Source organism: Sphaeramia orbicularis, chromosome 3, assembly GCF_902148855.1.
Source record: "Sphaeramia orbicularis chromosome 3, fSphaOr1.1, whole genome shotgun sequence".
NCBI classification, from domain to species: domain Eukaryota; kingdom Metazoa; phylum Chordata; class Actinopteri; order Kurtiformes; family Apogonidae; genus Sphaeramia; species Sphaeramia orbicularis.
In genome coordinates this window covers 46,504,297-46,626,721 of record NC_043959.1, presented here as the reverse complement: position 1 = coordinate 46,626,721, position 122,425 = coordinate 46,504,297, and the positions used below count along the sequence as shown (strand labels likewise).

Below are 122,425 nucleotides of genomic sequence, written 5' to 3'. Positions count from 1 at the left end.
CAAAATTTAATCATTTATTCCTTGTGGCATTATCAACGTTTCCTGAAAATTTCATGAAAACCTTCCATAACTTTTTGAGTTATCTTACTAACAGACAGACAGACAAAAAATCCGCCACCCCCCCGGTCACCACCAAAATTTAATCATTTGTTCCTTGTGCCAGTATCAACGTTACCTGAAAATTTCATCAAAATCCTTACATAACATTTTGAGTTCTCTTGCTAAAAGGCAGACAAACAAAGCAAAAAAACCCTCTGCAGTTACACTATGAGCCTCAACATTCCATGACTGTACCTGTGTAAGTGTATGTGGTTTTGTTCCTCATGGCTGTATTGTTGTGGTTCCCAAACACTTACACTGTGTAATAATACCACATAGAGTTAATTGGAATGTCTAGGAGGGAACAAGTATCATGAACTGACTTATTGCTAAAGTGGTGTCCTATTGCATTGTCCATTTGAGTGAGCTTTTTAGGGAGCATTCTTTCACAAATGTTGGCGAGGGTAGACTGCATGGCTAGTAGATAGACTTTATACACCTGTGACAATAGGACTGAATTAAACACCTAAATTCACTGATTAAATGAATTTAGGTGTTTAATTAAATGATGCTGTCCAATACATTTTTCCATGTAGTGTAATTCCCACAAATAGTGCATACTTTTTCATCATTGCTTTACATGTAAAAAATACAGGATGATATTTAGAACCTTTATTTGTCATTATAAATATATTTTACATGCAACACACACTGTTCTTGTTCTAGTTATTGTTACCATTATATTTATCACCATGGTTGTTATTGTTGTATTGTTGATATTTTCATGTGAAGGTCTTCGCCACCTTCTTCTTCCTTGCCCCCCCCCCCCCCCCCCCCCCCCCCCCATGTCAGGTCCAGGATTGAAATGTGGTTCAACAAAACTCATAATAAAGACAGTAGAGTATTAAAGGGAGCCTCATATATTTTATAAAGTTTCCTTTGACAAAGCCAATCTGTTCAGCACCAAAAGGCAGCGAGACTACCATTCTGCTGTTATGATGCTGGACAAGACAAGTTAAAAAAAAAATTACATGCAACACACATTGAAAGTGACCCTCTGTATTTAACCCATCAGTGGCTGAACATGCAGGATCACACCACACACTTGCAGACTAGGAGCAGTGCTTGTCATGTCAGGTGCTTGGGGAGTATATAGGGTTTAAGTGCCTTGCTCGAGGGCACATCAGCCAACAATTTCTCTGCTGGGGAATCTGATAAGCAGTCCTTTGGTCACAAGACACTTCTCCTTCCAGGCCACAGCTGCCCCCACTTACACATATAAATCCTTAGATAACATATTCCCTCTGGTGGAATTCTAGGATCATTATGGAAAGGCCAGACTTAAGTGTTTTGAACATTTGACCTTGGGGTAACAGTGTTTTCTTAAACAAAAAAGAAAAACAAAACAATCAAAGAAGACATACCTCACGTCGACCCTGCCTTTTGTAAGACAAGGCGGGCCACATTGTTGTGTGACAGTGACATGCCTCCTCTAGGTGACGGCGTGGGTGTGTGTCGGTACAGTGGAGTTACTTTGAACCAATCATCCTGTCTGGCCTGAAAATACTTGGCTACGTGTCAGAGCTGTAGTGTAGATCACTATAACCTAAATGTGCATTTTCTGCGTTAAAGCTTTTGTTTTTAATAATTACTTGCATTAGCGTGGATAATCCTTTTCACATTTCTGTAATAAGGCATTTTATCGGCTGAAACACTTCCTCTCCATACCAATCTGACATTAATCCCCAGTGAAAATATGAAGTCTGTTTGTAGAGATGCTGAAGCTACAAAGACAGGGCCAAGGCATCTGTAAAGAAACGCCCACATGAAAAAGAAAACAGTTTTAAATGGGTCATCAAGGCCCTTTGCCAAAAACTGATTCCAATGTCTTTTGTTCATACACCTGTTGTAATTACACAGGGGGAGGAAACAGTGTGACTCCAGCTTTGAAATAGAGCTACAGCAAAGTATCTTTAGATCTTACCCACATTATATTTATCTTCCAAGACAGTGACAGGATTATTAAGACTGTTACTGGCACAACAGATAAAGAAACAATCAGTTTGACATGAATCTTAACTGACATATCATTTTCAAAAGGTTAATAGAAAAGTGCTTATTGCTACTTCAAACCATCATCCACTAAACCGGTTGGTAACAGACAAACTAGTGCTAGAAATAGAGGTCCTACATTATTTTACATGTGTTTGTGTGTTATACATCCTGAATGTATTTAAATAGCTTTTATATCTAATCTCTCCCATTTTTCATTAAACTAATAGTGAATGAGGAGGTGATGTTAGAGTTAATAAATAACCCATAAAGACCCAAACATCCTCTGCTGACCAAAATCATCTACTGGTGTAAACTACGGACACTCAACACCATCACCATTTTCCTGCGGAAGCACAGCCCCAGTGCCAATTGGACTAGCATCTACTTGCAATTTGAAGGGCTTGTCAAAATTTGGTGCTGCCAACACCGGCGCAGAACATAGACCCTTAACTGCATGAAAAACTTGCTGACACTGGGTGGACCTGATGAACTCAGCCTTGGCCTCCAACAGATAGGTCAGGGGGGACACTACTACCAAAAAGTTCCTACAGAAGGCATGGTAGTACCCCGCCATGCCCAGGAAGTGCATCAGCTCTTTCTTAGTGGTTGGCAGCAGAAATTGCTCCACAGCCTGAATCTTTGCTTCCATGGGACAGACAAAACCCTGACCTACCCTTTCTCCAAGGTATGTGACAGTAGCTTTGACAAACTCACACTTTGTCAAGTTGACAGTCAACCTGGCCTATGTCAACCGTTCAAACAAGGCTTGCACACGGCGGACATGCTCCTCCCAAGAGTCCGAATAGATGATGAAATTGTCAAGATACATAACATACCCTCCCAGAGCTGAGACAACCAGATTCATCAACCTCTGGAAGGTGGCTGGAGCATTCTGCAGACCGAAAGTCATGACTGTGTAAGAGAACAATCCAGAAGGTGTTATAAAGGCAGCAATCTCACAAGCTCGTTTAGAAAGGGGTACCTGCCAATATCCCTTTAGGCAATCAAATTTATTAACATGCTATGCTGACCCAACTTCATCAATGCAATCCTCCATTCTGGGAAGAGGATAAAGGTCTGCTTTAGTAATACCGCTTACTTTCTGTAATCAGTACAGGGCTTGAGTATCGAGTCAGACTTTTTGACTAGAAGACAAGGTGAAGCTCAATTTGGGAAACATGGCTTGGCAATACCATTGTCCAACATATACTGCATCTCTGACTCCAACTGTCACTTCTTCTCTGATGGTCTATAGAATTTCTGTTTGATCGGCTTGGCGTCTCCGATGTCTATGTCATGTTCAGTTAAATGTGGTCATGACGGGGTGTCAGAAAACAGAACAGGATATTGTTTATGAATACAACCAACACGTCACATTTCTCAGAGTCTAAATGACCGACCAGAGCACCAAGCTTTTGCAAAGTATGAGAGTTTTTCAAATGACCTCTTAAAATTTAATCCGAAGCTACTACTAACTCCTCTCCTCCCCCCACCACAAAGTTCAAGCTATCAGAAACAGTGAAGGGCACAGCTGCCAATGCCGATTTCACTGTTGAAGTGTTTGCAACTGAATCGTGGGAATGATAGGATTTTAGAAAGCTTACATGACACAACTTTGAGGATTTGGGGTTTCAATGAAATAGTTTAGATGTGACACCCTACGCAACACAGTAAAAGGACCATAATATGTATCTAACAAAGGTGAGTTAACTAATTGTTAAACAGCCAGTACTCTGTCACTGGGACTGAACTCATGTAACTCTGCCTTTGTCATATTTCTGTTTCATTTTCTCATGAGAACATTCCAGCTTCTCTTTTGCTAGCTCACCAGCCTGATACTACTTAAACCTAAATCCGTTTACATACTCAGATTCTGAGGTGGCTCCTCAGGTAAACAACCATCCTGCAGCACTGTTAGAGGCCCATGCACTTTATGACCAAACACCAGGTTGTTGGGACAAAAACCTGTGCTCTCTTGTCCTACTTTTTAAGTGGCTAGCAACAGCCAGGGTAACCCTTCCTTCCAATCAGCAGACAACTCTGTACAATAAGCATAAAGCAAGGACTTTAAGGTTTGATGAAACTGCTCCAAAACTCCTTGACTTTGGGCATGGAATGTAGTTGACTTATTATGTTTAACTTTAAGCTGTTCTAGAACCTGAACAAACATGTGGGTGGTAAAGTTAGACCCTTGATCCGACTGAATAACACCAACACCATAACACCACTGGATAATACCAAATGTTGAGATAAACTGAGTTAACGCTTTAACCACTGATTTTGAAGTAATGGTGTTCAAAGGAAAAGCAGCAGGGTATCTAATAGCTTGACACAACAGTTAGCAGATAGCAATGATCTGACTTGGGGGCAAAGGCCCAACACAATCAATAATGAGATGCTCAAAGGGCTGGCCTATAGCTGGTACCGGGCTATAAAAGTGCTGGCTTTATGGCCTGATTTGGTTTGCTGGTGAGCTGACAAGTATGACACATTTTAATAAACTGAACTACATCTTGCTTTAGACGTGGCCAGAAAATGACAGAATATACAATCATATGTTTTACAAACACCTAGGTGACCTGCCACATCATCATGTGATGTTTGCAGCACTTTATTCTGCAATGTGTTAGGTACAACAATTTGAAAAAAATTGTTCTCCAATCCCTAATCACTGTACAGAACCCATTTCTTGACTAAAAGACCATCAAGTGAAAAATAATACTGGGCACTATTCCTCACAGCTGAATCAGGAACTACTGTATCGAACAGGTCAACCAGATGTGAATCAAACTTTTGTTCCGCCATCAGTGCCTCTCTAGAACCAGTCAGCTGCTCTGTGTGGAGATTAACTGGCAACTCAGGTTTTTCAGGTTTACACTCAACCTCTTCAATATGAAAAACAGCATGAGCAACTGCACAAACTGGAAAAATTTCAGGAGACACACTACTGGAATCTGGAGAGAGATCTGTCTGGGGCACTAAAGGTCGCTTATAGAAGAGGTTTGACTTACCATCTGCCCACACCCTACTACCTGATAGGTCATTCCCCAAAATCATGTGTACTCCCTCCACTGGTAACTGAGATCAGACACCAACAATCACATCCCCCTCTACCAGACCACATGTTAGAGTGACTTTATGTAAAGGAGAAGAGAATGAAACTAAACCCATGCCACATATCATGATGGCTACCAGTATCTGACTCCTTAAAGAAAGGCAAAACACACTCTAAAATGAAGGAATCTAGGGCACCGGTGTTCCTCAAGATTCTAATTGGAACCTGTCGGTTGCTACCAATCAGGGACACGACACAATCTGAAGAAAAGCTGAGAAATCTCAATGGGAAGGTCTGAGAGGCCAATATGGTTGTGGGGGATGGATCTGTATGTCTCCTTGATGTTTGTGTAAACTTTGTTCAGTGTGTTATTACCACGGGTAGGGATGGTGACATGCTGGTAAAAACTGGGTAAAATGTCTGTCAGATTTGTGTGGTTAAAGTCACCCACGATGGTGTAGAGTGCCTCCCAGTGCTTATTTTGAAGAGAGCTAATGTAGCTGCTTGGCTCCGCTAGTGCCCAGTTAGCATTAGTGCTCAGGGGGATGTAAACGGCCACTAAAAACACTGCTGTGACCTCCATGGAAGATAGTGGGGTTGGCATCTGATGGCTAAAATTTCTACAGCCTCAGAGCAGAGGCTTTTGGTGAGAAAACTATTTGCGCACCAACCTTTGTTGACACAAACACACAGGCCTCCTCCCTGGGTTTTGCCTGACAGATAGCCCCAGTTGGCTCTGAAGAGGCTTAGCCTGTTGAGCTGGAAGGCTGTGTCCGGCATGGTGTCTTTTAGCACACAACAGTTGCTCATCTCACGCAGGGAGTTGACTTGAAGCAGGATTAGGTCTACTTTGTTCTCCAATGAACAAATGTTACCCATAAAGAGGGAGGGAATCGCCCGTCTGTTCCTATTAGCCTTTAGCTTGGCTAGTATGCCAGCTCATTTCCCCCTCTTCTGCTTCCGCTCACACTGCCTCTGCTTGACTGTGCCGCTGTAACCTAGTATTCCAGCCCGCGAATCTGTAGACGGCTGAGCTGGGCACTGAGTGTAGGATGTAGTGAGCTCGTAAAACCATTTTGGAGCTTTACTAGTTTGACTGAGCTGTATCTCAGTTTGTCAGTCCGAGTATGGCAGTTTCTAGATGTCAAAGTAAACTAAAGTGCAAATCACTTTAAACTAAAGGACAGAGCCCCCACTTGTCACAGAATGGCTCCAAAATCTGTGGCAAAAATGAGGGGACACAGACAACAGTGCAGACCAAATCAAGGAGTTTATTGTAAATAATAATCAATTCAAACAATAAAAAATGGGCATGGGGTGTGAGTGTGTGTATATGTAGGGTGTATGCGAGGTGCATGTGTGAGTGGAACCGTATATGCGATTGTGGATGAATGTACAACAGAACAGGACTGGAACAAAACAAACAGAGTCGTACCTGAGGGCAGAGAGGGAGGGAAGAAGAGTATGGAGCCTACTTTATACTGAGCCCAGGTGGCTCCAATTAACAAGGCCCACCTCTGCCTGCAGAAGGAACCGCACCTGCAAAGCAGAGGCGGGGCCGTGACATCATCAATAAATTAAAACACCTGATTTTCACTGAAAAAATGCAAAATAAAGAAGATAATATTACAGTAATTTTTATTTATTTATTTATTTATTTATTTTTATCAGACATGTAAATAGTTGCAGTCCATAAAGTATAATAAACATAAAAAATAAATAAATAAATAAAAAGGGTTACATATATATATAAAACAAAACAACATGCATACACACACCCTATCTTCAATAACAAGTATAAAGATGCTGGTGCCAGTATTTAACAAGTGTAGAATCTGCATAAAAGTCAGAGTTGACAATTGTAAAAATCACAACATTTCTAGAGTGACTTAAATGCAGAATAAAATTCAAAATTGCTTTCCGTAACATCTCATAATAAGAGCAAATATCATTAAAACAGAACATACCACTAGCACTACAGCTACGATAACAAACATGTAATAAATGGTAATAAAAGAAATAACAAAGGTTAAATATAGAGAAAGATTCATTCAGGAACAGCAACAAAAGTACCACTGGGTCTGTATGGGTTAATGTTGCTGATAAATTTTTGTTCATTTCGATACATAATTTAGCGTCAGAACCAGCTATTTTGTTTTATGTATTCTTATGTCTTCTCCCTCTAGTTTACTGTCTCACCTTATCCCTTTATCTACTTAGTTAAATCTTCTGCACTACACATATTTTCAAGTCTTTACCCCTTTCAGTGTAAACATGCTTCTGTTGTGAACTCTGTGACTTCCCACCTCCATAATTTCTCTACATCTTGTCTTTTCCTCCTCATCTACACGTGGGATCTTGTTTCTTGTTTACCAGTTACAACCGTGACAAGTTTTAAGATAATTCATTCTATTTTCACGTTTCTGTCTACAGCTATGGCACATTCAGTGATAACAGAAGTCACAATCAGCCTTTCCGGTTCCTGCATCTAAAAATGGGCTGTCATGCACCAAAATATTTAAGGCTCATAGGGAAGTAATGAGTGCGTGTGTGCTCTCATAAGGAAATATTCACTTTGTAGCAACACACTAATGCCAATTATCTACATGGACAGTATTTTAATCAAAAGGAACTGGTGCTTGATATAATTCAAGTTTTATTCTTAAAATACATTGTGACCCTTTGATTCTTAGAATTTGTAGAAAGCAAAGCAAGAGAGAGATGATTATATGTACACTGCAAAAATCAAAATCTGACCAAGTGTATTTTTCTCATTTCTAATTAAAATATCTCATCACACATAAATAAGACATAATCACCTAAAAAGTAACTTGCAAGTGAGATATAAGAACTTATTTCTAGACAATAGATCTTGAAAACCTTATTTCAAGAAATCTTACCAAGATAATTTTCACTTGAATTCACTTGAATTCAAGATTTTTTTTTGCTTAATCCAAGCAAAGAAATCTGCCAGTGGAACAAGTGAAAATTATCTTGGTAAAATTTCTTGAAATAAGATTTTCAAGTTACTCTTCAGGTGATTATGTCTTATTTTAAGTGTGATGAGATATTTTGACTGGAAATGATAAAATAACACATGGTAAGATTTTGATTTTTGCAGTGTATGCTAGTATTCATGCCACAATCATCAGAAACTCAGCTGCATTATTTACAGCAGAGGCTTCTAATAATCAGTGCCTAGTAAAAGAGCTAATCCGTTGACTATTGCATCACAAGGTGCCTTTTTTCTTGGGGAGATGTGTGAGAAAATCCATTGAAGAGGCAGAAATCTCACCGACGGATGTACCTGCAACCTAATAGCGCAGGTTTGCTTCAAATCAGTCACTGCCAATTCGACCCAGTATCAACGTGGAAGTAGATATTTGGATTGCATAATAGCAATCTCATGTTTAAGTAATTACGATTACCCCCCCCCCCCCCCCGAGGCCACACTGAAGACTTCTCTGTCGTTCAAAGAGTGGAGAGACACTGGAGAAAGGTGTGGCATCAGTCACATACATCAGAACTATGAATGTCTTGAGTAATATTCTCAAAACGACGCCATGAGTGTCTTGTGGTTGAAGCAGTCACACCAGTTCAACATGTTCTGAAAGGTTTCTTTTTTTTTTTTTTTTATCACATGAGTCTCATGAGACTTAACATTGGTATTTTTCCTTTATTTGGCACCTTGGTAACAAAACATCCAAGGCACTGCTGTTAGTTAAGACACTTACATTTAATTGGATTATATGTTTTAGAATTGCAAATGATCCTGCTAATCACTTGGGCCCAGTTTACACAACAATGCTCTCGGGTGAAAACGACTAAATATTTTATCAGATGTGCCTTTTGTTTAGACGGGAACAGTGTTTTTGGGGGTTGAAAATGCAAAAAAGTGAAACCACCTTCCAGAGTGGAAATCTTAAAAATGCTCCACTCTCACGTCACTGTCTAAAGCAGGGGTGTCCAATCCTGGTCCTCGAGGGCTGGTATCCTGCATGTTTTAGATATTTCCCTCTTTCAGCACACCTGATGCTTGTTATCAGGCTTCTGCAGATCTTGATGATAGGCTTATCATTTGAATCAGGTTTGTTGGAAGATGGATACATCTAAAACATGCAGGATACCGGCCCTCGAGGACCAGGATTGGACACCGCTGGTCTAAAGAGTTGAAACCGTAAAACAGCGTTTTCTCGTCGCATAGAGTTTACATCACATGCACTAATACAGGAAAACAACAATATGTCAGATTATTTCCCTGTGACGGACCTTCAAGTTGCAAAAGCCTCTCTAATTTACATCCAAGAGTCTTTTCAGCCATTGTCACGAATCTTTATAGAGAGTAGTGTGCTGTTTCCTGTTTTGTGATTGTATTTCACGCAAGGACAGAACAGGTAGAGAAGCAGAAAGGTTCTATGCAGCTGCTTGGGCTTGGTGGTGGTGATGCCACTTAGCCATCTGGCGTGCATACTACATTGACAAGAAATTTCACACACTTTTGCAAACCGTTTGCATGAAGACCCCCCCCCCCCCCCAAAAAAAAAACCCCAAAACAAAACAAAACAAAAAAAACGCATGTCTAAACATGGAATTAAAAGTGAGAATGCAATGCCACTTTTGCATTTTTGGTTCATATCGTTACTGTATAAACGTAGCCTTAATCAAATAATAATATTACTCATGGTCATGATTGAGCTCCAATCTCACTACAGTAGCTGCCCTTTTTTTTTTTTTTTTTTTTTACAAGTGCCTTGACTTTATTTTTTTTATGTGTTGCTAAATTAATGCATAGATGATAAGCTTTCAAACACTACTCCCTCTATTTGGCAGAAATAAACTGTAGTAGTGTTGAATTCATTCATTATCTGTAACTGCTTAATTCTCTGGATGGTGATGGTAGGGGTGGAACCCATCTCAGGTGATGTCAGCCAAAGGTCAGGTACACCCTGCACGTGTCACCAGTCCATCACAGGGCAGACATATAGAAACAACTTAGAGTCACCAATTAACCTACTGAGGTACATGTCTTTGGATGATGGGGGGAAGCTGGAGCACCTGGAAAGAATCCCACAGACACAAGAAGAAGATATAAACTCCACACAGAGAGGTCCTACCCCAGGGTATTTTTGCTGTGGGGTGACAGTATAAACCACTGCAACACTGCACCGCCCCTATAGCAGAGTGTAGTGCAGATGTATGCACAGATTAGTGTAAATGTACAAACTGTCAACGTCACCTCTGCAGCATCATGAGGGGAGACACGTGCAGAAATACATAATACAGGGCCACTTTGTTGACTAATATTGGTACGCTGTTGCGAATGAAGTCGGAATAAACTGTTTTGACCTTTTCTCATAAAATAATTGTGACAGTGTGATTTATTCTTGATAGAGAAAGTGTAAAGAGGACTCAGTATGTAATCATTGGACCTGGTCAAAGGTGATTACTGATGTGTATAAATAGGAATAAAAAGAGGAATGTATCTGAAAATAAAGCCATCTTGTGTATTAGAAAACCTATTTTGTATTTCAGACATTTCTATTCTTATGACTGAACTTTTATTAAACTTTGCTTTCGTTTTTCAGGTGTAACAATAAGCTTAAGCCGAAACGACAAAGAAAATTTAATGGTACCATGATAAAATTAATTGCAATTACTTTCTGTATTCTGTCTTTGAATAAATGCAGATCATACTTGTAGAACAGTGTTTCACAACTTTTTGAGCCCCCCCTGACAAAAAATTTGCGCCAGGGGGGATGGGGGGGGACGTGAAGGGCATTACCACTGATGACCGTGGTAGGGGGGTGCCGCAATGTACCTTACTGTAGAGAGGGGGGTGGCGGGCGGGGGGTGCATAATTCGCCATTGACATAATATGCTGCTTGATTTTGATACTTATACACACTAACACCCCCATTTCACTATCAGTGCTCCCCTCTCAGCTTTCTTGTTCCAAACACCCCCCCAGTGGTGTCCCAACGCAGCCTGAGGGGCGGCACCACCCCTGTTGAGAAACACTGTTGTAGAATAATGATGCAAAAACTTTCCAATAGTCTTTTCCGGTTAACTTCTGTTGTAAAAATTGAGTTTCAGTCCTGGTCAGCGGCTACGGGAGCTGGGATTGGCTGAGGGATAAAACTGGCCCTGTCTGCAGACAGTTTAAGTATGATAAAAAACAGTCCTCATTCACAAAATGGGACCTGTAAATGGTAAAGCAGAAGACAAATCCACTGTAAGATGGAACTGAAGGGAGAAAGGGGAGAAATGATCACAGCCAGCATCCATCAGGGAAGTTGAGATTACTTGTGCGGCTAAATAAATCTGATCATGTCAGCTGTAATAATATATTCTGTGTTGAGAGATTTTGTGTGTTACAAGCAAAGCACTAACAATCTATATTTGTTCTAAATGCATAAGTGGAGTCAAACAACAAGAAAGAATGATATATAGTGTCTTGTGGTGCTTTTCCATCACATGGAATTGATGCAACTTGATGAGACTTAACTTGACTTTTTCACTTTCACTATATTGGGTTAAAGTCATGGTTGGTATCTGGTGCTGCATAGAGTTTCCAAGTGAGCTGAGCGATATGAAAACCAGACATGATGTGAAAACACTGTAAACTACTGACTGGTCCCCCATAGGTGTTCATCAAACCATTAAGTACATCCACAAGTGCTATAAATGTGGACACTGTTGTCCTAGAATAGACCACTCACATCAGGATGGAAAGGTTTCATCCCAGGTCAAATGTGATCTCTAGCAGTGGGTGTTAAAGAAGACTGAGGTGTACAAGAGCAGAATTTATGTGCAGAGTCAATATTTGAATATTCTAGCCAGCTGATAATGCTTATCGTAAGCTTTGGACTTTGATGTTAGACTGAAGTTAGCCTGCATTTTAATTTAAAACCTTCTAACTTGTGGGATTCAAACTCTTGTTTCTCACTTGCAAACCTACAACCTGCCTACTTCACCGTCAGTTAGCTACTATTGTGTGGTCCTGTATGTAGCCAAACAGCTCAGAGGTGTTTGCCCTCATATTTTCTTCTTGACTTGTACTATGCAGTAGAGGTTATTTTGGATGAAGATATGGTGAACATGCTCAATCAGTCTATGGCAAATACACATCGGATAACATGACACCATGATATCAGCTGGTGTACACTCCATTCACTCATCCACTTGATGTAGGATCTGATCAGATCATTTTTCAACATGTCTGTAGATCAGTGTTGTTTCTGTAACACCGAACTCTCACTTTCATCATCATGGTGAATGGTTTCCACACGGTTGCCACAGTTACCAGACTGTCCTGTATTGACTTTCTCAGTCACATGACAAAGAGTTGCTCTTCTGTTCTTTCCTTACATATCACACCATGCACACGCCATACCACATGCATCAAACGTGTGCCATCGACCACATTTTCTGAGCTCATTTACTGTCTGAAACATGAGCTGGTACATTTGGCAGTCTTTGTGTTCCATTTGCTCCAACAATGAACCTTTTTCAAAGTCACTCAGATGGTTTCCTCTTGCCATCATGATCCAAACACGGAACCAACTCGATCTGCATTTTCAGAGCATGATTACCTCCGCCAAGGAGGTTATGTTTTTGCCAGGGTTTGTTTGTTTGTCTGTCTGTCTGTCTGTCTGTCTGTTTGTCTGTCCGTTAGTGTGCAACATAACTCAAAAAGTTATGGACAGATTTGGATGAAATTTTCAGGGTTTTTGGAAATGGGATAAGGAAGAAATGATTAAATTTTGGTGGTGATCGGGGGTGGGGGGGGCCCACGGGGGGGGGGGGGGGGGGGGGGGGGGCGCAGACCACAAAATTTCATCAAAATCTGTCTGTAACTTTTTGAGTTATGTTGCACACTAATGGACAGACAAACAGACAGACAGACAAACAAACAAACAAACCCTGGCAAAAACATAACCTCCTTGGCGTGGGGGGGCCCACAGGGGGGGCCACTGATCAGCCTTGGCGGAGGTCTGCGCTCTCCGAGTGCTTCTAGTTAGATGATGTTAACTGCTCACTTGTACCATGCCTCACATCTGCCTGGAAGCATCTACGCTCATTACCACTCTTCACTTGTGTTTTCTGAGTTTTCCCTGAATTTGTCACCTGTCTGTGGTTACAGTCTGTGCTCATTCTTGTTCAGTCACCTGCAGGAGGTACTGAGGCACATGAGGCTGTGGCACACCCCCAGAGTAATTTGCATGTGTCAGAGTCGCATGGTCAACCATGTGACCAGTGATGCTGAAACCTCTGTCTCCTCTTCAGATCTGAACACCGAGGCTATCTAAGTGTCAGATCTCCGTCAGAGTGTGCAGCAGTTTGCTGTCACTGAGGCTCAGCCAACCACCTGACTAAGATATCTCACGGCATCTGGCTGTATGTACTGTTACATTACCTGAGTTCAAGGAAATTCTCCCCTGGTTAGTCATCCTCTTCACTCAAATGAATCTGCAAACCATGTGACTGACACTTTATTTCCTTCATCTAATACAAGTTCATCTTTATGATACAAAGACTATAAATACTGATTACTTTCACCACAAAAGCTTTTATTTCCCATCTTTGCCAAAAATTGGACAAAAGGTGACTCTTTTGTATCTGAAACATTATACATACAACAAGTCCAACAAAAACAGGCTTGATGGAAGTAAGAATTTAATGTGTTCTTCCTTAAAAGTTTCTTTTCCAGTCTTTCTGTATTGAGTGATTTCCTGCTGAGGAGTGTTGACATCTCAAAACTGCATTATTAAAACTATAAATCATGTTTTGCTATTGCTTGTAGGTGTTTTCACTTGTCTTGATTTTTACATCCTAATTCTAATAGCTTAGTGGTTTTCTGGGTTGTAACTGATGCCTTTTGGCAGGCCTGACTTTTGGCACTTACAGTGTTCAGTGTTTCTGTGACAATGCTTATGCAAAGAAAAGGAAATTGACAGGCTTTGTTGTCTGAATAGCTGCACTTCACTGATCTGTGTCTCACTCACCTGAAGATTGACAGGACCTCATTATATCTTCTCCGGCATCAAATCAGAGCTCTCAGCAGCCACAGCATAACATACCACACCATGTGACAGAGAACATTGTTTAGATGCTTTGAAAAGATAAGATCTGAAACCGCCATAAGGTCCCTCTGTCACATGTTTAAGCTGAAATACTTCACCATTGTATAATTTCTGAATTGATTACATTGAATGATTAACATTTCACTGACAGCTACTCACTCCAACTTCTCTATTCTTTTATAATTTTTTTTTTTTTTGGTAGACCAATTTATTTTTAAATGAGCAAACAGAATGATCTATCACTGCAGCGTCTGCTCCAGACCTGATTTATGAAAGTCTACTTATTTAAATATTCACAAAAGGTAGAACTTTTCCGCTTGAGGGGACTCAGGCGGGGTGGCTGTCCCTACGACTGTTCTGCAAATCTTTTACGATAATTGAGCGACATTCCTCTTCACAAAGTCACCCCGATGTTCGAGAACTTTCTGTGTTGGTGATTTGAACATGGACATTGATATGTCATTATAGACGCAAAACTGATTCCTGATAATGAAGCAGTTGGACATACCTGTGATTTATTTAGCTGCTTGGACTTAACTTATCACTCAAAAATAAAATTAAAAAACAGCATGTGTTTCTCAGGGTGTGTATTTTTACAGTGTGCACACAGATCTACAAAAAAATTAAAAAGATTTTTTTTTTTCCTCTGAGGTGCATAATGTTTATTTTGAGTGTAACTTTAGAAAGTAAAAACTCATTATGTTTCATTGAAGGTTTTGAGAAGCATTTAACTTGACAGTTACTTTTTGCTGTGTGCAGAGCAATGTTAATGACATTTTTTGACAATTATTGTTGCATACATGGCTTTCTTTCTTTATTCAGTTTTATTTGTCATGGGGAAATATTTATGACACTTTTTTTTTGCATATTACTGTTAAAATTACTGTTCAGCTGACCTAGTTTTTTCTTCTCCTTTTTGTAATGGAAATGTCATAAATACATCAGGCTGTGCAATGCGTGCAAACTTCTTGTAAACACAGGGCCATAACTTCCAGAAATTCTTCAACCTGCAACATGATTGTGAAACTTTCAGTCATACAAGGAATTCACTATCTTTTCGAAAGACTGCCCAAAAATGACTAATCTGTCTTTTTGTTTGTTTTTTTAGGTTTTTTTTAATGTCATTATGTCTACATCTGTGGCTTTATAGGCTCAATTTAGGTTGGTGTTACTGTCTGCATATGACGTTCTACAGTTAAGTTAAAACATATATACTGTAACTTAAGTTAACTGTAAGTAAAACATATATACTGTAAGTTAAAACATAGATACTGTAACTTATCTCCTGAGCACACAACAGACAGTACGATCATCAGGCAGGAGAACCGAGCCATGTGTTACATAATGAGTTGAAGAAGGTGAATGTATTGCAGAAGGGAAACAGATATCATCTGGAATGTTCTTTGTGTCACCCAGCATATGATGGATCCTTAAAATGGTATCTATTGTTTTTTTAGATAAGCATCTAGATCATAAAACACAACCAGAACACAAAGTACACAGGATTATTAGTAGGTCATAATGGCCAGCAGATATGTGAAACAGGTGGACAGCTTGTCCCCAAAACAATAAACAATGACAAAATAATAATAGGAAACTTTGCTTCAAACTACCTCAAACCGGTTCCTAATGAGTGGTCACATGAGGTTGGTGTCCTAGTTTTCTTAATTCAAATTTTACAAAAATAATTTCAGTTGTGGATTTGTGGTCTGAGACTCAAAAGTAACAACATGACAATGTGGAAGACCTGATACAGAGGACCAGGTTATAATGGGCATGACATGTCGCACTGAAGCAGTGTGTTTTTAGTACATTAAATGCAAGTGCATTTACTCTGTAAAATATATTTGAGCTACTGTATCAAATACATATGAACTAAAGCTGTAAATTGTCTGAAGTTCTAGTTTGAGTTGATTTCAGGAATAATACCACGCTTTACCAATAAACATTCTCCACAACATTTAGCCGCTCTGTATGCCTGACAGATCAGAATAATGCTCTGAACGATCATTTACAACCCAGAACCAAGGGGAAAAATATTAATAGTTGTTGTAACTGCAGTTACATGTGTTGCATTGCTCTGTTTAATATCTTTAAATATTCTTTGATAATTAGACTATGGTTTTCAAGGATCTCGTTGCCAGGAAAGGTTTCTAAAAAGCGAAGCATGGTCCTACATGTAGACAGATTAATTTGTCAGAAGCATGAATGACAGAAGATGAATTCTCTTATCAGGGCAGTGCTGCACATCTTTAAAATTACAGGAAATTACATCAGATTTCATGTATTTCTCATGACGTTCATTACCTCCATCCAGCACTCTCTGAGGCCTAGTTGTACTGTTTTAATGTGGAGGGTCTTTATCATGGCCCTGAAATCTCATCACACTGTATTTTAAGAACATACATCTAAGACTCAAAATACATTCTAATAAAGCAACTTCATCATACGCATGCAGACTGCATAGCCAAATGTAGAAATCTAGAAATCAGATTATGTTGTTCTGAGGCATTAAAAAGTGATAAACTCATAGTTTTGTAGACACGTAGTACGTAGAGCCACACTGGTCACTTCAGCCTGTGAAACATCAACACGCGCCATATTGGACTGGTTGAAACTGGCCTGTAGGAAAGTGTTTTTGGCCTTATAGCTGCAGAGAGTTGGTTAGTAATTAAGATAAAACACTGATAAAACTGAAAGGTAACTCACAGTAAAGCTCTCTTTTCTTCTGCTACTTGATATTGAGGCGATTAACAAGTGTTATCTTCATGGCCATTTCCAAGTGGCTCAATGACATCAGCAACCGCTGTGTTCTATAGTTTCACATAAAATGATCACTTAAAGAGATATCTACAAGGACCACGCAGTCTTTTTTCTTTCTCAGAGCCTCCAAACAACCATGAGCACCATAAAATCACTACATTATTTTACTTGATATTTTTGATAACATATGAAAAAACCCACATTCAGAATAAAGAAGAATAATACGTGAACTTTGGTGCATTTTCCAACTCCACTGACAGACAGTCTGATTCAGTAAGATGCCTGAGTGTCCATTTTTAATGTCCTCATAGAAACATTTCTGCTGTAACATGTTTCTCTGTGTTATGTTTCCTGTTTGCAGGATTTTTTCCTCATTTATTGTCATATTTGGGATGATGTGCAAGCATTTTTTTTAAACTGTTGACCTCTTATGCTCACCTCAGAATTACTAAAGCTGTATATATGATTAGATTTTCAGCCTGGCAAATCTTTCAGCATTTTCTCATCTATGGTAGATGTTCCCACATTACAAAATGATGCCATATGAAGGTAAATGTCAAAGCATCACTTTTATTGCAGTACTAATGATGACTGTTTCCTTTTGTGATACCTGCCTCAGCCTGAATTACTGTCAACAGGTGAGGTGTGTCCACCCCCAGTGTGATAGGAGTAGAGGGACACACCCCTCCACAGGCCCTTATATATGGTTGCTTGGACGCTCCTGAAACCACAGCAGAGCAGGACCAACCTGAGGAGGACTGACCCAAAGACCAGCAGAGAAGCATCACCATGGGGAACTGCTGTGCTTATCTGGGGCCACAGAAGAACACCAATGTGCGTGTTAGTTTACCGGCCGTGTGTTTCGTCTGGCAGATTGCCATGATTGTCCTGTTTGGAGTTTTTATCCGGTACAATCCAGAGTCTGATGCACATTGGGTGGAACACATGAGGACAGAAAACATCTCAAGTGACATTGAAAATGACTTCTACTACAGATACCCCAGTAAGTACAGAAAATCACTGTGTAATACGAAGTGTATATTAAAATACAGTCAATTTAGTTGGCTGTGGACTTGATCTCTGTTTTTCTTTTTTGTGTTACAAGTAATTATTTTAATATTTTAAAAATTAACCTCCTCAGACCCAGGAAATGTCAGCAAAGTACAAGCTTTTTTCTGTTTTTTATTAAATAAGTGCCCATATTGGAAACATCATGATACAACAGTTTTTTCAGATGCAGTTTTTTAAAATTTTTATGGAATGTCCTTTGTGGTGGACAGTTTTCTTTTCTTTTCTTTTCTTTTCTTTTCTTTTCTTTTCTTTTCTTTTCTTTTCTTTTCTTTTCTTTTCTTTTCTTTTCTTTTCTTTTCTTTTCTGTTTTTTTTTGTTTTTGTTTTTGTTTTTTTAAGTTGTGAAACTCTTGTCCACAAATGTGGACAGAAAACCCATAGCTGGGTCTTAGGAGGTTAAATACAATTTGAATCATTTTAATTGTCAGTTTGGAGCCAAACTGGAATGATATAAAACCAGTTTTTATCTGCCTTTGGTTTCTTCTATTTAAATGTCAGGCACTAAACAAATAAATGATAAATGATGATTAAAAAAACAGGGGAAAAAGGCTGAGCATGTTTTAAAAGACTGAACATTTTTCTCTTACAGCACCCATCTATAAACTACATTTTCAACTCATCCAGTTTGGCAATGATTACATAACTTCCTCAATGCATAGTTTCATTATCTTTAATAAATGCTTTAATTTTTTAAAGCCAGTGACGGGGTCAAAGATTTAATTGGATAATATATGAGAAGGCAAGTTTTACTACAATTATTTCAGCACTTTAGTGACCTGAGGCTGGTTAATACTGAAGGGAAACAAGGAGCCATCAGGGTGTGCAAATAAATTCATTGTTGAAAATGAAAGTAATAAACATACAATAAGGAAGACATTTTTGTGGTTTCATGATGAACTGTTTTTGTTTCTTGTATCCCAGTAAACAACACCTTGGTTGATTTTATTCACACTTTTCTTCAGGCTTCCAGGATGTGCACGTGATGATCTTTGTGGGATTCGGCTTCCTCATGACTTTCCTGAAACGCTACAGCTTCGGCGGAGTGGGCTTCAACTTTCTGATTGCGTCCTTTGGTCTGCAGTGGGCTCTGCTTATGCAAGGCTGGTTCCACTTCCTCGATCATAGCACAGGAAAAATCTACATCGGTGTTGAGAAGTGAGTGTCTGCAAAAATCCCAGATAATTGAGTTCAGTATTTACTATATGAGTGATTGATATACTTGGTTTGACAACATATTGCATAAGGATTGCTCTGTTGATAGACAGGAACACTTCATATTTTACCATCTTCTGTTGAAACTGTCACTTCTTCACATTGTAGCTACTTGTCAGGTCTTGACGTCTAAGATCTTTGAGGACAAGAACCCATTGTTGTCATAGCAAAGTGAGAGGTCGTACTTGTAAAAGATTTAGGATCTACCCTTTCAAGTTTGTCTATAGACGGCCTTGTAAACTCCACAGGGCCTGAGGTTATTCTGTTTTTTTCTCTGATTGGCATCTCCCTAAACAACACAGAAGAAAAACAATACCATCCATTTAAATTTTCCCCAAACATGTGACTGACTTTTCTCTGCCCCTGTATCTCCAGTTTGATCAACGCAGACTTCTGCTGTGCCGGCTCTCTGATCGCATATGGCGCCCTGCTGGGAAAAGTGAGTCCTGTCCAGCTAATGGTTGTCACCTTGTTTGGGGTCACGCTGTTTGCTGTTGAGGAATACATCATCCTCCACCTCCTTCATGTGAGTCTCATCTATATACACATTTCCGTATGTTGTCAGTCTGATGAGGAATCTCCCTTGCTGATGCTTAGAGCTTCTCATTGTTTCCACAGTGCAGAGACGCTGGCGGCTCAATGGTCATTCACGCCTTTGGAGGTTACTATGGTCTGGCTATCTCCTGGGTTCTCTATCGACCAAACCTGCATCTAAGTAAACGGCTCAACGGTTCTGTGTATCACTCTGATGTGTTTGCTATGATTGGTGAGTGTCCAAAGAGTTATTTAAAATTGCATAATAGCTCTCATTGAGACATACTTCAGGTGTTGTGTCATTCATTGTGGTGCAGCTTGTTTCATCACAGTGTGCTGAGTTATATGACTTTAACCCCACAGGGACACTGTTCTTGTGGATGTTCTGGCCCAGTTTCAACTCAGCCATCACAGACCATGGTGATGGACAACACAGGGCAGCCATTAACACTTACCTTGCCCTTGCTTCGACTGTTCTCACCACCGTGGCCATCTCCAGCATGTCTCAGAAGAAAGGCAAACTGGACATGGTAAGAGTTTGTTGGCCAAAGAGGGAAAATTCAGAAAAAGCTGCTTGTGATAGTCACAGCATGGCTGCAATACCAAAACCATAAAGCATCATTGGATTTCACAATTACCCATGACTAATATATTGTTCACAACAGGTACACATCCAAAATGCCACCCTGGCTGGTGGTGTTGCCATGGGAACAGCAGCTGAGTTTATGATCAGTCCTTATGGGTCACTGATTGTGGGTTTCTGCACCGGTATCATCTCCACATTTGGCTACCTGTTTGTCACAGTGAGTACATGTTTTCACTCCTTAACCATCATACTGTAGCACTGTTTATGAAAATAAAGAATGTAAAATAACATAAAAATAAGATGTATTATGAAGAAGCCAAAAAGAAGGCAATAAAATGAAAACAAACTGATATCGGTTGTGGGTTAGAAACCTGGAAAATAACAGGCTTATGATAACAAATGATTCATGATGGAAACCATTCAATGAAACTGGGTAAGGTGTAGAGACACACCTCAAAATATTAGCAGATATGTTAATTAATGTTATCCATGAGTGAAGAAGCATCTGTTCTGTTATATTTTTGCAAACAGACATTAAATCTTGATATTAAAAGCCCTTGTATCATATTGTTAGCCATAGAGGATTATTGCCTAAGTCATATTTTTAATCATATTGTGACATTGTAATGAGGCTAACAATGTAACTCATTAAGTACACACATAAGTAAGTATGTGTTTTTTATTCTCAGCCCTTCTTGGAGAACAAACTGAAGCTCCAAGACACATGTGGTGTCCACAACCTGCATGCTGTGCCAGGGATGCTTGGTGGATTCATTGGTGCTATTGTTGCTGCAGCTGCCAGTGAAGAAGTGTACTCAAGAGAGGGGTAAGCAACACACACACACAACAAAATACATACTATACATGCCTCTTTCTTTCTATTACAAATTAAATTAAAATCTGTCTTTTTTTTTTATGTCTAGGTTGATCGATGTTTTTGACTTTGAGGGGAAGCATGCAAACCGAACTGTAGGAACACAGGGAGGCTACCAGGCTGCTGGAACATGTGTAGCAATCGCTTTTGGACTTGTTGGAGGAGCTATAGTTGGTGAGTCTAGTAAAGTAAAGTAAAGTAAAGTAAAGTAAAGTAAAGTAAAGTAAAGTAAAGTAAAGTAAAGTAAAATAAAATAAAGCCTAGAGTAAAAAAGGCTAAAAAATGGTCAGAATCTGCCCTTCTGTCTGTTAAAGTATTACTTTCTGCACTGTCTAGCAAACTTTAAAGAAATTTAGATCCTTTAATGAAAAGCAAGAGAACTGAACAACAGCAAAAAATAAATGAAAGTGATTTTTTTCATTCATATATTTTTCTAATATTGGTTGTGTCTTTCGTCCTAGGCTTCATCCTGAAGTTTCCAATCTGGGGTGACCCTGCTGATGACAACTGCTACGATGATGAAGTTTACTGGGAGGTGAGACTGCTCTTCTACCACTAGATGGTGCTCTTGGCCTTACATTGAGTAGGTAAACGTGCCTTGGATCAGACTCTGAGCTCATCTCGTCTTGTTTTCAGGTTCCTGAGGATGAGGAGACAATCCCTCCTGTGTTGGAGTACAACAACCACATGATTCACAAACACCAGGACATGTAAGCTAAACCCACACATCAACATCCTCATTTCTTCATCATCTCTCTCAGGAAATCTAATCACATTTCCTTTTTCTCCTGAACAGAGCTGAGTCAAACTTCTCTGTGGAGCAAAGTTAGAGATGACCAGTGAAAGACAACCGACACCCTTGAACTTAATACAGCTGTGATACAACTTTAAGTTATGAAGGAGTTTATTACTAAAAAATTAGAAGGAAAAAGCTTCACACATGCCTCCTTTTCTGCTGTATTCTCTGCACTTGATGTATTTGTCTGTTAATGAATAGATCCAGTTCTGCACAAAATATGACCAAGTAAGTCTGATTGAACTGAATGAAAGTTTTTGTTTAAACTGTATTCACTTTTAGGACATGACTTAATGTTATTTGTAGATGTTTAGTGATCATAGAGAACTGCGAGCTATGTTTATGTGTTTGGACATTTTAAGTCTGCGCAAAGCTTTTATTTCTTGTATGTGATGCTTATATTATTATCTATTAATAATGTTTTCATCATCTATGTAATGTCTATTCTATTAAGTGTTGAAGGACACTGACTTGTGTATACTGTAGTAAATTAAAGCAGATTAATAGATTAAAGCACCTTTCTTTTGCTGCCAAATGGTTGAGTTGTATCTATTAATTAGTTATTTTCATAATTTATGTGAAGGTATATGTTGTAAGTTGTTTGTACATATGGCTACTCTGTTGTTTGGTTAATTTACTGCTTTTAAAGGTGAAAGTTAACAGTGGTAATGATGACATTGTTTTCAGTGATTTACTGTGGCATTGAATGTTACATTCACTTGAGTCTATGTGACTGCATGTGAAAATTACTTGTTAATTTGACAGTACATTTACGCATTTATGGATCATGTCACTTAAAGTTGAATAATAAATAAAAAATACATTTATATTGCTCATATTTTCTGAAAGACATTAGAATAAACCTGTTGTGGCTGTGATATAAAACAGGGCATTCTCTTCCAAAATTTTAAGCTGAAGTTTATGTGAAGGTCATAACTTATGTTTAGTGAATGTTTTACAGTGGCTTGTGATAATACCACAATGGTTGAAAAAAATTTACACTGTCTCAAATATTATGATGAAATATTTGTTGGAAAAATCCTTTTTGTGTTTCAAAGGTGTGGCTGTATCAGACAGACACAAACAGAGGCAAATTATTATTATTTTGTTTATTATTATACAAGAAAAAAAATAACAAAACAAAATTCTTGACAGTTTCAACATGCCATGCCCTGGATGTGTTTCATTATCCTGCTGAAACATCCAGTTTTGACCTTGATGGAACAGTGCACATGCAGAAGGGACCATGAAGGGTGGACGATGGAACAATACTTGGCTGAGTTCAATAACTTAAGTGATTCTTCATGCAGTATATCACTAATGCATGGAGAGAAGAAAAAAGTTTTTTTCCACTACTGTGCATCCTGAAACAGTGGAAACAAAAAGAACTGAACAACCACAGATGATTAATGGAACTAAATATATGACTTTAATGGGATATTGATATAGTTCTGTAGAAACAGTACATATAAACTATATAGATTCCAGAAATTTGCAACTTTTTTTCTTGACATACTATTTTGTTTCTTTAAACAGGCCTGAATCATCACATCACAGACCTCTGGGCACCAGGTGATGACCAACCTGGTGTGGTGGTCAGACTCTAATTACCTTACTAAATAAAAAATATCACATAGCTCATATACAGAGTAGTTCTCATTCATTATGGAGAGCACTCTACCATACTGGAAAATGGAAACTAATCATTAAAAGTTACTCTGAACTACAGTATGACATTTTATATTTTGACATACACAAACTAAATTGAAATGACTAACAAGCAACACAGTTTTAATGGTGAACCTCATCGTGCATCTGAACGAGGATCTGCAGAATGAAAAAATGGAAGTGAAAAAAACACTGTACAGTATGTTTTCAAATATTCCTATGTTATTTTATTACTAAGAGTCAACTGTCTAGCAACTATCTATTAAAAGGCTTGATTATAAAGTCATATTATTCATATAAGACAACAATGGATTTAAATAAATGAGTTAAAGATGTAAACATTTGACACATATCATCACTCATCGTGTAACATTAGGTTAAAATGTCTGAGTTTTATTACAGTTTAACAGAAATGACACCTTCCACTCATCACTCTGACTCGGCCCAGGATGAGGCTGTGCATATTTAAGCACTGTTGAAACAGTCTAGTGGGTATCTGTATCACTGGGGTCTTCATGGCCTCACATGTTGCCTTCAGGGTCCTTTCCCCTTTGTTCTGATGCTAATGAGTCCTGGACAGGCCACTCAGTCAGGTCATTTCCTGACCAATCCCTGTGACATTAATGAACTCTAAATACACTGGGTGGACATCTGCTTTGTGCCGCTGCTGTCAGGTCATTGGTAGCAGATGATCTGATGAATGAAGAGGTCTATAAAAGACCTGATGGGGTTAAATGAGTTAACTGTGGGTCTACCTGTTAAACCACCATTAGGGTCCAATACTTCTCAGTCTGTGTTGTAAATAGAAAGAAAGAATAACATAGTCTAATTGTTTATTAGTACTGTGAGCTTTTGTTTGAGGCTACAACACAATTAAAGACTCTTTTCTACAGCTCTGTTTTAATGATATGAACAATATGTGTAACAAACTCATCAAAATAAACAGTGGTTTCAACATGTTATTTTCAAAGAAGCCCAGGTCTGTAATGCATCAGAACGTATTATGAACATACATATCATCACCTTCTTAAAATAAAGGCCCAAGTCATAATTCTCAAGTTTTTCTGAAAACAAAAACATGTCATATACTCATAGTTAGTTCAGCTTTTTTTTCTCTTTCTTGAAAAGTTTTAAAAAATTATGATTTGGGCCATTATTTTAAGAAGGTAACAATATAATTTGCTATAAATGAACCTACAGAGTTGTACGATCATAGTTCTAAACAGTCCATAATGTCGTTTAACAATGATAGAAACATATTAGTACGCAAATATATGAGTTAATAAACACAGGTGTGCTTTTGCATTGACTTAATCTCTGCTTTAACTCAGAGGAATCAAATTAATTTTCTTTTATGGGCCACATTCAGCCCAATATGATCTCCAGTGGGCCAGAGCAGTACAACAATAGTATGATAACCTATGAATATTGATTCCAAATTCTTCTCTTTGTTTTAGGGCATAAAAAAATACATTTGCAAACTATCAAAACAAAGGAACATGTGAATAACCTGAAAAAAAAAAGAAATTTCTCAAGAAAAATAAGTGCAATTTTAACAATATTATGCCTTAACTTTCCATTTACACATGAGCATTTCAACTCAGATCTACAAAGGCACAAAACATTTAGTAATAGACAGAATACTGCTGAAATTGCACTTAATTTTCTATAGACATTGTTAAAAGGTAGTTTGTAAATGTAAATATTTTCATGAATTAATTAATTTGAGTTTTTTGTTAGTTTTTGTACTAAACAAAGACAAAAATCAGGAGTTGTAATTATTTACAGGCATAATATAATATTATTTTTTCCACATTAAACCAAAAAGAACATTTTGAATCATTATTTATAGGTTATTATGTTATTATTTTACTTTATATCATATTGGTCTTGGACACCTTTGACTGTTAATGTGTTCAGTGTAATTTTTGCACTTTGCAAATTCATCCCGCTGGATCGGAACCTTTGCAGGACCAGTTTTGGCCAGTGGGCCGCATGTTTGACTCCCCTGCTTCACTTGGCTTAAAACAAACAGTTACTTGTGGTAACTTACACCAGCCTGTACAGTAACTTATACTTATTCAGCTCGTATGAATGCATACATCTATAACACTGGGATATCATTACTTCTTTACTTAAATTACCCAATGGACACTCCCATTAACACATAATCATATTATAATGTGTTACGGTTGTGCTTATGTGATAAACGGATAAAAATATAGCACTAGTGACAATTTTTATAACATCACATATAAAATTTGAGCAACCTCTAAACACTGGATCTGATATGTCATAAAACATGAGTATCTTAATGTATAATTCTTAAGTTTATAATATGAAGTCTCATTGTTTTATCCATACTATAGCACATTCTAAGTATATTTACAATTCATCGCAGACAATGCCACAAATGTGTCATGATTATAATTATAAAACATTGTGAAACATTCTTGAGTGTAACTATGATTATATAGTCTGAAAACACATTATAAATATATGTTCTTAAGGCGTCATAATGCATCATTGTCTCATCACACTGTAAATTTTACGTTGGGGAATATAATAATATTTTATCCACTTAAGACTTTACCAATGATTTACCCTGTGACGAAGGAAGTGATGTGATCTTATATTTTCCTTCAGCGTATTTGTTTTCTTTAGATACGGCAGTAGAGTGATTGACAGAGGAAACGCAGGGAAGAAAGGATGGATCCAAACCCTGGTGCATGATCTATTGCTCTGACTGGTGAAGGATCAGGATGGCCAATAATTAAATCTTTTGCTAAAAGTAGCAATAAATAGTACCACATACTTTTACAAATAAGAGTCCTGCATTTAAAGCCTCTGTGAAGTAAAATAGCATTTTTTAAATGACAACAAGCCAAAAATAAACATTCATAATAATAAATATTACTGTATTATGATTGTTGATATAGTCGTGTTCATATTTAATGCTGCAGTTGATAATAGTGACACTTATTTTAACTACCACATAAAATGTTGGTAACTTGAACTATGTATTTGTTTTATACTAATATCAGTAATGTGTAAAGTAATCTGCTGCTTACGTACATACAGTGGAGTAAAAAATACAATATTTGTCTCTGAGGCAAATTTTGTCTCAGAGAAATTCTGATTTGAAAAAATATTAAATCTGAACCATAGAGTATGTGAGTAAAAGTACTTCAGTGCATCCCTACTGAGTACACTGCAGCTACAACTAATAATACTGTTGACCCATGTAGGATTTTACATCCTATAACTCAAACCAAGATGCAGGTTCATCTTATTGGTCCTAACAAGACAAAGACACAAAAGCCCACAGCTCAAATCTCATTTCTGCTGAAATCTAAATATGTTGTGGTGATTCATGATTTTTTTTACGACAAAGTCCGAGAGGTGAGAAGAAGCAGCGATATCTCTGTTAAATCACTGACAGGTCTTACAGGGACTTGATGCCCAAGGAGAGTGGACACAGCTCCTCTTGTGAATCATATGACCCTGGGGAGAGTGTTTGTGAAACCACTTGGTCTGCTATTGTCCTCCTGGGACTGGCCTCCTCTGAAAGGCTGAAGAAAGCCTATAATCAGATTAAAGGTTGCTGGGAAGGGGAGGAGGGATTTTGAGGAATAGCGACAAGGTCGTGGAAGTTCTCTAATCAGTACCTGCCATTGAACAGCAGAAGAGGGGCTAAATAACGCAGCAGGAGGGGAGGCGGGAGCCAAGCTGAAGGGACAAATTGGCCTGTTGTTGGAGGGGGATAATGGGACAATGAGGGAGGGGAGTATAATCAGTGAGTATAGAGTGGGAGAGAATAGGTGCAATGGGAAAAAGGAGGAGACTGAAGAACTCCAAAGGCGGTGGCCTTGTCCCATCCTGCCCTGGTAATTATATCACCTTTGTGAGCTGATTGGAGCAGGCTGCAGGGACCATCTGGGCTTATGGATGGACGAAACAACCTGCATTTTCTCACTGTCAGCGCCAAGTGCCCTCTCTGGGCCACTGAGTGATATACGAGGGGCTCTTGTGGTCTAAATAAAACTCATCATCAACCATTTAATGGACAGCTAATTGCCACATGGCAGTAATTAGTCATATCCCCAGTCACACTCTTGTATTGTATGGACTATTTCAGTATGTTCAGCGCATTGTAAAATAAAGAAATGCCAGTTCTTTTCCAGACACTCCTGTATTTCTCATGACAGAGAAGTTTGATGTTCTCCAAAAGCATTATGTGTGTATGAGATAATGCTGTAATTAAACCAGTTTAATTAATCTCCTGGCCATCCACAGTTTGTAATGTTGATATATTATATTACAAGAAACCCCGCTGAGCACTAAGTGCCACCGATCTCTCTGTCAGATCCTTCAGTCATTATGATTACTCATCAGATGTCTATTGCCTGAACCACAGGCATCACTAAAGGCCAATCACTACGTTTTTATTCAGTGGACAAGAGTCCATTTATCGGGGTCAAAGGGGAAAGTCTCAGGGGGGAGGACCTCTCTGCAAGCACTGGTGAGCAGGAGCACCAGAAAAATCACTATTCATAGCAGGGGAGTGCTTTGATTCAGGCACAAAGGGCACTAGTCCCCTGCCCAGATTGAAAGAAGAAGAAATCAGAGCTGCTTTAAGACATGTGCGAGGAATGCAAACTGAATGGTTTAGCTAATTGGGTGCTCCACCTGCCCCTGGCTCCCAATTAGTTCATAGGAGATAATATGGAATAGGATCATAAAAATCTTAGCAAAGCAAGATTTTTCTGCTTGTTTGCTAATTTTTTCTGCTAGCAAAGACAACTTTTTGTTTGACTTCATGGACAGTGACTTGTGGTTATAAGTAAAGGGGAACATTTGAGGCTTTTGAGGCTATTTCTGGTGTATGAACTCTTCCTAGGGTCTGCTGCACCATAGATGAACCATACCTAAGTGGATATGAGCCTCCTCAACAAGTCTTTGCCTATTGGTTTGCAGCACTGTACTGCTCAAAACTGGCATGAAATGTCTTAACCTTAATAATTCAAAATACAAAGATGGTGATTTTTTGCAGTGTTTGTTTAACATTGTTGCCATCTGTCCATCCGTCCGTCCATCCGTCCGTCCATCCATCCATCCATCCATCCATCCATCACAGGGCTGATATATGTGACATAACAACATTGTCACCTTTTTCCCAAACTATACACATTTGCACATGAATATACATAATATGTCGCCTGTACGTCTCTGAACAGTAGATGACTGTGATGCTACAACTGAACGTTGTTTTTGAGAGGCGATGATTGCTCAAACACTCATGAAACCATGAAATGAAAACACACACTTCATCCAGTCTGCTCCAAATCTTTCTTCTTTGTTAAGAGTCTAGGGCTGAACACATTTACATCACAGTACTGGGGTATAGTCTTAGCGCCACCTACAGACAACATGATCCCAACATTATGGGACAAACATCACTGGACTGATCTGAAGTGACTATGCTCTGCTGTACACATGATATACACTGACATACCTCATAACTCCTTCTTTATTAGGTATAATTTAAGTCCTTTGTCAAATATTCGGGTCTGAAGACATTTATATGGCCTCAATTTCCTGGGGACACATATTGCTGAGGACCAACATGACTGCTAGTTAAAAAAGCCCAACAGACACTTCACTTCCTAAGGTTCCTAAGAAGGAACAAAATGGAGGAGAGGGTGTTGGTGGCCTTCTACCGCAGCATCATAGAGAGTGTCTTCACATATTGCATCATGGCTCGGTATGCAAAATGTTCAGCAGCAGACAGGAAAAACCTGCAGGTCATAAAAACTGCCCAAAAGATAACTGTCTGTCTTTTAGAGAAGGAAAGTTGCTGTTGACTCCAGACACTGAGGACAACTATACAGCACCTGTTCAACCTCATGCCCTCAGGAAGTACATGCACCTGAAAGATTCCTTTACCTGGGTTATACGGACTCAGAATGCACCCTGAATGTGTACTGAGTAGCTAAACACATTGCTTTTTAAATCCTTTTATTCTTATTTTAGTTATTTTACTATTTATTTTAGCTGCCACACTGGCCAAAGAACCACTGTATTTTCATGCCTGTTGTACAATGACAATAAAGGTTTCTATTCTATTCTATTCAATTTGATTCGATTCAAGGCTACAAAACGTGGGAGGCCGTTCGTCACTGCCTAATTATTCATATATATATTAGAATATTTAGAAAATGGCTCAAGGAAAAGTAAAACAAATCTGTTTATTGATTAACAGTACAAATATTTGGCTGATAAACACCAACAAATTACATAAAAGATTATCTGGCCCCCCAAAACAAAAAAAAACAAAAAACACTTTTTCATCCTAAAATGGTATTTCTTTCTGTCTTTCTTTTTTTTTTTTATGTCAGAGCTACTTTAGCTTTGATTGATATGTGAAAATGATGGCTCACACGCCTAAGTCTTGTAAAACAGAGGAACGCCCAACAGCAGCTACAGTATATGCAGACTTCACCCTTTTTCAATCACATGTGAGACAAACACTGCAAAAAATTAAGCATACTCACTCTGGACTATGCTTCTTACATGTTAACTCCACTAACAAAAGTATATTTATTTGATGTTCTCTGAGACATTTTCAGAATTAATTGCTACACATTTGGTACAGTTCAATGAAACCATAAACATGTAAGTGCAAATTATTCCCTGTAATTTTTTAAATCCCTGTCTCTTGTACACATAATGTGTTGTCTGTTATTGAGCTATGATGAGTGTGATTCATTTTCATAGGAGTGCAGGGTTGTTTTGATGACATTCAGGAATTCCTTATTACTAAGCTGCTCCTGCTGGTGTCTCCTTGTCGGCTGGTTGCTACCGGTTTATCAACAATGTGCAGAGTTCTTGATTGACAGGGTCATATCTGTGTCATTTCAGTGTCTTTTAGTACAGCATGTCCTCAAAACTATTTTTCACACATATAAACAGGTCGATGCTACTGGGTTTATATTTAACAGTAACATTCATTTCACGGCGAATTTCTGCTCATAGTATGTTTTTTTTTTTTTGCAAATGCACCCAACGAGTCTGTATCAAATGGCAAAAAACATCAACCTTTCTGTGGAAAAAAATTAAAATAAACAGTGGCAGAAAAATGCACTGGTTATTGTGTTTCGTGATTGACAGCCAAGACAAAGAGGCCAGTTTCCACGTACAGACACAAGACAGCAAATGTACGACTGATTGTGTGACTGTTTGAGTGACTGCAGGCAGCAGTTTTTGTGTCTGTAGTCACAGGAATGTGGCCAGGCAAAGTCTGTTTTTCTCCTGAGGCCTTATACTTATGTAATATATTGGCACTCATCTATATTCCCATAAGTCTCTGCTGTAAACTCACCTTCACCCCGATGTATTCTGGGTAAGTTGAGGAAAACCAATGAATAACGCGCAAACACTCTGTACACTGTGTAACTGTAAAATATCAGCCTAAATAATCCATCCAATGTTCACACTGCTTGCCATAGTTTTGTTGGACTGGAGATCAGTCTGAGGTTGACATTTCTTGTCTTGGAATCAACCATATTTGTATTTGATGATCTCAGGATGTTACTAAGACACAAGTCAGGATCACAACAATCCCCTGTGTGTTGTCTGATTTCCTTAAAATCATCATCACTGTGGTTTAATGGAAAACTTCCAGCTTTGAATTCAGCCAGTGACTTAAGTCTCTTCTAATTTTATATTCTGGTCGCAGAGCTGTGGATTCAGGAGGAGATGTCAGCTAAACCCCAAACCACAAGAAATAATCATATAAGTCATATTCTCATAATGCTCTTAATGTGTATCTAGTATGGTCTTAGTCTTGACTAGTTTCACTACATTCTTGACTTGGGTTAGGATAGGACTTGGGCAAGACTTGCACCTAGACCTGGGTGTACGGTGGGATATGTCCTTGGATTCAGTGGAGACATAACATTGAAAATTATTCATCTTTATATCTTCAGGGCATTTGACTCCAGAAATAATACACAACCTTAAATGATCCTGAGGTATGATGGATGTGATAAATAGTTTTTGATCTATGATAAAATATCAGTGACTTGTGTTAAGCAGTTAAAAGAGTCTAAAATACAAGTATAACTTCACCTGAATACAAGTGTATCCATGAAAATAATAGTTGCCAGTTGCAGTTTTAGAACTAGTTCAGGTGGATGACAAATGACAGGAAAACCTGACGAGACTGTTCACTTCTAGGATGACAATGTTCCATTGACTGAATAGTTTGATGAATATGAACATGAAATTTATCATATGTTCTGGTTCTCATAGTCACTAGATCTCCACCCAGCTGGACACATGGGTGATTTTGGACTGACAGTGTTCTCCAAACAGTGTTCTCCAAACAACGCCAGTTTTAACACATACGGACCCGGTGCTACTTTTGTGGCAGTTCCCAAATGCATTTTTCTCTCTATTTACACCTTTCTTAAGTAATTTATCACCATTTATTTTATTATTATTCTCTCTATTTTGCATTTTTTCAGTCAAAATCAGCCACTATCCTATGTTTAATTTACTCATCATGTAGATGTTCATAAAAGTTTAGATTAAAGTTGATTGGTAAAATATTGAAAACAGAGAAAAAGGAAGAAAAAGTGACTTTTTCAACAAAATCTATCATTAACTGAACATAAACCAAGAGTTTCCATCCACTGTCATTGATCCAACTCCATGAGTTTTACTGGTGAATCAATATTGTAGAAGATGATAGTGTTTCCACATTCACTACGGAGCCTCTGACCGTCCAGATGGGTCATATCTGATGACCATGAAAAGATGACAAACAGCATTTTACTCCAATTATTTACATGTTTTGATAGGATTAGTGGATCAATAGGTATTGAACAGTTTAGATCAGTAGATGATTTTGGTCGCCAGTGACTGTTTGGGTCTTTATGGGTTAAAGAGGTGTGTTCATCTGTCTTAAAGGTGGTCTTAAAGGGTCAGTGTATGAGCTTTAGTGGTGTCTATTGGTGAAGTTCAATTGTGCAACCCACTGAACACCCTTGGCCTCATTCCTCTGTGGTGGCTGCTAAACATGTGAAATATCCTTGTTAGAGCCAGTGTTTAACTTTTAATTAAGGAGACAATAATAATAGTAACTGAGACCTTAAGTGACCTTACAAACTAGAAGCAAACAAATGAAAAAAGACACTGTGATTACAAATCTGCTCTGACTCATGGAAACATCCTTAATGTCTCTGTAGACAAGTTTTACATGAGGAATAGAACTAAAAATGTTTGTGTTAGGAAAGAAACACATCAGCACACTTTGTGAAGTGGATGGAGTTTTGCAAGTGGTTGCATCATTTGAGGTTTAATCTGTCACTTCTTTTACCCAAAATATTTTTGTTTTAGCAGCATAAACAGGATCACTGGACACATTATTACACTGTAAGTCTTTTCCCTTGCACTAAAGTTTATCTTTCAGGGTTGTTTGGGCCTGTACTTATATACATGTGTATATATATATATATATATATATATATATAGATATATATATATATATATATTATATATATATATAGATATATATATATATATATATATGTACGAGGGCTGTTCAATAAGTTCATGGCCTCACCCAGAAATACTGGTTGTTATGATACAGGATGTTACATTCTTTCGTGATGGGATAGTGATGCTTGAACATCGATGGACCAAGTGCATTGCTGTGAATGGAGATTATGTTGAAAAATAAAATATAAATTATCAGTCTGTGTTGTTCTGTTCTGGGTGTGGCCATGAACTTATTGAACGGCCCTCGTATATATGCACAAATAAACCTGTGTGTGAAAGTCCAGGAAATGTTAAAGTAATTAATTCAAAAAATTTTTAAATTTGGTTATTGTTATTTACTGGTGATTAATACCATTAAAAAAACAATTTCTGTAATTAGATCTCCTAAAGCTGACAAATTGAACTTTTAAGTTATTCTATCTTTCTTTTCTGTTAATGAGAGCTTTGTTGAAGACTGTTTTGGGTTAAGGCAGAGTCTTACAGCTGAGAAAATGTATGTTTTCCAAAAGAGAATTTCCAACCAGTCTACAGAAGCATATAAAAAATACCTCCTCCTTACAGTGATATGAGTAAGTGTCTTCATACTTAATGCTGTTGTCAAATGGTGATATTGTCAAACTACCTCTGGGTCTGATAAAAACTCCAGAGGCAATTACCTAGTTTGCTCAACAAAATAAAACAGAAGAAAATATGTAGCCTAAAACCTACAGTAAAACAATAATCCAAAAGACATGCTCAAAAATGACAGAACATTCATTGACTTAATCTGATCTAATATATGGTTGGAAGTACTGGATACAAGTGTTTCATTGCAAACAGGACTGGGCCACAAAATAATGACAAATCTATCAGTATAACTTTATTTTGTGAAAAATCATTGGAATAGATATTTTTTATTTCGTGTTTTGGGTTAATTTTGTTTCATCTTAAACATTTAAAATGTGCTTCAGATTTAGTTTTTTTAATCATTATAATTATTGTATAAATTATGTGCCTCTAAATTTATGGAACTATTGCCATGTTCTGGCCATAAATAACCATTTTAAACTCCACATTACTGTCTGATTTCTTCAACTTTCACAGAGGAAAAAAAAATCAGCTTAAACTACTTAAATTTAGAAAAAGATTTGACATTTATCATGATCATTATTGACAACAACTGAAACAAATATTTTTATCATGATAACATTTCAAGTCCTTCGAGCTGTGGATGTTCCACATTTTTGTCCATAAACTGTATACCTAATATGAGTCAATAAAATCAATACTGATGCCCATTATTTATAAGTAGGGTTGTGTTTCTCCATGTCTCAGACTGGATCCATGTGTGACTAAAGTGCTGTCATTATCAGTCTGGTGTTTTAGTGTGAACGTAGCGGTGATTCCCGTGTGTCTGAAGCCGTGATATTTGCATAATTCTAGTTCAAAGTTAAAGCTGATGAGATGCAGTGACAGAGAGGGGGCAGCAATCTCACACTCCACGTTGCAACAAATGCAAACGAAGGAGGGAAAGTTTTGGGGGGAAAATGGAGGGAAAGAGGGGAACAGGAAAGGAGGGGAGCGGAATGATTCTCCTGGGAAGGGAGGGTGTTTGGGTGAAAAGCAACAGCATATGTATTGTTGGAGGCCCTGACTCGCCACCCTGAAGAGCTCCCTGTTCCCACGGTTTGCTCAACAAACAAACGCACCCCCCCCACTCACAAACCACACCACACACCACCATGCACCCGCACGCAGTGGTGATGTCATTAATTACCATCAAAATGAGCATGACAGCAAGCAAGTGTGCGTGCGTCTGCCAGCGAGGCTTTGTGTGTATGTGTGTGTGTGTGTGTGTGTGTGTGTGTGTGTGTGTGTGAGGGAGATGTAGGGAATGAGAAAGAAAGAGGCCATTGTCCATTCTGAAATAAAGAAATCTCCACTGAAGCATTGTAAATGGAAAAGGCAGAAAAATGGACCAAATTCGGGGATCTTTGAGTGAGAGCTGGGCTGTCACATCTCGTCAGAGCTGCACAAAACCTGATGTGCACACATTGCCCTGCCTGCTACAGAGACACACTGGCCCTGTGATTGTGTGATCTCCTGATGAAATTCAGCCTTTTCCCTCGCAGCCTCAGAGGCAAAGGGTGCCTGTTTTTGTGAACACTGTTCGTGTGTTTGTGTACATGCATCCACAGGTTTATTTGGGGGAGCTTGTGCATACTCTTCTCTCTACCAAATAGTAATTTTGAGGTTTTCATCCACCAATATATTACTAAAAAAGACAGTAAATTTAGTACTTAGTGTGCAGGACCTGTCTGTAAGGCCTATGAGATTGTTCTGTCATCCAGTATCTTCTTTTTGGAATTATTTCCATTAATTAAAGATGTTTAGCAGCAACCAACCACAGCTGCTAGTGGTTATCTTATACATTCATGTTAAACAGTTCATTTGGAAAACATTCATGTATCACTCATGTTATTTTTTTTATGTTATAATTTGTCCATCTGTCCTGGAGGACAGATTCCTCCTCCGTGTCTTCTTGAGGTTTATACCATTTTTTCTACTTAGTGAAGGGTTTTGAGGGGAGTTTTTCCTCACTTGAACTAAGGCATTAAAGACAGAGGCTGTTGCATATTGTTCAGAGTGTAAAGCCCTTTGAAGTGAATCTCTGATTTATAGTGCTGGGCGAATGAAATATACCTGGACTGAACTGAACCAACTTATTTTAGCGATATGCTGGTTTTATGTGCATGTATTTCTAAACTTAAAATATTAAATAGACAATCTTGAAAGTACAAATGAAAGGTTTCTACAAACTGAGAAGGTTTTTGGATGTCCAGAAGAGCTCATGTCAAATATCTTCAAATTGGAATAAGTTTATATTATCTTATTTTTTAATGGTTTGGCTCAATCACACCTAACACTTGAATGAAGAGAAGGGATAATTTATCATTTCAATCTAAAACAGGTCAGACTTAAACTCTCTCTGTTATTGAACATTACAATCCAATTTCCAAAAAATAAATGGAGGTCAACATAAAAATATGATTACTAAGGCATCTTAATAGCTATGAAAAAACAGAAAAAGATGGGTTTGTTCATGTGAATGAATGGGAAAGTATGTGTGCATGTGTGTGTGTGTGTGTGTGTGTGTGTGTGTGTGTGTGTGTGTGTGTTTGTCTGCATTGTGTGCAGCATTTTTTGGCATCGCATGGATCATTGTACAGAACTTCATTAGAGATCATTAGTTTTTTAGCAGAGTGGGCCTCACTGAGCTCTGGTTGTGCAGTGAACCGGGAGGAGGACTGAGATTACTGCAGAATGTGCAGCCATGAATGCAGGAGATTCCACCTCATCAAAGTTTGCGCAGATAATTGCTACTATTTGATCTCTACTTTTTGAAAAGAAACCGTGTTAATTAGAGGCTTTGGTTGTGATGTGAAAAGAAGGGACACAAATGTGCGCTTTGTTGTCTTGAACAAATATCTCCTCTCTGGGTTTATGTATCTGAGGAGCCTGAAAGGGTTTGTGTCCCAAAGTTTGATGAGGTCCTTCTTCTCATCTCTGTCTTTGGGAAAGCCATGTGTGCCCCATCCTCATCAGCCATCCCACTGCATCCAAACAATGATCTGCATTGAAGACAGGACATGACAACAGGACAGCCAAAGTAGTTTCAGTGAAATACAAATCTGCTACATGGTAAAATTCATTAAAATCAACAAAAACTTACAATACAACAAAAACCACCATAAGCAATTGTGTTAACACTTAGGCCATTTTTGTACATTTTTCTTTTTTGAGTTTGTGATCAATATAAGGCATGAATTTATGCGAGAATGTTTCTTTTATGGCAGTTTTTTTTTTATCTGACCAGATTTAATCAATTTCATTTCCATGTCTATGATACACTACTGACACTTTCTGCATCCTCTGATGATTAATATAAAATCATCATATATCAATATTTTTTTCTGCATAAATCTCTTAAACCACTTCAGCTTTGCTCAAAACAACCAAATGTTCAGTAATTTTCAGGATTCTAACCCTTCAAATGCCAGTTTGAGTATATGATGTAACTGCTGTTATTATGAAAATTTATCAAATGAAAATATTTTTTTATGTGAGATTAAAAAATGTGGTTTCAGTGTAAGTCAATTAGAGTTTTTTTTTTTTTTGCCATAAGGTTCCTGCACTGAACAAAAACTATTTAATGCAATAAATCAGTGTCATTGCTAAACCTTGTCATGTCCAAGATTGATATAAAACAATACCATGTATTCTCCACCATGTATTATAGGTATATGCCTATTTAAAACTACCAAATATTCAATAATTGTCAGGATTTTAACCATTTAAATGCCAGTTTAATGATGTAGCACCACTTTTTTTTAATTACAAAAACAACATAAAATATGAGATATTTTCCACATAACACTAGGTAGAGGGATGTGGCTTTGTTTTATATCAGAGTCGTGGTTAAATTTCAAAGCAACATTGATTTCATTGCATCGATTGGTTTTTTTGTGCACATTTTGAACATTTTTTGTGCAATCGCACATTAAAAATGCTCATGCAATAAAATTAATGTTGTTGCCGCTTTTTAATTTTTTTTTTTTTTTTTTTACATATGCAAGACTCTAATCAGCAGTAATACATGAGTGATGTTGTGGATAAAACACGCAGATTATTCAGAGACAATATCAAGGAAACAGACACAAGAATAATGTTAAGATATGTTGCATAGTCATTTTGTCCATTTCATGTATGTATCCACAGTGTCTATATTTGGAGATTTACAAGATGAAACGTTATAAACTGGGGAGACACACTGTGCTTTATTTCCAGTAGATGGTGCTACAGTGACACTGAGCTGCATCGGCTGCTCATCCACACATGTGCAACACACATTTTGTAACACAAAGTTATTTTTGTTTCATTTCACTTTCTTTCTTTTGGCCACATATTGGACTTATCAGTGTGTAAAATTATTAAAAGGTGACTTTTTTGATTTCAGTCAGCGTTTTCAGGTTCTTTTCCAAATCTCTGTCCTGAAGTTACAGTGAAATTTACCTCTGAGGAGCTCTTTAATGCAACAGTAAAACTCACAGATTTGGTTCCACACAATAAGATCCAGCAAATTATATTGAGTAGATGAATGCAAGTCATCTTCTCTGTCTCAATATTCTTTTTTAATGTTGTTGTGACGATGAGATGAAGCTGAAGTATCTCTTACTGCCTCCTCTGGGATACTGCTGTAAAAGACATTAACTGACAGTCATTTCTTTAAATATACCTAACTGTACTTCAACACAGGAATGCCAGAAAGATGCAAAAAGCAACAATGTGAGAAAAAAAAAACTGTGTGGGCATGTGTTTCACATCCTTGCACTTGCACTTGAAATCCTGGAAAACACACAGAGTCTGGTAAATCTCAAAACTGAAACAGGAGGAAGAAGGAAAACCAGACAGACTTCTACAGGCTCTCTGCGATGTCATTAGTGACATTTTGGAAACCCATACACTCAGAAGAAATCACTTACATGCAACTAATCAAATATATACAAACTACGTCTTCATCTGAACCATCTACAACAGTAAATATTTGTATGCATCTATTAATCATATTCACACAGTTTATAACTGTCTTGGGGGAAATTCTTTGCTTATTTGAGTCTTTTTTGAAGTATTATACAAAGCCAAACTCTACAGCAATAACACAAAAAACACAGCATTCAATTGCCTAAACAATAGAATAAGGCCAAGAGGGGGTAAAAAAAATATGTCTTCAGGGGATATGTTCACCAGGATTAAAGGAAGAACTGCTAGGGGTCAAAGGTCAAGTTCACAGTGAACCCACAAAGCGTGTTTTTTAGGTATAACTCAGTGGGAGAGAACAGAAACTAATGCTTTCAGTCCAACATGATGAAGGCGTAGCTCTACTGCTTCACGTCTTATCAGTATAAGTTTGACAATAGCAAAAAGACTTGACCAATAAAGCGGAGGAAAAAGATTGAACTATGGCACTTTTGGTTCTGTGTGATTATGCTGCAATGGAACAACACCTCTGAGTTACGATCTAACCAAACAATTGTCTTTCAGTTCTTGAAAGTGATGACATTTTATCTCCCAAAGGTCAAATCTTAACTTCACTGTCACACATCTAAATGTTCTGCAAAAACACTTTTGTGGATTCTCAGTGGAAATTATTCACTGACATCATACACTCCATGAGAAAAAAAAAAAATTTGCTTTTAATTAATTCTTTCATTCATTACTGGATATATTTGAGTCTTAACAGAAATTATTGTAACTTGACTAGATGTTCGATGGGTACACTCACTATGTGGTAGGTCTAACTGGTATTAAATAAGTCACAGCTACATTTTTCTGCAGATTTCACTCTTGAAATCACAGATACATTATGTCATTCACACCTCTGCATTTAACACTTTTACTTTCTAAATTTCAGGTGCAATTTGTTGCTGATAATTCTTCACTTGCTCTTGATTGAAGCTCATAGTTGAGCAGTTTAACGCAGTTGTTTCAGTATTTTAACAACAGGAAAACATTCTTTTCTGGTCTTCATTAGGACTTCAGCTATCGATCTGTGGTGGATTTCCACTTTCCTCTAAAGGATAAACTTTTCTAATTACATAAATTCAAGGTGTATTCAGCTGCTGATAAAGGGCTTGTAGTGCTACTGCAGCCCTTTAAATTCCCCAAATAAGGAGTATCAGTGATGAGGTGAAAAGCAGTGAATGCCTAAAACAAACTGTGGAGGGGCTCCAGCAAAACAGCCAGAGGCTTAAGATATATTAAATTACCATGATTGGGACTTAAGGCATGGTTAAAGCCTGTTTGAGAGGCTGGGGAGCCTCAAAGCAGCGCTATTCATGTCTTGGGAGCTGGGTCAATAGGTTGGGGAAGTTCACAGGACCTGATTCTATTGTTATGCAAACACAGAATACAAGACCTAATGCTCACTCAGTTGGAAGATATAAATGACTGGACAATCATATGCAGCCCTCCACAGACACAAACCTTGTCTACAGCTGCCTACTCGTAATTCACAAGGTTGTGCCACAACGTCTGTGCCCCTCTGTGTCTCACTTCCTGCTTACAAAATAAAATGTGCAAATTACGTAAATGTGCTGATACAGAGTGCCACATTTTTGCAAGATGGTGCATTACTTTTGTCATATTTCATTTTATGATGTGCTACAAACAGCTACTGGAATCGATTTGTTGCCTTTATTTACGTCACATTAAAAATCCCATCACATTTTAAGATGAGTGCTTAAAAAGATTAAATCCTAAAATAAGATATGTCACATGAATCAGCTCAGATTTGGTGCAAATGTAATGAACAGAATGTCATGATAAATTCTAGTACATATAACAGCACATAAAAGTCCTTTTGTTCCCCACAGCAAAGCTTTGAAATTAATTTCTCAGCTTTAGTGAGTAATGTGACCTCCAGTGACTCCCAACACAAAAGACAACATCTATCTCTAACTGTTGACAAGAAAAAAATCTGTGCAGAATAAATAATGAAAACACACTGAATGCCGTGAGAGAGAACACCTGCAGCCAGCAGCTCTTTCAGTTTCACATACATCATATGCACTTAAAACAGGGAGATTTGTTGCTATTCACCAAGATGCAAGTGTATAAAGATGGGAATAACTGAATGGTCTTTAACATTTAATTTCTATAGTAAAATATGTGTCAGTATATGCCAAATCCAAACTGGAGTCCTGAGAGAGAATCAACCTGATCAGAGGATGTTATGACACCTACAGGTGAGCCATGGTTGAACTAAAAATTAAAGTTTAGAGGTTAGAATTTTGACAAGAAATCCAAATGAATATAAATTGAAGTTTTTAATTTAACATTTACTTTCAGATGGTCATTTTCCCTCCATGAGCTACAGGGGAAATGATGTGGTGCATTGCTGTGGTCTCCTCAGATAACATGACGGGTCACAGAGGGATCACACACGTGTCTGACGGCTTGTGTCAGGTCAAAGTGTGTCCCAAGAGAGTAAAGGTCATGACTCTCTGTCCCCGTGGACTGAGACGTCGGACAGGAGGTCTTCATATTTGGTGTGGCAGTTCATATAAATGGACCACTGCAGTGCATGGTTAATTAAGATGTAAAACCTCAACACATTTTTAATTAAAATGTAAATTAAATTTTAATAAAAATTGAAAGTGTTTTTTTTTTTTTCCATTCAAATTTTAACTTTCTCTATTTGAATTTTGTATTTTTTCATTCATGGTGTATTTGATACATATAAAATGCTCTATTCTATTCTATTCTATTCTATTCTATTTTATTCTATTCTATTCTATTCTATTCTATTCTATTCTAAATAACCAACGGACATGGAATAAAATGGCTGTCTACCCATATCAAGCTTTTATTTATTTATTTAAACTTATGTTCATGCATTAGTATATGAAATATGAGTGGTGACTGCATATTTAACTGTCTTTTTTCCAATTCTAAGTCCTTTTTTTCTCCCATTTCCCCGTCATTTGTTTTTTTTGTTTTTTGTTTTTTTTTGTTTTGTTTTGTTTTTTTTCTGCCGTAGAAACAAATATTTTCTTGTCCCTCATAGTTTGGTATTTCTCTGAATTCTGGTGAGTTGGTCTTAGTCTCTTTTCTACTACAGAAATAAAACACAACATGGCCTTTGTTTTAATTCCACTGCCTCTGTCCAAGGTGCTGACAGAGACACCTCTCACCAGTTTATAAGACACCCTTGTAACCATGTTGAACTGTTAACAACACACACAGATATTCATAATGAATATTTCTTAACATTTATTTTACGGTTAAAAGAACAAAACTCAGCGGTTTTCATCACTTAAAATGTCATGTGAATAAATTAGCGACGTGGTTGTGAATAAACACTGTAACCTTTCATTATTTCGTTTTTTATTGCATCCAGAAAAATTACATTTGAAGGCTTATGGTTTTAGTTAAATGAAAAAATAACATCTAAACACTATAATAAAAAACAAAACAACAAACACAAGAAACAAATTATTTTTTTTCCCAAAACAGCAAGAGGAAGACAGTAAAAAATACATTTCATATTTCATTCAAAATACCTTATAAATTTCTAATTTCCCAAAATTGATTCTTTTCAAATTGGCAGTACATCATTACTGTGGTCTAATATTACACAGAAGCAAAATGTCACTTAATGGTGTGTGAATCACTGTGATTAAAACTCCGGCATCAGCTCTGAAGATCATCTGCAGCTGCCTCTTTATGGCCTCTTCCTGGAAAAGTTAAGAAACAAAAGAATCCAAGTAAAATATCTGGGTAAAACAATGGCATCTGACATTTCTGAACAATCACACTGATCTTTAAGTGGTCGCATCAGCTGCCATTTGTGACTCTTTTCTTATAAAGTTCAGGCAGGAGCTCAGCTGAGCGCAACACTGCAGCCATGGCCCTTCCAGATTCACCAAATTATAGATAAAGAGGTTCCTGGACAATTTAATCCCACTGAGAGACATGGTTAGGCCCTTTCTTTGCCAATTTTCACCCTCTCTCTTATTCAAACCTCTTCTTTCTTCCTGCAGCTCCACAATACAGGGTTGTGCTTTCTTTTTTTAATGCTCTCTCATATCTGCTCTCAGTATGGCTGCCACCCCCAAGCCCCCCAGACGGCATGCAGTTTATGCAAATGATCAGCCTTTCAAGCTCAAACTTGAATGAGACCTCAACAAAATCTCTCTCTGTGTGTCTGTCTCTTGATTTCTTTCCTCCCACACATGCACAATCACACATACACAAATACATACATCCACAATGAGTCAGAGTTTTAACACACGCTTGTTTTCTTATTCTTAGTTTTTGTTTTGTTAATTTGAGAGTCAAAAATTAAGTGTGTGGGCTATGGACATGTGTGTGCCAATGTTTTTCCTACATGATGGAGGATAAACTTGATCCCACTGTGTAAGTTGTTCAATTGAAGGGACTTTTCTTGTATAAGGGTCATGGTTAGAGTTAGGTAATAAAACATCTAATGTATGTTCTGGTTGGTTGGAGGTTTAATGAAAGTATGCAGTAAAAGTGATGTTAAGTGATGGATGGATACAAAGTTCAGGACTGGGATGGAAGGAAAAAGGGGAGGAGAGAGACAGGGGCGTGCAGGGACAGAGAGAGAAAGAACATATATGTGAGGATGATGAATGTGGATTCTTGGTGTTCCCAGGGTCTGGGTGGTGTCTGAAAGGGTGGTGGTGGTGGTGGTGGTGGTGGTGGGGGTCCCTGTGCCCAGCTGTTTGGGGAACCTGAACTTCTCCCTGTCTCTCTCTCCCTCTCCCTCTCTCTCTCTCTCTGTGACAGGCCGTCCTTTTCACCAGCACATAGCTGGGCCGTCCAGCCTGCTGCCATAACAACACCACAGCCCCTCTGTCATAGTAACGCCATGCAGTCACCACAGAGCAAAGGGAGACCCGAGGGAGGAGGAGGAGGGACGACAAAAGTGAATGAAGAGTCCAGACATTTTGAGCCTGTGAACTTGAACTTGACTGGCAGTCTGTGTGACTGTCGTGGGATGATGCAAATCGGCTCCTGAGAGATTTTGTTCAACACTTTAATATGTTAGTTAAACATCTGCAGAGTAGAGCTGTGTCTCCATTAAAGACTTGTCTGAAATTATTCAAATAAAGCTGAGGTTATAATTTTAAAAAAAATATATATATAATTTATATAATAAAAATAAAGGTTTTTGAAGTTTTATCAGATTCCAAAGGTCTGTATTAAATACATATTTGTACTGTGTAAAGATTTACATGAAAAATAAATTTAATTCAGACAATTATTATTCAATAGAATAGAATACAATAGAATACAATAGAATAGAATATGTGTTAAATACACCAGTTCACTTCTGCCCAAATGCTCTCCTCGCTTTTGAATCATTTAACAAAATTTGACAACTTGGGTAAAATTATTTTAAATGTTAATTAAAATAATAATTCTAAAAACAGGAAGAACTTGAAGGTCACTCAGTAGAGCGCACACCTCCACCAAGGCCCCATGGTTTTGTAATTCAATCAAATGTGCCTTCTTGCATTATTACAAAAAAAAAAAAAAAAGAAAAGAAAATTGTAAATGATAAAACAGTGATCCACTTGTTTTAAGTGGAAGCAAACAGACAAAACAACATATATACATACAGACAGACAGACAGACAGATGTGTGTGACATTAAAACATCTTTAGTGGAGGTAATCAGATAAATCTTGGCTAATTGTTATTACATGTTCACACACTCTATGATCTTAATAAATTTAACCATCACGTGAAGGGAACAGATATTAAAAGAGGAACGATGGGAAGGGGAAGATGTTTGAGGAAAGTTCACACGTATGAGGTGTGAACTTTGAGGAGCTGCAGCTCAGTAATGATAGTTTTCAGTTTCCAGTGTTCATCTCCGTGTATCTGCCTCGGAGTCAGTGTGATGTGTGTTTTTGCGCCAGCCTAAAGCTGATGAATGGCGACAGGTCCACATCAGGGGTCTTAGCTGCTCGGACCCACTCGACCATGGGAAAAAAGGAGCTGTGAAAGGTCCCCTGTCGCTGTTACAAAGCCAAGAACAAGCCATAGCAGGATAATCGCGTTTATCCCCAGATTAAGACAGGATCGCAGCTGTGGTATCCTTTTGGGGGGGGGGGGGGGGCTGGGGGATGTACAATGTGCCGCCTTCAGGAGAGTAGGAGTCGCTCCTGTTCGACACAGGTTCCAGTCAGATGGATCAATATGAACTGGGAGACTGCAATGTTTAGATAAGGAGAGACTACAGTGTGTAGAACATTAGAATGGATGGTTCCCACAGTCACTGAACACAACACCCAGACAGACCTTATCCTATCATCTTAACCTGAGTCTAATGTGTCTTACATATAAATAAGAGACCATCCAAACATCAGCCGAAATAGCTGAGCAAAATGTCTCTGAGCATGTCCACGGAACAGACACAGTCTTTCTTATGATCAAATTAAAGTCCAGTAGAGTCATGTGCTTTTTGCTCATATCAGTTTTAATATTCTTAAACTTTACTCTAAAGTCCTGTCAGTTTTTTAATATGCTCCTCTTTACAACTGAAGCAAATTAAGGTTGCTTATAAAAAGTCATTATAATATCAATTTATTTATGCAAACTCTGTCAGATTGTCTTGTTTACAGATAAAAATAAAGGGATTTTAGAGATTTTCTTGGATAATTAGGATGAAACTTTTATTTTAAACAATGCTATTTTCCAGTGTGTTTCAAATATATTGTCTATTTTATATGTGGCTTAAGACTTTATTGTACTTCATTTAAGTTCATGTATTTTCACATCTTTCCTTTTTTGTGTGAACATTAGCTTCACTGTCTTGTATTTTCTTATGAAAAACCAAAACAAACTGGGCTGTATATGTGAACAAATTAAGGATCTGTTCTGTGCTCAGTATGAATTCAACACACATTTGACATAACATCCATATTCAGCTATGTTACATCACTACTAGTGTGAACACACACTCATATACAGTATACTCTCAGTGTGAAGAAGCCCCTCACAGACATAAAGAGGCAGCAAGACAAAGGGCCAACTTTTCCAGGAGACACTCTTATGGCTGCAGAGCTAATGCAAGCATCTGCCACTGTCTGGTCTGGAGCGTCGTTCCCACCTCGCTGCTCAGCGTTTACTGCAGCAGCCTCTCACATATACAATGTTGGGAAAAAGAAGTGGCAGACCTTTGTCAAGCGCTCCTTTCACAAAGCAGCCATTGTGGAGCGGGGCCAGGATCAGAATGATAATGTGGACTGTGGCTACACTGTTTACCAACAGGTCTCCTGCAGTGGCAGTGGCAGTGCGGAACGCCAACCTGCAGTCTTTGAGAGGGTAATGATGTGACAAAACATCACCTACACAGTACATGTGTACAGGTGCATAGAACCGTTTGCTTTTACAGGACAAATCTGCAAACAGGTGTTGTTACATAATAAGAAAATATCATGTTATCTATATCAAACCTCTACACTGTTACAGATGAATACATTTTGTATACCTGAAAGCATCAACATATCTCTATAAATTAAATTTGGGATGAAAAAAAAAGTCTATGTAGGTCATTTTCAATTCAACGTAAAATCTACAAATAATTAGTCTGTCTTTTCACAGATGCTAATGTAAAAAGAGGAAATAAAATCATGCTTGAATGTATTGTAGTGATTTGCATGTGTGCTCTGTATGGTAGGGGTATAGTATTATGGCTCCTATTATCAGTGCTCCTCTCACTGGCCCCTCCCCCAGGCTTCTCTCTAATTACAGCATGGCTTCTAATAAAGGAACAGTTCCCTCTCTTATGTATTAGGCTGTGGTGCTCTTTAAACCAAAACTCCTCTTTGATATGGTAAAGAAATCAATGTAACACAAGCAGAATATAGACGGCTGGCAGCTTTAAGGGTTAAAATCTGTGAAACTGAGATGTTCAGTTCTCAATCATGGCAATTAACATCTAAATTCTGAGAGGAAATACAGTCAAATACAGAGGTACATCTACCTCCGTATTAAGGGTTATTGGATGTGTTTTATTTCTAAGCCAACACTGAATGAGGTACCAGTATTGGCTCGGTTAAATTTCAGTCCTGGCAGTGTGAGGTGTTAAAAATCAGAACACACCTTTATGAAGACAGATAATGAAGAGTTAACCTTTTAATTAATCTGGTTTGTTTATTTATTTATTTATTTTCTGCTCTGCTCTGTATTTAAGGTGGAAGCTTATTTTGCTGTTGTCCTGACTCCTGTTTTTTTTTTTTTTTCCTAATATTTCTCTCTTCTTTCTCTGTTCCATCTCAGTGGGCCTGTATAGGCTACAAATACACTTTTATGTACATTAATGAGACACAGTTTAATTTCTGTCCTTTTAAGGTAGACTTGTATTTCTAGTATGTGTCAGGTTTCGTGCAATAAAATATTTCACCCCCAGTTAGACTGGATGCTGTAAGCCTAAAACTGTACATTTTCTCTATCAATAATTGAAAATTTTAGATAAATGTTTTTATTGTTCGACACTCACGCAGATGACAGTGGGTGCGTGGACGTGGGGTGTTGCTGCGCCTTTAAATACTCTCTGCTCCCCTCGTTTCTATGCAATTATGTTAATATGCGGAGCTTGTCTGGGTCCTATTCATTATGAGCTGGAGTTGCGTGATTGTTTTCTTTATTTCCCTCCCTCCTTTTTTTTTTTTTTTTTTTTGTACAGACACTTTTGTGTTTTTGGCAGGTCTGGCGTATCCAGGGTCTATTCCACGGAGGACAGAGTGCGCGCATGTCGGAGGGAGACTTTCTGTAAGTGGGAAGGAGCGGTGATGTTTGCGGCACATTGTCCTGCATCAGCCTCATGCTCTCAGTTTCAACAGACGGAGAAACAGGCCCGTGTATTATTAGTAAGTGGCCTGTTGTCTATAGGCCAGCGATTCATTGTCACAGGTTTGGTTTTTGGTGAGATTAATTTACCATTTGTGTGCGCTGATGCGTTCTGGATTCGTCCAGATGTAATTAATGAATTTATCTATTCGACAACATCATGGTTTTCTGGATCAGACAGTCATTAACAAAGAAAAAACACTGAATGTGTGACTGAAATTAACATAAAAGTAACAGGGTTTAATTTAGGCCTATACAGTACATAACAAATTGTGTGTAAAGATGAGGAAATTACAGAAAAATCCCACTTGACGGATGCTGGAAATGAGGCCTTTAAAGAAGAAAACACAAGCTGTATATCGTAATTGTTTCAATGGTCATTTTGAGGGGAATAAAAACCAAACCAAAAGGCATTTCTCTATATAGTGGTTTTAGTGTGATACCGACCATAAGATGCATCTAAAGTGCAATTTATGTTTAATCATTAACAAAAACTCAAGTTAGTCTCATGATACGCATTCGACACTGTGGCTCCACTTTAATTAAAAATGGGGGGAAAAAAATTAAATAAAATTCTTTGCACCTTCATCCTTCGATTATGATGCCAAACTATGTAGCCTTATTTACAATACCACACTTAAAATGATCATTTATATTAACCCTAGAATACAAAGTGGAGTGATCACTGATAATTAACAGAAATATAGAATTAGATCAGGTGTATTAGTGTATAAGGAGGTCACAGACTGAAGGCCTGATGTTGTGGCCTTTCATTCACTGCCTCAAAAAAAGCAGGAAGCCTCATAACTGTATAGACTATTAATTATCTTTAATTTATCGTTAGGTCTACTTGTTCATTTTTGTCAATGCAACAGAATAGGCCCTAAATTTGACCAATTTCAGGATTCAATGACAGATTTATCAAAGAAACAGTACATATATATTCACATTCCAGAGAAGAAATGGGTAACATAAAAGTGTCATTTTTTTAAACTTAAAAACACACACACACACACATATATATACATATAATTAACATTCCAGAGAAGAAGTGGGTAACATAAAAGGGACATTTTTTTTTTAACTTAAACACACACACACACACACACACACACACACACACATATATATATATATATATATATATATATATATATATATATATATATATATATATATATACACACACACACACATATAATTAACATTCCAGAGAAGAAGTGAGTAACATAAAAGTGACATTTTTAAAAAAAATTTCAAACACAAATATATATATATACATATGTGTGTCTTGTTTTTTAATTTACCCTTAATGTGTAGGTTGGTTTGTAATAAATGTGGTGTGATGAATTGTCTTAATAACCCCTCAAAAATACAACTTAACATATAATATAGAGCTATTTGGATCTATTTTAATTGGATCTATGTTAGACTTAGTAATGTAAAATAGGTGTTCTTTTAGGATCTAAACAGGGTGTTAATGTTGTGGTATTAGATTGCATTAGGCCTATTTTATACAGACAGAACATTTTTATATAAAGGTTTGTTTTGCTTTAAATCTTACATTAATATTTCCTTCATCACTAACAGTGACAATAGAGCTATATCACATATGTCAAGAGCACAGCTGTTTTAATGTTTTTATCTTATACCTCAGTTCCTCTCTATGACTAAATCACAGATATTTATTCACTATTAAATTCCAGAAGCCGTTATACCTTCATGAATGTGAACTATTTAGAGGGATTTTAAAGCAGAGAAATAGTAAAGACACATAAGGTTAAAGACAGAGCTGATGAGGGACTGACGGAAGCTAACGAGAAATCAATTAATGCAGTCCTATATGTGGCAACACAACCATTTTAGAGGCAGCAGTGAGTCTCCGTCAAGATGGCTTCCTTACAGACAACATGATGCTCTGGCAACGAAGGAGGCTGAGCTTTAACCTGCAAAGACTTTTTTTTTCTTTTTATCAGACTAGATGGACCCTGACCCAGCATGAATGGTGTGAATGATATTTTGTATACACGGCCTGTGGAAATTTCTAAAGTTTGAAAGTTTCCAGCTGCCTAAATGTTTGGTTCAGAAACGCCAAATTCATTGCTCCCATTCAGAATTAGATTAAGGAAAGCGATAGGAGTGTCTCTTTTTAATTAGCACCTTCACAGACCAGATTAAATGTTATGATGTCTAAAATCTGCAACCTGACAGACAATGAAACCTGCAGCAGAACACAGAATTACACACAGAAATCACATACCACACATACATGCAAACATACATACATATAAACAAACACGTATATACAGGTGTTGTACTTTTTCTTCTGGATTATTTTTAGGAAAATGAGAAATGGAAAAATGAGAGGTGATAATTTTTTCTATTTAGAAAATACAACTTTTGGACTGATTTGAGAATTTTTCAAGTTCTAATATGAGGCCTCTTAATTCAATATTGTGTGTAACATTGTGTGTAACTGTTTCAGTTCTGTTTCATCATAGACCTTCTAAAGGGAGAAGCTGCTGAAGTATTACAAATAAGGAGTATAAGTGTATAAATATCATCAGTCTGTGTGTAAAGGCAGCAGAGGTAAAATTAACGTGCTGGAATAAATTATTCCAGTGTAGGAACCTGTTGAATTTTTAACTTTTACACACATTTCTCTCCAAAAGAAGAAGAAGAGGAAGAAAAACAGACTCTGTAAATAATTATTCTCTAAAGAAAAACAGTTAGTTCTGCCTTTTATTTGTGAAATCTTACAAAAATTCAAACAATGCAATAGTGAGTCAGAAATCTTATTTTCATGTTTCTGAAAGCAGTAATTGGTCCTGGATGGTATGATACTGATGCTTTTGTTAAAAAAAAAAAAAAAAAAAGCACATTGACAAACCTGGGAATTTCACAGCATTGAGTGAAATCAGCCAACAGATTAAAAAAAATAAAAAAGGAAAGGCAAGCCGTGTGCAAAAATACCTCAGACAAAGAAATAAAATGATAGAAGTATTTGTTATATTTTTTCTGCACTGTTACGATACTGAAATAAAAACCTACAGACTGACAAACACGAAACATAATTAGCATCTTCAGATTTAGTCAAACCTACCTGATAACACAACTCATCCTGTTGTCTTTGCCTTTGTGTTTTTCTTCTCGTGGCGTCACTTTAATGCAAGAAGGTGATGGCTTGGAGGTCATTCCTACTTTCGGTTATCTAGCTTTATGATGGATGATTAACACTCATACAGCTAGATAACCAAAGACAGGAACAGGCTCCGGTATTTAATCTAACAGCAAAAGGTAAAAAGTCTGAGGATCCCTAGAAACAAACAAATGAAAAAAATCACAATGGAGTTACAAAACCTGATTACAATGAAAACACACAGCATCTTCAACCTTCATATTCCTTCCATGATTTTCTACAAGAAGATAAAACCAATTTCAGGGTAAAATCTGAATTTGCACATCACTCACATCAATAACCTGAACTTTTGCTTTACTGACTGTAATTCAGACCTTTGGGCCTTTGCCAACTAACTGTAAATGACTGTACTAAGGGAAGGATACAAGCATTTTACAGGCTCCTCTCAACGCCACTTAACAGTTTGACATGTATATTAGGACATGTACCTCTGTTCTCCTATGTTCGGTGTCACATCATTTCCAAGCAGTTCCCAAACTGACGTAAAGTCATATTCTCTTTGTTAAAGTATAACTAAAGAAAAATCACTATCTAACTCATTAGACTAAAAAATAGAACCTATGTAATAACATCTCCTGGGAGACTAGAATAATGAGCGCGTAAATATAAATTTATAAGGATAATAACATAATAATGATTTGTTTATCATAATACATTCAAAATATTACTGAATCCTGAACCTAAATCACTTTTATTGCACAAGTTGTGCACATTCCTGTCAAATAGATGTGTCTGTAACAGCTAGGGGGACGCCTTATTATCATTATTATTATTTTAGTAAAAACATGTGTTTTAAAATTTACTTAAAATAACCTCATGATGAACTCACGCTTACTTCACCAGTGCGTGTGACGTCAGCCGTTTTAATTGGAAATAGATGCGTCACTTTCTTTGTAAATGAATGAAAGAGCTCATACACATGTTAATATTTGTCTTCAGTAAATGTACATGTTTAAACCTATTTCTGCAGATAATCAGTGTTGGTCAGGGACTGTCTACTTAAATATCGGTCTATACTGCAGGTGTGAAGTTCATTTGGACCTAAATACAGATGGTTCATGGACCACTGTAGCGCCATTGTCATCATGCAATAACATGCGATATGCGTAAAAGCAGAAAACAGAAGAACCTTTACTTTGAAAGTGTATTTACTCCATATGATATTTTTGGTGAAAGCATTTAGACTGTACTTCTCCTGGTCTTAGGCCTGTACTCATGACTTTATCTCCTGACATTGGCTTTGAGCCCGTTTAATACAACAAACATGGAAATAGCAGACTCCACTGGACACAGATGTGTGTCCAAAACATACAACAGCCTCAGATTCATCTTCAAATCACGCCTGTAGATGAAAGGAGCTCGTCTGATCCGTGGAAACTTACACGAGGTTAGGACCACTGGATCCGAAAAGCCCCACTATGCACCGTGGGAGATGCCCCACGTAGGCTGCATGGACACCAAAACATCCACATGTGCTGGTGAAGAAGGCGCGTCGGCAGCATCCTCCAGGCTCCAGGTGCGCAGGACACATGTGTTTGCGTGGAGCTTTCAGAAACAGGTGAGCGCGTGGATCAGATCGATAAATCCCACCCCATCTGGCCAAGCTGTCGGTGCTCGGTGGGCTGTGGGTGAGTGATCCTCCCTGGATTTGTATCCGTGATCAGGAGGTCTCGAGGTCCACACAAGATGAAATGCTCCGACGCAAACGAGCCTTTTATCCACTCTGCGTGGGTATGAGTGTATCTGTAAGAGTCCACGGTCCTGAGGCTGCGTGGTGTCCCCTGTCGGAGCCTCCAGCCTTCTCCTCTCACCTCCTCTCTGCCTTTTTTCTAAACGCCTTCTGATCCCGGCTGCACTGACGTCAGATCCTCTCAGCCAATCACAGACGGTGCGTGTGTGCACTTTTGGGATGCTGGACCGCGCACACGCAATTTTGGTGCGTTTTCAGCTTGGATCGTGATTCAGATGCGCCTTCATCCAGTTTTAATTCGGCCAAATTTGCTCCCATTTTCATTTCAATCATAATTTTGCACAAGGTGAGACTCCTGCTCCTGTAAACGTCCTTGTATTTAATTTTTTTGTGGATGTGCTTTTTTTTAGATCCTATTTCACCATATTACCGTTGTAAGAAAACAACTATAATCATCCATAAATCAAGGTATGTAATACTTATTTCTAAAAGTGCTGTAAATCAAGCGCAAAAGTAGAGGTCATCATCATATTAAACTGATTTCCACCAAAGTCACTACCTACTGTAGATCTGAGCAGTTCCAATGTTGGTGCCCCCCAGTGGTAAAATAAAAGAAGATTCCACCAGAAATGTGCAGAGAAAAAGTCTGACAGGACATGAGAGGATGAATGTGTGAATGTATTTACTATAGAAAGTCATGTTCCTGCTCTCACTGTAACTGTATTAATTAGACTGGTTTACAATTTTTTTTTAATTTTTATTTTTATTTTAAATTTCTGCCTCAGAAATTAAATGTGCTTAATTTTGTATACTTTCGTAAGATGAATTGTAAAATAAATGATACAATTGCTGGTTAGTTGATGTTTCCAATGTATAAAGTTGTATTAACATACATGTTGGTTTATGTACATTTAGACAATAGATGTATAAATCTTACACTATAAAAGAACCTGTAAAGTGAATGTATTGTAATGCGCAGACAGTGTTTTAAAGTAGATCTTGTAGCTCTGACACAAACACTCCCTTTGAGTAAAACCCCTTCTCTCACTTTTTCACAGTTTCACATTTTGACCCAAGACTGTATCTGAGCAACTACAGCCAAACAACATTTTTGCCTTAATTTTTCTTTATTAGTGACTCAAACCTAGTAAAGTTTCACTACTTTATTCAGTTTTTTCTTTTACTTGCAGCCCAGTGTTATAGCTCCCTGTTGGATCAGTTCACCTCTTTATTGGTGTGTAAAACTGTGAGCACAAGGCAACAATTACACAGAGGCCTGTGCATCAGATCACTGCTTTAAAGCTCCACTAATGGTCAGGGCTTTGTCCCAAAGTGTTTTATAGACCATACATTTGAAACAAATGATAAAGGTTAGCAATGTTTCCATTATTCAACATCCAAAGATCTGTAGAACATGTGACTAACTTTAACATAATGGGTGTACTGTAAACAAGGTAGTTTAATTTCTGTATGCAGGGTCCCAATATTTCCACCTCTAGTAATAAAATATCGAATATAACTTACCCACATAGCTTTGGAAATTCTTTCAAGGCTTAAACATATTTCTTGGTATAACCATTCATCTCTAATAACTGAGATGATAAAACTAAAACTTTTAGTTTTGTTGAACAGAGTAGAAAAATGCAAAATGCAAAACACTAGATTTACCCTCTGCAGTTTAGACACTATATTCACACAGTTTTCTGAATGTCTTGAGATATTGAATTACAGTAGATTTATTAGATGTGCATGTAACAGTAGCAATGCAACTGCAACTAATAATATGAATAAGTTCCTGATGCACTATGCAAAAAGCTAATTCAGCAGTAGCTGATGAAGAGAATAGAACAAAAAAATAGCAAAAGAGCATTAATGCAGTAGCAACCTTTTTACTACTACAGAAAAAAGCTTTCAAATTATAAGAATTGTCCCACAGTATTGGTTTATTGATATAAACCAAAGTGGACATTATTATATTTATCTTATTTAAATATTTACTGTCAGATGAGCTTGAAAAAATAAAAAAAACATCAGCATTTAGGAGCAAAGTGGCAAAGAGGTGACTAACTCCAAATTAGTTGACATTTTACCTCATTAAACTAGCTGTGTGCAGTGTTTGCCCTAAATAAAGAACAAAGCATGATCTTCCATTAAATGTTTTTATTTCTTTTCATTAAATAGGGCAGAGAACTCACTCCAAGTTTTAGTTCATAGGCGTAAAAAAGAAAAACACTGGCTTGGCCTTTGACAATGAAATACTGCCCTCTAGTGTGTAGATGGTGTCTTTATTTTACATTAAATATATGAAGTCCACAGTGAGATGATGTAATATCACTTTGATTTTCTTCTGCTGTAACAGTAACAATACACAGTGATAAAATTATTTAATATTTGAATATATAAAACCCATTAGTATATTAACCTAATGTTCTTTATGTAGCATAATTGAGTTTCAAACAGTTATCAAACATGTACATTTTCAGCAGTTTTACTCACCAAACATATTACCAAGGATATTAAACAGCACAGTCTCATCTAAAATGGAAATGAAACGTGAAGAAGAAAGATGATTGTAAAGTATGTGGTAGAATGTAAAATATTTATTAAATGTAATGATAAGAAGGAATGAAGGTTTGTTCAGTTGCATGGATGTTAGGATGGTAGGTAGCAGATTCATTACAGAACTGGGATCTTTACTGTGGGGAAAGTGCTTTGTATTAAACTCTGTGGTTGACCATTTATCCAAAAACTTGATGCATGTATAAAAAATTAAATACAAAAACTAAAAAGGCATTACACAACCAAAAAACTGAAAATATAAAATAACATCTATGTGACTGGTCCTGGGTTGATGTTCAGACAGGATTCCTCCGCACGTCGATCAGTGCGTTGTTTGAGATGAGCGGTCCAATGTTAAGGCTGGAGCGGCGCGACTCTCGGCGAGATTTAACCACAGGTAAGGGTGTGGACCCACCCCACGTGCCCATCCCACACTGAACTACACGGTTCACAGGAGTGTCCCCGGCTGCTCGGAGCCACAGCTCCTCCATGGCTGCTGGTTCCTCAGTGGGCAGGGAGGAGCGTCTCCATGTCGACGGCAGAGGGGTGTTCACCAGCTCACGAACTTCGTCCCTGGATCTGGGGGGTTTGTCTGTCTGTCCAGCCCCTCTGCCCACCTGTCCGTCCTCAGCACAACGACTCAGCCTCTCCATGCTGCCAACAGCTGCTGGTTTGCACTCAGATGCCATGACTGAAAGACAAAATATACTCTGATGTGAATACTTAATGTTCGCGGGGTTAAAAGATGCGATTCTCTGTAGATAAGAGTCTTCTCACAGAGATTTGATTATACTCATTTCTCACTTATCAAAAACTGCATTGTAAAGCCTATTTATTTATACTGCTCTTCATATAATTGCTCTGAAAAACAGCCCATTTCACCTGTAGAATCATTATTTATACAAATATATGATGTATAATATAATATTATGCCATTATTTTGATTGCATTAGTAAATAAGCACATGATAAACAGGATACTACATTAATGGAAAAAAGTTTTCAGACAACCTTAAAATTCTCGAATACGATGAAATATTTTTGGTAAGTCTTTTGTGCTTCTGTGGCTGCATCAGACAGACACAAACAAATGCAAATTATTTTTTGCTATTGTTAACAAGGAAGCATAACAAAACTAAATTTCAGTTTTAATGTCTCATGCCCAGGATGAATTTCTGTATCCTGCTGAAAAATCAAGTTTTGACCTTGACGGAACAGTGCATGTGCAGAAGGACCATGTGGGTTTGGAGAATGGCATAATATTTGGCAGAGTTCAATGACTTAATAGTGATTCTTAATGCAATATATCACAAATGCATGGAGTGTCCAAAAAGTTTTTTCCATCACTTTATGTGTGTTGCAAAAATGCATAAGGGGAAAGAAATAGTAATTGGCAAATGGAGTAAGAAAACTGGGCACACAACTCGACCAATCATCTTGGAATATAAAGGAGATTTTGATCTATTTTATAAACAAAATGCAGAGCATGGCTCAATAATTATCAACAAAGTCAATATGAAAGATGCCCAGTGTGACCTTATAATTCAGTTACCTTTGGTATTCTCCTTTGGCTGAGTGGATGAACTACAGAGCTCTCTTAGTTTGTTGCTTAGTTCCAGATTTGCTGCCTTGTAGTGGTTAAGCTCTTTGCTGAGGTTGTGGATCCATCCCTCATAATGCCGCTGCCGTCCTGCCAGACCTTCGTCTATTTGTTCTGTGAGGACAAAACAGGTATGCAGATATAATTATTAGTACTCATTTGGTAAATATTCTGCATAAAAATATATACAAAACCATTAGAAGAACAATCTTTGATGGTAAAACAGTTTTATATCTATTCGTGGAGTAAGTAACTCATGAGCAAAGACACACAACATATCTTTTCTTGAAGTAGTGAATTTATTTTTATTTTTCCCATGTGGCACATACCTCGACATTGCTGCAGGAGGAGTTGTACACTCCTTTCATGTTCCTTCTGCTGTTGTGTGAGCCGTCGGTCTGTGTCTAATTGTGTGCGGTCGAGGGCATTCTCCAACCACTGCACCAGCCTCTGCTGCTCATCGAGCTGCATTTCAAGTTCAGCAAGGGCAAGTTGCAGCCGACGTTCCTCTTCACGCAGAGACACCACCTGTACAAAACATAAACTTTAATGTTTTACCTCTGACACTGCATGTTTGTCTTATGAAAGGGCGGACAGGTGCTGCATTAACACATGCACATTACTGACATTTTAATCACATCAAACTAACCAGATGATAAACTTCACATACAAACCTTATCAAAGTACTTGCACAGCAGAGCTCTGGTCTCAGAGGCAGACAGGTAACTGAGTTTGGCCATGAGGTTCATCTCCCACTGTGAGAGCATGCTGGCAGAAGCCCTCAACTGTCTCTGTCTTTGAGTGATGGCCTCGTTCTTGTACTCAATCGCTGCATCCAGAGCCTCAATGGCCTCGTCCAACTGGAAAAGGGTTCGCTCCTCCTGATAAGGGGAACAGATGGACCTAATGAGACTTACAACACCAACAAAACCAACATTCAATCACAAGTGAAGATAATACATCTGCTTCCACTCAGCACTACTTAGCAGTATCCTTGACTGGCACATTTCTTCAAATTTTTACATTTTTCTCTTTAATTTCATTGAAATGTGTGGATGATACAACCAACCAAAATCTAATTAAATCTATGTTAAGGACAAGTCACATATTTCTTTTTTTTGTGCACATCGACTCAAGACAAAAGTACTTTTCTTTACTAAAACTACATGGCATATGTGCACAACATCAACAACAGAAACAAAAGGCAGCACTACAAGGGTTATTATTTATAAGTAATAGGGTCTTAAATACATTTGTTTCTAGTGCTGGAACGGGTGTTTCATGCTTCTACTTTTACATTTAATAAAACCACTTTCCATAGCACTGTGGTCTGTTCCTTGCTGCACCCTTCAAAACCAAACTAGTTCTGTATCATGGAGGTAACATGGCTCCTTTCTTTAGAGTTCATTTGTCATCTTCAATGGCTGCCATTAGTGAGTGGACTTTTTTGTTGTTGACCAGCGAAGCTCACACATGTGGCTGTCTCCAAGGAAACATGGCAACAGCCAATGTTAATGTTGGCACTACAGAGACCTGCTTATGTTGGAGGAACCACTAATCTTGATTTTGTGATATAATTTTGCCATTAATTTGATAGTATTCATACAAGCTCTGTCAAGGATATTAAAACATGCTGAGACATGGGAGCAGCGACTACACAGTAACATAAATACTGATGATGTAGAAACCACAGAATACACATTTCTGTAGTAACCCCAGTGTAATGTCTGACCTCAGGTGATAGCAGGTTACCCTGCCGCAGTTTATCATCCAGCTCAACTCTTTGCTTAAGCAGAGAGTCTTTTTCTTGACGCAGGTTGGAGATCTCTTGTCGAATCTGTTGTGAGTCTTGAGCGCTGCTGCTGCGAAGGAGCCCGTTCCTCTCACTCAGTTCCCTCTCAAGAGTCTCAATACGCCCCGTTAATGTCACCAGGTCTTTACTCAGGGCCTTGAAGAATGATGCAGCAAAAAATAAGCCAGCAAAAAATAAGCCAGCAGGTATATTTTTAGCGTCCTGCTTATCTGAGCTACTAGTGTTTGTTAATACCTGACTAGAGCGGAGCCTCTTGGTCTCCAGTCCGCTACGTTCCTGCAGCAGGGCCTCTTTCTTCGCCAGGATTTCCTCTCGTTTAGTGAGCTCTCCTTCCAGATCTTCAAGCCCTCTCCTCTGTTCAAGTACCCGCTCCATTTCCTCATCAAGCCAGCGTTTCTGTTCCTCAATCTTCTGCTCACATGGGTCAGGACAAAAACACACAAATGGGTGGACAGTAAATGTACTATTGAATGAACCCATAATACCATCCAGTATGAGACTAATTCATAGTTACTGAGCAACAAAATAAATGCAAGTATGTATATCGAAAGATTTAGGATCAGACTTTAATTATTACAATATTTTCAGTTACAGTATTTTAGGAATGGTTGATTCATGAGCATTTAAACAACTACATACTGTCCATCTAGAAACCATTATCATTTTAACAACCACTTTTTCAGGCTCAACTTCTTTAAACAAAAGTGCTGCTTACAATTGTATGAACTTCTACTCAAACACACAAAACATCTGTTATGTTTGCTATATGCTCATGTATAAACAAGTGCATGTCTGAGGACAAAAACCCATACAGTCTGCCTCTCTGCTGCTTCACCTGTACAATTATTTCTCAAAACTGTTTCGCAAATTGTTCAGTATGTTTGTAGTTACCTCCTCTGTATGAACATTTTATATTTCTTGACTTAAATCAACAGCTCATTAACTTTAATAATTAAAGTTGAATAAACAGTTAAATAATTACTGCATGGACATTTTCTATCCCACCTGTTGCTCCTCTAAAGACACCACAGAGCCGTTACTGCCACTGCGTCTCTGTCTTTGAAAGGCAGCAATCTCCTCAGTCTTGATCCTCAGGATTTTTTGCTGCTGCTCATTTTTAATCTCCAGTTCCTAGAAAATAAATTGAGAGTTGGATGTTACAGATTATTACTGAGTTATAAGTGTTCAGATGCAATGAGGGTGGATGAATGGTTGGTATTTAATGAATTTTTAATGTTGTTCTGCTTAACTGGCCTGAAGTTGTAGTATGATCTGACAAAGTTTCACCATATTTGATATCCTGTGCAGTACCTTGACTCTATGAGTTCTTCGTTGCATTTCAGTTTCCAGACGACGTTTTTGCTGACTTTCCTGGCGCAGCCTCTTTTGCAGCTGCTCTTGCTGCTGCCTCATACTCTGCACACTTCTTTCCAACTCTAAAATGCGGCGTTCACTTTGTGCAGGCAAGTTAGCAAGACGAGCTGTGTCTCTCTGACGTTGGCTTAGGACCTGGTACACAACCAAGGAAACACATTTACAAATGAATGTGAGGTTTTTTGTTGTTTATAATCAGGAAAAGGTAAAAACAAAATTTATGAAGATTTTTGGAGCCTCTTTGTGCTTTGGTGCATGCATATAGAGAGGTGACAGTCAAACCTGAACTTTGCTCTGAGCAGCAGCTATCTTCCTGCGACATTCCTGTGCTCTAGTTCTGTCTGTCACGCTGATTTCTCTCTCTTGCCTCTCCAGATCCTGGAGTTGCCTTTGGGCCTCTTGCAGCTCCTGTCGAGCCTGAACTGCTTCATTTTCCAGAGCAGTGATCTTATGGCTGTATTGTCTGTTAAGTGCCTGAGCTCCCTTACCTAAAAAACAAATACTGCGTGTTTGATCCTACAAAACAATATCCTTCACATTTGGTGCTCAGCTCTGCAACGGAAAGACAAACTGTTTGACACAAAACTAAACTAATACATTATACAGTGGATGGAATTTTGAAGTCTGACCTTTAGGAAGGCTGACGTGGTTTTGTAAAGACATTTAATATTATTATAGTAGAACTGTGTGTGTCTACCTGTTTTAACCAGCTCTTTGATGAGTTCTTCCTTCATGCGGATGGTGACAGACAACTCCCTAATCTTCTGCTGTGCTTGAAGAAGACCCCACTCTGAAACTCCGTCAAAACTTTTCAGACTTTCACGTACAGATGTTTCCCCTGAACTGGAGTTGGCTGCACAGAAATAAGAGTTATGGTAACTATTAATGATTCATAATTGTTCATTTAAGTGAGGCATTTGACCTTTCACTGGGATAATCTGAACCTTTCAGAACAGACCACGTTAATGAACAGAAGCAAATATATAAGACATATTACATATTAGACTGAGCAGCAGTGTTGTCAGACTTACATGCTTTCCTGGATAAAGCTTTGTGCCGGTCCTGTTCTGGCAGTTGATACAGCAGCCCTTTACCACCAGGTGCCAGTACTGACAGCATGTCCTTCTTGGTCCACGTAAGGTTCACTTGCCTCCAAGAGACACAGTAAAGAAGAAGCAGAACAAATACAAAATAAGAACACACATATCATTGACATTATCACTGTTCCTGGTCTTTACGTCTCTCTCTCAACAGAAGTGCTGTAATTTGTGAGCAAAAAAAAAAAAAACACTTTATACTTGCGCCGTTCACGGTTGAAACTAGCATGACTGCTGTCCTCTTCAACGTCTTCTACAACCTCTAGCTCCTCAAACAGGTCACCTTCATGATCATCATGAGGCCCATTACCAAGACATCCAACTGGACTGAGCTGTAACCACAAAGATGAGTCACAGCTCGAACACATGCATTTCAATCTATATACATATAATTATAAACATTCTGTTACATTAAATAAGTTGCCCTGTCTGTGGGTATGAAGAGCCTGGTTTGGCACAGTGTCTCTACCTTTTTCACTTTCAGCAGAACATTTTTGGGTACTACTGCCCTTTTTTTCTTTACTTTTCACACTTAGATTACCGGGTCTATCTCTGTTGAGTTATTACCTGTCGATGTGTGCTTCCATTCTGACTGTGTTGCATGGAGCCCATTGGTGCAGTATGTGGCCGTGACTTTGAGTTAAGGCCCAAGCCCATCAGTCCTGGAGAGGGCAGCAGACAGTGCAGCTGTGCTATGACATCTTGCTGCTCCTGTAGCTTATCACTCTGTGCAAAGAGAAACCCATTAAGTCAGTGGTATGACTATAACTACTAAAAGGAAAACACCAAATATGAAGTGACTGTCTAACACTGCACCAGGTATTGTTGCAGATTTTCACCAGACTGAAGATTTGCATAATACTGTGAGCAAAGATCCACAATCATCAGCATCAAGTAAGATCTAGATAAACATTTTGATATTTTAAAAAAATGGAGAGTTGTAGATGCATGGTGAGGCTGACAGGTGATCCCATGGATAAAATTCATCACAATGTTGAACCCAGAAGAAATGTGTACTCTGCAAGGCATTTTTCACTCGATCCACAGCCATCTGTGAACACACCTGCACATGAGTTAACAGCACCTTGTGTGAGGTATAGATCCACTCTCAGGTTCAGTACAGAAATGTGAGTGATTTTGAGTAGTGGCCACAGTCGTAAATACATAACGTGACCACACTTGAAAACCCTCAGCCTTCAGTCCACGCTAGGGTTTCTCAACCTTTTCTGAACCAAGCCCCGCTAATGGCATCATCAGCCTACTGGCGTCACTCATGCCTGAAAAAATTTGTGGGACAGGGGGTAGGGGGTGGGGTGGGGGGCAGGCATACTTCTACAAGTAACATGATGGACTTGTATGTGGAGGACGTGGTGGGTTATATAGCTCTGTAGATAAAGCTGGGAGAAAGTGAAAGTGAGCTCCCCTCAACTAATCATTGAGTACCTGCTGCCCCCCAAAAACAAATTTGTGATGGGGGGGCGATGTGCTGGGCACATGAGCACAGACCTCAATACATAATTCAGAGTTTCATTATCATATGTAAGTAGAAAATAAATACCTAAAATGATGCTGTACATACTTTTGATTAGTCCTTAAATCAGAGAAGATAAGGCATTACCTCCAAAATACCTGGGTCCTACCCTCAGTTGCATACTTATTTTGCCCTTGGGTATATTACCTGAACTTGTATTCCTCAAGCACTGGTGAATTTTCAGATCTGCTAAACACCTTAATTTTTGGAGCAATGGATTTTGGGTTTTGAACTCTACTTAAAATGTGTTGCTGTTTTTGCAAACTACCATTCCATTACAATTTGACATACTGTCAAATCACTGAAACAGAATATATCTACATGTTTAAAGTTTCCATTGTCTCTAATAATACACATTTGGGCCAATATTTAAATCTATTGTATGTGAGCATATTTCCAAAATGTGCAAACATTTTCCTCAGTAAGAATGTACTGATGCAGATCACTATGGCTAACCACGCTCATTTTATGCATATTACTTATCTATGAATGTACTGAACCATGGTAAAACTGTGAAAACTGAACTGGAAAATAGTGTCAGTATTTCTGTGCTCCCGACCTGCTGCTTGTATTGCTCCATAGCATCCTCCAGGGCTGCTAAAAAGTCTGTGTTCTCTTTCTCTAGCCGCTGGATCTGGGCTTGAAGCTGGGAAATACTGTCTGCTTTCTCTCCATCTTTCTCAATTTCAGTCTCTTGGCTCCACCGTTCTTCTGCAGCTTCTGCATCCTGGGCATCAAATCCCATTTATAGACATCTCAGTACTAAATTTCCAAACCCTGGGCAACAGTGCGAGAAACGGTGGGATAGAAACATACCTGATTTCTTGCCCTTCTTACAGCAACAGTCTCTTCAGTGGAGCTGTTTTCAATACCACTGTCTGGTCCGGAGGCAGTGGTCAGTCCACTCCGTTCCTCTTCCACTGAACACAGCCACTCTTTCACTCTCAGACTCTGTTCTGCAGTCAGTGCCCCTTCACTCTGCAGCTCCCGCAGCAACCTGTGAATCATCAGTCATACAAAAAAAAAAAAAAGATCACAAAATCAGAATCAACACTGATGAATAGCACACCTAATGTGATGTAATTTTTCAAAAATTAAACCTTTGACAGTCAAAAAACAGATCTCAGGCCCAGGATGGTGGACTTATGCTTAACCACTTGCTCTTAGGCCCAGAGAGGCGGTGAATAAAGTCTGATCCAGTACAAAAGCCTAACAACCCCACCATTCTGACGCTAAGGGGGCATGGCTTTACATGGCTGTTGACAAGAGACCCACAGTCGTGTATCCTGTCTCTCAGAGGCCTGAACCATGCCTAGTACACACTGGATGGAGAGCACAAAAGAGACAAATGCCTAGATCTGATGGCAGGTGATATGAGAATGAATCCAATTTCAGTCTGTTGAAGTGCCTTGGCTGATCATACCTATCCTGCTGGTTGTGTGGAGCAGCTGTGGACTGTCTGGAGCCATACACTTATGATTCTATGAGCTGAAGTACAGTTTGAGCTGTCTTATAAGCATCAGATATTTGTAGTGCTTCTGCAGATGTAGTGATTATAAATCAAAGGCTAAGGGTCAAAGATACAGCTGATGGATTTAAAGGTTAAAGATTAACTTGCTTTATTATACCTACAGGAAATTTTAGTCACTTCATTTTACCATTTCTGATAAACACAGAGTACCTAGCATTGGCATTAACAATTAGCATTAGCTACTAGCATGCATTTGGAGCAGTTAGCTGCCATTGAACACCAACTCCAGATCCTGATCAGCACTATGGTCAGAGGCACTGACATAAGAATAAACCTATATGTACCTGTTTTAGACTTGTCGATGAAAAGAAAAAAGAAAAAGACACCAAAGTAATATTTACACACTGAAGTAGCCACATAATACTAGACCTTCCATGGATTTTTTTTACTTGTTACCAAAATTATATCAAAACAAATGTTTCACACAATGCCCAAAATCCCATTTCAGGGCAGATAAAATTATCTTGTGCTCTAACCTGTAAGCAGTATCTGTGCAGGTTCTATAGTGAGCACTCTGGGCTTGTAATCTACTGATCTCTCCTTCTCCAAGTCGAGGTCTTCTGTTTGGATCAGCATGAGCGATGATACGTGTCTCTGAACGCTGGCGGTTTTCAAGCGCTCTGCGAAGGGCCTTGATTTGTTGCTCCAGTCCCTCCACTCGATCTGGCTCACGCTTGCAGTTGACTGTAGCTCGGTTCTGGATGTTTCGGGCTCTTGTGGCATAGTTTAGTGTATTTAGACTCTCATCAAAGTCTGAGGAAGATGGGCTGATGCAGGCAATCATCAGTGTTTTTGAATTTCCTCCTAAAGAATCTTTGAGTATCCTATGAAAGAGGAATTGCAAAAATTAAACCAAACAAATATTCTACATAAATGTTACATTATAACACAAAGCTGACTTAATAATCTAAGTAAAAAATGTACCGTGTGATTTTTGAGTCTCTGTACGGTATGTGAGAGCCTTTCCTCTTGGGGTCTCCCAGTGCCCCAATAACGTTTCCCAGGGCCAGAAGACCACTGTTTATCTGGATGCTCTCCTTCAGTCTCTCTCCCGTATTTCCTGTTCTTAAAATACGTTCTGATCCTGCCAGGTCGACAAAATGGAACTTGGAAGACAACATTTGTGCTCCAGTACTTGTAGTAGAGCTACAAAGGCGAGAGCTTCCTCTTCGCTGGTCCATGTAGATAGTAAATATGGTGTGGGACCTGCTGGAGTTTGGATTCATCTGGGTTGCACCGGTGTGCCGGGCTGTGTTTCCTGATTCTAATAGACTCAGCACTTCATCAAGACCCTCCACTTCACACTCCTTCACCCCACACAAAACTATGAAGTCACAAACACACAAACAGGTACATTTGCAATTAAAATGTTACATTGACGAATAATAAAACATTGTCCAGATTAAGCCAATATGGCCTAATGATTCAGAATTTCATAAGAATACATCAGCACACAAAAAAGCTTATTATAGAATGAAAAGGCTTGTATTTTTTACCAATGTTGCCTTTATCCTCTCGGATGTGGATGTCCTTACTGGCAGTTTCCATCTCCAGTAAGTCCTTGAATTCCTCTTTGTAGACCTCCAGATAGGAGACACGGACAGAGAAGTCTGCGAGGTCATTTTCATCCAGAAGCTTGAAAACATCTGCAACAGCCCTGGGGATAATACCCTGCTCCTCATCTCTAAAGGATGCTGCAAAACACAAAAAAACATAAATGCAAATAAATAGATTTGAATACGTAATCCAGTTAGAGTGCATGTACACATCAGTTACCATTTCACATTGTTCTTTTAGAGCTGTGTGCACAGGAAACATAATTATCAAACAAACAATAATGCATTTAGTGAAATATAGCAGTTAAGCATCAGATCTTTTGTTAATTTATGTTGCATAATTATGTTTATCTAACATCACATAATAATACAGATGGTAAGGAAGATTTGCAGCAACAGAATTTTAATAAATGTGAAATACGCATCAAATGTGAATGTTTTAAAGGAGAAAAACTTTTTGCAAAAGGAGTTCAGTTCAAATTCATTACATTTTTGACTGAGTCTTCAACTTAACTCCCCAATACATTGTGTTTACCAGTTTTATTTTTGCCACTTAATTATTTCTGGAAACATCTATTATTTCCAATATGCTTATTTTGAACTATTTAAGTAGCTCGACATGACATCTAATTAGCTTCCATATATCACAGTTTTTTTAAGTTCTTGGACTATAAAATGTGTTCAGCTGACTGCTTGATTAACACATACTATATTTACTGTGTATCATGGGGTTGATTAATCTTTTCTGAACATTTATAGATGTTTATAAGCATTGTTAAAGGATAAACTGATCTAGTGACCATTGTAATAAAAAAAGGAAAGACAAAATGAACAACTTACAAATATTAGCTTCTCCAATTGTGTAAGTCTTGCCTGAGCCTGTTTGTCCATAGGCAAAGACTGTAGCATTGAATCCCTGAAAGAATGCATCTATGAGTGGCTGAACAGATACAGAATAAATCTCCTCCTGACAGCATGTTTCTTCAAATACAAAATCACACAGGAAGTGTCTATCATGTCCGAGAGTAACCCGACACAATTCAGAATCCACGGTGATGCAGCTCTCATGGCAATGTAGAAGCTCTTTAGGCAGCAGGGGACGCACACGAACAGCGACTTGCACTGCAGAATAATCCCCCCTGCTTTTGTCCGCAGGTACTTTGGGAGACATTTCTCCTACAATATTGGAGCTTCCCTGTGTCCCTCTGCTATGTACACTTCATCTTTGGGCCACTAGAGGGAGAAAATGACATGTCAGAAAATGTTTTTCATCATATAATCATTAGTTGATGACATTAGAGTCTGTTGTCATTGATGGGTTAAAAAGGCTGGAATCCATCAGTGACAAAGTGGTTGACTGAATGGAAAATGAAACACAACCAAAATATGATATACAGCTGCAATGTTATGTTGTGTCCTATTTGTTTTGTATTATCATAAATGTAAATCCAGCAGATATTCTTTTCATTTCAAATCTGTCTATTAAAGCTTTTGACAGATATTTTCAGGTGCACCTACCTGCCAATACTATAATAAAATGTGCACCAATATTGTCTACAAATATGAGCAATAATTATGATTCAATCAGAACAATGATAAAGATATTGTAGTCATGATTTTATAAAATGCAGAAAGCTGGCATATTTCTGTTCTTATAAGTATCATGATAAAACACTGCTGATGAGGAAATATAGCAGTGCACATTTCTGCTGACACTGATGTGTTATTTTTACCATACTAATATAGATAATACAAACCCAATGTGAGCTATAGTTACTTTACATAAAAACTTAGAGAACAATTACATCACCAAGTGTAACTCATGTGTGAAGAAAGACGGTCACACCATCTTGTGCATATTTGAGTTATGAATTGTTCTACAAAACAAACTAAAAGGAACAACTGATTAATGAACTGAATATAAGATATAACAAATAACTTTTGAAAACTAAATGACACTAGGTAAATCTGAAAAAGAAGGGATACTAATTTTTCATCACATGTAAACAGTTGTTACACAGTAAAAACATGCATAACCTAAAAAACGTTGTTTTCAAGTTCAATGAAGTATCTCCCTCATATTCTGCAGCCTCACATTAGTATCACTGATGTGAATTGGGTGATACTTTAATCTATGATCACCTACAAAGCAACGACAAAAAAAACAAAACAAAACAAAAAAAAAACAAAACTATGCAATAGTTCTGCACGTTGTGGAACCCTATTAAAATTGTGTTAGATCACGCTTCAATTTGTACCATGTCCCGACTTTAGCGCAATTTTAAAACAAATAAGGATGCAGAAAGGTGTAAAACTTAACATAAAACCCATCCACCGGCTTGTTAACTCCTATCAGCTCAGGCGCAAATAGAGAAAAAATAATCACAGTGAAGAAATTTTTACTTGTTACATAGCCAAACTAAAGTTACGTTAACTAAGTTAGCAAGGTAGCTAGTTAGGGGTTAATTAGCTTTACACGTTTAACAAAGTAGCTTAAACACACAAGGTACCGTTAGACTAAAAACGTCTGCTTTTTGACTAACTTTTCCATAACGTTTACTTCCTGGGAGCCTTTATATCCACTGTTACACTGATAACTTCAGCTAAGCTAAAGTTAGCCAGTTAGCTGGAAAACAACAAAACCAAAACAGAAAGACAAGGCTGAACATCGGTACTTAGAGTAACGGCTGCACATACTACTGTGTAAAAACACGGATAAGGTAGAGTAACTTTAACAGGTTTAGTGAGTTCTCAGATGGAAAATGAGCATTACTTACGGTGATATTTAGGAAGTTTAGCTGTGGAAAAAGGATAACAGTGGAGATTCCTCTGGAGAATGGGAGCTGAGGGGCAGTCGAGGCGGGGGGAGGAGCCCCAAAGTTAGGGATGAAGTTTGGGTTTGACCGAAGGAAGGGAGCAGCGTGGAGCCACTGGGACAGGTCAGCAGGTACAGAAAGGACAGAAAACACAACAAAGATTTACACTGATTTCTAAAATGTTACCTGGCAAGTGAAATTTTGATTGGTTATTATAATAATAATTTTAAAAAAAATGGTTGGTGATATGTCAAACACTGTTATGAAATGCAGTTATGAAATGGATAGAGTTTATTTTTGGTATGTATAATAACACTGGGTTACAAAAAAAATGTTTTTTGCAAGTTGTCTAGGTTTTTTCAACTGAATTACGACCATTTTGCACCGCTAAATCCAAAAATGACATCTGTTTTTCTCAATCAGCTCAGGTTTTTTTGCTAATTTGATTTTGAAAAATTTGATCTTCTCACAAAATCGATTACATTTTTGTGACTTTATCAGTTGATTTTTTATATAGTTCTCACCCAAAATAGGTTTTAAGAGAAAAAAAAATCATTTGATCACTTGATTCCTGTTAGGTACAATGGTGTATTCACCGCAGATGTAGCAGAATACATCAGGCTTATTTTTGCAAGATCTTCTAGTCGAAGCCATTTCATTCACCTGTAATATTAAAAAAAAAACATTAATCATAAATTGGCAAAAGTAAAATCTTCAGAACTCGTTTATTGCAAGAAATATGAAAGAATTTTGTATCATATGATGTGAAAATGCCCATAAATGTAAGCAAAAATGTTAAAAAGCCAATATGTAGCATAGTTCAGAAAGTTGGCCTGATTGAGCAAAATTAATGTGATTTTTGGATTCAGCACACCAAAATTATCCTAAAAAAGCTCAAAAAACTTAAACAAAAAAGTTGTTGTTGACCAGTGTAATTTTAGTGTTTTGTGCGATTGTTTATAATTTATTTTTATTGCCTTCTTTAACTTAAAAAAAAAAAAAAAAAAAAAAAGTTTTTAAATGTATTTATTTATTCATTTATTTATTTATTTGTTTTACTTTTTTTTTCCTTGTTGTTTTTGAGCTTTTTTTTAATTTTCGAAATAAAAAATCTAACTAAATAAAATAAAACAAAACAAAAAAATCTACAGCAGGAGTGTGAAACTCAATTTACTTCAACCCAATACGACCTCAGGTGGGCAAGATCAGTCAAATAATAATTTTATAACCTATGAGTAATGACAACTCTATACTTTTCTCTTTGTTTTAGACTGCGAAAAGTAAAATTTTTTACTGTATAAACGATTGTTTCACCCATAAAGACATAGTGTGACTATGGTGGTAGTTCCCAAATCAGTTTTTCTCCGTATTTAACCTTTCTTAATCGATTTATCACCATTTATTGTAATGAATGGTATTTTGTTTTTTGTGAATTTTCAGTGAAAATCAAGTATTTTCTTCAATTTAATTTACTGATCATGTAAATGTTCATAAAAGCTCAGACTGAAGTTGAGGGCTATTATATCTGAAACAGAGAAAACTGAAGAAAAACTGACTTTTTCCAGCAAAAATATTAATTGTGAACATAAACCAAGTGTCTCCATCCACTGTCACTGATCCAACTCCATGAGTTTTACTGGTGAATCAAGGTTACAGAAGATGACGTTCACTCCTCTGAACATCCAAATGGGTTATATCTGATGAAGATGAAACAATGACAAACTGTATTTTACACCAATTATAAGACCCTCCAGGATTTTACGGGATTTTTTTTTTTTTTTTTTTTTTTTATTATTATTGTGGCCTAAAATGCCTGATTTTGCAGCAGCTTTTCCACAAAATTGCGGTGAAAGTTGTGATGATTTGAGGCTTCTTTTATTAAAGTTACAGGAGCATGGGCATTTGCAAATTACCTAGAAATGTCTTTTTTGAGTTTTTAGCCCTAAAAAGAACCAGGAAACAATGATTTTAAACGAAACAGGCTTTTTTTCATTAATTCATTTATTTGTTTTGAGCAGCAAATGAGAGTTGAGTGTCACAGAACACCAGCCAATGAGAGTGTAGTGTCACAGAACGCAAGCCAATCCGAGCGTAGCGTCACAGAACGCCAACCAATGAGAGCGCAGCGTCACAGAAAGCCAGCCAATGAGAGCGCAGCGTCACAGAACGTCAGCCAATGAGAGCGCAGCATCACAGAACATCAACCAATCAGAGCGTAGCATCACAGAACGCCAGCCAATGACAGCGCAGCGTCACAGAACATCAACAAATCAGAGAGTAGCGTCACAGAACGTCAGCCAATGAGAGCGCAGCGTCACAGAACATCAACCAATCAGAGCGCAGCGTCACAGAACACCAGCCAATGAGAGCGCAACGTCACAGAACATCAACCAATCAGAGCCGAGCATCACAGAACACCAGCCAATGAGAGTGCAGCGTCACAGAACGCCAGCCAATGAGAGCGCAGCGTCACAGAACGCCAGCCAATCAGAGCGGAGCGTCACAGAATGCCAGCCAATGAGAGCGCAGCATCACAGAACGCCAGCCAGTCAGAGCGGAGCGTCACAGAACGCTAGCCAATCAGAGCGGAGCATCACAGAACACCAGCCAATGAGAGCATAGCGTCACAGAACATCAACCAATCAGAGAGTAGCATCACAGAACGCCAGCCAATGAGAGCGCAGCGTCACAGAACATCAACCAATCAGAGCAGAGCATCACAGAACACCAGCCAATGAGAGCGCAGCATCACAGAACATAAACCAATCAGAGCTGAGCGTCACAGAACGCCAGCCAATGAGAGCGTAGCGTCACAGAACGCCAGCCAATGAGAGCGCAACGTCACAGAATGCCAGCCAATCAGAGTGGAGCATCACAGAACATCAACCAATCAGAGCGCAGCGTCACAGAACGCCAGCCAATGAGAGCGCAGTGTCACAGAACGCCAGCCAATGAGAGCACTGCGTCACAGAACGCCAGCCAATGAGAGCGCAGCGTCACAGAACGCCAGCCAATGAGAGCGCAGTGTCACAGAATGCCAGCCAATCAGAGCGGAGTGTCACAGAACATCAACCAATCAGTGCGCAGCGTCACAGAACGCCAGCCAATGAGAGCGCAGCGTCACAGAATGCCAGCCAATCAGAGCGGAGCGTCACAAAACGCCCGCCAATGAGAGCGCAGCATCACAGAACACCAGCCAATGAGAGCGCAGCGTCACAGAACATCAACCAATCAGTGCACAGCGTCACAGAACACCAACCAATCAGAGCGGAGCGTCACAGAACGCCAGCCAACGAGAGTGCAGCATCGCAGAACGCCAGCCAATGAGAGCGCAGCGTCACAGAACATCAACCGATCAGAGCGTAGCGTCACAGAAAGCCAGCCAATGAGAGTGCAGCGTCGCACAATGTCAGCCAATGAGAGCAGAGCGTCACACAACGTCAGCCAATCAGAGCGCAGCGTCACAGAACGTCAGCCAATGAGAGCGCAGAGTCACAGAATGCCAGCCAATCAGAGCGGAGCGTCACAGAACATCAACCAATCAGTGCGCAGCGTCATAGAACGCCAGCCAATGAGAGCGCAGCGTCACAGAACACCAGCCAATGAGAGCGCAGCGTCACAGAACATCAACCAATCAGTGCACAGCATCACAGAACACCAACCAATCAGAGCGCAGCATCACAGAACGCCAGTCAATGAGAGTGCAGCGTCGCAGAACGCCAGCCAATGAGAGCGCAGCGTCACAGAACATCAACCGATCAGAGCGTAGCGTCACAGAACGCCAGCCAATGAGAGCGCAGCGTCACAGAACGCCAGCCAATGAGAGCAGAGTGTCACACAACGTCAGCCAATCAGAGCACAGCGTCACAGAACGTCAGCCAATGAGAGCGCAGAGTCACAGAACGCCAGCCAATCAGAGCGGAGCATCACAGAACGCCAGCCAATGAGAGCGCAGCGTCACAGAACGCCAGCCAATCAGAGCGGAGTGTCACAGAACATCAACCAATGAGAGCGCAGCGTCACAGAACGCCAGCCAATGAGAGCGCAGCGTCACAGAACGCCAGCCAATGAGAGCGCAGCGTCACAGAACATCAACCAATCAGAGCATAGCATCACAGAACGCCAGCCAATCACAGCGACGCATCACAGAACGCCAGCCAATCAGAGCGTAGCGTCACAGAACGCCAGCCAATCAGAGAAGAGTGTCACAGAACGTCAGCCAATGAAAGTGCAGCATCACAGAACATCACCCAATGAAAGCGCAGAGTCGCAGAACATCAACCAGTCAGAGCGTAGCGTCACAGAACATAAGCCAATGAGAGCACAGCGTAACAGAACGCCAATCAATCAGAGCGGAGCTTCACAGAACGCCAGCCAATGAGAGCGCAGTGTCACAGAATGCCAGCCAATCAGAGCGGAGCGTCACAGAACGCCAGCCAATGAGAGCGCATCGTCACAGAACATCAGCCAATGAGAGCGCAGCATCACAGAATTTCAGCCAATGAGAGCGCAGCATCACAGAACATCGACCAATCAGAGCGTAACATCACAGAATGCCAGCCAATGAGAAGGTAGCGTCACAGAACATCAGCCAATGAGAGCACAGCGTCACAGAACGCCAGCCAATGAGAGCGTGGCGTTCTGTGACGCTACGCTGGACGAAGAAAATTATAGATAGTGGTAGACTTTTCTTACCAGTTGCTGAACTCCTGCTGTATCCCAGTGCAGTCTGACTCCTTCACCTTTGTTTCAGCATGATGTTCCTGATCAAGACCACACCATGACCATCACAACTTATGTTTCTGTGACACTTAATCTAAAATGTGACTGCATCTGACATGTGACATAATGAACTTACTTCGATGATGCTATTGATGGAGAATGAAGTTAATTCAATGAGTGGAAACAATTCCAAGCCATAACAATGTTGTCAATCAAAGTCTCACTGTCACTTTGGATTGATTTAAAGACATTAGAGAGGATTATTTTCTTGAGTAAAGTATCAAGAAAATACATGAATACTGTAGTCTTTGTAGTCAATTTCATACACTGCTTCAAGGTAATATTAATTTTCGTAAATGTGATATTTTTTTCCTCTTTCTGCAAAGTGATATAATCTGTTATATGTGAAAAGAGGTATCAGTGCAATGCTTTTGACTTGGACACTCTACCAGCAGAACATGCATTTGGATCAGTGCTGATGCCTCTTCATATACAGTGTTGGGAACGCTACTTTACAAGCATAGTTCAGCATGGCAGTAGATAAAAAAAAAATACATTTCTATCCCTGGAGAAATGTAGTTTGTAAAACTACAGTTAGAAAAAGTAGTTTTAGCAACTACTTTTTATTTTCAGCGTTAAATTGATGACATACATGTGGTATATATGAAACAAAATATGGCCATGGTTGAAGCGGCACATCACTATCAGGGGTGGTGCTGGAGGGAGGGTTGTCCATGGTGGTGACGACCACACGACATTAGTAATGATCACACATCTGTGAAGCATTTGAGTAGTGCCATGGCAACCCAATCAAAGGCAGCGTTGGCTGTCATGTCATGACATGATCATGCCTTTAAGCAATTCAGGATGAAAGAAAAAGGGACTGTCTTGCATTCAATGGTGAAATACAATTTATATTTCGAAAATAAAATTTTAAAAAACTTAATTTTATGTCGTTACACAAAATTGTTGTTTGCAAATTGAGTAGTTAAACTACCAAAAATTACCCCAAAAGTACTTGAACTACTTGACGCGGCACAAAATATGAATGTAGTTTAACGACCAGCGAGTTACAGCAAATTGTAATTCAACTACATGTAGTTTAAGTCTCCCCAACACTGCTCACATATTGTATGATCAGAACTATATACAAGAGTTTTTAGAAATCTCGAACCGACAGATACATTTTTTGACATAGCTAGAGATTATATTTTTTCATTAACTTGTGTTTGAATCACTGTCGAGATGTCACTCTCTCCAGTCATTTGATGAATGCCTTCTGTCCATAGTTATTATGGTTTCAGTTATAAATGTATGAGAATTTTATTTTATTTTATTTTCAGAATTAAAGTAGTTTTTTTTTTTTTTTTTTGTTTTTGCTTAGTTTCACTGAGTTTTAGTATTTTGCTGTATGTAAAGTAGTGATGTCTAAAAGAAGATAAGAATGCATGGTATCAAATGTGATTTACAACACCATTATTTATGCATATTGTTTACTCTGAGACTCAGTGAACTATTCACCTTTGATGAAAACAAAAGGGGGAGGCAGGGGGGATGCAAACTGTGCATGCAGATATGAGACCAGCCTCTTCCAAAAGGCATCTCCTTAGAGCAGCTTCATTTTCCCACCATATACATCACCAAAAAACTTTTATATACAATTATTTTATTTTGTTCAGCAAAGTGGGCTGCTGTATCAAAATGTAAGTTATTTTTTTCCCTTTTTGATCATGTGGATCTTATTGATGTGGAGGTTGACAAATCAACATGTCCTCAGTCTGGTCAAACTCTGAAACACTTGATGTCAGTGCTGCCAGCAGTGAAGTTATACAGGTGTTGTTTTGTCTCATCACCTGTCTGCATATCATTGGTCCGCTTTCTTCTGCTTTCTCAGACTATAATGACACAGACTCAATACTTTATTCATCTTCCATCCAGAAAGATTTTTTTTTACTGAAACTGTGTTTTGTTTTAGTTTATTTTGCATTATTCATTGCTGTTTTATTTAACTTCAGCATCTTTGAAGACTGTCATTTTTCTTTTCCTTCTAGTTGTTTTTTCCATACTAATCATAGTAGTTTTCATTAACTATAATAATCATGCTACTGTAGAATTAATAAATTATATATATTTATAAAGACAAAAAACAATTTCACAGGGAGCTACTGGTATTCAGCAAACCAAATGTGCTCATAGAAAGATCATGAACCATTGGAAAAAGAAAAAAATCCAGATTTTGATTTATCATGTTATTTATAAGTTCAAATTTATTTCTTCAAATTTAGAACTCTAGTATTTTTTTTTTTTTCTCTTTTTGCCACATTTTAACATATTCTATCCTTTAAATCCAAAAAATGGCTAATTACTTCCACCTAGTGCCTAAGAAACTTTTTACAGTTGCCTCACTGGCTGTCACACTTGCAGTCTGTGAGTCTAAATTAGTGTCTTCCTCTTTGTCGACACGCGTTGATATGTTTTCAGTTCCAGCCCCTATGAACTAATCTACAGGCCCTAATGAAATAAAGGCTTTTTAATATTTTCTAACCAAGTGAGTGCCTGAATTTTTGTCTTTTTCCAAAGGTATATATAATCATATTCAACAGAAATCATAAACTTATAAAGAGTGTCTACCAGAATATTAAAAGGTCCATAAAGGACTTTTTCAGCTTAAGTCCTGCCATAACAGGTTGTGACTTCACTATTGTCAGACTTTGTGTAGAGTGTGCAGCATGTCTCATTAGTCAGCAACAGGGGGCAGTGTAACCCCATGTTTTAATATGTACATACCATGGGGATGAATAAATTGTCTTTCAGAACTTCTTAATTCAAGGCAATAGTAGAAAAAAATTAGTCCCTAATTAGTAACTACATAATAATCAAGTATGTGCTGAGGGGATAATTCTGAAAAAGCAGATCAGATGTCTAGTTTGGCGAGGGAAAGCACATTATAACTTCATATCCTACCAGTTTTACCTGCCTTGCACTGTTGGGCCTGCAGTAAAGTCAAGTGTTACTTCCTTACACTTAACACAGGTCACTCTTGCCACACATGTAACTTCACCCCCTGCACACCCATATTAAATGAACCCTAGCCTGACTGTATCTCCAGCTGATGCAATCACTTTCTGCTTACCATTAAACTTAGAATGAGGCTGAGGTATTTTCTTTCAATACTACGTCAGTATTAAACCAATCCGCTGCCAAAGTGTGTGCACTGGTTTCTTATGTCTACCACACAACCAGACTGAGATCAGGATATTCGTTTCCCATGCTGTGCACGCTACCGGCACTCATTAAGGAGGAGTTTTATCTGTGGAGTGTGACTCAGCCACTTTGGAAACAGCTACAGAGTAGAGGACAGGGAGACAGAGGAGTGGGGGGGGGTATATAGATGAGGAATTGGTTGTAATATGATAAGGTAGAAGTGGGGGGAAACTGAGGACAGTGAGGGTTGAATAGTTAAATTCAGGACACCAAGACAGGTTCTGTCTCAGACATCCACATGGCCCACTTTGCATGTGTTTGCTTTTTGAACACCAGGTTGGATGCTGCATAAGCACTGCAGTAGGTAAAATGGAAAAAATACAGCAGAATAAGAAGGGTTTTATTTGGATGCAAGGCTGGGAGCTGTGGAGTGAACTTTTGATACTAAATGATTGCTTCTTAGACTTTGTGGATCCCTGAGGGACAGACACAAGGACACCCTCCCATTCAACTCCCCTTTGGCTTTTGCTTCCATTAAGACAAGTAACAACAGAAAAGAGAGCAACAGTGAGAGGTCTATTCTGCAGTGGTAATAAAGACAGCAGTTTTTAATTCAGTCTGCACCCCTTGGCCACAGACTGACTGGCTAGCGTGAACCGTCTTCTGTTCAGGCTCTATTCAGCCATCACTGTCTGTCTACCACCCTATCTCTGTGCATCTTTTTTCTTCACTCAGCGTGCAATCTTGTTTCAGGATCCCATGGCCCAGTCTCCCCCCGCCTTCTCAGTGGTGTCATCGCTGAGTTTCAGCTTCAGCATGGAGCCCTTTCTGCAACTATAGACACACTGTCTCCACTGAAACAGCCTGCTTCTCCCAGATTCATTTACACTTTACAACTCAGTACTATGTAGTGTTTCTTGTTCTGTTTTATAAATGTCTTCTTGTGTAGAAAGTGTAATATGAAGATGTCTGTTATTATAAACGTATTTTGTCTCTCTTTCCTCTCAACCATTTTCAAAGCCTATATTACACAACCCCAAATCAAAAATGTTGGGATGGTACAGAAAATACAAATAAGAACTGAAAACAGTGATATTAATGAATGTACAAATACATGCGTACCAAATAAATACCAATAGATACCAAATAAAAATACTCTTTGCCAAAATGAAGCCTTATGTTATCTCTGTCCAAAAGTGTTGTTGACTTGTCTGGGCTCTGAGACATCTGGTATGGACCATCACTTGGTGCATGCATGGACTGTGGTCAGAATAATCAGAATTTCAGGTAATTTTTTTGGAGAAGTGGCTACTGTGTGCTCCAGGCAAAAGACCACCCAGACTATTACCAGCAACAAGTTCAGAAACCAACAAAAACACGGTCTGAGGCTCTGTCAGGGTCCATGGCAGAGGTTATTTGCACTTCAGTGATGCACCACTAATACAGTGAAATTCTGAAGCAGCACTGCCTTCAAAATAACTTTCACAGAGATAGCCATGCATATTTAAATACAGCAACACAAAACCATATTCTGAACACATTAAAAAGTTGGGGCAGAGGGAGAAGAGGGTGCAGGTGTGGAACTGGTGTGATGCATAGAATGTGAAGCACACCCTCAGACATAAAATGTGGCGATGAAGACCCCATACTGCACACCTTAAGGAAAAAAGGGCAAAATTACTCCTGAAACACGTCATCAGTTGGTGTCTTCATTCCATCCTAAGTGTTGTCAAAAGAAACAGAAAGATTTGAAAGTGGTGAACACTTATATGGCAGGAATAGGTGTATATTTCCAAATAAAATGAAGTTTATTTGATGAAATATTAAATGTTTTGTGTTCACATTCAACAAGGAAAAACCAGTAAGTAAATATTTTAATACTGTGGTTTTCTTTTTTAAATTCTTTTTTTTTTTTCCCATCCCAACTTTTTTTTATTTGGGGTTGTACTTTAAGGATACAAATGACATTCTGATATTCTGTGTGTACTTTCAAAAGTTAAAGATATTCATGCACTGTAAGGACACAGTGGCTCTTTGAGAAGCCTGGACGACTGAACAGCACTGCTCTGTACTTCATGAAGTGAACTGTTTTTCGAACAACCACTGCTCACATATATCACTGCTTACACACACTGCACCTAAAGTAACACAAATCTGCAACCTTCATATTGTTTACTGTTCTTTTTATTTCCAGATAATGAGTGAAACATTTTACATGATTCCAACTGGTTTACAGAATGTTAGAACTGTTTAAGAAGAAGATTAATACAGACACCAGAATATGAATAGAACATAGTAGTAAAAGGAAGTGCAGGATAGTAACACATTATGGTTTTAATTACAGAGTATGTGGCATAAATACAAAGTGATGCATTTACATAAATAGTGCTTTATTTAATGTTGTCTTCAGCATATTGCAAATACCCTTCATCAAATCATTGATTTAAAGTGTTAAATCATGTTATGCACATCTTCAGAACCTACAGAACAAACTAACAAAATGCGTGTTCTCATAGTAAACTCATACCAAATATACATAATTCAATATACGTTTCTGAGAGCATGTGCTGTTCTATTGTCAAATACTTTCTCATGGCTACTTCACTACACTTTTTTGCTGACAACTGACAGTTTGCGGCATAACCTGCAGTATCAGTACAGGTGAGGTGCAAATTAAGTGACTTCTCTGTCATCATCATAAATCAGATGATCACACATCCACACTCATGTACAGAGAGAGCCCTTCTCTAATCCAAACCAGTCATGTGTTAACTGGCATTATGTGGCCCGTATGCTGCAAGCATATACAAGCATGATTTAACCCTCATCCCTCTTTTTCTAGAACTCATACTGGGAAACAAACATGGTTACTTTGGTGATGTACCGCCCTAGTTGCATTCGATCTTCAAGTTCGCTCATCTCGACTTCAGCCTCCAAAGTGGCTGGGCCCTGCACAGGGCTCACCAGCATCAGCTGACCTGTCAGACGATCTGAACGCTGGACTGTGAAGTGACGCCGAACCTGCCTTCCCCCTAGCAGGGAGAACCGAAGAGTGTCCCCCATTGGGCGCAGCGCTGAGACCCGGAACATGACACGAGGAGCCGACAAGTTAGACACAACAGACAGGTAATGGTAGGAGAAGGAGTTTGGGGTCTGAGAACAAGCTTTGTTGTCCACAGGACATGGATTACGTTCACAACGCCTAGATAGAAAAAAAAACAAACAAAAATGAAGGAGGGTGCAGCTACAAAAGTCAAAATCCAGAGTTTAAAAAGTGGTGCATGGAATTAAACCAAACCAGATCAATTTTGTGTTTCTTGTTATTTTGCAACTGAAACAAAATACATCACTCTTACGGAACATAAACCTGGAATGTGAAAGTATGAATGACAATGCTTACATGGGTGATGTCTTGACATATGTAGCATTGGGGATTTTAGGGCAGTCGACACGGACACACTGGTAACCACCATATGTGTTAATACACGTCTGATCCTTGGTGCAGTTGTTTTGTCTAGTGGCACACTCATCAATATCTATAAAGAAGACAAACACAAAAACCATTATTACAAATGAATTAGGTGGTACATGCACTCAGTTATTATCTGATTCTGTATGAACATTACATTTTTAACATTTTTGTCTTTAATCCAGTTTTATTGAGAGTCATTCAAAAGAAATGTGTTTCTCAAATGTCCAGGGTCATGAAAAAAATTCTGTTATTTTTTGGTGTTGGTCTTCAGTAATAAAATGAAATGATGATGAAAATAGGTACAGGTGTAGCCCTAATAGGAGGACCTTTACAGCTGCGCCCATCGCGGGTCACATCATATCCAACAGGACAGGAACAGCGATATCCTCCTGCAGTGTTAACACATGCATGTAGACATAGTCTCCCAGCCTGTCCATTATGAAACAGCTCACACTCATCGATATCTAGAAGATAGAAAACACACACTAAACACTTGTACAAGTTTATAAATGTTCATTTGTGGTGCAGTTGCAGGGTAGGAGTTGGTCATACCTGTGCAGGTGTTGCTGTCTCTGCCAGAGATGGTGTATCCTGGCTCACAGGTGCAGTGGGTGGTCCCCTGCACTATGGTGCAACGTGATGGACGAACAAAGGGCCCGTTTGTGGCACCTGGTAAGGTGGCAGCAGCGGCTGGGGAGGTGGCAGCAGAGGTGTTTGTCATGGTGACAAAGACTGAATGAGGAACACAACAGAGACAACCTGCTGTTATATTTTCACTGCAGTAGTTTTACCGTCCAGAAATATTCTGTATATCTAAATATCTGTGATGTGTCACAAAACTTACTGATGACAACTCAGATGACACAATGGTGGTAAAAATGTCTAAAACTAGTTGCAAAATACAGGGGGTTCTGTATACTTTTTATTACTTCTTTTTAAGTTTCCGATTATATTGTAAATTGTGACTGATGTTAAGTGCCTGATGAGTGCAACATTCAGGAAAAAGTCATTAAAAATGGCATCATTACGAGTTTGTGTTGGAGTCATTCAGAACAAAAGAAGCACTGAAGCACTCAGGATTAAGAGTAAACATCACATCTCTGGGCTTTACATACAAATCAGTCCACAGGCTGTTAGAGGCACCTGATAAAGTTAGGGCATGTCCCATTTATTTAGGTACCTCATGATCCACTCACATTAAAAACAAAAAAGTTATGATAATATTATGACATATTTTTTCACATTATTCCAAATTGCACCTTTAGGTCATCAGATTTGGATATTTTTTGGATCCAGCTTCATATCAGTCTAGACATTATGTCAAGCTGCAGTACTTGATAGTTTTTTACCGTCAGTGACAAAAATTCCACAATAACTTTTCAGCATGGTGTAATTTCAAAGGTCTGAGAGGACATGAGACTTTTGCATCTAGCATTATCCTCCTTTTAGGCTGTGGAAAACGACCAGATTTTCGTCAGTCACAGGCATTTTGCTGCAGGTAGCGGGGGCTAAATATGGATTAAAGGTATCAGGTTCATATACCTTTATATTTTGTCTTCTGATTTGAACTGAGAGGAGAAAGCTGCACAAGGACACAATGTATGGCCAAATTCTAGTATTTTTTTCCTCCTGACTTTGGCTCCTGCAGTTTTAAGTGCAGATGACTGAATCTAAAATCAAACTAACATTAAGATTCATAGGTTGACTGATGTGTAAATATTCAGACAGGTAAGTTTATGGAACTACATTTAAAAACACAAATATAGAAAAAGCTGGAGGAACAAAAACAATGGGTTTCAACTGTTTTTATATTAACTATCCAGTAGTAGATTTCTGCCACTCAGCTAGCACCGAATTGGACTTCAGTTGGAATTCAATAAACCCAATTTCTGGTATGTACCACTTGTTTGTACTGGTAAACCAAACCGCCAGCCAATGTCATCTCCTTCAGCGGCCAGGGTGGAATTGGATACTAGATTCTAAAAAATGTGCCCCAGAGTGTAAAGGTGAACATGCCTTTGTGATGTGGGTATAGTAGTATTCAGTGTAACACAACACCCAAACCAAAAGTGTCTAAAGTTGTCATCTGAAAGTAAAGCTGTATGGTGTAGTTAAACAATTGTATGTGTGTGTGGTCTGGTAATGCAGTGTAGTTCACCCACATGTTGGCACTGGGCTCTGGCAGGTAGCTCCAGCCCAGCCTTTGGCACAGACACATGAGAATTGGTTTACTTCATCCGCACACGTCCCTCCATTCATGCACGGAGACGAAGCACACTCATTGATGTCTGAAGTAAGAGACAGAAAGAACTGATGTACAATTGAAGCCTTGTGTTACTTTTGAGCACCATATGCAATCCAATATGTTTGATGCTAAGATAACGTGACATCATGGCATACAGTATGTGTGTTAGAGAGGGAAGAAGGAAAAAATGAAACAGATGCGTTAATGTTAAAGGGAGCCCTTTCTAGATCAAACAGTCTTTGAGCTGTTATCTTCAAGTTAGAGAGCTGTCAGATCACAGTGAGGCCGGACTATCACGTGTCACAGCAGTCAGTACATTCTCTAGACAATGATTGTGTACTTACAAAGGAAATGTGATCATGTATGTGAAATGTATCTCTATGTTGGTGACCTGCATGTTGCACAAAAAGGGGAACGGCAACACAGGCTGTGGATTACAAAGATGATGACAGGGTTATAAAAGTGGTCAGTGGGTATAACAGATAACAGGATGAGTGATGGTCAGGATGAGGATGAGGAGATATGGGCGGGAAGCCGAGGAGGAGGGAGTGGAGAAAGTGACCGTCTGAGCGATGAAGATATCAAAAGATGATCTCTCACCTCGACAGGTCGGCTGCTGCCCACTCCAGGTCAGGCTTTCCTGACAAACCCTGCTTTCTGCTCCCACCAGTTCATAACCAGGGTCACACAGAAGGTGAACCTCGTGGCCTACGTTCTGTGATCTGCCAAGCTTCCTTCCGTTAACAGGTGCATCCAGTTTTGGACAGGTAGCTAATAGGGGAATAGAAGGGATAAAACAACTGAAAGCCAAGTAGTTTCATACTAAACTTATGAATAATGAAATACATTGGTAAAGAGTTCTCACTGTTAGTGGCTCTTGTTGTCTGTTTAGCTGCGCTGCTCTGAAGCAGGTTGATTTTCTTCTTCAGGTTCCGTAAACTCTGCGTGTACGAGGCTTCATGGGCTGAGAGCAGCTTCTGCACCTGCTTCAGAGTGCCCTGTATTTCCTTTCTACTTGGACAGTCCTGAAATGAACCAGTTAAGAGCGACTGTATCAGGGACTGGTTAGTATTTCAACAAACAACTAAGGTTAAGCTTTACTGATGTCACAAAAATCACTGTTATGAAATACTTTTTTAATATTTGTAAAAAATGCCAACGTAAATGCTCCTTAATCCTTTCAGCACTGTATCCTGTCGTAAAACCTACAAGAATATTTTCATTTAGTCTGAAAAGGTGAATGGTATGCTGATGAATTAATGAGTACAGAAAAGCTACTCCTTGGCTCAGGTAAACTTAAAAAATGTGTCAACATGGAAAACTTTCTCCCAGTGCAAGTAACCACATAACCACTGGCCAGTGATGTAAGCAATACAGAACTTGCTCTTCTAACTTTGCATTCATTCTTATATTTTCCTTCATTCATAACATTTAACATGATTCTGCAGATTTTACAGTCAAATATTTATTTAATAGCTCTGACTGAGCCAGAAAACATACCTTGATCCAAAGAGTTTCATTAATGTATTCAGTCATCACATACAATGGTCATATTCTTTACAGTTCTGATGTCCTGGTGTTATTTTTAAAAATGTTATATTAATATTAAAAATAAAATGATGATGTGGAGAGACTCCAAACTGAGACTAAAATTTAAAAAACATTCCACCACATGTCAACAAACTTAAGTCTGCTGAGAGAGTGCACTTGAAGGTTTGTGCAGTACAGAGGCTGTGCTGTTAAAGGAAGAGGTAAATGCTGCAGGATCAGAGTGGAAACTGCACCGGTCAGAACTCAGTCATAAACATAGAAGCACTCTCTGAAAGTAACCAGTTTGCTCTTGTGATGTGGTTTCAGGTGTGGCCCTACATCGACATGTTTAAATCTACATTGCATAAAGTTATGTAACGGCTTTAGGTGAAGGGATTTAATCAGCAAAAGCTCAGCAATGTGGGCAATTACTTGTCAATAGTGTGGTGGATTTAGATTTGGGGTCAGTCATCGAGACATGGCGTAAACACCACCTGCATCACACCCTCCGTCTCTATTGGCTGAAATAGAGAGGGAGTATCAGTAAGTTGTTTTTCATCCATTTCCGCTGTGTCATTACTCTCCTTCATTCAACAGCGTCATTCTGCTCCTACTGCTCTGTCCTCTCATGCATGTTTTCAGACAACCAATTAGTGTTTTCACCCAGACAGGGTTATGTAAGAAGAGTCAATATTGGTTGAAAACACCTTTCTGATTTGGATAGAACTGGGGTTTGGACAAACTTCAGTCACTTGAAGGTGAACTGGTGTTTATAGTGTAGTTGTCAAAGGCCTCTTTCTGCCTGTGCTAAGCGACATTTCACATGGCTTGATGTTTACTGGGTGACGTTACCACACTGTGGAGGAGGCATGCCATGCAGGAGCTGGGAATTAATGTGCTGAAAGGCAATTCTTTGGATACAGTGATTAAACAATAAACATTCTGAGACACCAAGATATCAAACCATCTGTCTCCTTACTCACCTGCAGTACTATCACACATCCAGTGCATAAGTCTATAGCCTAAAAACACACAATTCACTGGACCTTTGCAAATATATAAATGTACAGGCTGAGTCTCAACAGCAGAGTAACTAATATAAAAATGAACAGATTCAGACATCTACACCAAAGCCCACAGAGGGGACATTCGCAGACAGATGCAGCATTTTAAAGTGTTAAGCAGGTTTTCCAGAGAAGCAAAGCACACATACTGTATATTGAGTGCATTCATAAAGTAGAGCCTCTGGGGCCTTGTTTCTGAAGCTGGGTAGGTCACTTAAGGTTTGTTCTGAGATGCCAAGTGAGCACAGACACAGCATGGAGCTGTTACATATAAGGGATAATAAAGAACTACCTCCTCATAAAGTAATGCATGATTTGGTAATTATTCAGTGCCAAATTATCAAGCATTTAATCCATTAAACACATCGATTTGAGACAGTCTGTACATTTCTACTGACCTTACATTAGTGCACTCACCTGTCCAAAAGTAGAATAAAGCGAACAAAGGCACAGCAAGGTGATGACAACAGCAGTGGACACAGACATATTTCCACGATGACCGGTCCTCAAATGAGTTAGAGACTGTGTGAACCCTTCACAGGCAGCCACGAGGACTCCACGCGCACAGACTCCAGGTGAGAGAAGGACCACACTCCTGGCAGTGGAAAAGCTGCTGCAGAGAACCGCTGCGGAATGTTGGGTTTATTTCTCAGGAGCCAATCAGAGAAAGAGACTTTAAGAAAAACGTGACCACATTATTTTTCTTTTCCTTGATTTGGAGTTCACTTCCGCATGGTCAGAGCTGCTCAGTTTGTATCATGTTGTGTTGAAGTGGAGGATTTTTGCCAGAAAACATGTATTACTGGTCTGTATAAACAAGAAACTGCAAATGTAAGTTTTCCTTCTTTTTGTTATTGGTGCCACTGGTTAATTTGACTGATAATCATTTTTTTTTAAAAATGTCAAAGTAGCAAACCAGTCAGTCTTGTACACTATGATTAGTTACAAAGGTATAAGTAAAAAACCTTCAGAATAAAAGTAGTGGAACTTTACCAAGTTTGAGTCACCAATAAAGAAAAATTAAGTCCAAGTTGCTGGTTGGCTGCTACAAGATACAGACTTGGGTCAAAATGTGAAATTCAGAGAATTCATAAGATAAGTTTTACTTAAGAGGAATGTTTGTCTCAGAGCTACAGATCTATTTCAGAACACTGTCTGCACATTACAATATATTCACTTTACAGGTTCTTTATACTGGAGCATTTATAAATCTATTCTATAAATGTACATAAATCAATCTATGTGTAATAACACATTATCATAGACACTGAAAACATCAGCTAACCAGCACTTTTGTCATTTGTTTTCCAATTCATCGTATTAAAGTATTTCATTTTGCATTTTTAATTTCCAAAGCATATCATTTCTAAAAAAAATATTTTGACCAGTGTTATCTGTGGTGGTTTAGTGTAATATACAGGAAATATTTTGACTCACTGCTTATAACTATAACTATAGGCTATTAATAACAATGCAGTAATTCTAAGTACCTTATATATTGACCCGTATTTATCTTCAGAAACAATATCCCTTGCCTCCCTGATTGTTTTTGGTTCAGTTTGTTTGTTTGTTTGTTTGATTGTTAACACTTTAGGAGCAAAATTATTGGTTAAATTCATATCAAATTGGAATTACAGATTGCCAGTGACCAAGAATAGATGTGATTACATTTTGGGAAAAGTAGGTCAAAGTTCAAATTTTTAATGAATTTTTAAAATCTTTTTTTTCTCCATTTACTTAAAATGGCCAAAATTTGTCTATGCTGTCCGTGTCTATGCTGACATCAGCACATGCAAAGACATGATGACATCAGCTGAATCGATGCCAAAATAAACTACAATACATGTGAGGGGCGGGGTTTGTTGTGCCAGGCACCACTTGTGTATTTTGCTTTTACTGAGTTACAATTCTTGCTCCTCACTGGACATTAGAGGTTGACTTGAAATTACATGGTGCCTAAAATACATAATATTCTCTTGAATAAATTGACATTGTGTAAACCACTGCAGTACCAAGAACATAAATGTCTACCCATACTACAGTTATAAACACATATGTTATCTTTAAAACACAACAACAGTGACTGCTATTGTTTTTGCAGCCCACTTATGATGTAGTTTATGATCAATCATTACAATTACATGGTTATCGTCACATATTTATGCAATTTGCATAGGCATTCACATTATCACTCTATACTATACCGGCTTACAGAGTGAGGAATGGTTGTTTAAGTTGGCTTTTGTAAGTCTATAAACCTCAAAATCCAAGTTCATGTGTATTAATCACTCATTCAAACACCAATAGTTTTATCAGACCAGTCTCTTTATACTCTATGTCCAACAGCTAATGTGCTAGACCCATAGTCTTATACTTCCATATGTACATACACAGACTTTCAAAAGAGGAAGCTGCACAGTCTAACTATTTTTAAAGCTGGGGATGTGCAGAGGGAGGGGGTTGTTGGGTTTTGATCTAAGGATCTTTCAGACATCCTTATTAACACATGCTATGAATATCTGTGCATTGATGTTCTGTTTATTATAGAAAGTGTAGTTTTATAGATGAAGTAGTTGACTGTCGACTTGGTGTTACCATGGGTGGGGGCTGCTGGTTACATAATCCAGGGCATAGAAGGTCCAGTGAGTTGTCATGGAGGTGAGTTAAGGTATAGTATCTTTGATGGAGTTGGGTATACGTGGACTTTACTTGAGCCTAAACAGCCATTAGTCTTAGCTTCAGTCATGATAATTTCCTTTTTCTTTGTATATTTTTATTCTCTTCAGTCACCTTGTTTTAATTGGTAAATAGGTCTAAATTGTACAGTTGACAGTTGGGATTGTGGACTCAGTAAACCACACTGGGAATTGGCATCCTGCACTTTTGTGTCCTTCCACCAGATGTGGGTCATGTCTATTCTTACAGTTCGACTTTACAATAATTAAACATTAAGTGGGAAATCAATTAGGTTTTTAAACACTTAAACAATATGATTTTTTATTAACCCGTAAAGACCCAGTGGTACTTTTTTGTCAGTTCCTGATTTAATTTTTCTCTGTATTTAACCTTTCTTAAGAGATTTATCACCATTTATTATGACATTAACATCTGTATTTTGTGTTTTTTCACTGAACATCAGGTATTTTCCTATATTTACCTCCGCCAAGGAGGTTATGTTTTTGCCAGGGTTTGTTTGTTCGTTTGTTTGTCTGTTTGTTTGTTTGTTTGTTTGTTTGTTTGTCTGTCCGTTAGTGTGCAACATAACTCAAAAAGTTATGGACAGATTTGGATGAAATTTTCAGGGTTTGTTGGAAATGGGATAAGGAAGAAATGATTAAATTTTGGTGGTGATCGGGGGTGGGGGGCCCACGGGGGGGGCCACTGATCAGCCTTGGTGGAGGTCTGCGCTCTCCGAGTGCTTCTAGTTAATTTTGTAATCATGTAGATGTTCATAAAAGGTCAGATTAAAATTGAGGGTATTATATCAAAACAGAGAAAACTGAAGAATAAGTGACTTTTTCAGGAAACTACATCATTAACTGAACATAAACCAAGTGTCTCCATCCGCGTTCATTGATCCAACTCCATGGGTTTTCTTAGTGAATCACTGCTGTAGAAGATGATGGTGTTTCCTTGTTCACTACAGACCAAACCAATTACAAACCAATACAAACCAATTATTTACATGAATCAGTAGGATTAAAGGATCGGAAGTTATTAATCATTTTAGCTCAGTAGGTGGTTTTGGTCACCAGTGACTGTATGGGTCCTTATGGGTTAAATAGTCAAAAAGAAGTCATGTTCAATATTTAGCAGAACTGATGCCTTTATATCCCAGATCTCTGAAGCTTGCTCACTTAACCTTGTTACATTATCAGTCAGCTTCTTAGGTCATTTATTAGTCAGTCACTGCCATTTGTAATCAGTAAAAGGGAAATTTATTATGATATAAACTGCATCACTAGTTAATAATGAGCTACTAAGATGCTTCTAACCAAGTTCTTCCCTAATCCAGTGTGCATGCCATTATGCAGTTATAACAAATAACCATGAATCGTCCATTGCCACAGTTAGAACATAAAGATAAATCTTGCTTTGAGGAAGCATAGTTTAAGAGTTATACATCTGAGCAAAAACCACTGTGAAAGTGGAAACTGATTATGAGAAAATATTTTAGTAGAGATGGATATTCTGTCCTCAGGGGTGCCTACAGATGAATTAAGCCAACACAGCCGTTCAAAGAGTATGAAAAGACTCTGAAGCTTTGAGCAGGAAGAGGAAGGAGGTTACAGTGGTTAGACTTACCTGGGTAGTCATCGCAGTGGGTGGCTGTGTCTGATGGAGCCCAGAACAGTGTGTGTGCACAGCTGTCATTTTGGATCAGCGGGGTCAGAGAGTCCCTCACAGATGCTGCAAATACATTTAGCCTCCAGGGCAGAGAAATGTGGGCTGGGGTATTGTGAGGCGCAAACATCTCCAGACACTGATTCACGCTTCCCACACTGAGTCCAGAAAAAACCTTGTCACCATGTCTAAACACAGAATACCAGCCAGCACCATCCTGGACCTCTATAGTCTCTGACGTACCTGGTTCATTTGTGTCACTTCATCCATATCCTGCTCTGCTACATCAAAATAGTTAAAAAAACAAACAAAAAACCCCCATATATATATATATATCATAACTGAATGAAAAATATAACAACACAGTAAACTGTAAAAGTGACCTTGTGAAAATCAGCCCATCTTTAACTAAAGTATGAAGTTTCATGTCCAGTGATTCATCTGAATGATGCACTTCAGTCCTGCAAAACAAACTTCCCCTCATTTAACAATGACGAGCGCTCATGCTCAACCACGCGGCAGACTAAAACTCTCTGTCATCAAGGCCGGGAAGTGGAGACTGAAATGATTTAGCAATTTTTGTCCCCAGTGGCAGTCCAGTGACAATTTTACCTTTAATTTAGTACATTTTTTAGGTGTACTGTGGTCTGCTGCAGCATTTTAAAGCCATGGTTATATTTAAGGTTTGGATTTTTACAAACAAATCAAATATTTATATTTTAGTAATATATTTATTTAATGACATCAGCTTTTAGTTAAATAGCAAATTGAATATAAAGTGCCTCAAATAGACCATCCCTACTGATATATACTTCAAGTAATTGATGGAAAGACTGAAGCACAGATTATAATATAATCCAGAGAGAAAAAACTGGCAGCCACATGAGATTTACTTGTCAAAAGATTATTGGTAAATATCAAATATTTTTATCTTGGCAGATAAATCAAACAGCGTTCATCAGACCCAGTAAGGTGATGCTTTAACACCCTTATGCTTTCTGTCATTGATGAAGATAATACTTTTGGTTTGTTTATTTTACAGGATTCCAGGATTTCTCAAAAATCACACTTTATACATCACTGGAAACATAGCAAAGTTGTAAGCCTATAAATAAAGGATTCAAGAGGTTTAATTATTATATGCACAGGTTCAAACATAGCAGTTACACAATATATTGACATTTTTGTCTGTTATTCCTTCCATAGTAAAATAGAAAGTACAAAAAAAAAAAAAGAAATAGAATAAAAACAAGTATAAATAGACTGGGTATATAAAAAATGATAGATTATTAATTAGCAGTGACTATCTACAGGAAGGCGTTAAATACAAGTCACGTGTTAAATCATAACGTTCAGAACTGAGTATAATGGAAGTCCAATGGAAGTGGTTCTGACTTTACACCAGTTGTAGTTCTGACTTTTGTGTCTGCAGAGGAGACAAGTCTGAAAAACATGCACACTGCTGAAAGAGCCCACTAACAAGTTTTAGACCCAGGACTGGCTCCTCCATTGTGCGTAAAGTGGTCTTTGTGAATACTTTGTGTGACTATGACCGGGCTGAACACTGTTGGAAGTAAAAGAGGGAGGGGAGGAGCAGGGAGGGAGTCAGGACAACCGTGGGCAAGTGGCCACTGTTCCTGGAGACACGCAGGGGGTTCACCATGGGGTCCACTGTAAGAGCTTCACGGTGTTTGGATTTATTTGTCCTTTTGTCTCCGCTGGTCCTGTTTATCAACGCGAACCGGATTTTCCCAGAGTCCGCGGACCTCGGGGATCCCCCGGTCACCGGTAAACACACTTTGTACAGGAGTCAGGGGCCGTGCGGGATGATCCGGGCTGCAGACCCAGGATGGTTCAGTCAGTTAGTGTCTGCAGAACAGACCCAATGCATGTGGCTTTGTGTGCATTTAGATACAATGACAGAAGCAGCAACATAGGACTGGACCAAACCAGGAGACAGTTACAGACCTAACTGTTTTTCTTTAATGTTTATATGGTTCGTTTTTAGTTGGCAATCAGAAGGTAATCCTTTAAGCTGCAGACTCAAGTGGGCTTTATATTCTACTCTTCATCGCTGTCCAAATCCAGCTGGCAAAACACCAGCAGCTCAGCTCTCTGTCACTGCCTTGTTTTCTAAATTGGCATCAGTTTAATGAATTAGCACAAAATACTATTTTGCCAAAGACATGGAAAAAGTATTAGCCCATCCCTACAGACATGACAACAAACTTTTTGATGAAGTTAAGCAACTTTATGAGATACAAGTGAAGTCAAGTGTAGTGGATTCACAGTACAATATTATAATGGCTCAAACCCCAATTTAAGATAACAAATTACACATGACAGAAACCTTATATTTAAAGTAAAGAAAAAAGAGTCGAAATGATTTGAATGCATTGCCATTTGATAATAAATAACTGTACATCTGCTTGGCCTAAAACTGTGCCTAAAATCCTCCTTACTGTCTCAAGTTTTGATTGGCATTAAATTCTCCAGAGACCTAATCATTTCTGAGTTCATTTTAGCAGTGGTGGAATGCATCAATCCGTACTCTTTGTACAATAATACACAAACTTCAACATGTATTCAACCATTGTGTTAACACATTTTCATTCAGTTGCCATAGTGATGGATGTGGAGGTATAGTAAGTGAGTATTTCTGTTTTATTCCAGGGCTCGGAGTGAAGCAGCACTCACAGATTGTTGCCCAGCACAATAGACTGCGCAGTCGGGTCAAACCAATGGCAGCTAACATGCAAAAAATGGTTTGTGGCATCTATTGTCTGCTTCCTCTGTGTGTGTGAATGAATGGTTTTGTTAAAAAAATAGGGCGGGTAAAATTGTCATCCTGCTGATACCAGAGTTTAGTCAGTTCATTCTGAGCAGGTTGCCTACTGTTATCTGCAGACCCTAACTCTCTTAGTGGGAGATATTTGGTCCCATGTGGTTTTCAATACTTAGAGAAGTTATGGTGGTGCTGACTGTCATATGAGGAAGATAAGTGGTAGCATAAGATGTGTGGAAGAAAATAGCAGTTTTTGAAAGCAGTCTACATAATAAAGCCTCATAATCCCAATCAAACCAAGGCTAAATGACAAAGGTTTAGATGTATTGTCGTCTTCTGTATATAGATTCAGATGTGTGAAATGCTTTTAGTGCACCTCTATGCACCATTTTGGTGTAAGTTATAGCCATACTATGCAGGATCTTCCTGAAATACATGGTCATCCACAATGTTGGAATAGTTTTGTTTTAAGACACATTCCTCTTTTTATTCCTGCTTACACACATCAGTAGTCACATTTGACCAGGTGTAACGATTACATTCTGAGTCCCAGTTACTCTTCATTAAGAATAAATCACATTGTTACAATCATTGCATGAGAAGAGGTAAAACTATTTCCTTCTATCTTTATGGACAACAGTATACAATGTACACAATAGACTCATAATCTTGCATAGTTATCTTGTGCCAGTACTGGAGATATTTCTGATGCCATCCACCTTCCCCAGGTAGTTTGTTCAGATTAATCATGTTTATCTTGGGTGATGCCGAGACCAGGATATAGTGACTGTACCTTTGCATCAAACAGTCTCAATGAGAACTTGTTTTGGTGGTTTGGTGCAAAAGACAGAGGTTCATAAAAAGACATTAAAAATTTTTCCCAGTGGCAGCATTATTCCAGCTGAGTACATCCTCTTATCCAGATGAGTAGATCTATACAGTAATAATCTCTTCATATGACATGAGTGCAGTTGTGTGTATTTGTGATTAAGAGCTCAACCACTGTGAAACAACAACGAAATAGCATGTTAGTTCTCGATTCACCACTTTGGCCAATCAGGCTCCTTCTTGTCATTCAGTCTTGACCCCAGCTACTCTTTTTGTTCAAGCCAGGATAAGGAGCCAAATTTAGTGATAAGTTTACAAATGGGGCAGACAAATCCTACATAGTACGGCTTTTATCATCATATACAAAACCATAACAAAGTCAAACTTATCCACTGATGTTTAGATTCTTGTCAGGGTAACATAAACAAAACTATTTTCAATCACTCTGTTATTGGGTCAAAACACGGTATTCAAAATCTCTTTGATGGGACATTTTAGAGACAATTTGACAGATTAGTGTTGCTAAATGACCCACATTTTTATTTTTAAATTCATTTTTGCTTTAATTGAACCATAAGGGATTATCCGAAACAAGGAGCTACTTTATATTGTAATAAATGTTGGAATGGCAATCAATTAAAGTTCACTCTCTGACAGGAAATTACTGTGTTTTTACCCTACTACAGATAGCTAAGACAAATATACTAAGTTCGCATGATAGGCTGAACCAAGTGACAGTGAGAATGTCATTTAAATATGATGCTACATCTGCAGCAATGCTGTGTGTGAGGTTTTTTCAGGTTGTTATCATCTCACCGTGTCCTCAACATACCAGCTAAATCCTCTTTATGTCTTATTTATCACTTGTTTCTTTGTACAGTACTTATCTGCGCACTTGTCTTTCCTGTGTGTGATTATGAGCAAAAGGTAACGATGGTTTATGAAATTCACAATGCACTTTACATCCTCCGGGCCTAATATGCGATTTGTGCCATGGCAAACCATCACTTTGTCATAGATTACATCCTCAAAGCCACCCATACAGACTGAGCCTCTTTCTTAGACAGCTCTTCAGCCGCTGAGAACTGTTCTCAACAGATAAGGAGGTAATGAGAAAAAGAGGATGTGGATAATCATTCTGCACTCACAACTCTGGTATTACAGGTAATTTCCCTATGAAAACCCCCAGAGGAGGCTTTGTTGAGCTGAAGAGGCCTATTAAAGAGCTTTACTGATAAATGTTAAAAAGCTCAAGACTTTGGGTCTGTTTGCAAATATCTGAATTTTTTTTTTTTTCAGCAAGCATTGTGGTGAGATTGCACTGAAGTGATTAGAAAGTCCTTTAAGCTTTCTTTTCAGGTTGAGATAAAGTACAAATATTTTAGGAATAAATGATGCTCATCCAAACTGAACCACTGTCCTGTCTGCTGGTTGTCTTTGAATGACCGTCTAACACTAAAAGGTATTAGGAGGCCATTCCACTGCTTTCAGGGAGGGAAATTAAAGATAAGTATTTACTTTTCATATGTAAATTATGACCTCTGTTTCTGAGATTAGATCTCATTAAGTTCTCTTGGAACTTCCCAACACTTCACTTCAGAGTGGTGTAAAAGGAGAATTGGAAAAATATGCTGCGTCCTTAATTTACTGATTTCAGTGTCACTGTAAAACAGCTGGTGCAGGTGAAATGTCTGAGGTAAAATATTGACAGTTAACCTTAACCCATAAAGGCTCAGCACCACTTTTGTGTCAGTTCCCAAATGAATTTTCTCTATATCTAACCTTTCTTAAGTGATTTATCACCATTTACTATAATATTATCTTCTGTACTTTGTATTTTTTTCCAGTGTAAATCAGGTATTTTCCTATATTTAATGTACTGATCATGTAGATGTTCATAAAAGCTCAGATTAAAGTTGGGGGCATTATATCAAAAACAGAGAAACCTGCAGAAAAAGTGACTTTTTCAGTCAAATCTATCAATAACTGAACATAAAACAAGCATTTCCATTCACTGTCATTGATCCAACTCCATGGGTTTTACTGGTGAATCAATGTTGTAGAAGATGACGGTGTTTCCATGTTCACTATGGAGCCTCTGAACGTCCAAGTGGTTCATATCTGATGACCGTGAAAAGATGACAAACTGCATTTTACACCTTTAATTTACATGTATTGATAGGATTAATGGATCAACAGGTATTAAACAGTTTAGATCAGTAGATGGCTTTGGTTGGTGATGGATGTTTGGGTCTATGAGTTAAACTCCTCTGATGGCATCAAAGTGTGACTTGGACTAAAGCAGATAATGAATCCAACAACAGCAGAAATTAATGACTGACATACAAGTACAAATCAGCTGCACTGTAATAAACTTTGTAAATAATAAATTAAATCCATTATCATTTTAGATAAAAAATAGAGCTGAAATATTATATATATGATATTATTTTTTGACAAATGTAAAATGTGTCAGATAGATATATAAAATAAATAAATTAACATGTAATGCATTAACATTACATCGTGATGGACGTTAACAAGTTGCCATTTCCACTAAAGTAAGAACACACAACTGCAATATCTGTTCAATCACACCTAAGTCTAAAGTGGAGGCATTAATAATTAAACTTTCATACATTCAGCTTCTTTTTATCATTTTGTTCAATAATTTATTTTTTCTTCTAAGCCTAAATCTGTACCTTGTTACGTATGTTGTTAACCTTCCTTCAAGTCAGATTCTCTGGAATTTATCCTTTTGAATCAACCACTGCAAAGCTTGTAAATTGTGCCACTTACTCAAGTGTTTACACTGTTGCACACAATGAGTGTCAGTCTGTGTGGGTTGGCTCCACAGGTTGGCAGGTTGCCCAAGGTGCCTCTGTGCTTGTTACCACTGCAGGCTATGATTGGCTCTGCACTCTGAAAGGGATTAAGTGGGTAAAAGAAACACTGAACTTTCTGCTTTCATTAAGATTGACCTCAACATCAGGGTGTTTTTCTTTCATCTAGTCTTTATTGGTGCATGAAGGACACTATAACCTTCATTTTAATCATTTTCATTTTAAAGTGTAGTTTTCCTCACTCTGCCAGTACAGTATTATGACTCGAAGAAAAGAGCTGACAAAAAATGCTTCAAAATAAATACTTACTGTATGTTGTGATCCACAAGTTGATGTATTGTACATATGTTACTCTGACTCAGCTTTCAAGGTCTTATCTTTATTATAGTGATTCAAACACAGCTTTTCAAAGAATAAATGTGGCTAAAATATTATAAGTAAAATGTGGCTGTGTGAGAAATATCCAAGAAATTTTTTTTAAAAATCATGTTTCAAGAGGAATGTAAAATGTATAATATACACATAATTGCAGTCTTCATAAATCTAATTAGTGTGATGACATTATCCTTGTGTTTGTAGGAATGGGATGAGGAGTTGGCTGCATTTGCAAAGGAGAGGGCAGCTTTATGTCACACAGATGCTGCTCCTCAGGACTTGTCATCTTTACGTCACATTGGCTGGAATACACATTTTTCTGCACATGGTAATGCCTCATTTACAGACACAATTGACTCTTGGTTTGCGGAGGGACAAAGTTATTCCTACTTGACTGGACAATGCAGAGAGAACACAACCTGTCAGCATTATACGCAGGTACATACAAGTATTTTGAACAAATATTTAATACAACCAGAATGTAAACTAGAAACCAGAAGTAAAGCAGAAAGCTGTTCTGTGTGTGTAATGTTAGATTTTTTAATGTCTTAGATTTTGTCATTAAGATTGTATTCTATTCTATTCTATTCTATTCTGTTCCATGGAGTACATCATGATATACTGTAAACGTTGAACCCCTCTTGCATTCCTGTTTGTGCTGTTAAAGTGCTGTGTCGTGTATGTACTAATGGTCTGGTTGTGTAGCTGGTGTGGGCCACTTCAAGTCATGTGGGCTGTGCCAGCCAACTGTGTCTGAGGGATGAAGAGAGATGGGAGAAATTTGTCTGCGCATATTACCCTGGGTAATAATTATAGAAAATCAAAATCACACAAACAAGTGCTCATTCAAACACTTCACTTGCTGCTCAATGAAATATTTACATCAATATACATTAACATCTGTAATGGAGAAGATCATCCTGTAGTCTGTTACGGAGGAATCTTTCTCCATGTGGGTCATTTTTGTCAAGTGTGATTGACAATATGGGATTCTGCATGTAATTTCGTGATCTTGTATAAAAGAACAAGAGTGGGTTAACTCAGCCTAGACTTTTATGACTTAAACTATAGAGTTGTATTTGACATTGTGAAGATTAAATATGGTTATAACCCTCATATCATCACTCTTTAATGTGTCTGTATGTTATTGTATGTATGACTGTATGCAGACTGTATTTCTGTTTCTATAGGGGAAACTGGGAGGTGAAAGGTCAGCTGGTGATGCCTTATAAGGCTGGACTGTACTGTTCTCTCTGTACCTCTTCCATGTCTGGTTGCTTTAAACTGTGGGACCACATAGGTGGATTATGTGGTAAGACGTCTTTAAAACATAAATGTGCTTAAACAGGGTGTTAGCGAAATAAACAGTGCTGTCACTGTGGATTCAGAATATCGTTTAGTGGGAGCATTCAGTGAGAATCATTACAAAACACCAAAAGATTAACCTTGAATTAATGAGTGCAGTTTTCAGTTTTTATGACAATAACTCAGACTGCAGTGATGACATGGGTATTTGTACATACAATGTTAGGCTGAGCTGTTGTTTTTGTGAAAATGAATTGCAGTTTCAAACAATTCCCTGTCATTACAAGTGTTTATACTGTGCTATATACAGAGTTTGCCATTTAAAAGAAAAGTTGTTCCTCACTGTGCAGCTCATATAGTAGAGCTCCAGTTACATTTTCTTACACTGTCTTGTCTATTCTTTATTCATATTTTGTTTTTATCAGAAATTCCAAGAAATCCATGTCGTATGAGTTGTGGGCAGCATGGCCGTCTGAACATCTCATCCTGCAAGTGCCAGTGTGACCCAGGATTTACTGGACGTTTCTGCCAGGGTACCAATCTGCAGCAACCTGATGTGTATATGTAGTCAACACACAAATAGAACTGATCTGTCCTTTACTTATAATGCACTCTTTTTGCAGTAAGGTGCAGTGTGCAGTGCATACATGGTCATTTCAAAGAAGAGGAATGCTCCTGCTTGTGTGACATTGGTTATGGAGGTGTTGGGTGCACAGGTCAGAGAACAGGATGTGCTTAATGTTCTTCAGTATTTTTTACTTAGTCGTTCTGTACAGCGCAGAAACTTGCACTCACAGCCCTACAGACACTGGGGAAATTAGTCTGGTTGTTGGCTACAGTTAGTGTCTGCTAATAACAGCCTTGAACTTAACAATGAAAAATTATTTAACATTCAGGACCATATTCATAGTCAAAAACACCATTTTTCAAAGGCAGTTAAATCCAGCCTAATGCACTGTTTTAAGCATATTTTGGCTTGTGTCCCAGCAGATAGGGTCCACTTTCCCTTTCACACCTGTGACTTCATGATAGATGGTGAATGCTTCACAGTTTCCCCAGAGGCTGACACCTACTATAGAGCCAAGATTCACTGTCAGGTGAGAGACAGGTGTGTGTTTCCTCTGAAAGACCGAGACAAGCTCTTTTGTCACATTATCATTTCCACAGGTTGTGCTTTTTGTTATAAAAAACTTTATTTCAGGGTGGCCTTTACTTTGTTTGAACCATCAGGAAAGCGGTGGTATTCTCGCTCAGATCCACAATCAGAAGGTTCAGGACATCTTGGCTTTTTATCTCAGCAAGTTGGAGACGAGCAATGAGGTCACAGACACCGACTCAGAGACGCAAAACTTCTGGATCGGTACAGTCTTTCATCTTCGTCATCCGAATGTCTTTGTAAAATATTTGGACAGTTTTTAATGCAGAAAAGTTTTACCAGAGGAGGTGGTAGATCTGTTGGCATTTTAACCAGGCTTACTGAGATGCTGCACCGATAAAACTCAGATGTACTTCCCCTGCAGGTCTGACGTATAAACCTCTCAAAGACTCATTTCGCTGGGACACAGGAGAGATCCTCACGTTCAGGAGCTTTGCCTTTGGGCAACCGGACAACCAAGGGTAAGAGACACCTTTAATAACAAACATCAGTTACTGCTGAGATGCTCCATCATAAACATTAAGGGCTGTGTGAGCATTCACTGTTCACTGGGTGTTGAGACTCACTGTTCTGACTCACAGGAACTATTTCAGTCAACATTGTCCTTTATAGATATCTGTGTATTACTGTGTTTTAAATGCCTCTTTCAGTGTGTGAAACATCAGCCTTGGAGCTTGGAACTATACATTCAAAATAAAGTACAATCAAAATAGAAAGTTTTCAAATTTGGATGCATTATGACCTTGTCTGCATGGCCTTACTGGATCATGCAAACAAGGTCATAATGATGCATCTATCTATCTGTCTGTCTCTCTTTGTCTACCTGTCTGTCTGTTTACTATTCCTCTTGTAATCATTGCACAAATCAATGTTTTACAGTGCCCTCTGCTGGCCTCTTCTGGTCACTGCTGTGACAATTATATAAATATCTAATTTTTAAATATAAAATAGACTTGGGGAAACGAAAGAATAGCATTATGATTTAGCTTGTAAAATTCATAATTAGCAGATTAAAAAAATTACCTTCCAGAAAAAAAGAAAAAAATTGTATGCACTGTTGCTTACTCATTTTTCTCTCCAGGTTTGGAAACTGTGTGGAGCTGCAGGCGTCGAGTGCTTTCAACTGGAACGACCAGCGGTGCAAAACACGCAACAGATATATTTGCCATTATGGTAAGGCTCTTCTGGTAGAGGGGTTTTATTCAGCTTGTTACTAAATATGATGCTAAACATTGTCTTTCTGGAAGCCAGTAGTCAGCCCACATGTGATACTAGGAATATTACATAACAGAAGAAATACTTTATTCAGAATACGTAAAAGGTGAATTTCTCAGGTCTGTGAAAACGGTGCATTATATACACACAGTTGCATTTTCTCCACTTTAGGATTGTATTTATCCATAAGTAGGTGCACAACTGTTTCTTTAATAAACCTTTGCTAGTGGCTTCAGCACAGAAAGCCTCCACTCTCTGAACTTTGTGCTGAACAAATCTGTCCTCCTAAAAGTAATTAAAGTAGTGTTTTCAACCATTGTTCTGGTGTGTCACTAATTTATCACTGGTGAATGTTAAAAATCATTGCTCTGTTCATCTACCATTTCAGAAAAAAAGGCTGTTTTAGTAAGTGAAGTGAGACTCAACCATAGACTAAATATGTGGGATTCAAAGTGGATAAAATCACAGATAATCCCTTTAGATGTAATGTGCATTGTGAGATGTTGATCATCTGTGTTTATTAATGACATGAACAACATTAAAACCACTCTGATCCAGGATACACATTTAAACATACCATTTTGTGTAAATCAATGGCGCTCAGTGCACACCATGAAAAGCCTTCCAAATGATCAATATATGTCAGTTCAACAAAGACCCACAGTGTTTGGACACGCACACCACTTACATTGATTGGGAGGAATGACATGGTGACAGATGTTTAGTTTTACCCAGCTGGGTGTATCTTTGCAAGTGGCTTGTATATAATCTGATATTGATCACTCTCTACAACAGGCGGTCTGTACTGAATGTGACAGTTTTACAACATTTTGTAAAACCAGCTTTTAGAAGATCTCTTAATTCTCCCTCTTGTGTTTTATAAACTTATCTGGCTGACTGTCGAGTATGTGCAGTTTTACTCATTAGCTGTTAATGGGGTTTGTCACTTACAAGCATATTCAGCTGATTATTCTCATGCAAAAACTATTTTCTCAAGGCTTTTGAAATAGAAGTAACATTTCAGCCTAAGCAACAATGGGTGGAGTATATAAATCCAACTGATTCAAAGTACACAGAGCCCTCCATTCCATCAAATTGGAGTAATTTCCATTCCTGTCTTTGCTGTGTGGTGTTAATTGGTAATAAAATGATAAGTGAATATCACAGCCTGAGGCAGATGCTGCTCACACTGTATGTGTGAATGTTATTCCATATTCATGAAGAGGAATCAACAGTATTCTACATTATCTTTAACTTGTCACATTCTTCTCTGGTTTAACTGTTTATTTCTGGACTCTTGTCACATTTTGCACATTTTAACGGTTTCTATAATGCGCATCTGTTGTGTGTTTGTGCTTCACAGCTTCTGAACACATTGCTCGCTGGGACGCTGGCAGGTGATGGACAGATTTTTCAAAGGGCTGCTTTACTGCACATGATTTTGAGTCAGAAATGTAGTTAATGACATTCTCGTTGCAATTTTGCTATTATTATTATTATTATTATTATTATTCATTCTATTATATCTACACAGATTAGACCCTGTATATAATGTACATGTTTGAGCGTTTTATCCTTAAAGGTTGAAAAAGGTTTACTGTTTTGTTCTTGTATTTGAATTTTATTTTAAAACATTCTTTGTCTTAGTAACCACTAGAAACAGCAAAAAAAAACAATACGGCAATGACGTCAAGAATGAGAGCCTACACATTTTTTCTAAGACAGTGAAATTGTGAAAACAGAGGGCTCATTTTTTTACATAAATATGCAGACATACTGGAAAACACAGTTATCATTTAAATAATCTGCCTAATAAATCATTTGTCAGTGTGAAAATGGTTGCATATTTCAGTCTGTTTTTTTCATTTATGGATTTTAGTCTACTGGAAATGTGCTGATAACAAGAACAGCATATTAACATATTTTCAAAAAGATTTACAGGCAAAATATATGAATTTCAGTTCCTCTAACAATCTGCCATTGCTTTCCTGTCACTGTTAAAGGATCATGTCTAAACAGTTAAAGAATTCACATTATTCATCATGTCATCTAAACAGATAAATAAGGAAGCAAAATAAATGTAAACTTGCCAGCTTTTGTTTTTGTTCTGTTATTTTAAATGTGATCTGATCAATTTCCATTCTTAACTTAACAATGTTTTTGTTTTTGTTTTTAATTTACTTATCTTTTGCATATGAATACAGAACATTTTTACATGTGTGATGGTTTATACTATATATCCAGTTCAATCCAACAACAACAACAGCAACTAAAAAGTAGATCTAAACAGTGTAAAAACCTGGTTCAGGTAATCTAGAAAACCAGGGTTTGTGTTTGTAGGAATGGGATGAGGAGTCTGATTCAGTACCTTGGACAGTGAAGCATCTTATTTATAGCAATGTAGTAAATACTATAGTGTGTGTTTGTGTTCAGTGGTGCAGAATGCATTAAACACACTTTCATATACACTTACATCCAATCTCTATCAGAGGTTACAAATACACACAATCTCTTCCAAAGTGGAAGCACAAATGTTTGTGTTAAAAAAAAAGACAAGTGAAAGAAGACATAGTGATTGAGGTTCTTGAGTAAAAGTGGATAAGTACAAGTTCTGAAATGTACTGAAAGAATGAAAGTACAACATAATCCCTTTGTTCTTGGTATGTGTTTTATATAGTTTTTGTGTCTTTTTTGTCTTTCACATCTTGTTGAATAAGAAGTCTGCAGTTGTTTTGATTGATTGTAGTACCGTTAAATCAAAATGTTAAAAAAATTAGCATGAAATCATGAAGAGTACAAGTGTAAGTGTGTTGTGTCTCACTGTTTTTTATCTTGTTGCATCTAGTTTTAAGTGTTATGTTTGATATGTGATGTGATGTGATGTGATGCGTCACTGGATACACCATCTTGTTATTTTACATTTATTAAATTTAGGTTAAAATTGGTCTTGAAGTTGCAAAATAATGGGTTATTGATCTTAAATGTAATTGATTGCTCTCTGCAAACCTGCTACTACTTCACAACACACTGCATTTATTTAGCTCAAATTGTTTTGTTATAAAATACACTAAAACATACTCTTCTTCACCTCCAAAATACCGGTGTTTGGCACTTCCACCAAGAGGGAAGTTACACAGCAATTGCATTTGTGTATTATGTGCGTATGTGTCTAATTTTGCTTGGTTTGTAGTCAGTGTGTTTAATGTAGGATCTGAGGCCTGACACTTTGTTGGCCTGTCACTGAACAGTGAAGGAATCTGCTTGATGGCAGATGATGATACACACAGGAGAATAAAGGCTGCAGATAATGGGGTCATAATAACCTTCAGAGCAGCACCGAAATGGTGCAAATTAGCAAAACAGTGATGAGGTCAGGGAGTTAAGCAGCAGGGAGCACAAAGGCCGAGTCAACATCATAATTGTCCTTCAGGTTGGCTGAATCTCCCCCTGTGGACAACACATTTTATACTTTTTTCTCAGCAGGATGAGTATACAGAACCACTCACCTGGCTGGAAAACCTCCTGATTAAACCTAAAAAGACCAGTCTCTGGTCTTCACCAATGACTCATCCTGCTTTTATGTGTGTTATTTTGTTTGCTCTAGTCAATGAAACAGTTACAGTCATACATCTTTTATGGCTGCACTTGTAACATGTCTTTTAATCAAAACATTCTCTCAAATGTACTGTTAAAGTTCTGCTTGCAAAGTAAATTAAATTAATTTGATTCAGTGTATACTTTTTAATTTGCTGTAGTCTTTTATCTCTCCGTTTGGCCTTAACTTGCATAAATTGAGTATATGCTACATGGACGTATATGTGGACAAAACAAATCACATCTGCAGCTTAAAGTACAACCAATTTTAATTGATTTAAAATAATATGATTAAAAAAAATGCCAATGATATTTATCACAATATGTAATCATACTTTGATATTTGTCATCATGTTTTGTTTTGTAGTACGGCCCCCTGTTCATAATGAAACAGTCAGACTGAATGTGTTCTAATACTTTTGTCCATTTATTGTACATTAAATGTATGACTATAATTATTAGACTGCAGTATATGTGTTACAAGTACATAATTATTGCTTGATGATTTTTTTTCTAAATGGCTCTAAATCTCAGTGTAAACATACAGATTAATGCTTGTCCAGTGTGCACACTAAGTGAGATGTGCTGTCTTATAAAGTTTTTTGCTGATGTTTGACTCCTTTCCGATGACAGACTGTAAACAGAGAGAATGTGTTTGTGTGTGTCTGTGCGTGGGTGTGTGCTGTATGAGTGAATCTTCGCCTCAGACTGTATGGCTTCCTGCTGGTCTCATGGTGCCCCCTGATAAGCTGGTGCTGCAGAGGGTTTCAGAATGGCGCTAGTGGCAGTGGAATTAGCTTCCATTGTGATGATAATGACAGTGATACTCTTGCCCCCGTCCAACTCAGACCAGCCATTGTATGGAAACAGGAATGCAATTTCTCCTGCAGCGGCAACCGACAATCCTCTGTGAGAGTGAAAGGTCCCTAAATGACTCTCCATTCAGGCAAGGCTGAAGGGCCAGCAGCCAATTAAAGTGGGAGCAGCAGAACAGTGCCATCCCAAAGACCTAAGGCTGTCTCTAAACGCACACATTAAGCAACACTCAGACACACACATTTTGCATACACTCACTCAATAGTTGTTGTACTTTTCTGTTTACAAAGAACACGTTAACCCATAAACTAGTCTTATCTGTACAGACTCCACTGTCTCAAGGGCACAGAAAGTTTGTACTAATTAGAGCATATGTCCACACAGACTTAGAGAAGCTACAGGGAAATGGAGGAACACTTTGCAATAAGACTTCATTTGTAAATAATTTAGAAACAGTTTATGATAAGGGTAGTTATTCAGTTATTAAACAGGCCACAGCAACCTGTTGCTTGCCAGATAGTGAGCCCACATCTACCTTCACTGTTGAGGCTCACATCTTTGTTTTCTCGCATTTAATACTCTACGATAAGGCAGTAATAAACAAGTGGTGCAAGGCACAACAAACTCCGCCCCTCACATATATTGTCGCTTATTTTGGCATCGATCCTGCTGATGTCATCACGTTTATGCATGTGCTGATGTCAGCATATAAATTACCTCTATATATGTGCCAAGTTAGAAGTAAACTGAAACATAATTGATGTTTTTTTGACATGTGAAATTTCGGCCATTATTAGTAAATGGGAGCCAAAAAAAGATTTTAAAAATTCATTAAAAAATTTGAACTTTGACCTACTTTTCCCAAAACATAATGACATCTATTCTAGGTCACTGGCAATCTATAAACCCAATTCAGTATGAATTCAACCAATAGTTTTGCTGCTAGAGTGTGAACAAACAAAAGAAACAAACCAAACTAACCCCAATACCCCTTGCCTCCCCTTTTGGGGGGGGGGGGGGGGGTAATAATAATTAGTCACTTCTTTCAGATGCTAATTCATAAAAGCTGCAAGGCAAATAGGCAAAGAAACTAGCAGGATCTGAGATTTAAAGTTTCAGTACGTAATATTTAGTGACGTCCTGTACTGAAGTTATAGATTGTTTTGTCCAGTCTGGATGTTTTAGTAAAGGAAGTATTATCTCTGGCTCACAGTGGAACAGGTGATGGTAATGCATCTTAACGCTGGATGCCATCCATAATAAAACATAAACAAGGTGAGGTGTATGTCTGTTTTAAGATGCTGCAGAAATAGGGAGGTGCAACATGGCGACTCTAGAAAGGCCACCTTCTTCTTCTGTAGATACAAGTGGAAAAATGTAATGGAAACACATTGATTCTAGTGGTAATGTGATTATAAACGCATAACATCTGTAATATCACAATATTACATTCTATTTAGGCAGTTAGACCCTCCTAAATCCCCCTTGCACACTGGACCTTTAACAAAGCAGAGTGAAAAAAAAAAAAATTAGCAGGAAGTGAATTTTGCTGTGGGCCTGAATGAAACTTGTCAAAACTTCTTTGCATTTGTTTATTAATGACATCAGTGTTCACAATGTAATTAAAACCAACATCTAGAACAGTTTTTGTGGTGACTTACTAATAAATTTGACTACATTTAACATTTACTAAATTATTTATCACCATTTCTTATAAAATGAATTTTGAATTTTTCAGTGAAAATCTGGTATTTTTCTATATTTAATTTAATGATTGCATAGATGTTCATAAAAGCTCAGTGTAAATTCAGAAGTTATAATTTCAAAACAGAGAAAACAAGAAAAAGTGACTCTTTCAACAAAATATATCATTATCTGAGTGTAAAAACAAGCATCTACAACCACTGTCATTTGTCTAACTGCATGGGTTTTATGGGTGAATCAGTGTTTCAGAAGATTTCCATGTTCATTATAGAACCTCTGAACATTCAAATGAGTCATATCTGAAGTTGATTAAAAGTTGAGAAACTACATTTTACCTGAATTATTTAAACGAACTGATAGGACTGGTGGATTGAAAGTTATAAACTTTCTAGATCAGTAGGTGCTTTTAGTTACTGGTGGAGTTCTGAAAAACTTTCTTGGGTAAAATGAAGCAGCATCATCCATCATGGTTAAAGTATTTGGTGGTGTTTATGGTATCAGACAGTCTCCTCTGATTCCTTTGGGTGTTTATCTGGCGGCTGAGGCAGAGTCACGATGGAGTCACAAAAGTAGTTCATGCTACTGAGCTGTGAGTAAAGTGGATGTGTGCTGTGGGGCTGAGAGAGCTCTGAGCTGAGGACAAGCTTACTGGACCAGATCAGTTAGTTTTAAGTAACCCATGATAACCACTCACCACAGTACCGATGTTAACTTACAATGTTACTAATGTTGCTCTTCGAATAAAAATCCCCTTATTTTACTTACAGTTGAGATATTTTTGTTTTCTGCTTCCTCATTTTCGCTCTCTGTTTCCTCACGTCTGTTAAATCAAACCTGATATTGCTTATTTTCTCAGTCCTACATATCTATTGCCGTCTGAAAAATATAGTCACAGCTATTTATTTTTTAGTCAGTCCCCACAGTGTTATCCTAGTGCTTTGAATTCAGCACAGCAAGACACAGAAAAGCACAGAGTTTTGAGGCAGTGACTTAATCTTTACTGTAAATGTGTGACTTTAAATATTTTTACATGTTTATGCTGGGTGTATGTACATATGATTTGTTGCATTATCATTAGATCCGGCATGTAAACTCTAATATGATGTCTTTTTGTGTTTCAAGGCAGTGTATGAACATTAAATATGGAACGTGCATTGAATCAGTTGTATTATGAAATACCTTAACAGTTCAATCTCATATCAAGATGTGCCTCCTGTTATTTCTGGTCAGTGCAGCCTGACTCAGTCTCAGAACACCGAATTACCTCCTGACATTTTCTGTATGCTGATGTCAGAGTAAAAACTGACTGGCTACATTTAACTTGGACTAAGTGAGTATAAAGCTATTGGCCATTGGCAGTACATTGGATTTCCCTGGGCATGTGCTGCATTTACAGGCAGCAAAAATACAAAAATATTGCATCAGAAGATTTCACAAGAAGGTGTGCAGATGAAAGTACTCATCAAATAGCAGTTGTTTTTTTTATTGTAAATAGGGCCCTTACGTGTTTAAGCATCTTGTGATAGTCCCTGAAAGCTGCAATCAGTCTCTAATTATCGCTCTTTACATCTCAATGAGGAAATCCAGCTGCTCCAGCATCTAATGATACAGGAGGAGGAGTTACTGCGTATGTTCACGAGGTTGATAGTTACAGAGAGAATTACAGGGTGATTTCTAATCATCTGAACACTTCAAGTAAATACTGCAGCGAGTGCACCTTTTATGTCTCCACCTGCTCGTGTCCTCTGTTTAAAGGACAGTGTTTCCATCTCTGCTCTGCTTCTGCTGTGGTTTGTGTTTATTGGTGCTGGTATTTCTGGTTTGGTGCTGAATTGAAAGCAAATAACATGAGGGCTTTCAAAGAGCCTCTGTTGTTTGAGTAAGATTGAATTATGATTATGAATTCTATTTAATTATTTGTCCGAGACACTTATTGTTCTCTAACTTCTTTTCCAGCTTTCAAAATCCAAATGGACAAAGAAGTATTGGTTCATAGAATGGAAACATAAAACATACTTATCAGAGCTAATTTTACACCGAACCAATATTCAGGCTACCCACAGAACTGCAGTGATTATTCTTCGCATCCTCAATCACCATTAAACCATTATTTCTTAGGCCTTTATCTATATGATGCTGATTCTCTCCTATTCTGTCTCGCCGTCGCTCTGTCTCTCACCCCTCTCTCCATGTCTGCCGACTGCTTGCTTTGTCTTTTTCATTTTCTCTTTTCAGTGCAGTCACTATTGAGCAGCCCACAGCATTTGGATGCAAGATGAACTTTGATAAGAGTTAATGAGAACACAGCATTGAGCAGGGAAAGAATGGCTTGAGCTGCACTCAAGAGCCTCCTCACCAGGAAAAAGACTGAAAAAAGATGTAGCTGCCAACTACGGGCCTGAAGGACAAGAAAACGGAGGAGTCAGAACAGAACACAAAATATACTGCATGAGCGAGGAATGTGTAGATTAGAAAACTGTATGTTAGATTACATCCTCTCACAAGGTTATATAGAAACAGCTTTTTAGAGAGATACAATATACGTTACGAATAAAATGTTTGTGACATCAACCGGAAAAAATCCAAATTCTCTAATAGTTTGCAAGCTTGTCTCTGACAGACAGAAAGTACTCTTAGTGTTAAAGTGTTTAGCAATGCTAATTACTACAGAAAGCAAATCAGGGTTGAAGAGCTGTGAAACAACTTTCTGTATGTTCATCATCCTGTTCAGTGCATTCCTGCATCAATAACCCTACATATTTCTAATTATTGGCAGAGGACTGTTAAAATATATTAATACATAGTTTTGTTCATTCATTTCCCCTCATTCCACTAATACACTCCTGCTTATAATGTATTATTCCAAGGTCATAGCTTGGAAATGGAAATAACATATTTTTGAATGTCAAAAAGAAATGAATGCACCATTAAATTAAAAATCTACAAGTGCACCTCCTCTTTCATCCCATATGAAACAAGTTGACAATTTTAAAGCCAACCATCCTGGATATTCTGGCTTATTTTCATAACCCAGAATGAAAGATCAGCAACAGTACTCTTTGCCAACCCAAAAAGATTCAGAGTGTGTGGGAAAGTCACAGAACTATTTTCTTTCACTTATATCGACTGTGGAGATTTTCCCCATCACAGTTTGTCCTGGTTTCCACAGAAAAGAATCCAGAGGACAAAATAGTGAAAACTGCATCCAGAATCAGTAGTTATTCCTTCTTGTGCCCTTCCTCAATTTAAGAAACCTGCTGCTGCCAAAAGTCTTTGAAGGCTGCAAGGGAAAACTAGCATCTCTCTTTTGCAGGAAATGGTTTTTGTGAGAAGGTTTAGACATCTGGGGTTCAAAATGCATCCATTTTAGGGGAGTGTGTTCCCAAAAACCACTCAGAATAACAACCAGGACACCAGCTGCTCTTAAGTTATATTCAACTTACATCAACATATTTTTTTTTTTACATAGAAATTACACTCTTTTGGTTACAGACACATTCCTCTTCTTATACACATCAGTCAATACTTTTGACCTGGTGTAATGATCACATACAAGTCCCAATTACAGTTTATCCATCAAAAACAAATCACTTTGTCACAACCATTTCATAAGTAAAATATTTTATTCTACCTTTTAGGGCTACAGTGTATTTTTTTGGTATTTTATGTCTGGTTTTGATCACATCATCTCTGTGCAATTACAACACGTAAAGTAATTTAGTCGTACTAATATTAAGATTTAAAGGAGTTCACCAATCATATCTATTTATTTTCAGTGCACTGATGCCAATAAGGTCAGTTCAGTTCATTGTGTAAACAAAGATATTTACTAGTGCTGTTTTTTTTATTTGCCCCTGTTTCCTGTTGAGTATAGAAATAAGAATCTTTATTTGTCAGTTTATAGTTTACATGTGGACATGCAACACATACTGTAACTCAGTAACTCTGAACTCAGATGGTGCTCTGTAGCCCCTGACACCATCCCCTCCCCCCTACCACCACCTCCATTATATACCCTCATCCCTGCATGATGAACACTTTACACCTTATACACTACCTCACAATATTAAGTCAAATACAGGTCAGTGGCCAATCAGACTTCCTCCCCTTGCATTTTTGCACATGCACAAGTGTTTTTATACATAGGACTTTTCTTTTTCTTTATCTTATTTTCATTATTATACAAAAGTCTTTTTATGCACATATTGTTTATATATAGATCTTATTGGGCTAAAATCTGTTACCTTGAATACCAAATTTAGTGACACCTAATGTGTAAATACATGCTGGTATGACAATAAAAATCTTTGAATCCTTGAATCCTTGTATTTGGCCCTCTGCATTTAACCCATCACCGGCTGAATGTGCAGGAACACACTAGGAGCAGTGGGTTGGCGTGTTAGGGCACATCAGCCAACAGTTTCTCTGCCACTCAGGGGAGTTGAACCGGCAACCCCCCAGTCACAATTTGATTCTCCAACCCTCTATTGATTTGAATGCAGGATCTCCTGTTTACCAGATGGCACTTTAACTAAGCACAAAATAGCCACAAAATTACCAAAAAATGAATAATACATTTTTTACACTTTTCTTCAGTATTTTGACTGTGATGTTTTATCTTTGTTGAAGGAGAGAGAGGTGTGACATTGTCATCATCAATCAAAGGAAATACATTTAAATGATAACCTGGAGTTTATGAGGAAAAATACCCTCAATACTGAATGTAAGTAAAAAACATGTGAAAGACGCACAGTCTACAGCAAAGAAAAAACTGGTTAAAGAGTGGATTTCATTGCCGTCTGCTGATGAGAAGACTCTCCAACACTGAGGGGGGGGAGAGGAAAAAAAACCAGAGGGGAAATGAGTGGAACATCTTGAGAAGGGCACTGATAAATGAATAAATAAAGAGTTGAGAGAAGAGAGGGCTTCTCAATGATGTCATATCTTAATTGAAAATGACAGCTTCAATTAAAAATGTAATCATTCTGACCATTTTCTAATTAAAAGCGAAACGAGTGATAGTTTTGACTCATTAACTTCAAAGAGTGATGCAGCTTGACAGAAGGGGGAAGTGAATCATTTGCTGAATGGAGAAAGACCGAGCAGATGAGACACGGTGCGAGGGCTGACGAGGACTGATGCGCCGGGTGTGGATAATCTGCTACAGAGACCTTCTATGAGCGACACTGAGCCCTTGGTCACTGGATGAGTAGTTCAGTGGTAATAGCCCAGCAGTGAGACACTACTCAGCATTGTCTCTGAGGATGTTAAGCCTGACACTAGCAAAGCCCTCACAGCATTACCTGACAATTACTGGGAGAAAAAAAGAATCAGAACGCTAACCTCTTTGTCATTTCTGCCTTTCTGAACTAATACATCCAGCAGTGGGAGAAAGTTTTTGCCTATAACAAGCTGAGGAGACAGACAATAATCTGACAATCATCTGGGACGCATGTGATCCCATGCTTATATAAGATCTAATCTGTTAATGGAATTGTCCAGTGTGTGTGAGGATGTGAGGTTCGTCTGTTTTTGTCTGGCTTGGTAAGAACAGAACCAACAGAGCCCATTTACCGCAGTGGTAGAAAGAGCTGTTTTGACCGGCTTGTTTTGAATTAGCATCAGCACTTTGATACCAGGTCCAGGTGGAGAAAACTTGCGTCAGTAGAAGCATAGACAATTTACACCACAAGAAGATGAAAAGGTAGACAACCTCAGCGGTGATGGCACGTTGCAATAGGCCTTGCTTATGCAGCTCAGCAATCTGACCATGTTCAAAGAGAGGACAATTTTTTGCCTTTGCCATCAGGAGGTCATGACAGTTTAAATACCTGACAGAAAATGACACAGAATCTACATTTTTGCACAGGTTTTGACTTTAAAAGGCTGTGTGTGATGAACAGCCTCTTTCAGTTTAATTGTTGCTTTCAATAAATTGCCTACTCAAATTTTTTTTGTCTCACTCCCATTTCTTCTTTTTGCATTTTGAAACTCTACTTAGAACCTTCTTAAGATCCAACAGTGAAAATGTAAATTCTTGCAATTTTTTATCTGGTCTTAAAATCTTGATCAGGAGTGAATGTCAGGCTGAATCCAACCATCTTTGTGCAGTCAAGCAGTTAAAGACAGTATAAATTAAAGATTCTCTGTCATCTTACAGAGCCAGATCTATGTCCAATATAGGTCTGACACCCTCTATTATTGTTCTGAAAAAGGGGTAAAATGTATCTGTGTTGTTTGGATTGTTCTTGCTGAACACAGGACACTTCAACGGTGCATTTGTGAAATAATATTAGGAGAGAAGTTGTTTCGATCAGACGTGCAAATGAGGAATCGTGTTTAAATATTGAAATAATAGAATTATTGAAAAAGAAAATGACATAAAAACATGTGTGTTCTTTGTTCTTAGGGTATAGTTGCAGCTTGGACATTGTTGTTCTTTCCTGTTTCAGAGGGGACTGTCAAAGCAGAACTGCACAGATAACTGAAGGAAATGTAGATGGACACAGATAAGGAAGGACAATCCTGCTGAATCTCCCACTGCACCAAATATTCACCTTTATTCCATCAAAGTATTGCCAGACTGGGTTCAGTGTATAATTTTTACTGATGTCTCATAGTGAAGTTTCAGATTGCAATGCTCTGCCCTCTACCCAGCCCCCCTACTCTGGCTATTAAAAATGTCAAAGTGTCATGTTAAACATTTTAGGATTATTTATTCTGCTCCAGACTGAAACATAATAGGCAGTTGTAAAGCACATTAATGAAGCATGCTGCCCACTATGAAACAGAAAAAAAAACGAGATAGGGCAGACTCTGTGGACTTGATGCACTTCTGTAGACAAAAAATGGCCCTTTCTAAGACAACAAAAACATAACAGTTCTCATTTTTAGGTAATTATAGAATAATGAAAGCATGGTGAAGCATACTATATTCCATGTGACTATATAATTACACCCCCCAAAATCCCACACTAGACCTTTAAGACACCAGCATTTTTCTTCTATTGTACATTTAAAGCAATAGTTTTGATTGTTATCAAGCTTATTGTGTCCTAAGATAAAGGCCCAATCCCTATTCACCCCTTGGCCCTCCCCATTACCCCTCCCCCTTGGCCCTTGTACTGGGCACTACCCCTTGAAAATGGAGTTGCAAGGGGTAGAAATATTCCCCTATGAAATGAGACAACCCTTCAAGACCTGTTACGTCATCAGCAGTCATCAATGCCGCTATAAACAGATGCAACAACTTTGTATCCAAAATAATTCACTATGCGTCAGCATCTGTTCCATGGGCTTTGGTAAATGCACTGAATTTATATAGCACATTTTCTACACCTTAATGGTGCCCAGAGTGCATTACAATTCCTCATATTCACCCATTCACACACCAGTGGGCAGCTTCTGCCATGCAAGGCACTGCCAGGCCCTACTGGGAGCAATGCGGTGTCGCGCCCTAGAACACTTTGACATGTGGACAGTCAGAGCCAGGATTCAAACCGCCAACCCTACTGTCATTGGACGACCCGCTCTACCAACTGAGCCACAGCCGCCCATTGGGCATCTTTTGCAGCTAAAAACCTCAAACAGCAGAAATGTGGTCTATAACACATTGAAATAGCATTAAACGGTCAATCAGATGAAGTTGTTTATGAAGAAAATACGTACTTTGTGTGTTTCTTGTGTGTTTCTTTTGTTACACTGCTGCAATTTCCATCTTGCTGATGATTCAAACAGAATTATGGGAGATTTCTCATACCCCTCCGTTTGTAGTGTGGTCCTGAAAATCTCCGTTTTGGGGACCAAACAGCCCTCCCCCTTAGCCCTTCCCCTGTGACTCATCAAGAATCGGGAGGAGGGGTAAGGGGTGAATTAGGATTGGGCCATAGGTTATATAAGTGTATAAAAATATACAACTGATAACATGTATGCTTTTAAATAATATCATTATTACATTACAGATATGCGCAATTTTTACAGGACATTGCAACAGGAATAACCCATAACATACATGAACACTCCTCCTGTACAGCAATCAAACCTCTATTTGACTAAAAGTATGTTACAGATCTTGGGCCTATAGACACACTAAAACAGATATTAACACTAATGAAAAGATTGTTAATAAAGAAAGTAACAGTATAACAACAACCAGCAGACATGTGCACATACATTGTCTGTTCAGCTACTGTGAACAGTTGCGCAATCATACAGGCACCACATACAACTTGTCTTTTTCCCAGTCATCCCTTAAACATAAAGAAGCAACAATGATTTTATTACTATTATATCTTTTATATTTCTCCCTGACATCAACGCACATATATAAGACAAAAAAAGATGAGATGAAAAAAGCACATTTGTAAGGAACTGAACCATGTTTTTAAAGATTTTAAAAAACTAAGACTTTGAACCTTGAGGCACATTAGGAGCATGCTCATTAAACATTTATTGGAAAACACTTACATAGCAGTGGGTTTGCTGAGCTGCTTGGTGATCCCAACAGTATCCTACAGTAGATAAGTCAAATTTGGCTTTGAAGGAGCTCAGTCATGAGATGGAGGTGATGTTCCATCTCACTTTGTTTCTCAATCTTCTTCAGAGGCAAAATGTTGTATTTTTCTGTGTTTATGGAGTTCATCTATTTGACTTTTTCCCCTGTATTTTTAAATCAGAGTTAAATGAAGATATGATCCAGAACTGATGTGCTGATGCCTCAGATGAATCAACACTGAGAACGTCTAAAACTTTAAAATGCAAATTTAGGAAAACTCTGTCTGAACGAGCAGCTGTTCTGACTTTCAGCCCTGTTAGTCCTCAGTGATAGATGTTTGAGAAGAGCAGAGCGGACTTTGGCCTTTACTTTCATTAAAAATGTCCCCTTTCACATTGCATACTGTGTTTCCTGACAAGACCTTTCTCTAATGAACAGCCATACTGTTTCTCTTGACACATGTTCATATTTTGTTGTTTGGGCTATTTGACATAATCCCAAAATAATTTACTATGACCCAAAATCAAACCTGATGGGCTGACCATCCCAACAAATAGTGCATCATTACACCATTAACTTGCTTATGTTGTTAAATTAGTCAAGTGAAGAAAGGCCTAGAGTAACCTTTAAACACATGAGAGAAAATTACTGGAAACTAAATGATGAGATGGCCATTAAATATTCTTTGTATCTGTTTGTTCTTCTGCAATTAAGACTGAACATCCATCTTTTGCAATGTGTGCAGAGTGTGTCAAATGCAGATCTGATGAAATAGAGTCAGAAATAAATGCTAGTTCTTTTCCTCAGTGATTAAAATGCACATTTTTGTTAGTTTGATGCAGCTTTGTTATCACACACAAAAAATAACACAAAGGTACAGCAAAAACTAATTCTTATATTACCATTGTGTTTCCAGTGAAAGGAGAAATTAGAACACAAACCTAAACTCCTTTTAACCACTTTTCTACAACACACTGAGCAAATCATTTTTTTTTCTGCCAGACTGACTATAACCAGTGACAGCACTACGTGTAAAATACCCAATAACATCTGGGTACAATAGGATCTTATTCAGTCCATTTTATTTAACATAATGCACTGTGCCATGTGCATATTTTACCATTCTAAATGTAACCATCTTCTATTTAGTCCATGGATATCAGCTCTGCAGTTTCAGCAAACTCTGAATGAATATTTAATAGTTGATCTTCTGTCTCTGTAACATATAATTGATTCCAAATCTGCTCTATACATATCTCACAAATTCTGCACAAAATACAGGTAAATTATTAAATATTTATTTTTCATTCTGCTTATAACTGAACAAATCCTCTATAACATCCCTTATTTTCAGGTCTTCATGCTGTATGATGCAGCATAATGTATGTCTCATCGACATAAATGCTGTTAAGGTTCAGGAAAAGAGAAAAATCTGAGTAAATGACTTGGCCCTTGTGTGTTACTGAGACAAGATGTTGTTCACATGTATTAAGTCATTCATTTATTTTCATTTCTTCTCTGGTTTGGTTCTGATGGACAGTGAAACGTGTGGCTAGTTAAGTTTTTTTTTTTTTTTTTCTTTTGGTCACAGCTGTGCAGTTCAAGTGAACTGGGCTATCCCTGACACAGAGAGATAGGGCTGTAGAGGATGATGAATGGGGCTGTTTGAGAATGCTCCTCAGTTCAGCCACACTCTTCATTGTGTCTGTCGCTCTGTGCACCCTGACTAGTAGCAAGAACGAAGGGAAGAAGCTCTAATACAAAGTTAACTGAGTTTCATGCTGTCGCTATCTCAAAGAATAATTGAATCCCCCCATCTAATTACTCATCAGAGACTGGCCAATATAAGTTGGATTTACCTCTGACAAATCTGCTTTGTTCCCAGTCAAACCAATTTTCTTTGTTCAATACATCACAAATTTGGAAATGCTGTACAGTCGGTGTGTGTTCTGTTTCCGAGAGCTGCTCCAGGGACGGTCAGCCTCATCCAAAACTGAGATCAAACTGGACAGTGGACACTGTTATCTCACATTCAAGTAACTAGCATCAAAACCAAATCCAAAACAACAAAGCCACAGTCTAATTCCATGTTTTACAACACTGTGCACTGGCCCAGATTTTTCACTTATACCATAAAAAACATGTGAATCTCCATCTGTGTTATACCTCATGTTAAAACAGATGTCACTAGTGATGAAAGAGTGTGCTAAGTCCTTGTGTTGGTATATATCTATGCACATTCAGGATGAAAAAAGACACAGTGGCCTTAAAAAATAGGTTTTATTGACCAAAGGAGTGTGTCAAATGTATTAGCTAAAGGCGAGAAGTAAAGTAGAGGGAATGGGGTGTCATTTAAAGGCTGCTGAAATGTGTAGCTGGCGGCAGACCTCATATCATCTGACCAGCCAACTCATACTGTTTCCCAATAGTCCAAAAAGGGACATTTTACCACCTGGCCGTTGTCACACTGTGGAGCTCTCCCTGATTTATTCACCACTGATCACAATTACAGACACACAAATGCAGGCATCCAGACATATGTACATGTACAGAAAAAGACAAACACAGAACAGGATCAGGCCCTGACTACAGCTTTCTGTCCAATTGTGTTTGCAGGTCCAGTAGCAGAACATAATGAGGTTTTCACGCTGAGATACTCCAAGCTTGAGAGTGTTGAGTGGGAGGACAATGTGAAGGGGAGTCATGGGTGTGACACAGAAAGAGAAAGGGAAGGAAGGAGAAAAGACCCTCTGTGATAATGTATGAGCTGTCTGCAATGCTCCGCGGTGGAGGAAAAGAGTGCAGCGGTGCATTTAAAAGGGAGATTATCATGTCAAGATACAGTAATACCTCGGTGAACACTGATTTTCACTGGGTGCTGGTGCTCTGTTCCGTCTGTCCAAGTGTGGACACTCTGAGAGGCTAATCAGGATTGGAAGGTTGTGCTTTTAGCAGCTTGACCAAGATGACATAAGGCAACATCATAGATTTGTTCCCACTGTCGATATTTGACTTAGTGATTAATCAAATTCATTTTGTTTTTATGCCTAAAATCTTCCCCATGCATCCTTGTAATATCTGTGTTTCAGCATGTTAAAGTAGCATATGATCATGATTCCCACAAATTATTCTCAGTGTTTTAAAATATATTATATTATAGGTTACTAGATACACACTAGAAAATGTAACGAGCAATAGGCTTAATTATTTCGTCAAATGCACTTTATAAATTTAATTACTCTCCAACCAAATGTCTTGATTTGAGGAATAAAGCTGAAGAATATGTGAATATAAACCATTAGTGTACAGTGGTGTCAGGCCTCTTTTCTAAGTTCTGAAGGAAATATTGTGGGATTTCCAGCTGTGCACAGCATTACTGTTCAACATTAATGACCACATGGTGGAATATATTCAAATTTAACCCTTTTGCAGTCACCATCACTTCAAGTAGAAACTTTAGAGGCTGTATGTAATATTTCTACCTTGAAATATTATTTAAAAAAACTAAAATTGTCATAAGAGTATTTGGAAAAGAGAGTTCTAAAGTTACGTCAACGTATCAGATTGTAGAGATGTGAGCTGAATATATTAGCATGTATTATACACCTATGCCCCATAACACAGGAGAAGGAGTAATAATACTATTATTTCATTACAGTGCCACCTTTCACTGGGTCGGATGTTTTAGACAGAAAGTGAACATTTAGTCCTCAAAGCTGTTGTGTTGGAAGCAGCAAAAGGAACAACATTAGGAACTGAATGATTTTGACGAGCACCATATTGTAAAGGTGATGACTGGGTCAGAACATCTGCACAACTGCAGGTCTTGGTGGGTGTTCCTGGTCTGCAGTGGTTAGGACTAACCAAAAATGGACTAATTATCCTTCCTTAGTCCCAGTATCAGGCCAAGTGAGCATCTGTGGGATATGCTTGACAAATAATTCCGGTCCACAGAGCCCCACCTCTCTAGAAATATCTTCTTAGAAACTGTAACAGACTACGATTATATTTTACAATTTATTTTCTAATTTATAGCAAAAAATGCCATCATAACCTCTCAGCATAGTGTCATAAAAGTCCTCTGACAGTAACAAGAAAGACTTTTCCCACTCTGAACTCTGTTTTGGACCGTTGGAGGTCCACCCCATGATGGGAGGCTTTGGCCCTATATTAGTGTTTTCAGGTGGTAGAAGAGTTAGTTATATAACTGACAGCTGTAAGTACGGATTACTGTTCAGATTCAGACAGATGTGACTGGTTTACTCTGTTCTGTGGCTCGACACTGGAGCTTGGACAAGTGAAACAGTATCACATCAGCTATCTTTAATTTTGTGTTTCGGCCATTTTGGCTATTGTATGAAAAGCTAATGTTCTGCTCCTTCTGGTTGTGCCCTGTGGACCTTATTTTGGAAAAAAAAAAAGGATTACAGTCAATAGCAACTGAAGCAATTTTTTTGAACTCATTGAAATATAGCGTAATTTACATATATTAAGTCTGTCAACTTAACAGATCGTCTCATTCAAGAAAGATGCAATTTTTTTTCTAAAACTGTCAAGGTTCAAGGTATCTTCATTATCCCTGAGGGGCAAATGATTTACAGCCAGCAATAAATAAAAAAACATCAACCAAACATCAGTCATTCAACAACAACAACACATACTGACACAAAGCTAAATTACACCTTGTCATTTACAAGATTAATATCTGTAGGAATAAATGACATTCTGAACCCGTTTGTCCTGCATCATGGTTGACTGTATCTGCATCCTAATGGCACCAAGCTAATTTCACACCACAGGGGATGGCTTGGACCAGCCAGGACTGATCATGCTTTCAATAAACTGGCCCTGTATGGGTCATGAAGCTTGTTTGGAGATCTACCAGCAATGTTGCTGCACGCCTTCGCAACACACGGCAAGTGAATTTTCTGTTTAATAGAAGGTGACCTGACCCAATAGATGAAAGACAAAAGTAAGAACAGATTCAGTAAAACAATGATAAAATATTTTCATAAAAACAGATTAAAACCGTAAAATGCATGCTCTGATGTGCTTTGTTACACACAACATCAACCTGAGGTTAAAGCAGTTTGTTGGGTCATAATAGTATCCAAATACTTGTATTCATCCACCAGTTCAACAGCCTGATTATTTGTCCTGACACAAGAACTGACCGAGTGGTTCCTCCCTCACTACTGAACCACATTCACTGACGAGGTGGAATACACACACTGAATTATATTGTGAAAATACACATTATAAAAATGCAAAAAATACAAACCCAACAAACCCATCGTCTGCTAATTCCTGTTCTCATGAAGACTGAGGTAAAAATCCAGCTCTTTTCATATTGGTGATTTGAATCACATTCATTCCATTCCATTGCACTTTCACACAAAACTAGATGTCTTTTACTATCGTTGCCAAAATTGCAACTTGGCTTGTAAAATAATCTTTTAAATTGACAAACATCATATGTACGAATGGAAGAACAATTCAAACAGGATCAAAAAATTTTTTGTCTCACCACTGACCAGCCTAATATTTATAATTTGTTTGCATGAATCTTTAATTGTGTTCTGTACTGACCCCATCATGTATTTCTTCAGTGAACATTCTTTTTTCAACATTTCCACAATTTTCTTCTGCATTTGTTGAAAAACTGGAAATCCTCAGCTTGACTTTCCTCTTAAAGGATTGGGTATTTCTTGAATACTCTTTTAAATCACATTGTTATTTCATTATTTTTAAGTCATTATTATCTCTAAATGGCCTCTTGTCCAACTTTTTATATTGTAGCCTTAAAATCAGCAATGAATGTACTATATTTTTAAAAATGAAATGAAATGGCGAAGGAAAAAACATGAAATATGTGGTGCTTGTACTTCTATTGTTTATGATGAAATAAGACAAAGCAAAAGAAAGTAAAAGTATATTTTAATATTACTGCTGTCTTTTGTCATTTGCCTTTTCCATGCTATCCCAAAAATTACTTATGAGAAAATGAAATTGCAAGAATATTTTCAACAACCAGAGCGTTGTTTCACTGGGGTTTTAGAAGCCACTGAGCTCCATTACTATACCACGTGCATATCTGTGACGTAAATCATCACCCTACATTAGATGCAAGCTTAAAAAAAACCAAATTGATTGAATCACTATAAAAGATATTCCTGTGCTATAATTTGAAGCTGTCAGCAGCCAAAACTACCTCCATACTGTTGATATCTTATTTTCAGGTTTCCCTCCAACTGATTTACATTTCAATCTTTATGAGAATCCAGCTGTGACTTGGTTTTAAATTACACTTCTCCGAACACAGTAGAGGTTGGTGGTTTCAGTATGAGTTTGAATAAAGACAAGAGGATCTAGCTTTGACATCCTCAGTTCTAGAAAAAAATATTCATTGCACAACATGCATTTGGTAGCAGGTTTTAAAGGCTTCTGTTTAATGTAAAAAAACTCTTAAGAAATAATTTTGGTATCGCTGAAAGGCCCATCAACTGACTGACTGACTGACTGACTGACTGCTGCCTTTTGTGTGTTTATCAACTGTATATAACACACAGCTTTAGTGCGTTACTGTGTGGTCAATTTGTCAGTTGGCTAAACACAGCATGAGTACGTCAACTGAAAACCAAACCTATTTCTGCAGGCCAGTAGCCTAGTTTTAACACACGTGCATAAATATTTTGCTTTCCATATAACAGGAATTACAACCTCACAACCACATTTATTAATGACTGTTTTCACAAAGCACTGATATTTACCATTTTCATTACTTCCATGTTAATCTTTATATGAACACTATTTGTTCTTTATGTTTATTCTGTGACATTCTGCCCATATTTGTTGTCTTGCTTCTACTTTTAAGCTGAGTTCAACCATTTCCTGAACCTGCAGGCTAATTTTCTCTCTCCGGCCCTCCCCCTCAGCCCTTTCTTTTGAGGTGAGTCAGTCCGCTGGGCTGCATCAAGCCGAGTTCATGCTCCACTACCTCTTTCCCTCCCTGCTGTCCCTCCCTTACTCCTCTTATTTCTCTGCTATTTCCCCTTTTAATTCTCTGATATCTGACTGTGAGCCCAAATGCACTGTTCTGGAAAGACTGAATGAAGTCAAAGTCATAAACAAATAACCTTTGAGGAAAAATCATTACTTGTATGGAATGTATAGTCAGAAGTTGTTAGCAAAATAATGTTTAATATGTGTTTATGCAGACATACAATAAAAAAAAAAAACTGTCCAAACATGCCTCTGTATTTCATTGTGTTCTACAAAACAGCCCAACATTTAAGGATAAAAGCTCATAAACCTGTTGTGATTTTGATGCTTTGGGAACATGTTCAGAATTAGTTACACTTTCACAGTCACAGTCTAATCTCACCTGCGAAATACAGGATTATTGTGCTTCCCTTTTGTTTTACATTGAAAATAAATCTCTCTTTTGCAAACAGCAGAATGAGATTTTCTTATCTAAGTACAGTGAGAAAAGTTTGTTTCTTATCAAGTCATTATGTCCTTACGGCCTTGCATCCTTAATCACTTCTTATTTTACCTCCAGCTGCTCCTGTTTGTAAGTAGATGTCTGTTTTTAGCTCATCTTTATCACTTTTACTTTTTGGTACTTCTGATATGGCATTGTATGTTTCAAATATTTTGTGTTTTAAATCCATAATTCTATCTTATTTTTACCTCCATCTGCTCCTGTTTTTAAGTAGACTACTCCGTTTTTAATTTGTCTTTGTCACTTTTACTTTTTGGTAACTGTTGTATGTCCATTGTACGTTTCAAATGTTTTGTTTTGTCTTGGCTATATTGTAAATGAGGTTGTGTCCTCAGTATATCTCAGAGTTTAAATAAAGGTTATGAATGAATGAGTGAATGAATGAATGTCATATGGTTTCGTTTTTATGAAGATGCAGCAGGTGAATGAGCAGCAGATGTCAAAACCTATTAGACCTAAACTCTTTTGAAAGAAGCTATGTAGTATTTCTGCTTTTAACCTATAAAGACCCAGTGCTACTTTTATGGCAGTTCTTCAGTGAATTTTTCTCTCTAGTTAACCTTTCTTAAGGGATTTATCTTCTTTTATTGTACTATTATCCCCTGTATTTTGCATTTTTTTTTCAGTGTAAATCATGTATTTTCCTATATTAAATTTACTGAATATGTAGATGTTCATAAAAACTCAGATTAAAGTTAAGGGTTATTTGATCAAAAACAGAGAAAACTGAGGAAAACT

At 38.1% G+C, this 122,425-nt stretch overlaps 4 protein-coding genes and 2 long non-coding RNA genes across 7 annotated transcripts; 2 read left to right on the top strand and 4 right to left on the bottom strand.

Annotated features, from left to right (window-relative positions):
- Positions 1–17,717: 17,717 nt before the first annotated feature.
- Positions 17,718–22,189, top strand: rhcga (Rh family, C glycoprotein a). The gene is made up of 11 exons (XM_030127283.1): positions 17,718–17,998; positions 19,028–19,220; positions 19,653–19,803; positions 19,896–20,043; positions 20,175–20,341; positions 20,477–20,614; positions 21,087–21,223; positions 21,321–21,445; positions 21,733–21,806; positions 21,908–21,981; positions 22,068–22,189. Exons 1-11 carry the CDS (start codon positions 17,785–17,787, stop codon positions 22,099–22,101), a joined length of 1,455 nt encoding a protein of 484 aa, XP_029983143.1. The 5' UTR covers positions 17,718–17,784; the 3' UTR covers positions 22,102–22,189.
- A 15,056-nt stretch (positions 22,190–37,245) lies between these two features.
- On the bottom strand, positions 37,246–37,699 carry LOC115414096 (uncharacterized). Its single transcript, XR_003934561.1, has 2 exons — positions 37,664–37,699; positions 37,246–37,360 (listed from the first exon to the last, which is right to left on the bottom strand). It is a non-coding gene; the product is annotated as an uncharacterized LOC115414096 (long non-coding RNA).
- A 4,449-nt stretch (positions 37,700–42,148) lies between these two features.
- LOC115414089 (uncharacterized) lies at positions 42,149–52,634 on the bottom strand. The gene is made up of 3 exons (XR_003934558.1): positions 52,304–52,634; positions 50,826–51,038; positions 42,149–42,574 (listed from the first exon to the last, which is right to left on the bottom strand). It is a non-coding gene; the product is annotated as an uncharacterized LOC115414089 (long non-coding RNA).
- A 2,122-nt stretch (positions 52,635–54,756) lies between these two features.
- kif7 (kinesin family member 7) lies at positions 54,757–68,541 on the bottom strand. The gene is made up of 20 exons (XM_030131098.1): positions 68,449–68,541; positions 66,512–66,904; positions 65,612–65,809; positions 65,040–65,439; positions 64,592–64,939; positions 63,401–63,581; positions 63,144–63,311; positions 61,621–61,779; positions 61,255–61,385; positions 60,988–61,106; positions 60,654–60,809; positions 60,239–60,444; positions 59,894–60,091; positions 59,588–59,713; positions 58,817–58,993; positions 58,502–58,717; positions 57,444–57,650; positions 57,099–57,297; positions 56,722–56,883; positions 54,757–55,861 (listed from the first exon to the last, which is right to left on the bottom strand). Exons 2-20 carry the CDS (start codon positions 66,840–66,842, stop codon positions 55,467–55,469), a joined length of 4,077 nt encoding a protein of 1,358 aa, XP_029986958.1. The 5' UTR covers positions 66,843–66,904; positions 68,449–68,541; the 3' UTR covers positions 54,757–55,466.
- Positions 68,542–78,578: 10,037 nt separating this feature from the next.
- Positions 78,579–89,366, bottom strand: LOC115417089 (fibulin-7). 2 transcript variants are annotated; one of them, XM_030131064.1, is made up of 10 exons: positions 89,030–89,366; positions 85,291–85,397; positions 85,142–85,257; positions 82,996–83,155; positions 82,731–82,901; positions 82,048–82,173; positions 80,438–80,617; positions 80,212–80,349; positions 79,814–79,949; positions 78,579–79,615 (listed from the first exon to the last, which is right to left on the bottom strand). In XM_030131064.1, the coding sequence occupies exons 3-10, from the start codon at positions 85,208–85,210 to the stop codon at positions 79,252–79,254; spliced, it is 1,344 nt and encodes a 447-aa protein (XP_029986924.1). In that variant the 5' UTR covers positions 85,211–85,257; positions 85,291–85,397; positions 89,030–89,366; the 3' UTR covers positions 78,579–79,251. The 2 variants fall into 2 exon arrangements, with proteins under 2 accessions (XP_029986924.1, XP_029986923.1); XM_030131063.1 differs by having other exon boundaries at positions 85,142–85,397.
- Positions 89,367–90,700: 1,334 nt separating this feature from the next.
- Positions 90,701–101,224, top strand: LOC115414364 (C-type lectin domain family 18 member A-like). Its single transcript, XM_030127687.1, has 12 exons — positions 90,701–90,856; positions 91,742–91,833; positions 96,104–96,337; positions 96,605–96,702; positions 97,090–97,211; positions 97,630–97,737; positions 97,828–97,920; positions 98,195–98,301; positions 98,435–98,564; positions 98,725–98,821; positions 99,442–99,533; positions 100,939–101,224. Exons 1-12 carry the CDS (start codon positions 90,730–90,732, stop codon positions 100,974–100,976), a joined length of 1,338 nt encoding a protein of 445 aa, XP_029983547.1. The 5' UTR covers positions 90,701–90,729; the 3' UTR covers positions 100,977–101,224.
- The last annotated feature ends 21,201 nt before the right edge of the window (positions 101,225–122,425 follow it).

Bases quoted from the DNA above. Each gene is read 5' to 3' on its own strand.
- rhcga (XM_030127283.1), top strand. From the start codon at position 17,785: ATGGGGAACTGCTGTGCTTATCTGGGGCCACAGAAGAACACCAATGTG. The intron at 17,999-19,027 runs GTAAGTACAGAA...ACTTTTCTTCAG, and splicing joins CTTCTACTACAGATACCCCA to GCTTCCAGGATGTGCACGTG. The intron at 20,342-20,476 runs GTAAGAGTTTGT...TGTTCACAACAG, and splicing joins AGAAAGGCAAACTGGACATG to GTACACATCCAAAATGCCAC.
- kif7 (XM_030131098.1), bottom strand. From the start codon at position 66,842: ATGTCTCCCAAAGTACCTGCGGACAAAAGCAGGGGGGATTATTCTGCA. The intron at 60,810-60,987 runs GTAAGTCTGACA...ATTTCTGTGCAG, and splicing joins AGCTTTATCCAGGAAAGCAT to CCAACTCCAGTTCAGGGGAA. The intron at 59,714-59,893 runs GTACTGCACAGG...TTTATTTTCTAG, and splicing joins GAAGAACTCATAGAGTCAAG to GAACTGGAGATTAAAAATGA.
- LOC115417089 (XM_030131063.1), bottom strand. From the start codon at position 85,210: ATGTCTGTGTCCACTGCTGTTGTCATCACCTTGCTGTGCCTTTGTTCG. The intron at 82,174-82,730 runs GTGAGAGATCAT...CTCTTACTTCAG, and splicing joins GCAGCAGCCGACCTGTCGAG to ACATCAATGAGTGTGCTTCG. The intron at 80,618-82,047 runs GTGGGTGAACTA...TTCCTCATTCAG, and splicing joins CCAGAGCCCAGTGCCAACAT to TCTTTGTCACCATGACAAAC.
- LOC115414364 (XM_030127687.1), top strand. From the start codon at position 90,730: ATGGGGTCCACTGTAAGAGCTTCACGGTGTTTGGATTTATTTGTCCTT. The intron at 96,703-97,089 runs GTAATAATTATA...CTGTTTCTATAG, and splicing joins GTCTGCGCATATTACCCTGG to GGGAAACTGGGAGGTGAAAG. The intron at 97,738-97,827 runs GTACCAATCTGC...CTCTTTTTGCAG, and splicing joins TACTGGACGTTTCTGCCAGG to TAAGGTGCAGTGTGCAGTGC.